The sequence below is a fragment of the Polyodon spathula genome, chromosome 3, assembly GCF_017654505.1.
Source record: "Polyodon spathula isolate WHYD16114869_AA chromosome 3, ASM1765450v1, whole genome shotgun sequence".
Classification (NCBI taxonomy): Eukaryota; Metazoa; Chordata; class Actinopteri; order Acipenseriformes; family Polyodontidae; genus Polyodon; species Polyodon spathula.
In genome coordinates this window covers 64440202-64584380 of record NC_054536.1, presented here as the reverse complement: position 1 = coordinate 64584380, position 144179 = coordinate 64440202, and the positions used below count along the sequence as shown (strand labels likewise).

General features: G+C 37.2%; 6 protein-coding genes and 1 long non-coding RNA gene across 10 annotated transcripts in view; 2 read left to right on the top strand and 5 right to left on the bottom strand.

Annotated features, from left to right (window-relative positions):
• The window catches only part of cndp2 (carnosine dipeptidase 2), a 19295-nt gene extending 18810 nt beyond the window's left edge, over nt 1-485 (bottom strand). The window contains exon 1 of one of the 3 annotated variants that reach the window (XM_041245719.1): nt 421-485. Coding sequence is in view for 1 of the 3 variants with exons in the window: in XM_041245715.1 (XP_041101649.1) it covers nt 11-94 (84 nt within the window). In the remaining 2 variants the exon portion in view is untranslated. Of the gene's footprint in view, nt 1-10; nt 109-420 lie in introns of those variants that run through there. The other 2 variants (XM_041245718.1, XM_041245715.1) reach the window with 2 other exon arrangements.
• Nucleotides 486-5512: 5027 nt separating this feature from the next.
• LOC121308539 (CD83 antigen-like) lies at nt 5513-11448 on the bottom strand. The gene is made up of 5 exons (XM_041240999.1): nt 11386-11448; nt 11133-11266; nt 7298-7523; nt 7097-7194; nt 5513-6570 (listed from the first exon to the last, which is right to left on the bottom strand). Exons 1-5 carry the CDS (start codon nt 11417-11419, stop codon nt 6403-6405), a joined length of 660 nt encoding a protein of 219 aa, XP_041096933.1. The 5' UTR covers nt 11420-11448; the 3' UTR covers nt 5513-6402.
• Nucleotides 11449-21947: 10499 nt separating this feature from the next.
• Nucleotides 21948-51529, bottom strand: LOC121313316 (collagen alpha-2(IX) chain-like). The gene is made up of 30 exons (XM_041245714.1): nt 51262-51529; nt 44140-44248; nt 43913-43990; nt 43180-43428; nt 40308-40431; nt 39284-39677; nt 38289-38366; nt 38157-38168; nt 37944-38030; nt 37234-37287; nt 36794-36847; nt 36070-36123; nt 35894-35947; nt 35285-35338; nt 35146-35199; nt 33559-33612; nt 33409-33462; nt 33180-33224; nt 32642-32695; nt 32484-32537; nt 30935-30988; nt 27755-27826; nt 27626-27661; nt 27153-27197; nt 27035-27067; nt 26479-26625; nt 25801-25977; nt 24027-24117; nt 23847-23924; nt 21948-22462 (listed from the first exon to the last, which is right to left on the bottom strand). Exons 1-30 carry the CDS (start codon nt 51280-51282, stop codon nt 22266-22268), a joined length of 2667 nt encoding a protein of 888 aa, XP_041101648.1. The 5' UTR covers nt 51283-51529; the 3' UTR covers nt 21948-22265.
• LOC121313317 lies at nt 34131-35886 on the top strand. Its single transcript, XR_005949965.1, has 3 exons — nt 34131-34209; nt 35169-35241; nt 35781-35886. It is a non-coding gene; the product is annotated as an uncharacterized LOC121313317 (long non-coding RNA).
• A 1219-nt stretch (nt 51530-52748) lies between the features above and the next one.
• snrnp48 (small nuclear ribonucleoprotein 48 (U11/U12)) lies at nt 52749-61228 on the bottom strand. The gene is made up of 9 exons (XM_041245712.1): nt 60564-61228; nt 60290-60406; nt 58957-59017; nt 58783-58848; nt 56562-56747; nt 56153-56274; nt 53684-53826; nt 53208-53333; nt 52749-53057 (listed from the first exon to the last, which is right to left on the bottom strand). Exons 1-9 carry the CDS (start codon nt 60813-60815, stop codon nt 53006-53008), a joined length of 1125 nt encoding a protein of 374 aa, XP_041101646.1. The 5' UTR covers nt 60816-61228; the 3' UTR covers nt 52749-53005.
• Nucleotides 61229-61294: 66 nt separating this feature from the next.
• LOC121313314 (small integral membrane protein 13-like) lies at nt 61295-64539 on the top strand. Of its 2 annotated transcripts, XR_005949964.1 has the most exons (3): nt 61618-61706; nt 63214-63286; nt 63382-63473. XR_005949964.1 is itself a non-coding variant. In XM_041245713.1 (2 exons), exons 1-2 carry the CDS (start codon nt 61631-61633, stop codon nt 63570-63572), a joined length of 267 nt encoding a protein of 88 aa, XP_041101647.1. In that variant the 5' UTR covers nt 61295-61630; the 3' UTR covers nt 63573-64539. The 2 variants fall into 2 exon arrangements, 1 of the variants encoding a protein (XP_041101647.1); XM_041245713.1 differs by lacking the exon at nt 63214-63286 and having other exon boundaries at nt 61295-61706; nt 63382-64539.
• A 9436-nt stretch (nt 64540-73975) lies between these two features.
• On the bottom strand, nt 73976-105228 carry LOC121313312 (enhancer of filamentation 1-like). The gene is made up of 7 exons (XM_041245711.1): nt 105017-105228; nt 90141-90572; nt 80168-80266; nt 79621-79725; nt 77419-78603; nt 76790-76879; nt 73976-75958 (listed from the first exon to the last, which is right to left on the bottom strand). Exons 1-7 carry the CDS (start codon nt 105026-105028, stop codon nt 75449-75451), a joined length of 2433 nt encoding a protein of 810 aa, XP_041101645.1. The 5' UTR covers nt 105029-105228; the 3' UTR covers nt 73976-75448.
• Between the last annotated feature and the right edge of the window lie 38951 nt (nt 105229-144179).

The window sequence follows — 144179 nt, the reverse complement described above, 5'->3', positions numbered from 1 at the left end:
ACTACGATACCGTTCTTTCAGCTTTGCAATACAGCAGAACTGTCTGTACAGGCTCCTCTGACTCATCAGTTTCATCAAGTCCATTACACTGCATGATCGGGGCAAGCCTGGATCATAAAAAACAAACGGACCCTAAACCCCATCCTAACTTGTGACACTGACCGACAATCACGAAACCTCATCTCCAGCTTTTGCATGAGCAAACATCCGGCTGCAGTACAGTAGTACACTATAAGTAGACATCACACAAGCATGTAGAACAAGTACATCAACAACAGTAAAATTATTTCACCAGCATGAATATGTCCAAATACCCCACTTACACATGACCAGTTCTGCATGTGATATCTATGTGTATAGTATACATTTACAAAGCTAGTACAGGTAAACCTTATTCATCACAGCTCGTTGCTTACTCACCCAATCTGTACGAACAAAGTACAACAGGATAAGCACTAAGCAATAAGGCTTAGAAATGATTGCGTCACTTCCTTAGCAACGGACTTAACAACCGTGAGCCTGTTCCTAAACAGACCAAAAGCAAGGCCTCTCCAGCATTGCAGTTCTCATTAGGGATAAATTAAATTAATAAACGCGGTGAATAGTCAATAAATTCCTGTCAGAGCATCAGTTTTTCTTTCGATGTCACCAACGGTATTTTTGTTTGGTAGTTTGCAGTGTAGGATTGTGAATAGTAGTGATCCGCATTGTTGTTTTTTAACTACTAGTACAATTTTCTGTACATTTTTCAAGACTTATTTTTCAAACATTAACCGGTATGAAATGAGACAATAAAAATGTGTAAATAGATGTACACAATATGCTGTATATGTGAAAATACACAATTATACCATCATAAAATCATACAAATCTTTCGGGAAACAATTTTACAAGTTTCTCTTTTTTTTTATTGCACTCAGAGAGAACACTACGATCGTGAATTTTCAATTTAATCAATAAATAACATTTAAATTTAATTTTAAGCGCAGGTCAATGGACACTACGGTTTAGATCAGGCTTTGTTTAGAAATCTTAAACTAAGTTTAATATATACAAGTTAATACATGCATCAAAATGTACTTATCCTATTCTAGATATATGAAGACGGTACCTTCAGTAAAGCCGTTAAACGCACACACACATATATATATATATATATATATATATATATATATATATATATATATATATATATATATATATATATATCAATTCCCAGAGATGTAGGGCACTTGTGGGTAGCTTTGCTTTGACTCTTCTGTCCAGTTCATCCCATACAAGTTCTATGGGATTGAGGTCTGGAGACTGGGCAGGCCAGGTCATTATATTGAGTTGTTCTTCACTTTCTTTCTTCGCCAGATAGTTCTTGCACAACTTTGAGGTGTGTTTCGGGTCATTATCTTGCAGAAGAATGAAGGACTGCCCAACTAGCCATAATCCTGATGGAATGACATGCCTCTGAAGTATGCTATGATAGCCATGCTGGTTGAGCTCTGTCACCAGCAAAGCAACCCCAGACCATGACACTGCCTCCTCCATGCTTGACAGTGGGAACCACACATGCAGAAATCATGCGCTCACCCTCTCTGCGTCTTACAAATACTCGGCGGTTGGACCCAAATATTTCAAATTTCGACTCATCGGTCCATAAGACCAACTTCCACTCCTCAAACAGCCAGTTTCTGTGTTTTTTGGCCCAGGCAAATCTCTTCCTCTTATTCTGCACTCTTAATAATGGTTACTTTGCAGCAATTCTTCCAGTTAGGCCAGCTTCCTGCCTGACCTTGTTTGGTCCTCACGAGTGCCAGTTTCTTCAAATCGTTTGATGGTCTTGGCCACAGCAAATACAGACACTTGCAAAGTTCTTGTGATTTGTCTTAAAGATTGACCTTCATTTCTTAAAATAATTAGAGACTGTCTTTTTTCTTTGCTTAACTGAGCATATTTTGTCATTTTCTGCTCCCTTACATTTGGGAATGACAAACTTATGCCTATGCTACCTATATTTATAGTAATCATGGACCCTCACCTGTTAATAAAAGGTTAATTAAGTAACATGCTAGTTAACTCAGAGAACATCTAACAAAGACACTTTTATACTTAGGCCAGTGTTCTAACACAGTGTTATACACATTTCAGACTTTTAACTGACTTGGGCTTCAGACTGAAATCCCCTTGCTTTGGCTGACCATTTCATTGAAATTGACAAGAATTACATTTTCATTTAAAAATTAAATTTTTGAATGCAAATCACTTATGATTATCAATTGGTTGCACCAGAGCTTATTTAGGTGTGTCATAGCAAAAGGAGTGAATACTTATGCAATCAATTATTTTCTGTTTTATATTTGTAATTCATTTAGAACAATTTGTAGATTTTATTTTTGACTTTGACATTATGGGGGGTGAATACTTTTGAGAGCCACTGTATACATTCTAATAATAATAATAGCACACAAGCCTGCATATTTTGCAATATTCTGAATTGGTTTTTATCCGCCAGCAAACAGGAACATTTACAACTTTTTCACTCTGATGGTTGCAGTTTTCATGCATCATCATGAATGCTCGTTATAATTCATAAAAAAGCAGCTACTTTAATTTTAAAGTAACTTTATACTCATTTTTGGCAGAGATCAATGGATACTGCAGGCTTGATCAGGCTTTGTTTAGAAACAAACGCTGTTATGGAAACGTGGCATACCACTTTCCTGGCTTATTCTGTAAGACTTCCTGTTCCCACGCCTGTTATCGTACTTAATGGACAGACTTAACACCCGATCAAAACAACAAGACAAACGGCTGGTCTTTTTCTTCTGATTAGAGAATGTTGGCGCATGCCATCTAATAACAGATGATGAGCGCCCTCTAACTCCATTCTACAATCTACGTGTAGATACATCCCTGTTTTCCAGTAGCCAGTATGTATTGTAATATATGTTTTTCCCCCCCCCCCCCCCCGCCCCCCCCTCCTTCAATATACTGTGTATTGATAAATTATCCACCTCTAATACCTTCAACTGATGTATTAATACCTCTCTTTGTTGTCTGAATTTATTACATTCTAATATATAATGTTGCACTGTTTCTAACCTTTGACATTCTCCATATAATTCATCTACATGTTTCCCTATTCTAAACAAATGCTGACTCAATGCTGTATGTCCAGTTCTCAATCTGTTCATTACAGTTTCTTCCGCCCTATTCAATTCCCATCTAGATATTTCACTCCCTAACCTGACCTTGATGTATATCGTAATAAAACCTTTGATTATGATTGTGTTCCCATTGATTTTGCCATAATTCCGGAATTTTTTGTTTTGTTCTGCATTTATCTATGCTTGGCACAGAGGGAGTACTTTCTCAATAACCCATTTTTTGCCATCAAATCCACTGGTTCATTACCTAGCGCCCCAGAATGGCTTGGTACTCATGCTAGTATAATATATATGTCTCTGATTACACATTCATTTAATGCTATTTAAATATCATATATACTATCTTTCCTGACTCCACTCTCTGTCTCAATAGCATTCAGTGAATCAGTAACAGGACTGCTCTGTCTGGTTTTATTTCCATCACTATGTATCACACCTAACAATGCCAGTGCTTCAGCAGTAAATATAAATAGGTGATCTGATAATCTTTCCCTTCTACAAAACTCAATTTCAGAGAAAGATATATATAGATAGATAGACACACACACACACACACAGGTTAATACTGTAGTGTGTCTGCCTTTCGTGCCAAGGGTGAGCGGTCCAAATCCAGACCACAGAGAAAATATAATAAGTAAATTTAAAAAAAAAACACACATTACAAATGGCACCCCACATTGGGTGCTACTTGTAATGCTTTTTAAAATGTATTTAATATATTTTTATTTTCTTTTACGTACACATACAATGTGGCTATTTGGCCAGTAGGGGTCACTCATTACAAGCTCTCAAAGAAACTGTAGAAAAGAGACAGAGCTTCGGTACACTAACTCAGACTTTTCAAAATCAGCCCATTCGGTAGAAAATGGACATTTGTTATTAATCCTGGCAGAAACAGCACTAGAGAATTGTATAAAACGCACAGAGCTATTAAACAAGTTAAAACTAGTATATGCTAAAAATGTGGATGGTGTAAATCCCTTTAAGAGAGGGGTGAGCAACCTAATCCAAGGACCACCATTGTGGGCTGAAAGATAGCCTCATGTCCCTTTGCTTTGCTTCCTTGCATTGTATAATTATTTGGTAATTGGGAATACAGTATGTAGGGCCACATTTTGACCCCCAGTATGCACATTCCTGCTTTAAGAGATGACAGAATGCCAAGTCATATGTTTTTAAATGAGACTTGAGTCCCAAATATAACAGGAAATCTAATGTATTAGTCCAAGTGTCTCCAACCCTGGTCCTGGAGAGCTACTGTGGCTGCTGGTTTTTGTTTCAGCCAATCTGTTAATTAACAGAACCAATTATTGCCTTAATTAGTCCAGATTAACATGTGTTACAGGTGTTTAGCCACTGCAGATGTAAAGACACCTATAAAACCTACTTGATAGGGGCTCTCCAGGACCAGGTTTGGCAACCTCTGTGTTAGCCTATTAGATAAGAGGAGGAAAGGTTATTACTTGTGTGAAGAATTTCAGTCCTTCTGGTTCTTTTTCAGCACTTTAATGACCCAGCCACACACAAAACTTGATTTGATTTTTTGAAGCGCTTTCACGTTATTTTTAATAAACAATAACAAAAATAAAACAAAAACCTAGCTCTTTTTCGAGCACTAACACACACAGGATGGAACCTTCTTTAATAACCAGACAGGTAAGCTTGTTTACCAGTTGTAAAACAAAAACACACTTTTACGCAGCACACTGAAACAAAAAGTTTTACACCACCTTTTTTTCTGTCATTACGCTGTACACACACCAGCAGCCCCAAACAGACTGGCTGCTCTATAAATACACTGCACCTGGCTCTAATTTACAATGATAGCCAGGTGCAGGGGATAATTACTAATAAAGCAATTAACAACTGTCATTACACAATAATTGAATCAGTGTTTCAGCCAGCGTTCTTCTGGGAGATGTAGTCCTCTGTCCCCCAGGACTACACGTTTTCTGCTCCTTGTCTGACACTTGCTTTAGCTGAGACCATTTTAGATCTGACGAATCGCCTAAATAAAAATCTTATGTAACAAAATGAATAGGCTTCATCTGTTTTTGTTTACTTTGTTTATTATAAAACATAATACAAATATCAACAAAACATTGCTCTGACTAATTAACATAAAAAATGAAACTCTGAACGCTGATATATATATATATATATATATATATAATATATATATATATATTATATATATATATATATATATAAAACAAGATTGTTTTATGCAGTAAACACATGATGTTGAAGAGGTATAACTTCTCCATAACCGGTCATATTCCATTAACATAATTCCGTCGATGTTTTCATGTTTTAGAAACTACTCGGTTTGTACAGTCAAAATTACACTTACCAAAAAAGTCTCTGTAGGGACATTCATAGGTCACACTCTCATCATTTTTCTTCTTCAAATGGATTCAATGCGTAACTCCAGCAATATTATAGCTTATTTATTTAACTTTCACATTTTCACAAAGTAAAAGTAGAACTACTTATTCCTGTTGAAATTATTCAAAGTAAATACAAAACTTCACCTTTAAGCGAAGGAAAAAAATAACTGTATCTTGAAACTTTAGCGGTATGCCATGTTTCCAGCAATCTTTAGTGATTCTGTCTGATTTATATCTGATTATCCATACTAAGTGGTCTGTGGACCCAAATGTTTGACTGCAGTACCCTTCCTTAGTATTTCTGAAACCCTTATTATTAACTTTTTCAAAATCATAATATACACACAAGATGGCATTCTTGTACCACAGAACCCCTGTACCATACATCCTCTGCCATGACTTTAAATTAAAATGTAGACCTATTGGTAGAAAGCAAAACTTGAGGATCACAATATGTACATCATTTTATAGAACAGAATAATGACATTTTTAATCACACTGCGTGGTCTGTAGTTATAGTTCTTCTATGGCAAGGGTTTTAGTATTTATTTTTTAAATTCTTGGACTTTAATAAAAAAATAAAGTCTGTTTGTGCCTCTTCTGCACATCTCCCATCATTCAGCTGAGCAACAGGCTGCTGTTGCTAGGACTACAGATTCTTTAATACATGTGTTTGTCCAAACTGTACCGTGTTTGTGAAGCACTCCTTCATCAATATCTATTAGTTCAGCTCTTTTTCTCTCTCAGTTTTCACTGGCTAACTGCAACCTGGATTGACGACCGGATTGTCAGCCATGGCAAACACTTCTATCTTGCTTGTGTAGCTACTGAAGAAGCAAGACGTTCATTCCAAATCAATGTAATAACAGGCACGTGTGGTGCTGACAGGTATTTCCAGCAGGATTCTGGGCTTCACCTCCATGCAAGCTGGTGTTTGCCGCCTTCTGAATATTCTTCATGTTTATCTTAACCTGCTCCTTAGTAACATTGAGACCACCTTCTAAAACAGTTTTCAAACATTTCTAAAAAGTAAAAAGAAAAGAAAAGTTAATTAAATTACCAAGCACTGAATATAACGGAGTGTTTATTGAGGCAGCAGCAAAGTGACTTTGAAACTTGTAAAGGCATTTAGCTGCTGGAAATATCAGTCAAATTGTTAGTCTGAATAGTTTCTTGCTAGTTTTATATGAGTAAAGTTTGCTTTTGCAGTGCTTCAAAACAGACATTTCAGTGTTATGAGTCTATCAACCCTTTTAACACAACACACAGTATTTTCTCTAGAAAATAAAAGTTCACAAATTGTTATTATTAGAACTGCCCCTGCCGTTAACCTGGCTTCTGTACATGATACAATACATGAATAATACAAGTTATTAGTTGCCACTTTTGTCTAATTGTTTTTCTACTACACAATACACAATATTATATATTTTTATTTCAAACCTCCTTTTAAAAAAGAGTTTGGCAAATTCTGTAAAATAGTTCCATATTGTGCAATATTTATTTCACTATAAGACATAATGATAATGCAGTGAATACAGCACTTACCCAAGACAAGAAACAAGCCACTAATGCTACCAGTATTATCACTGAGAAAACAATACAGTAAGCATCCCAGTAAGTAACTGTCTGATGAGTTGGACAACCTATAAGAAAAAGAAGACAAAAAATGTTTCATTTTAACAGTTAGGAAAATGTTTGCTTTGTGAATTAGACAATTAGAGCTTTGTATGGAAACTCAGTACTCACCAATAACCTTTAATCGGACATATCCCTTTCTGTTCTGCATTCCAAGTGGAGCTGATAGAGAGCACTTGTACTTCCCACTGTCCTCCACTGTGGCATTGTTTATTTTCAGATTGTATGAGCCATCAACTTCAACTGACCGATTGAAGCCAGTAAACATTTGGGTCAGATTGCTCTTTAGTTTCTTGTGAATAATTCTTGTCAAAGAGTCTAGGAGATCTTCACCACACTGAAAACAAAGAAGTATATTTTTATAGGTGAATAAACAATGTTTATTTTGCTGGTAGAAAGATGTGCATTTACTTGCTATCAGTAAACACCTCTCCTCTGCTCCCCTGCTTTCAGAGCCCGCTCTTTGTCCACCCTTGCCCCTCAGTGGTAGGACGACCTACCTACGGATGTCAGGACTGCTCAGTCCCTCGAACCTGCTCTTACATGTAATTATTTACTGTATTCTCTATTTTTTGCTCTTATTTGAATTTGATATTTTCCTACTGATTGTATTGTACTTTACAACTGCTCTTATCTGTAATATGATATTCTGAAATGTGCTACTTTACAATGTGATATTTTGTAATGTGATACTTTGTAATAATTGTATGTCATCCTGGATAAGGGTGCCTGTTAAGAAATTATTATTATAATAATAATAATAATAATAATAATAATAATAATAATAATAATAATAATAATAATAATAATACACACATTTTTATGATAAGCATCTGAACTGTACATTCAGTAGATGGGATTTCCACTGCTGATGGATTTTCAATTGTAATTCTCAATGTTCTGTTGAAATATTATTGAATCACAAAATAACACGGATGACCTGACTGCAGGGCAGAAACAGGTGACCCCCATAGAGAGTGTAAACCACCCTCTAACTTCCAGAAACACCACAGCTATTCCAAGTAACCTTGATGCTATGATAACAGTAATTTAACTTCAAGTCATTATCTTATTAATGAAGGTTCACTCCAACATTTAAATTAGCAGAGTCACTCTCATCCCAAATCACATTTCAAAACTGAAGATAAAACCCATCCACTCTCTCCATATTTGTAGCAAAGTCGTTGAACAACAGACACGGGAAGGTGGAGATATACTTACTTATATAAGCAAACAAAACATATGGGGCCCTATTTAGCAACGCCTGAAAACCCCTAAGGCAATCGCAAAACAGTTTTACAAACAGTTAGCGCACCAAAAACAGAATTTGCCCACATATGTGATTTAGCAACCTTGTTTTAGTGCCCACCCACCAGAAATGTTGGCTACCTGTTGCAATATACGAAGTATGTAGTTATGCAAAAAAAACAAAACAAAAAAAAAAACGCAAAATAAAAGGCTTGCAAATATTTATGGCTTTACAGTATACTGCAGACATGAGCTGTATCATGTGCAGTGCGAGATGTACCTGCAGTTTTAGTAAAGTGGTTAGGATAATTCGTCCTTCCCTCTCTCTCACGAGGTGCAACAAAATATAAAGAAGGGTTTTCTTGAGAGGTATGTGTTTCCTGGTGTCCGATTGCGCACCAACACAGAATAGGCACCATTACATAAATCGTAGAGACCTATTCTGTCAATGTGCAAGAAGTGTTTTGACTCCAGCTATGTTGCATATGTGTATGCAAACCATGACTCGTTTATCCTCGCTAATTAGCACGTGGGAGCTGCGTTTCAGCAGGATGACAGTCTGAGAGGATGGTTGATAGGGGACAATGGGTATCCACCGTAGCGGTGGCTACTGACTGCTTCTCAATCACGACCCCTGTCAAACAGAGGTATAACCGTACCGTTAAATGTGCTCCTACTGTAATTGAGCGAACATTCTGAATCCTCAAAATGCGATTCAGATGTTTGGATGTCACTGTGGGAACACTAGTGTACTCAGAGGGCTTGCAATATCATCCTGGCTTGTTTTTTTGTTTTGTTTTTTAACATAAGAAGCTCATACCTGTCAACTTTTGAAAATACAAAATCGTGAGTGCGGGGTTGTGCAATCTGCAAAACTTTGTTTTTCATTTGGTAAGTATTCACTCTCCACCTCCAGGCTGCTAAAACAAATCCTAGACTTGCTTGGGGGTCTTGGTCACATAACCGCCCTGATCAATTAACAGCCTGGCTAAATAAATACATTTTAAAAGTAGGCTATACGAGAGTAAGGGCATTGCAGCTTCCGCAATGGATACAGAAAGAAATCGTTATAGCAATCAGCCTTTTCATGCTTTCCCCTTAAGAGGCGGGCTGTGTGAGTGTGTCAGTCAGCTGCGTGTAGCAGTGCCGTTTACACCAGTGGAGAAAGCTTTTTTTGTGCAATGTGTTTATTTTTTTGTGTGTATATGTTGTTGTAGCTTTTAAATGCATTTTAATTAAACAAAGCAATCTTCATAAACACAATGCTTACCGGCCATTTATTTAAAGTAGCGAAACAATATTCAAACCGAACTGCTTATCGGCTTTTGGCAATACCAAGTACCATGACAGAGATATTAAGAAAACAAAACCAGGGAGGCAGGGACTTCTTTAAGAAAGAAGCCATCAGTTGCAGGTTACTGTACATTTACCGTTTGTTTTGTATTTATTTATTTATTTATTTTAAAGCTTTGCGTGGAGATGGCTTATAAAAAACCACACAGCAACACGGTATTTGTAGCCTAATTAATCTCGTTTACATTTGCTTACTTTTAAAGCAAAAAAAATAAAAAATAAAATCTCCCCATGTTTAAAGCAGTTTGCGTTTTGTTTTTGTTAACTAACCTATTTATGGTTGTGTAAATACTTTTTCTATAGATGTTCGCAAATCCGACTTTTTCACATATCCGCCTGTACCCCAGTCCACAGGGGGTCAGATATGCGACGATGTACTGTATTGCCTTTAAGCTCACACCCTTTTGCTAATCAGACTACTAACCATTTTTCACACTTGCAATAATGTTTTTTCTTTTTTTGTGATCCGTTCACTTCATCTGTTGTTAGTATTCTAGTTGGGATCTTATCAGAGAATTCTATAATTTTAACATAACTGTTCTTACCTTGTTATTTTCTGCTAAATAAGGCACAAAACATAATTTGCTGTTTTTTATTGGATTCGCTATACCAACCAAATTTGGTTCATCGTTATACTTCTGTTGTATACTGTATTTTGGGCCAATATTTACATACATATTTACTACCATTTAATAATTGTGGATGAACCAGAATCTCTTCCTATTTTCAAATTAGTCAAGAGTCCTGTGATCTTTCAACACCCACAGTGCTGAACAGACAGACATTTTATTCAACAACAAACAGGAACTTAACAAAACAATACCCACTCAATCCATGTAAAAATAGATTTTCTAGTTTCTGTCCTCTGAATCACCTGCTTTTCCTCTCTACAACATTTCTTACCAATACATAAGTCATTCGGTGTACCCTTGCAAATCCAAATACATGTGGACCAAGTCAACTAAATGTGATTCATATCTGACCATGTGTTTTGTTTTTCTACATGCTGTGTTGATAATTCACATACAAATCTGAGACTATTGAGACCCACAGATCTTGATTGAAAACACTGACAGAGCATGCAAGCAAAATAATCAATATCGAAATATGATGAACATTTATATAAAACATTTATGGAACAGTTTTCGTTTTTGTAAAAATGTTTACCGCAACACTGAAATACTGACACATCTGAATATAAAGGCCAGTGGCCAAGTTATCAAAAGTGCCCAACCAGTTAATGTGGAGATATCAAAAACACAAGAGAGAGAGAGAATAGCTGTATAACATCAGTACTATACATAAATGTGTATGTGTGTGTGTGTGAAGGTTATGTGTCTCGTACCTTGTACCAAAGTAAAGATCGATATGTCACCCCGAAGTCCAATCCAGCTTCACACGTGAGAACTGCATCTTCATCACAATTTACTGTAATCTCCTTTACTGAAGCATTCACAGCAGAGTAAACACAAGCGTAGACTGTAAAAAACAAACAAAAAAAAAACCCCAGAAACTATGAATATAAATACCGTATATTACAAAGACTGACATTTAATTATTCAATTTACAACCATGCGAATTCTAAAAATTCTGCTTACCATATACAAAAACCAGAAACACTGAAAGAACCATCTTTGGCAAAAGTCTGAGACTCTCTGCTCTGCAGGAACCAATGACACTGCTTTAGGAACACTGTTGCTGCTTTTATTGAGTGAAACTGAAAGGTGAGTGTCGCGTCATTGTGCGTAGCCAGGAAACCCCGGCCAGATGGATGACTGCCGCAGTTGTTGATGCATAGTTCACCCTCCTTACTCTCTGTTGTTGCTTTGGATAAAAGCGTGTGCTTAATGACTAATCCTTTAATTTATGAACCATCATTCAAATGAAAGGAGTAGAATCGGCTACCAATAGGTTTCTTAAACAAAATATACATTTACCGTTTCTATTTAAAGGTAAGCAACGTATTTTATAATCATGTTGAATGAAAAGCGAGGGCTGTTGTAATTCAGCGGTAAAAGTGGACGTCTGGAGATGGGGGAGAGTCTTCCTTGTTTTTTTTTCTGTCTTTCAAATATAGTCCCTGTGATATGGCGCGTGGAATTGCAATTCATTTTTAATTTCGAGAGAATAGGCATATAGTTTTTAAATGTTTGGGATGATTTGATGGTGGTCTGATACTTATGCCCTGAATTAACATTTCAGCTCGCTTTGACAGCTCTCCTTATATGTGCGCAACACACATACACACACACCCACACCCCTACCTTATGCAGGACCTTAGGTTTTTTTTTCTGTTTACCTGTTTCTTTCTTTACAATGACACCACAGTAATGTGGTCGTATTTTCACATGGTTTAAACATAAACCCACAATAGAACTGTGATTTTAATGGGTCAACACGGTATCGTCCCCCCACCCACACACACACTCACACACACACACACACACACACCAACCAGCGGAATTACCATGCGCAGAAAAAAACCACTAGTTCCTTTTGGGGATTTACCTACTACTTTTTTTTTTATGTTTCGTCTCACGCGTAATGGAAATTCCAAACAAGCAGATACCAAACGTACAAATGACCATTTGTTCTTATAAGTTTACTACCATAAGGACGTACTTTTAAAATATTAAATCGTGACTCACGAGAATAGTATAAAGTTACAAAGCCTTATGAAGCTCAGAAAACATATCTGAATAACATATTCATAAAATTATATAAGGAATAAACTACATCATAGCATTCATAATAAACTTGTAATCGTATCGACGGCTTCTGATGACAAGATAAATGACTCGAGAGCAATGGTCGAGTCGTTTATCCATCACCAGAAGCGGGAGATACGATTATTTTTTTTATTGCACACTTTGGTGTACTTTATTTGTTACAATTAGTTTTGACGCCTCACTGACAGGATACTTTTCGCCAGTATGTTGTCGAGTTGCTGTTGGTCTTCGTGTTTATTAAACTGAGTGTGTGCTGTGGTGAAGTCAGTTAAGATGCCCATGCGACCGGTACACAATAAACCTTATAATCCTACAGCTGTACACAATAAACCTTATAATCCTACAGCTGTACACAATAAACCTTATAATTCTACAGCTGTACACAATAAACCTTATAATCCTACAGCTGTACACAATAAACCTTATAATCCTACAGCTGTACACAATAAAACTAAATTATATGATAATGATTGTTTTTTGTGTATGACTCCTCCCATCTGTATGATGCATATGACCTGCCCCCCACCCCCCGGAGAAGAGCATGTGATACTGCTTATGCTGACACTGGTTTATGGATAAATACATCAGTCTCAAGTATTACTTGGAGAGAGTCAGGATGCTTTATATTGGAATAGCAAAGCGATCAACGTGTTAGAAATAGGCTATATAATAGCGCATGCAGGCCTTTTGTTAATTATATTGCACCTGGAACGTTGGAATTGCAAATATATATATATATTCTTAATGCCATGTCTAGCAAACCATAAGCACTCAACAATGATATAAGTGCACATTGTTGCATACACTTACCGTTAAACCTTGTTTTTGTTTTCTGATGAGATTCTGTTTAGCTGACACCACCTTAAAAAAATTGATGGTCACACCAACAACATTTACCGTTGCTTATACCAGAGGTGACCAGGATTTGAACTGCCGCGTTCCTGACACTCTACACACACTGCTCCGCTCTGTCCGCCCCGCCCTCCACACAGGAAAACAACAGCGCTCAAACCTGATTCGCTAAAAGAGCCAGCATCGCAAAACAAATCCGCACCTTTCCAGCAAATCTGATACAGTCTCCCCAGGCGACTTTATTCTAGAATAAAGTGGAATAGTTTAACGCCCCCTCACCACAGAGTCTCCATTATCTCTGATCATGTTTAATTGCATTTTGAGCTATTATGCTGAACTTAAAAAAAAAATGTATGCAAGGAAAATACATCTATTTTTTTTTCATTAATCAAGCTTAACTATTCGATATAGCATATCATTTGCGTGGTTAAAAAAATGAAAATAATGAGATATAAGAACTACCTGAATGAATTAAGAACATTCTCGTTCCTTGTGTACTAATCATGGTCTTTAAACAGTCATTCGTTGCAGAGATCAAGCTGATTAAATAATAAAGAGATTCTGCAGTGACTGTTTCTACACTGTCAATATCTACACCTACTCCAGACACTCTTTTCCGCTTTTTAAAAATGTGCAAATTACCATATAACCTCTTTAAAAAATTAAAATCTTCAACATCTATTCTTCAAGTTTAAGGATAATGATAAGGTTCATATAAGCAAATAATCTACAAGTCTTGCCACTTGTGTTTCATGTGATAGAGGACATTTTATAAAGGGGGTGAAGAGACTGTTGCACAATAGATTCACTGGTCATTATGGGTGCAGACTTATTTCATGACAACGACTCCCTTACCAAGGGAGTCTAATACCCCTTGTCCACTAGCACATCTCATCTATGAGGGCTCGGCTCGGTACTGTACGGGTATAGGTGGTTCTCCATTGGCTATTTGTCGAGCCGAGTGAGAACCACACCATGAAACTCTGGCCTTTTGAATCCGGGTCAGGGGTGGGGTTAAGGATTTTCGTCATTATGTTGCATCAGTCAGTACACTCCAGAAAGAAAAACAATGAACATGGCTTGCAGGGAGTGTGATGAGAGAAAAGTACAGCCTTGGGATGTTGAGGAAGTGCAGGCTCTAATTTCTCTGTGGGCAGATAGAAGTGTTCAGGAAGTTCTGGAGTAAGTCATCAGAAATGAGAAAGTTTATGCCCGGATTTCTGACGATTTGAAGCAAATGGACATAAACTGTGTGTACGGTACACTAAACTCACACTCAAAAACACAGAATTCTACCATATTTCTCATTCTTTACCTTTATTATATTAATATAAAGAGAAAAAAAGTGAAAAATAAAACAATTCTACTCTTACAAAAAATATAGTGAAACAAAATACTGTACACCTGTATCATTACAACTACTGATCTCATTGTGTTCACGCAGCTTCTTTTTTTTAAAGCACCCAAACAACACAAAAAAACAACTAGAAAAACAACAACTATCTTTAAACGGGACATCTTTGGCAAATCGTATTTTTAAAACTTTTTTTCCTCTTCAGCAGAACTAATTGAACTTTAGTAATTGGTATAATCAGTAAAATGTGTGGATTATAAGACATAACTAAATATACACTGAGTGTACAAAATATTAGGAACACCTGCTGTTTCCATGAAATAGACTGACGAGGTGAATCCAGGTGAATGTTATTATCCCTTATTGATGTAACCAGTTAAATCCACTTCAATCAGTGTAGATGAAGGGGAGACAGGTTAAAGAAGGATTTTAAAGCTTTGACACAACTGAGACATGAACTGTGTATGTGTGCCATTCAGAGGGTAAATGGGCAAGACAAAAGATTTAAGTGCCTTTCAATGGGGAATGGTAGTAGCCGGTTTGAGTGTGTCAAGAGCTGCAACACTGCTGGATATTTCACGCTTAACAGTTTCCCGTGTGTATCAAGAATGGTCCACCACCCAAAGGACATCCAGCCAATGGCATGCCAGTGGTCAAAAACGGCTCATTGATGAAAGAGGCCAAAGGAGGCTGACACGAATTGTGCAGAGCAACAGACGGGCTACAGTTAGTCAACTGACAGTCCAGTACAATATTGGTGCTGAAAGACCCATAAAAGAATGCACAGCTCGTTGTACCTTGACACAAATGGGGTATGGCAGCCAACGACCTAACAGAGTTCCACTTCTTTCAGCAAAACACAAGAAATTGCGGTTTCAGTAGGCTAAGGAACGAAAACACTGGACACTGGAGGATTGGAAAAACATTGCCTGGTCTGATGAATCCCTGTTCCTGCTGTTTCACACTGAAGGGAGGACTATGGTATGGAGAAAACCACATGAGTACATGCATCCATCATGCTGTATGTCAACATTGCAGGTTGGTGGTGGTGTGATGGTGTGGAGTGTGTTTTCATGGTACACATTGGTCCAGGAATTGTCCAGGAATGGTTCCACGGACATGACAGTGAATTCAGCTTACTGCAGTGGCCTGCCCAGTCACCAGATCTCAATCCAATTGAGCATCTGTGGGATGAGATGGAACAAGCTATTCGGAATAGGGATCCACTACCAGCCAACTTGACACAACTGTGGGAAGCATTGGAGTCAACATGGGCCAGCATCCCTGTGGAACGCTTTCGACTCCTTGTAGAGTCCATGACCCGACTAATTGAGGCTGTTCTGAGGGTAAAAGGGGGTGCAACTCAATATTAGGAAGGTGTTCCTAATGTTTTGTACACTCAGTGTATTTACAAAATATAGCGATACAAGACACATCTGTACCATGGGTCTATTAATTTTTGAACACCATTTGTTTGTGCATCTTCTGGTAAACTGAGTTAATTAATAGCAGCAATTAAAAACAACTGTCTTTAGTTGCGGGTGATGTCAGTAGCACAGCTCGGCTCTGCAGTAGCAAAACCCAGCAACCCAGGCTCCCCTGAACCGAACCGAAGCTTGGTATGGCCCCAGCATGGCTTGCTTGTACAGTGCAAAAGAGACAAGAGATGCCATGGCTGTTACTAGGGAGTGATGTCGCCAGCGGGCATTCAACCAGCCCCTCTACACACACACTGTCAGGAATACCACACTGTGTAAACAGAAAGGGTAGACTTCCCCCGCAATATTTCGCAGACCTCGTCGGCAGTCTCTATGGACCCGCAGAGTTCCGTGGATCCCAGTTTGAGAACCACTGGCGTATACAACCAAATTGGGCGCAGTGCAGAGCCCTGTTACATAATCATACTGTGGGGGTTTCTGCATTAAATCTTGTTGGGAAAGGGCCAGCAGGATTAAGCATTGTAACAAGCCAATCTTCACTTTGCACTGTGCAGCCAGTACAGACCACCATGTGTACCGTATATTAGAACACAGGAATGCTTAATGTCAGTTTGAAAACCGAAAGGTGTTTTGTGAAGCTACAACGGGGCATAAAACAAAAATCAGTTGGGCAGTATGTAAAGGAAAATGAGGATTTGGCTGAAGAAACCATAATAAAAGGAAAAGACAAAAATCATATGCAAGTCCTGCAGAATTGTAACTCCTATTGGTATGAATACAAAATTCAGTGGACTTCGATAAATAATAATAATAAAAAACGTAAAAAACGCCCCTTTTAGTTCAATGGTTGTTACTGACCAGCTGAGCTGATGACATGTGATTGAGTAGGGTAGAGATTTAGTATTCAAAATTAACAGTTCAAAAGCAAAACTGTTTCATTTTCTGTGATTTTCCTTACTTTAAAAATCTTTAGCCTATGCCACATTTGGTCAGAAGCAAAGCATACAAAGAATACAAAGCCCAGCAACCTGTTGAACAATTAATGTCATGATTTTTCAATAAAGAACCTGTCGAATCTGTTACTGTAAAGGTGAGTGATTTATTACAATATGCAATCCAGAATTCTGCTAGACATAGCATTTCTCTAACCAGGTGACATAAAAGTATTTGTCTGAAAAATGTTTTTGCTGTCTGAAAAAAAGTGCTACTGACAATTTAGAGCAATCTAGCCCTATATGTAACACAGACAATGATTTAAATTAATAATAATAATAATAATAATAATAATAATAATAATAATAATAATAATAATAATAATACATGCTTTTGTGCACATCTATTACCTTAGCACCAAAAAATCTAGTGCATTTATTGCATAGCAAACGTTGCATTAATATGCATTACATAAAAAAAAAAGATAAGTTAACAATAAAAATAAGACCATGATGGAAAATCCAGGTAAACTCCCGAGGCAAGGTCTAGGTTCACACTGCAAATGGGGCTAAATGAAGCCACGGCTTCTCAGTTTACAGACTCGATTTGACAGTAAAAAGAGAGGAAATTTTGCTTCCAAATAGCTTTTAAAACACTCAATATGGCCGTGCATTGCCATTGATTGTAAAAGTGAGGGAAGCACAGCTTTTCTTGTTTTGAAATCAACACAGTATTGAATGGATTTATTTAATACATAAGCAATAAGGCATGACAGGGTGTGGGATATACTCTAATATCCACATGCCCCGGGTGCGTTATAAGTCATGAGGTGAAACCGAGTGGCTTTAACCGACCGGGGCGTGTGGATATTAGAGTATATCCCACACCCTGAAGTGCCTTATTGTGCTTAGAAAATTGATCAACTAACATTACAAAAAAAAACCCAAAAACATAAAAACATGTTTTAATTAACAAAAAAGTATTTTTTTTTTTTTATTGCATATCCTTCCAAATAAATTCCAATATGTCTGCTGTTTTTGTTTTTAAATTCTAGTGGTATGGATATCTGCCAGTGTTTGCCCCTTTTTGAAAAAAAGTGCCGACCCATGGTGATATGCTGTAATATCAACACCCCCATGTGACCTATTTTGACCAATCAGGATAGAGTATTTAAAATACCCATTTTATAACTGCCTATAAACTTTTCTTAAAGGCAATTACAAGTATGAGCATGAGTGGCAGCACACAAATGTTATTATTTCACCTTGTGTGTGTTCATGCATTACAATAACCAATTTGTTTACAAAGCCTTTAGAAATTATTGTTAATGCTTTACTGAACCAACTGTTTCCTGAGGAAAGATGAGTCAGACTGGTTTTACTTCCAGTTTCTATTTTCAGCACAGAATTTTATTGGGTTTTGCAAGCTGACTTCACACTGACTAATTAGTTATTATTGTTTTGGCTTTCATTTTAAAGCAGTAGTTGGGAAAACCCAATAAATTCTGGACAGTTAAGTGATTCTGGGTCATTTTATTTTAAAAATAATTAAAGACAAAATACAAAGAACTAAAATAACTAAAGCAAGCACAGATGATGAATTGTTAATTTCTGATAAAAAGTTGAGCATTAAAACTAATAATTAAGGATATTTTGTCACCGAAATTGTGAAAATCGTGAATTTGAACAAAAGTCAGTGAAATCTTGGAAATGAATGTAAAACACCTTTGGTCAGGCACTGCCCTTATTTCCTTTAAAAATGCAGTATGTCATGCATTGAAAATACAAATCAGCGAGTGTCGGTAAATTGTTTGGTTGTGTAGCACATTTACATGTAGCTATCTAGATCAGCAAATGAGATTTGTATTTTGTAGCATGTAAATGAACATAATCTGTTACTGTAAACTCTCGGTTGTGATCTTCACATAGTGTACGTACAGCGCTTGTTAATTTATTTATTTTAAACAAAAAAGTGGGCTTGCATCGTTAAAAATATGATTAATACTTACATTTTATTTCTTGAAACTGTTTTTCATACAATGTAGTGTACCCAAGTAGTCTGTTGAATATAAATACTCACCGTCTCTAAAACGAAACATTGCTAAACAAAATACTTCAGACTAGCGCTGAACATCTTTTTTTTTTTTTTTTTATTTCCTGCAAACTGTAGCTAAAATGAGATGTTTATCTGTTTTGTATTCTTTTATTCTGTTCTTTGTGATGCTCTGCTTCTTGGACACGGTGCCTGCCTGTGTGATTTGACTTTTTAACTGTGTTTTTTTTTTTTTTTTTTGTTTGTTTGTTTTTTTTGATAATTTATTAATTGAACTTTAATTACACAAAAAACGTTCTGCTGTGCATTAAGCTATGTTTATGCACGGTTTAAAACCCTCAGCAGCCAATGAGCGTGCAGCATCCGAACGCTCAGTTTTCTAAAAACAATTATTTGACATGGTGATTTTGTGTGTGTATGTACATATAAGCGATCTCGGGTAAACGCAGGCTGGCGCATCACATGGTACAAGGCATTCCACACGAACCGGGACCTCTCGCACTAAAGCATAGCGCCGGTCCCGCTGTATGCTTTGCAAGGAGCATCTATCGGGCTTATGTCTTTTCTTCAGATTGTGATTGCATTACCTACTAGCCCTGCTGCTGCCTTCTCCCGTGCACGCTACAATATGTACATGTACATTTACGCCGGAACTAGGAACTCCATTTTTTTAGATAGCCATGTGTTTCGCTGTACGGACAGTATTCAAAAGCAGAAGAAAAAGTAGTACGTTGGTGTGAACGGGCCATTTAAACTTGCCTGCAGTCAAAAGCAAGTCTTTATGTTATTCGTTGTGGTGTGTATTTAAAAGCTCTTGTGTATGTTGATGTAGCTAAACCGACATTATTTGATGGCCTTTGTGAATTCTTGTTTTTTTCCTCTGCCAAAATTGTATCCTTACTAATAATGTATGCAATATGATTAGGTTAATGCCACCAAAGCCTCCTTGTAACTACCTGAACATTTATTAATAATAATTTGCATCAACATTAATTTATTGTGAACAGTGGGAAGTCTCTAATATAAATAAGAATTGGAAATATCTAATTCATGTTTACTTAAAATTTATTCAGTGTAAATTAAAGACTTTTAAGTTGTTAATATTAATTCCCAATGAATAACCTACAGTTGCAAAAAAAAAAAAAAAAAAAAAAAAAAAGTTCTGTACATTTGCTGAGAGATGTATATTACAACGTGTAACAAATTATTTTATTTTTTTTTGTTCCTGGGTAGTAAGTGTTATTTCCTAATTGCTTATGCCTCAAAAGTATAGAAAATGGCTATTATTCCCCCAAAACTTTGCTTTTGTGACCAGGACAGTGATATTTCAAAATATCACTATTGTAAATACAGTATAATCGTAAATCTCGAAAAACTACTCACTTCTAATCTTTTGTAGTCATTTTTGTATTACTTTAATATAAATGCATTAATTTAGATTCATATGTTGTTTTTTTCTGACTTTATGTGAACGAAAAGACACATATTTGCCCGTTTTCCCATTGGAAATAGTGATATTTTGAAATATCACTGTCCTGGTCACAAAAGTAAAGTTTGTGGGGAATAATAACCATTTTCTATACTTGTGAGGCATAAGCAATTAGGAAATAACACTTACTAGCCAGGAACAAAAATTGTGTTACATAGTGTTATCAATGCAGTTTGTGACCTATTGCCAAATCTTTGTCAGGTTTCATATCATTTAGAAACACAGTGTGTGTATTCAACCAGAAAACTTCAGGACTGCTCAAAGAGTGTTTTTAGGTTAGGTTTCCAAATACATTTAAAAAAAGTAATTAACACAACCATTTTTAGTTTTTTTTTTCTGTATAAATGCATTTTTAATGAACACAGCTATTAACACATATATGAGTTAAAAATAAAATATATCTGAAATGAAGTAGGTGTTTCAAGGGAGTGTTGGTACAGTTCTTGGTGACAACTGTATAATATATCATTGTAAATGTTCTTCTAGTATATGGATACTAACTTAGTGATTAACTGGTAATAAAATACATTGATTTTGGTCAAGTAAATTATCGATTTGTTTGTCTGTGCAAGATGACAGTCTCAACCCTAACCGCAATATGTTTTTTTTTTACTGGAGTTTACTAAAATGTACTAAATGCCAAGTTTATTGTGTTTATGGAGAACGAAAGCTCTTGGCAAAACTAAAAAATGCAACACCTGCATTTAACATATAGGAAGCAAAATATATAGATTGGCAGCTATAAAGAAATTAATTCATAACTAGTGTTATAGAATTCTGTAAATGGTTGTAAAATATCTATATATCAAATCATACGTTATTTCATAACTTATTTTACCCAAATTCCTTAAATCCCCTTCAGGCCCCAGAACCAGAAATCTTGTAGTCATACACAGGCCTATTTTAATGCTCTAAACCATGGCAGATCTTAACACCAAATACTCAAATTCATTAGCATTTTTTTTGACAAACCTAATTTCACTGTATTTTTACTATAAACAATAATGTTACATTAAAGAGCAACAGTATTTTGAATCTTCCACCATTTAAATAGACCCTATGCTGTTTCATCTGGGAATCCTGGGGATATAGCACCTACATCTTCCAAAATGCACAGTATGAACAAACTTATTCTGTGTGTTCACTGCTTTAAAGTTAGCATTAGCACCATTAAATCATATAGTTTATAAGTGTAGGAAGCAAAAACCTGACACGTACTTAAGATTCTGTACAGAATTATTTACATTTCTCATTTTTATTTTAATCTCATCCACAGAAATAAAAAAAAAAAAAAAAAAAAAAAATCAAAGTAGACTGGAACCATTCGGAATGAGTTAGCAAAGCCTGAACATTTTAATTTTTTTTTTTTTTTTATGAAATCAGGGTGGGGAGGTGGGCTGGTTCTTCTGTTTTTTTCTATGGTAATAATGCAGTCTCACAATCTTTGCGGTTCTAGATATTCACATCATTTTAAACAAATTCAGAAAATGATGCTTTAAAAAGTTGCTTCTGTGAGAGCTTTCGTTTTGACTCCATTTAAAGTAAATGTAAAGATTGTACTTAAAACAACCGCAGATGTATGTGGAAAAACTCACACAATGTCACTGTCGATAAATTCAGTTTTCTTTTTTTAAATTACTGGTCCTTTCACAAGCTCGTGCTCTGAACGAAGTGCAGGAGCGTGGATACTACAGTCCCGAGCTTCACAATGTCCAGGAACGCCAGCAGATCCAGGCAGTCCTGGTCGACCTGTAGGACCAGAATGGCCAGGAGGTCCTTCCAACCCTGGAATACCATTTTTGGGAATGCCCGCAAAGCCGGGAAGTCCTGTAAAGAAATATTTGATCATTGGTTACTATCTTTAATACATTAACTAATAAACTGCATACATTTTGCAGTTAAAAATATGGCTTGTTGCTAATATTGCCCAAAACATGAACACATAAATAGAAAACGTAAGGTGTCCTAGCACATCAGTACACACCTTTTGTTATACTTGTTCACTCATTATAAATACAACATGTCAACCAATTACTAAACGCTAATGACAAGATTCCAATACCTCGTTATCTTCTGTACATACAGTTCAGCTTCAGTTTACTGCCGTTTTGATCAAGATGGCATCTCTTATACAAAAATAATAGTCAATACCGCCTAATCGGGATGCTGATAATCAGGATTTCTGCTTAAATGGGATACAACTCTGGGAGACGGTTCTTCCCAATGCTATTTTTGTCATTTAATTGGGATGCCACTTCGTTTAATTGGGATACAGTATTTTCAAATGATGAACAGAGATTGCTTTTCAGAGCAAGACAGGTTCATGTAGCACAGTGCAACGAGTACGTGAGTACGTGATTACGATGTGCCTTGGGTAAATTGCGTAAACCAGGAGTCTCCTTTGGTTTCTCAGGCTGCTGTTGCAAAGAAAGTTGGCGTGTCAACATCGCAGGTGCCTCGCCTTGTGATAAGATGTGATTTCATTCTTTTTTCAAAAAAATAATTGACTCGTATTTTAAAGTATGTATTTAACATTTAATCATAATGTGATGTGATTTTGTTCTTTTTCTTTTCATTAAGAAACAGAAAGTGTGACTAAGGTCGTCTCAAATGCCTCTCGTTTAATTGGGACATCCACTTATTCGGGATAATTCTACTTCTCCTGAGGCACCCCGATAAAGCGATGCTGACTGTACAATACAATAAGAGACTCTCTTAAATCAACATATCAACTTCTATTATAAGTCTGTTTTCAATAACACAATCAACATAAAGGGCAGTGGGTAGGAGGGCGGGTATTTAAATAACTCAAAAAAACAGTAAGGGAAATTTTGTAAAGAAACCAATGACTGAAAAAGAACCACAACATTTTTGTTAACTTAAAATGTACAGAAGACTTATTCACTAAACTTTTTTTTTTCAGTTTATTAAGAAACTCCTGAGAAAACCATAACATCTGTTTTTTTTCATATGGAGCTGTCTTTCAGTTCAATTATATATCTCCTCCATGCCTCATTGGTAGATATAAACAGGAAACTTACGAACTTCAACGTTTAAGGAGTGTGTTCTATTATATGAACAACACCTTTTCACTCCGAAGAAGAATCTTTAAAACGGCTCATTTTAATGCAGCCTGTTAGTTGTGATATCTGGAAGTTCACCAGAAAGAGGAGTTGCTAGAATGAAATCTCAAAGCACTATTACAGCCTACCTCTGGGACCCTGGTGTCCATCATGTCCTGGAAGTCCTGTTCCTCTGTCTCCTTTTTCACCTTTTTCACCTTTCCTGCCTAGAGAGAGAGAGAGAGAGAGAGAGAGAGAGAGAGAGAGAGAGGTTGGTTAAGGTCAATATCAGGGAACCAAAAACTAACTATCTCATAAAGACACCTTACCTTGTTCTCCAGGAGCTCCTTTCATTCCCTCCACTCCAACCGGTCCCCTTTTCCCTTGAGTTCCTTTTTTCCCAGCCAGACCACCTTTGCCCTGTCAAATAGTTATAGTTATATTGTGAAAACTAGATCCAGTAGTATTTAGTTTTTCCTACAGAATACATGGATACGCTGCAGCCATGCTGATCCATGTCCATGTTCACACACCAGAAGACACCAGGCTACATGAAAAATTATATGCATCCTCAATTACTAAGTTTCAGTACACTTCATTACAAGAATAGGGACTCTGGAGTTAATGTCTCTTCAAATTGTAGCAGCAAAGTATAGCAGCCTGGTTTATAAAATGCTTTTTCTGCAAATGACTTGTACACTTGTGAAATATTAAAATCCACACTTCCTTGCCATCTCAGTCAGTATACTATATTTGCTCAAAATAGTGCCTGGGTGCTTACCTGGGCAGTTATTTGGATAAGAGCATCTATTTGAGAATTGGCGCTAATTGGCCACTGTGATGCAGCACCACCTGGGTTATATACGCACCCTTGTTCGGACAAGTCAGTTATTCATATACAATATTAGTAAACCTTTATTGCAGATGTTGAGTGATGACATTGTTTTATACTGAAGTAGGCATAGAGCACCATGGTGTAAAAAAAAAGCACTGGAGTTAAAATGCATAATGCCCAACAGCTATTTTAAAGGCTATCGCAGCATTACAAGAGAGTCATTTCCCTTGCAGTAGTATTGTTTTATTAACACATTGTTATTGATATTTCTGTCATTCATCAAGTTAAAAAATGGAGGTTTACACTTAAATAAGGAATGCGCATAACACATGTAATCAGCTTTAAATTTAGATTTTTTTTTTCTCTCTCTAAATAGCTTGTAACACAACAGCGCAAACTACCTTTCCCTGTGCAGTGGGGCAGTGTCCCTCCTTTGTGACTTGCCACACTGCCACACTGCCACAAATGCCTCCACACACACAAACCTGAGAAGAATGTACGCGTGACCAGAAGGCTATCATTGTGGAAGACAGCAAAGGAAAGAAGGCACCTTAAAGGTGCATGTACTGTCAAGTTATTATACATATTGTGACAGAAAAAAATGCCCAAGCATTTGAAAGAAACCGAAAATAATAATTTAATACACTGTAAAAATCAACCCCCCCCCCAAAAGATTTACATAAAACTGAAATAGTTAAAAATGAGCACCAAAAAATGAAGTTAATAAAAACCAAAAAACAGAAGCCCTAATTATACTTGGTTGCGTGTAGATATATTTTATATAACTGCATTGTAGGAATCTAGTTAAACTCGCTGTTTTGTAAGTAAAGCGCTGTATGATGTGTATTTATGCAGTATAACAAATATGTCCCTTTGAAATGTATTGTAACGGCGGGTCCCGTGGTGGGCTGACTGCTTGTTAACAACACAGAAGGGCGCACCCTGCGGGTTGGGGCGTGGTCCACTCGCTGGAGTGAACGGGAGAACTCAGCCTGTACTTTTCCATCCAGCGAGGTTTACAATGATGAACAGCATCCCCTAACGCCCATAGTGGAGATTGTAACTGTACGGAGAACATCATGTGGAAAATCTGCTCACTCAAAAAATACTCCACACTGACAAGTGCAAGACTGGTGCATGACCTTCTTAAGCTGGCCCCACACAATCTTGCATTACCCTTTGGTAGCAACCACTGAAGGAATCACATTGATGCCGTATAAACCCTGTTGCATCCCAGGAAGAACGTCTGTAAAACAAGTGTTACATACTGGTTTCCCTGGTAGACCAGGCAATCCTCGACCTCCTGGCGGTCCGATGAGAACCCTGTTGTTGATTGGGCAGCCACGGGCGCACTTGGATCGGATGGAAACTGCATGTTGTGATATCTGTGCTGTTACCACGCCACGGCACAATTCATAGATCTGTGCATCAGACAGAGCTGGGCCCTGTTAAGAAAAAAAACGGAAACAAACCCCTTTATACCCATACTATATATATATTGATCTATATAATATATATATATATGGTATATATAATATATATATATATATATATATATATATATATATATATGCATACGTTGTTTTAATTGTTTGGTTTCTTTTAGAGACAGTAGTGTACCGCAATTCAAGCCTGCCTCCATCCACCAAAAAGTTGTATTTCAGTGACTAAATATATATGTCACAGTGTATATGAAATGCATTTGGCTCTTTTAGTCAGTTTAGCTCAATTAGTAAATTAGTAAATTATCTATAAATAAAGCTCACATTTAAATTAGGTCTACTAAAAACAGTAACTAAAACCTCAAAAGCTTCCAACTTCAGCATCTAACGTTATATAATTCATTTTTTAACAATGATTTGTTTTTTTTTGCCTATGCCTGGCAAAAATCTGATGGCCGGTGCTGGTGGCCATGTCGTTTAGGTAGATGAAATATTGTATCATACCGGTGGCCCTTGGACTCCTTTGGCTCCTGCAGCTCCCAGGTCTCCAGAGTCTCCTGAGGGACCAGATTCACCCCTCGTGCCAGGGATACCAGGGGGGCCTTTTCTTCCTAATGGACCATCCGGACCTGAAGAGCCACGCTCACCACGCTAGGGACACACAACAGTAGATACTGTAGGTATCAGACACAGCTGCATGATGAAACAAACTGAATTGCAGTCAACATTTGAAAAACACACTATTTTGCTCTCTCAAGGCTGCCATAGGTTTGCTGGATTTCATCTTTTGTATCTGGAGCTTAATGGGTAGTCAGAACACGAAAGGTAGAACAAATTTGGGTACAGGGCACCTAGTGGGTATACAGTATATACAAAAGATAACCTGGAAGCATTCCTTACACGTGTAAACATTTATGATGGTAATATGTTTACTTATGTAATTGTTTAAGTGTGTTTTTCACAGCTTGTGGCTTTGTTGTTTTTTTTTGTTTTTTTTTCTGGTCACTTCGACACAAGCATGTTGTAGGTCAAACATTAAGTGACAAACATACATACAGACCTGCCCTTTGTCTCCTTGGAAACCTGTGCTACCCTATAGTAAAAGAGAAAGGACAACAGTTAACATCTCAGCACCATTCATAGTGAAATATTTTAAATGATCTTGTAATATAAAATACCTTGTCCCCTTCAACTCCTTTGATACCTGTGCTTCCTTGTTGACCCTGGGAAAACAAGGTATGAATTAATTTAATTTATTTTTGAAAAAAACGTATGTATTGTAAACAATAAACACATAAGCTCATACAGCTCAAAACAATGCATTTGATGTAAAGAACATTTAAGTTAAATGCTTTTGATTGAATAGTGCAAAAACAACAAAGAGCAGCTACTAGTATTTAAAAAACTTATTTCGCTGTATATTCTTTTTCTGGCCATTCAGATAGTTCATTCATCTATTTTTATTAGAACTTTTATTCTAAACTGATTAAATAGTGCATCTGAAATTACATTAAAAAGTGCTTCTATGTCCAGTCATATATATTTACAGGCATCTTTAAGATAAGGCATGGTGCAATGTTTAAATGGGTAGGATGGCACAGTGCATAGTGGCAATGCTTCATAAATATATTCAAATTTAGGACAACGATACCTTTTCACCATCTGGACCTGTCTCCCCTTGAGAGCCCTGAGAAAAGGAGTATAAGAATCAGGAGGAAATTAATACAAACCAAAGTAGTCAATTGAGAACACACTTGCATCAAGATGGAGCATCACTTACAGGCTGACCCTTTAATCCTTGAGGCCCAGACTTCCCAGGTTTACCTGGATCACCTGTGTTTCCTCTTGCTCCCTGCATTAAAAAAATAACAGTGAAACAGATTACAAACCATGCTGCAGCATGACTGAGGGAGACATCACATTTACAGTTTATAGGAATGTCACATTTTTTAATATACACACACACACACACACACACACACACACACACACACACACACACACTTGCATGAATCCCTGTATTATAAAGTGGCATGCCTATGTTGTTCACAGAGTCGACCAGCACCAAATACATTTGCTGATGCAAATAAGGCCCAGACACATTTTTATCACTATTAACAACAGGTCAGTAGCAAATTAAAACAACTAGTATTAATCACAATGCAAAACCGCTTAAGCAGAGTATGAAAAGAAAACTATATGACATAATAGTATGAACTATAATTAATTGTTATCTAATCTCTACAATGGGCATTTCAATCATAACACAGAAGCAGAGCAGGTGGGAAAAATGCTTATATTTAATTTCAACATTCAGTAACAGTTGCTCAAAGGAAAAATCCCAGCCCTTTATACTACATTCTCTTTCTGTCTCCTATGTACTATGAATTGTTGCAAATATAATAAACTTTTCATACATACACAATATTTTTATCCACATGTCATATTTATCTAATGGAAGATACAAATCTTGATAGCTTGTGGATTGTATGTAACTGAATGATTGTCAGAAATACGATTATAACTGTTAATGTGATTATCTATAAGAATTTTTAAAGCAGTAAATAAATCTACACAATACATTATCAATATTATTGCAATTATATGTTATTGTTCCACATGGCGAAAGTATTGCAACTATTTTGTATAAGAGTAAGTAGAATATTTAGAGATCAAGGTGAGTTCAATAACTTTAATGCATTCATGCATCACAGACGAAATTCTTTGCTTGCAATACTGGTAAACATGAGAGTGTTGACTGGATAATGCAAGGGATTTAGTGTAAGTGATAAAAAAAATTGCAAACTCTTTTCAGATATTCGCTTAGTATAAAGGGGAAGTTCAATTTTGTAATTTATTAGGAGTGACTTGTTTTATGACAAACATTTTAAAAAGTTCCACTGTGGTTTGTGTGGGAAGATGGGTGGGAGGCTAAGAACTGGAGTGAGTCTGTCTGACACATCCTCAACCTTTGGCTTCCAGCAATACAGTCCCCTAGAGGACAATATATCAAGCTGAGGGGGCAGGTTTCCCACAAAACCCTAATTATCCAGTCCAGATTTATTCACTTACCTAAAACAAAAACTGTAAATAACAAAACTAAGTTGAGAATACATAGTCTATCTCACTGCAGTAAGGATAGTATGTCTAAAAATAGGAACAAGAGACAGCTTGTGCAGCTAGGAAAAACTACATTGAATTTATAGGGTAATCTCCTTATCAGAAATCGATATTCCCCCAGTAACACTATTATGCTGTCCAGACTTATGTTAAAAAAAAAAAAAATAACACCGCGATACGTATCAAACAGCAAACAAAACACAACTGTTCATCACTATTATAACTCTGTAGTATTTGTGTAGCGAATTATTTAAAAAAAAAAACCAAAACAAACAAACAAAAAAAAACATTGACGTGGCTGTCTCTGTCTTTTTTAAAATCACCTTTTTTTCATGTTACATGGTGTTCTGTGAGGTACTCAAAGCTTCAAGACCACTTTTTTTATACAGATATAAAAACATAATATTGTACATTTTTAAAACATAATTAAAAAGTGATTTAAAAAATGTCATTATCTATGTCAAAACAAACAAACAAAAGCTTTTAAAAGTATTTAAATGCAATATACTTGCTCTTATATGTTTTCCAGAAGCACATGTTTACAGTACATAAATACCAAAAAGCGTAAAAATTAATGGATTTGCTTTGAGGTCATGTGTATTCTTAATCATATTCATACATTTTGTGTTTTCTTTTTCATTAAACAAAATTATTTCTTAATTATTTTTTATTTGGAATACATCCAAACAAACAACAACAAAAAAGTGGTATTCAATTTTACTCAGCTTTGTAGAAAAACTTTATTCAGAACATGGGGCTTTGTTTTTCACTGTGCTGTAACAAGGCATGACTTAACTTAGTAAAGTCAAAAAAATTATGCTATAGTCACACTTTATGTAAACACACATGCACATATCACCTAAACTGAGATATATAACTTAAATGAAGGATAATTTCCAACAATAAGGAGGAGAAAGATTTAAATGTCCTGACATGGCCTTGCTTTAGCCTTATTTTGAATCAAACTGAGAACGATATGGTCCTAAGGAGGCCCTGGCTACAGCACTAATGTAGTGGTGGATAAACATTACAAAATGGCCTTCACTGACAAAGCAGTGGCATTACAATTGCAAAGCAATGGTTCAGTTCTAAGCACAGTGAAAAAATAGTACCACACTGAGCATTTGTTCATGTTTCTATACACCTATTATATTGTTTGATTTGAAATAGTACTCACCTGCAATTAATGTGAGTGCCATTTTAACCCATAGAACGTAAATGCCAAAATGTTTGACTTAATTACTTTTTTTTTTTTAATTCTCAAAAAAAAAATGAAAACATTATATGAACATTTTGTCTGTTTTTCTAAGACTTGTAATGCTTTAGGTGTTCAGTGGCTACCACTTATCATGCTGAGTGTGGTTTCTTCTGCAATGTGACCTGAGACCCTGCATGTGTAAACATGTGTCTACTGTGTGAATGTGAATGTGTTTGTGTGTTTAGTTTTGTTAATAAAGTTGTGTGTTTTATAATTTAAGTTTGGCATGGATGGGGTTAAAATCCCATCCCTGCCAAAATCCATGTCCAGAATGTGGCCAGGTCCTAATTGATTCATTGATGGTTTGATTCATGATTCAAGTGCCAGTTCATTTGCTCTGGGGGAGAGTTAGTTTGGGAAAGGACTGGGTGCAGCAGGTTGTACATCTTTGTTAGTTCACTGAGACACACTTAGCTTGTTGATTTATTTTGTTAACTTTGTTTTGTAAAATAAAAGTACGTATAGAAAGCGCTGAACTGCAATCTCCTATCTCCTGTGTTTGCTATTCCTGCCACTAGCCCTACCACTATCATACCACAAAGGCAGTCACAGAACACTTACAAAAGGACACAAGTGTCTTACCTGGGCACCCTGCCTTCCTTGTGGGCCTCTTGGTCCTGGATCCCCTCTTTCACCCTGAAACAACGAAGCACAAACTCAACTATTTACCTTTTTTCTTTACATAGCAATGCAGAAGTTCGAAAACATGAAAACACAAGAGCATCCATGATAAACACTTAATTATGTGTTGAGAACTATGGGCCCTACTGACACTGTCACAACAGAGATATAGCAGAGATACCCATATGCTTGCAACCATTCCAGTGATCATAAGATTTGGTTACAACATTCTTTACCACATATTATGGAGATTATCAGAACCTCGGAATATATGGAGCAACATGTCCCATATAACGCAACGGTAGGATGCGTCCTATAACCTGGACATTGCCGGTTCGAGTCCAGGCTATTCCATTGCCGACCGTGGACAGGAGTTCCCAGGGGGTGGTGCACAAATGGCCAAGCACCGCCCAGGGGGAGGGATTTCACTGTATTTAATGTATTATGCATTGTTCCTCACTATCTTGTAAATCGCTTTGTGATGGTGGTCCACTACGAAAGGCGCTATATGAAACAGTGATATTGACATCACTTACATTTTTACATGTACAGTACCTTCAGTCAATGTAGGCCATGATGATTTACTTTTTCAAGAAACTGATAGCTCTAGATTTGTATTTAAAGCTGTGGTTAATATACTTGTACGCTACTTCTTTTACTATGACATCTTTAACTTAACTTTACATGTCCAATAAATCCTGCATCAAAAACATAATTATGTAATTTGGGGACTGGATTACTGGAACAAGGCCACTTTCTATCATCTTTGGGTTTGTGGCCAGCAAGATCTAACCATAGTAAGAAAATAAAATTTAAAAAGTCATGCAGGTTAATCAGCACTGCTCTACATGTACAGGTACAGTGGTTTGTTAACTGACTGGGATTCATAGCGTGCTACAAATACAACCTTTGTGAATATGTACAGTATCCAGCAACAAGTTATTTTATTCATATTATCACAAAAGAAAATACTGATTTTTATACTTGTGTTTTTCTTGAACATATACCTTCGTCAGTGCAAAGTAGTTATTTCAGATTAGGTTAATTAGTAGACTGGTGGATGAACTTTCTGTTGCTGACTTTAAAAAATACATATTGTACAAATAATGTAGACATTCGAACAGATGTTTAAGAGTTTAGTATTTGTACTTGTATGTTATTGTATTATTAATTCATAATGGGTCATGTTAATAAATTAAACTACATACTAACAGACTATCGATAGTTCTCACTTTCACTGGTATGGCAAGTTCTTTTGCTGTGAGACCTCTCATCAAAGGCTCTGAAAATATGCTAAGACCTTCATTTTGCATTAAAATGTCAATTGTATCATACATAAGGCATTGTCACACTGTTTTTTGTGGCGCTGCTTATAAGTGACTGTGCATTTTTGTGTTTAAAATACTTTCTGTTCACCAAAAAGTGGATGTATATTGTTTTAACTTTTGCTGTTCATCATGTGGCAAAAACATTCTATATATGCCAGTATGAATTAATCTGTTTTTATTACCTTTTGTCCAAATGGTCCCGGTTCACCTCCTACTCCAGGAACTCCTATAGGACCCTAAGAAAACACACATTACAGCTGCAGCTTTTTTATATTTACATTTTCCACCAAAATTCATTCATCAATTTTGATTGCCTCATTTAGTTTTAGCAGCAGCTTACATCGTCCCCTGGCTCGCCATCACTGCCGGGAATTCCTCCCAAGCCGGAACCTCCCTTAATAAATTAGGACAGAAAGAAAAAAGAATTAACACACAGATGTTGTATTTCTAACTTGTACTGACCTCCCCAGTTAGGTTAGTATTGCAAACTGATAATGTTTCCCAGAATACACCTCTCACCTTGTGGCATTTAACTAAAGGTTAACTGTTGCTCGTTTACATGGTAACACATATTACTAGTTACCAAATATATTATTATGTGATATGTGCCCTATTACCAACAATCATCTCTCAGCTGAAGTAAAGTGCTGGGAGATGATTGTATATCCAAGTGCTACTTAGAGTGGTAGAGCCAATGTACTTGTGTGTGGGCATATACCCCCAAGGGTGGACAAGTGATGCCCTGAGGAGCTGACTGATTCCTTTATAGACTATGGAATGGACACTGGATATGAGACCCCTCCCCACCTTCACAAACAATTACTGAATGCAATTAGCAATAGTTTTAATTAATAGTTTTTTATGCACATTATATATACCTTTATGCCAGGATCTCCACTCTCTCCCATAATTCCAGGATAACCCTATAAAAGATTAAGAACAAATTAACAACAACAATTTAACGATTGCTTACTGAAACAAAATGTTGATTTGATTGATTCCAGGTGGGGTGTCTATCATGTGTAAATAACGATGAATGGTTTTTTACCATAAAAAAACCTGTGTTACATTCCATAAGAAAATTTTTTTTTTTTTCTTCACACATACCATATAACCCTGCTCCCCAGTGTCGCCTGAAAATCCAGGTGCACCAATTTGACCCTGAAAAAAGGTGACAAGGAGAGCATTTTAGAGAAGTAAGAACATTTTAAAAATAGTAATTTGCTGAAGAATTTTTTAAAATCAAAATCAACATACCTTTTCTCCCATGGGCCCAGCAGATCCCTCCTCACCGGTCTTTCCTATAGACCCCTGTTGAGAGCAATCATTCCTTTTAATCTCATATGTGACAACTTTTTCACTAAATGTTGCTTCATCCTTTTTATCAAGGGCAACAACAATGGTATGCTACACCAATAGTAACAATCAGGGGTTAATTTGTAAGCAAAAAGGTACCAGATTTTATAATTAAGGAAGAGGCATGGCATTTGTGTTTACAGACCTAATGTCCTGACCTTGATTTACAGTAGCTTCAATATATGCTTCAAGTTATCATCTGCTTTATTATTGGTGTCGATAGCTGAATACCCACCTTTGCATAGCTATGTTTTAACACAATCTTCAGGTTTTGGACAATGCCAGTAGCAGGCCGATTCATCTTTTTGTGTTTTGTCATTTGGGGTGTAAAAAAAAATGACTAATGTTCTTACTTACAGATGTCACATCCGAAAATAAATCCTTACAGTACACTTTTCTCATGCAATTCATGGAACAGGAAAGTGAGTTATTTTTTGCAATAACATTTTTTTTTTTTTTCAGATGGTTCATCATTTGAAAACTGTATAATTCTCGCCTGTCAGACAAAAATGTATCTGGGATCCGGTGCTATCCGTCACAAATTAACCCTTGGTAACATTTTAATTGAGTTTTCATACTTACCTTATCATAATGAATCAATCCACAGTACATTAGTCCATATCCCCACTAATGTGCTACCAAACCAGGACTACTGTCCAATATTTATTTAATTCCATTGCTGGTATACTGTGGTCAACTAACAGTTCTACCCAGGCTACTGCTGTAGTGCATTGCTGTTATCCAGCCTACTTTCTCTCAGTTTGTAGGACACAAAACCAACAATTCTAGTAATTTACCTATTCTGCAAAAGTATTAGTAAGGAATTATAGTGTAACTATAGTAGTATAGTTAATAGTTTAACGTATTACTGTAGTGTAAACACTGATACAACACCCCTGATACAAAAAAATAAATGAAATCGATGTATCTCCAGTAAACCCCAGAAAAACACTGGAAGTGGTTACTCAATTCACGTTGACTTCACCCCTTTCCCAGTGAAGTCAGTTGCAATGCAATGTCCCTCCTTCCTGACTTGTATCTCGCATTGGCAGCAAATCCCTACATCTCTGTTTGAGACTACATAAACAGGGCAGATTGTACACTCTTGCAAAATTTAAATTGAGATTACAATTAGAAATGGAGGATTGTTTCTACTACAAATTGTGGCGAAATTAAAAAAAAAAAATGCTGAGACACACAAAAACCCCAAAAGAATGTGTCCATAACCATATGGATTGTGTTGTGAAAGACAGCAAAGGAAAGAAGGTACTAAGTTACTGTACCTAATGTGCCAGGAAAAACCACCCAAGAATTTTGGAAAGTAACCGAAAACAATAATCTCATGCAGTAAATAAAAAGCGAAAGGCACGAAGAAACAACAACAAAAAAACGATTTTAGGGTATCTACATAAAACTCAAAAATAGCGAAAAAATAAACACAGAAAAATGCAATAAATAGACACTGAAAAACAGAGACCCTGTTTATACCTTTTCTCCTTTCTCTCCCCCAGGTCCTGTCTCTCCTGGTTGACCGACTTCCCCCTGCAAAAAGACACAGCAGTCAAACAGACATCCACCAAATGTGTTGGTGAACTTTTTATATTACACTCATTATAATACTACATACAATCGCTCCTTTTGATCCTACTTCACCCATAGGCCCCATCAGTCCGATGTCACCCTGCAGTATAAAGATAAGAAATTATTTTAAACATGCAAATAACATTTCAAAAAGCTTCAGTTGCCTTGTGAAGTAATTATAACTCCTAATATCTGTTTACTTACCCAGTAATTGCTCCAATGGAGAAATTTGAAAAGTCATATTCAAATGTACAGGTACAGTACTAACTAACACATGTTTTAGTCATTCTGAATCCCTATTGATATTGATCGAAAACAGGACCATCCCATCTCTACTGGGTTGCCTGGAGGTGATGGAATAAATCTGTATTCTACTTTTGATCAATTCTGACTTGATTTTGATTTTGGAAGGAAGCAATTATACAAATCTTGTGCCCCCTACCTCACCAGGATTTAATTTGAATTTGTGTATAAAATAAATGACTAGGGCTACTACAAAATGAGTTACTGATATTCTATGACTCATATCGGTTCTGTTCTAGTTTTGTTTTCAGATACAGTAGAACCAGAAGCAAGACTGTGAGGCCATGAAAGCAAATATTCCTTCAAACTATTCCAAAAAACCCAGACGGTGTTAATAGCATTGTCAACATACCTTTGAGCCAGAACCACCCATCTCACCTGGGTCGCCAGGAGGTCCTGGAATGCCCTGCAAAAAAACACCAAAAAAACAATAAAAAAAATCCCAATACGTTTAAGTATGTAAATTACATGCTAAAGACAACCCAAGCAAAAAAAAAAAAAAAAAAAATGTAAATAAGAACTACTCACCATGAATCCAGAAAATCCTGAAGGACCATCAGAACCCTTAGGACCAGAATCACCCTGAAAAGAAAAGAAAGCATTCATATTCATACCGTCTTCAGATTTTTTAGTTAGTTTTTTTTTGTCTGTCTGTAACTTTGACTTGATATGAATTACATTGGCTTCAAATTGTTCAAGTAACATTGTCGGGAGGGGCAAAGCATGTTCAATGGAATCAACTTTTGATTTTTGAAGAAGGCACCAGTGCAAACAGTTTCCATAGTGGAAATTTATTGAACATTTTTTTTGTGCCACAGTGTATTTTGAAAATTAACACAAACCCGACTCACTTGCAATTCCTTAACTCTGTGTAACATATCGTTGTTGTATTTTGTTACATAAATACACATTTCCTTGCATACTTTGAATATAGCAGGTGATGCTGCGCATATGTTCACAAAATAAAACCAGTGAGTCAAAACCAGTGGGTGAATCAGTTTCTCATTCTTTCTGGTTGACTCCTCACACACACAGTTTAAGTACTGTAAAAATGTTTTATTTTAGAATTCTATATGGCATGTATCATGCTAATTGTAGAGCACTCTATGGCCTTGAGACTACAAAACATCATTCAAATGAACTGGCCACCTGTGTAGTGATGCCAGGACTGGGGTTTGATTTTCTAAATTGGAGCTAAAATATTGAGAATAATTTTCAGGCATCCTTATTGCTAATTACACTATAACCTTACCACAGGACCAGGGTCCCCTCGTCTTCCTGGTGCACCCTTGGAACCCTTGTACCCCTAAAAAGAAGGTGAACGTATCTGAGTAACATAAAAAGTAATTTAATGGGCAAATATTTCAATTACTCTGTCCTGTCAAACTTGCTTATATATGGTACAGGTGTTTAAATCATAACATGGTCAACATAGTGACGCCAAAATTATTCAAACAGCATGTTAAATTTCAATATCCATAGTTCTAAAAATGTCAGCTCCTCTTTATCTAATGTCTTAAATACTTGCCTTCAGCTGGATTAAATATTTATTTCTGTACTACCCTCATTTAGTTGTTTGAAATCTGCTTTGAAACACAATCTGGCTTTATCTTAGTTCTTTTAATAAGAGCTGATAAGCAAATCTATCCAAATGAACATTTTTGGTTATCTCTATTTTTTTTTAAATCTTACCTCTCTGCCTTGTTCACCAGGAAAACCCAGCTGGCCTTGTTCACCACGGCTACCCTGCAAGGAAAAATCGAGTTCCATTTTTGGGTCTATTCAGTTGATCTAAACAGTGGTATATCTGCATAGCATCCCTGTTTATATATTATATGAACAAAATAGGACTTTGCAAAGCAAATTTCTAACAGTACATGTGAGGCTCTTCAGTGTGTTTATCTCTACAGTTATCTATAGTAGTTATAGAGCTTCTAACCTCATCTCAAATTATTGGCTAGGGGCAGAATCCTTAATGTCAGTGCATCACATAACATTGCCCATTCCACAGACAGTCATTTTGAATTTGGCCCTTCTATAGGAGGAACACTGAAACCATGTGGGCCTTTTTTTGGTCCTACAGAAGTGTTAATGTTGAACTATGATTGGATACCAGTGTTAGAAACATCTTATTCAATCAACAACAGTCCCTTTACCTGCACAAGTAGCATTCATTTGCATTAATGAATGCCTTGGGAGTCACATGCAGAATGTAACATCTCATTTTACAACTGGACTCAGCAACGTAGGCACAAGAGCTAGCCAGATAACTGTGATGCTGAAACAAACTCAGCTGGCTACACGGCAAATCTAATAAGCTCCAAATGAATTAGTGCACATGTACAGCTTTACTTAAAAATTGTTAGCATAGCTTATTAAAGCAAATAGAAAATTGGACTTACTTTTGGACCAGCAAAACCAGCAAAGCCAGGCTCACCTGGCATACAGTCACATTCTGTTGGGCCAGGACTTAGTCCCAGCAAAGCACACTGTGAGGAATACAAAAAAACAACACAGATTATGATTACTAGAACCAATAAAATGAGCAACAAAATGAAAAAAAAAAAAAACATGGACTGTGTGTATTAATAAGAATAAACAAATGCATAACTTACCCGTTCATCTTTCTGTAAAAAAAAAAAAAAAAAAAAAAAAAAAAAAGTCATCATTTCTATCCCATAAAGTGCAGTACAGTACTTTGTTTGATGCAAGTTTACTATCTGGCACATTTATTGCACCGCACTCACAGTTCCTGGGATGTCACAGCAGGGCTCATCTCCTGCTTTGTTTGGGTTGCTGTAAATCTGCAGTTGCTGAACATCAACCTGTGGGATAGAAAGTCATCTTGATTGATTTTGCTGTCAAAACTACAAAAGCCTTATGTTCAAAATCTTTAGAAAATAAGGTTGACCATATGCTGCTTGGCACTCTTATTTGTTTTTTTTTTCTTTCTGGTTGTTAGGATCCTTCTGGCCTTAAACCCATGTGGAGTTACAAGAAAAACAAGACTTGGTGAAAAATTCAAAATAGAAGACAAATCTGGGAACATTCCTTTTAATATTATGAAGTGTATGGATTAAAATTAACCCAACAGGTTCCTAAAAGTGAACAGGTGATTTTGAATTTTACAGGTTACTGCTACTTGTTTGATATCATAATAGAAAAGAAGATATAGTTCTATTTCTCGGCATTATCATAACTCATCTGTAGTCTCAAATATGTATCCCTGTTGAGCCCTGTGTTCATTGAACCCACATTCAGAATAATTACATCTCCACTAGCAACAAGGCATAGAAATCTCTGCTCAAAAGAGGAAATCACAGGTGGCACAGATTTCTCCCACACCCATGTAAGTTGCCTGTTCTGAGCCCTGGCACTCATTGAACCTGCACTGTGTGTGGTTTCATAACCATTCTACTTCCTGACCACCATTCAAACAACCTGCTCATCAAGAACTGTTTCAGAGTTTGGTCAGATAAAAGGCATCTGAGTACTTTACAGAAAACAATAGATCATCAACATGCTCATCACCTCAGTCAATCAGATTTCACATTTGGCTCTGATAGGTTCTAAATCACAGATAAAGAAAAGTACAGTGCCGTGTACTCTGCACTTGTCAAACATGCCAGCAGCCTACATCTGACACCAGAATGTTTACATAAGTGTTTTGCCCTCAGGGTGTCATCACGCATAAATCAATATAATAACATTGAAAAACAAGGATGGTAGCTACGGTACTCACAGGAAGGGTTGCAGCATCCCTACTTCTTGTGGCTAAAGATGTCAGGCCATCAGTTCTGATGGATCCCTGCTGACTAAATGGGGCGCTGCCGACCTGCTGGCAATCCACGTAGAGAGTGAGCTGGCTCTTCTGAGCACTGAGTGAGAGCTTGTGCCACTCTCCGTCGAAGAGACGGCCTACGTTTTCAAAAGTGGTGACCTTCTCCTCCCCAGCAGCGGCCGCGTTGAAGACATCGACAGCGTCGATCTCCCCGTAGAGCCGCAGGTGGAACTGGTCTCCGCCTTGCCGGTCCTTCACATCCACCAGGTTCCACACCTCCTGTGGAGTGTCCTCCAGCATCCGAAATGTGGAAACCACTGAGAACTCCTGTGGGAACCCATGCGGCTGAACCAGTCTGCGCAAAGGGAGAAAAGCAACACACGTTCCAGGTGCTATCTGGGAGCTAGTGGGGCACAAGACCTGCTTTTTTATAGCGTGTGTATTCAGGCACTCATCAACACGCTCATTTTCACTATGCATAATCAATGCCAGTTCTGTACTAGTCTTCATAGTGGAGACACATAATATTGACGTATGTAGGGTGGACAATGGGACAGGGATCAAGAGTCAAAAATGTCAGATATTTGCACATGACCATCACCTGCACCTTGGGGGATACCTATTTTGCATTATAAATGTATATATTGGGGCATTATTTAAGTGTTTGGGGATTTACAGTATTTGGGGATTTATAACTCTTTAAATGTAATCAGATTACTTATTTGAATTACTTATTTCTACTTATAACACTGTTCCATGCAAATTGAGAAACTATCTCATTCTTCAGTTTGGACATTCTCAATTGGATACACGTTGTATTTGCAATGTCACCAGCGACATGATAAAATGTATTTGTCTTTATTGTAACATTTAGCCTAAATGGCATTGTTACTTGTTTATGACTAAACCACAGTGTCTCACTTCACAGACAAGACTAAAAGAGATTTTGATTACCATGTAAAATATTGCACTCAGAATGCCATACCTTGTTTCCCGTCTAACTTGCACTTTTGGTCCAAGACGATAAGCACTTATGTCCTGCTGGGTTCCTGGCACAATATTCACTCCCACGGCACTGGGTACCCTCATCTCCGCAAGAACATCCATCCCTGTAAGGAGGAGGAGTCCAATGAAGGTCTCGTTTTTGGTCAGGTTCAACATTTTCAGAATCTGACCTGCCCTCTTTGAAGTTGCTTCAGTGCTCTGGACTAGTCATGTAAACTGTTTAATTGAGTCAAAAACTATAACTCCCATCATCACGTTAACAACATACATACTGTAAGTTGTTGAAGTTTACATGCAACCTGCAACCCAATGTGTCCCACCCCCTGCATTAGGTGTTTAGATTATCTGATGATGCCTCTTTTTGTCACAATTGCTTTCATATTACACCGGGAACGGGCAACTTCAAGTTTAACAGATATAATGAACTACGTGTGGTTAACTGCTTTAGGATCTGGATTGAGATTTCATTTGTTCAAATAAAAAATTACGAACATGGTTGGCACAAAGATATGGTCAGGAAGGGCCAGAGTTGTCAATTCTTGACTTACACCATCAGTCACCAATAATTCCCAGATGCAATATATTATATTGCATAATATAATATATTCCCAGATGCGAAATAGAGCGATAGGTAACATTCATGAAATTACTTCATTAGTTAAAACCCTTCTACTACCTACTGTATCTCAAAGGTTTCACTTTTGCTCATTCCTAACATATAGCCGATGGAGCCAACAGTTGAAGATTACATCCAAGTGCCGCACTGATTTAGTTAAATGCAGCTATAGTGACACATGATTAAATCTCAACCACAGAGCTACTTAAAATGATTGTAATAATAATCGTAAAGACTTTTTGATTGTGCGATGTTTGTAATCTGTCTGGCTGATTTCAAGCTGAAGAGAGTTATCAAAATGGAATCTGAAATAATATACAATTTAATAAAATATGTTAAAAAATTTTAATAATAGATGGGCTTCAGTGAGTTACAGGAAAATAATTCCATCTAGGGTTTCTGTGACGTCATAAATTACGAGACCGAAGGTCGAGTTTATAAACTGTCACAGAAACCAGAGATGGAATTGTTTTCCTGTAACTCACTGAAGAGGCCCATCTATTTTTTTTTTTTTATAATACATGGATACCCTTGTGATGCTAATATTAAAGAAGATGAGGTTCAGCAGTACAGTTGGGTTTTTTTAAATGTAGTGCTTCAGTGCTGTGCAGACGTTCTATGTCGTTATCCATTACAGTGCTTCAGCTTTGTTTGGGTGATTGCCTTTACCTTGTTTTAATTACTCGTTCCTCTCCAGTTTCTCTGAGATGCGAATGTACCAGCTTTATATATATATATTTTTTTTTTAACGTATTCTCATTTTGTTGATCATTAATGAACATTTCTGTACTGTGTCGGTGTTTTGTTTGAATTGAAAGTGGTGGTCTTGAGGAGTCGAATGGGTCAAAGTTCCAGTATATTTTCCTCTAGAGGAATTGTCCCATTTTGACGTCACTACTGTGCTATGTCTTTTTTTTCAAATGGCTCAGGATGCAAATATAGCCTCCATCCATATATTATATATGTGTGTGTGTCCCTTGCTGTTTTATGCTGTTTGCAGTCAATTCAGGCTGTCTTCAACTCATGTTTTAATATCATCTTTGAGCTCTGCAAGCCCAGCTACTCTCTATATTCTATACAGAGTATGGGGGCCGGAAGAGATGAAAAGTAATATTATCACATGAATGTCATGAGGGAAGGTGTTGCCAGGTAAAAGCAGATTTAGAGACACATGATAACTCAGTGATGGAAGAGAGCGACAGAGGGGGATTACAGTGTATTTGTTTACTGTATGATGATGACAGCAACATTCTGGGAAAACCCCAAACTGATCATTACAAATCATAATAAAAAACACCCAAAACATTATCTGAATAAACAATACATTTGTTTTGTAAATACAGAAAAAAACCCACTAAAAAACTATGTTAAAATGCTGAAAACATCTTTGCTACGACCTGGTGCCATATCACATTTTATAAACTAATGTAAGCAATGTTCTCAGTTGGTCATGTGGTCAGTGCAAGTGATGTTGAGTCTTTCAAAACATCACTATTTGATTTTTTTTTTTTTACAAATCCTAAAATAACATTAATTTATTGTATAATTATTTAAAGGTATCTACACTTTTTAGAATGGGCTAAATAGTTAAGATTCTTGCATTGCACATTTTGTACACACAACAAATAAAACCATTACTGACAGCCATGGGATTTACATAATGCATACAGTACATGAAACACAATGGAAAACAAAGAAAAAGCTGTCTATACATGAGCATGTTGTTTACATAGTTTGAAAATGTTAACAGTAGACATTAAAAAAGCATACTCATAAACATTATATCAGCATTTAGTCTGTCTGACTTAAGCCCTAACATAGTATATAGTCAAATTCTACTACATTAAACCTTAACTTCTGTACTGTCAGTACAATTGACTGTCAAAATGGTAAGAAAATCAATATTAAATAAAAATTTTATAGTGAATCCCCATTTGGCATTAATCATCTATTGTTAGGGGTAATTCGAGGATTACCACTGTGATTGATGCAATCGTGGGTGATTCCAAAGTGCTATAAAATTCTAGAAGAAATCCAACTGTTGGGTGTAGGTTAATCAAATCAAGTCCTTGGTCTGCAGAGTACCAAGGTACACGTGTAAGAAAGAATATTCCAAAAACAGCACATCTAACAGTGCCCCCTGCTGTTCATCGTTTACCAAGTACAGTTAATCTGGCCAATTTATTAAGAACAAATAACTTCCCTACTAAGTGACAGAAAAATTTTAAACAAATACCTTCATCATCATAGATTTCAGGGGCAGGGAGGTAGTCATCATACAGATCAGGGGTGGCTGTTGGGTAGCGGTACGGCACTCTAGTAGTCATGGTGGTGACCTCTTTAGCAGCAACATAGGACTCTGTGGTTGTGGTGTAAGGGTACTCCTCTTCAGTGAATATTGTAACCAGTGGAGTAGTTTGGGGATAGGGGTAGCCAGAAGCTGTGTGCTCTTCGTAACCAGGTGTGGGCTCCACAGGGTACTCATCTGAAAGAGTTTGGTACGCGGTAAATCATCAGGGTTAGTATGAGGGACAGGAAAACAGACAGTGCCTTTCTATAAAATGTCTTTACTAAGTTTCATAACAGTAGTTCTCTAGATATGTGTAAATGTGTCATATGATTGTATGTACTGGTGCCTTTACTAACCCTGTTGTCACGGACTGACATTCAATTCATATAGCCATCAACTAGTTGCTGGAATTGTACGTTTTTTGCAAGGTTATGTAACAAAACTATATACGTGGTGTATATACACACTGTTGTTAGGATGTAATTGACCCCATGAAACACATGTAGAGAATGGTTACCAATAAGAAGTTAGTTCTTTTATGCATAAGTATACTGTAATCATGTTAAACATTTGATATGAGAAGTGTTTCTTTCAAAATAGTGAATCTGAGATCTGCCTAGAAATAGACAATTCACATCAAGTATGAATCAACAAGCATGGTTGTTGTTCGATTTACTACCTGGAAGGGGGTATCCTGATGGCTGTCCATTTAAATCTTCTACTGCTGATCCTTCATAGACATGGGAATCGTAATCTCCTTTATCAATGAGACAGATAATTAAGCATAAATGTCACATATCATGATGAAACACAATCAAATGAATTGGTTGGGAAGACATTAAAAATAAAATATGTTGCACACATCAGTCTCTTGCATTATAAACGAATGAGGAAAGTTCCACTCACCTGAATGGTATCCAGAAAAATCCTGTCCATAGGACTGAAGACACTGCAGAGCAACAAGGACCCAAGCAATCAGCCATGGCCTGACTCCTCGCCTTGATGCAGACAAAACCTACAATTTACAATTATTACAAACAGTGTCAGCTCAGCAGTTGGCAACTGTTCTGTTACAATAGAGTAGCATACCCCTAATATCAACCAAGTGTCATACAACCATAGCATGTTTCCAAACAGCACAAGCAACATGCATACAATCCTATGTTATGGATCCTCACATTCACAACATCTTCTACCATATTCTGCACTTGTGTGTTTTTACTATCGTTTTCACACTGACACTGTAGAGTTGTGTTGAGTTTGAACAAGCAAGACTCACATCCTGTTTTGTTCACACTTACCTTAATGTTTCTCTGAGTTCGACTGACTAGTGGACTAGCTAATCCATCTCGTGGGGTAGTTTCCAGTCTGCATTAATTACTACTTTTTAGAATATTTTTACCCTGCATTAGCATGTGTAAACAAACTAAACCACATTTAAAAATAATGTTTTTATTATTATTATTATTATTATTATTATTATTATTATTATTATTATTATTATTCATGTGTTATGCCCATATAGATGTGCTTTACACAGAACTGCACTGCAGAGTCAACTCCAGCTTTAGTGTGTCTACGCTGGAGAAAAACTGAACTGCATCAAATCTGGGATTAGTTTTTAGTGTGAACAGAACAGGGAGCAAAACCGCATTAACTACTCCTGGATCTGACTGCTAGATTCAACTCCTAGATTCATTTTGCTCAAGTGTGAAAAAAAAGTATAATATTCCTTGGTTTCACAGACAACAAATAGCACTAATCTTGGTCCACCTTACCTTAACCTAATTATGGGCCTACTTAACCAGCCATAAATCAGATGGAGGTGTAATCACCAACCGATTTCTTAATTCAGACAAAACAGGGGCTATGCTTTTGGACAGTCAGAATCAAATAAAAAGCATTGACTTACAGGAGCTAGAGTTCAGCAGTTTTTCATCAAATCTAAAACTGGAAAAGAGGAATTTTGGGGTAACGTCTCATCCAAATGAAATTACTAGTTTTTGTTTTATCATTTGAGGAATATAGTCAAAATTAGACACATTCTCTCAGTACTTGACTCTGAAAAGCTAATGCATGCCTTTGTTTCATCCAGAATAGATTATTCTAGTGCTCTGTTTACTGGTATTCATAAACGTGTGGTGTCTCGTTTGCGGCTAGGTCAAAACACTGCTGCCAGAATTCTAACTAAAACCAAAAAAAAAAATAGTATATTACCCCTGTCTTGGCTTCTTTGCACTGACTTCCTGTGCATTTTAGAATTGATTAGAAGATTTAGCTTTTAACTTAAAAAGCCCTAAATTGATTAGCACCAAGTTATTTACAGGAATTGTTCCTTGCAACACAAGTTGTACTCTAAGATTGCAGGATGTGGAGATGTTGGTTGTTCCGAGCGTGAATAAAGATGGTGCAGGAGGGAGGGCCTTCTCTTGTAAGGCCCCAATATTGTGGAATGCTCTACCATCTTCAGTCAAAAAAGCAGGGATAATATTGTAAAATATCGTAAAGTGCCTTGAGATCCTTGTGATGAAAGGTGCTATATAAATGTAAATAAATAAAAAAATAATGGAATATAGGCCAGGTAATAATCACCACTAATGGATGCATTGAGAACATCTGACTCAAAAGCAAGAAGCAAAATTGTGTGTAACCCAATCCTTCCAATGCAACTGAAATCAAGGCTAGTTAATCAATTAATAAATGCCACATTGATCAATGATAGACCAATTAATTACTTAATATTCACTGAATACATATTTGCTGAATTGTTAAAAGTAAACCTTTTGCTCTCCGGGGCTTCCTGAATCTCTTCAGAGGGTAATCACAAGTGATTTTCTGGTTGATTGGTTAATCAAGTATGATCAAAACAGTATTCCAACATGCTAAAATCACAGACTATTAATTAAATGCACTAACAAAACACCTGATTGACTGACATAATTTAATTGCTGTTTACAAACTACAAAATAACAAAAAACTAACATATTTTAGTTTATTGTAGTCATAGAATTGTTTTTAATGTAATACTGTTGCGTTTGGGGAATATAGTTCATAAACTCGTGTGTGTATTGCTAAGCACATTTTTATTACTAAAAAATATCGCCTGATTAAGAGTTAAGGTTGAATGGTTAATCAAACACTTAATGGAACAAAGTTCTATTCATTATGCTAATCTCTATTTTTTTTATTATGAAAGAACCACACTTCATTGGAAAGGTGTTTGCATTTTTGGTTAAAGGGAATCATGAGTTACACAATGGTATAACTTATAGGAGACACAACCACTGGAAGGGAACTCCAAAGGCTGCTGGGAAATATAGGAATATAAACACCCCTTATAAAAGTTTACAAACTGTAATAAATAATAGTGAAAGCTTGATAAAACATTGTAAAAAAAATACAAGGTAAGGTAAAGCATAATAATAAACATGACAAACCATGAATTATGGTAAATGCCCAGTATAACCATGCACAAGCATGGCAAAACTGCAAAAATACAGTGGAAAACTTTTATAAGGGAAACTGCTGCTTTACCACCCCTAGTGCTGCTGTCTTCTCCCAGGTATCACATCGCAAGGTTTATGATTCAAACAAAGTCTTAAGCATAGAATGCAATTGCACTGTATGTAAATATTGAAAACCCCAGAGATGTATCCTACTTAGCTCAATCCAGACTGTTGTCATGGTGACCCGCTGGAGAGACCACACTGTGGTTGATACCCGGAACCAGCATTGCAGCCGTTGTGTTTGCTGATGCGCTGGGGAGGAAAAATAAGCTGATCCCTGGAGGCAGCATTACACTTCAGCCATCAATGGCAGGCAGAAAGATATCTACTTCATCAGATGGAAGGAAACACAAATGGATGGAGACGCAGATGGATCACATTAGTTTTCTGTAAAACTGCGTCTTAGTTGGTGCTTATCTTGGTGAGAGCCGAGTTCAAATCAGCATGTTTAACATCTACTCTAATGTAATGGAAATCATGAAGATCTGGATACGTCCAGTGACTGCTGTGAATAGTGCAGTTGGCAACAAGGTTGTGACAGTATGGAGAGACAGCTGACAGGAGGAAAGATACCCCATCTGGGCTGGCAAGGGTTAGCTACCCTTGTCGGCAGTATCCAACTCTGTATTTTCAAAGGTAAACAGGATGCTGGAGACACCTGCCCAAGGCTTCTAAGAAATTAAAGAGAAAAATAACCCTAGAGTCTGCGAGAGTGGGGACGGAAGATGACTCAATGTTGGACAACACAGTTAAAGACTTAGAAACGGAAACGGATATGAGAATGGAGAGTACTTCACAAAAGACTAGCAAAGACATGGAACTCCAGGTTTGTGTCTGCGGCTGGAGCAAGTCAGCAATGTCCTGGGGTTTGAAGATTCATCAAGGGAGAATGAAGTGCTTGAGGGAGAAGGGACAAAGGCCTTGCGAAGACAGTCAAGTCAGTCGAATGAAATCCAGCGACAGGAAGCAAACCTCAGTTTGCAAGATTTCAGCACCACTGTCATAGATGTTAAGAGGACATGCATGGATACAACTAGTGATAAACCTAATGATCCCTGTGAACCCGGTCAGATGAACCAGCGTAAGAGAGAAAAGAATCTCAACAGGTACAAGCCTGGAGTTAAATTGCCAAGAGCTGGTGACGCGCTGGGGAGACCGCACTGTGGTTGATCCCCAGAGCCAGCATCACAACCATTGTGTGTGTTGATGCGCTGGGGAGGAAAAATAAGCTGATCCCTGGAGCCAGCATTACACTTCAGCCTTCAACACCAGGCAGAAGGATATCTGCATTATCAGACGAAAAGAAATGCAAATGGATGGAGATGCAGATGGATCACATTATTTTAATGTAAAGCTATGTCTCAATTGATGCTTATCTTGGTAACATCTACTCTCATGTAATGGAAATCATTACAAACAACATTAAATATGTAATTTGCAGGCTATGCACACATAGTCATGGATTATATATTTATTTCAGTAGATGGTTGGTTGTGGAGCCTGTTGGAGATACTTGCCATTGACAACACAAAATGCAATTTTAAATATATTTGATTAACAATACCACCATCCCATGAATGTATTAATGTATAGATATTTATCACTACAGAATACACCCTAGCTGTTATTTTATTTCATGTTTGTGCTGAATCAGTGATATTTCATCATATTTCTCTGTAGGCTACCTTCAGGGATTCATAACAGCTGACAGTGGTTACCACGAAATACAGTTTTAATGAAATTGCAAATAGATTTAGGCTCCTATTAAACTAGTACTGTGCCTACAACAAACCCATAAACTAATGAGCATGTATTTGGATATTTTAAACATAGGAGAGACGGGGCGGAGGGATAACTAAATCTCACCTACTATCTCCAAAATTATCTATTTACTCCCTATAGAAATAAGCACACACGATAATATTATGAACATCCTGTTAGTTATTGTGTTCATGCCAACATAGCACACTGTCCATGTGTATTATAGTTGATACTGCATCTTTTAAACAACAATGAATTATAATAAGTAATGATAATAATCATGTTAATAATAAATGTGGTGTAGTAATGGACATCAAGCATGACAATTTATTTAATTTAAAGGGCAACATATATAATATAAAAAATATATTAATGTACACAGTATGCCATTGCATATTTCTAAAGAAATAAAATAGTTGACATCCTTTGATTATATGCAGTGCTACGAACAGATCAGTTAAAAAGGAACAATTTCTCATGAAGGCTGAACATTCCACACTCACAGTAAACTTTCATTTGTGTGCCCTTTTTCCCTGGGATACCATAAAAAGTTATTTCAGCACAAGTGGGCATGTCAGTATCGGCCAGTTTGCTCACTCTGGACTGTGAAACAGACAGCTAAGTGCAAAACTTACTCTTCTGAAAATACCAAAATGTCTTTACTTTACACAAGTAAGGCAGTTAAGTCTGTCACAGCAGAAATCACACACTAAAATGAATTTCTCAAGAATAAAGCCTATAGTTTGAACCGGCCACACGCATAGGATTTAAATAGTCAGCATACATAGTGTTGAAGTGTTAAAAAACACAAGACATCTATATAAAGCATCAACTTGATATTGCATCTTTCTCAAGTATCAGGTACGTGTTAAAATGAGGCCCCAGTTATACTGGATTATTCTAGTTGTGCCTTGCCACTTGATCTTTAGTCAGAAAAGTCTTTCATTCATTAAAAAATATTCAATAATAATACAAAAGAAACCACAACAGTTCTTAAATATTGGAAAGGGGAAAAAGGGAACACATTTCTCAGATTGGAAACAACTTTTCACACTTTGCCCCTGAAAGGTTGTTGTAGATTGATTGTGGTAGACTGAACTGCTTTTTTAAAAAATATGGGATTTTAAAACTCTTACTCTAGTCAATTATTTAAATCATGTCAAATAATTACAAAAAAAATTATTTGTGGTATTTTTTTGTTCTTCTTGTATATTTTTTGTAATCGATCATAAATTATATTTGAAAAAATGTAATAAAAATAATTGACAAAAAAGTGATTTCAGTAATAAACAAATCATTCAACACAAAATATATAAATGCTAAATAAATAACAGCAATTGAAGATTGTTGAAAATATTCTAAACTGTATTAATGACACTATTAAGTTTCTGTTTAAACACTTTAAATTAGTGTTGTGTTTATATTCAAGTTACTATATAACCACATTCACATTATGTAGAAATACAATAGCATGCCAATCTTGCTCTGCAACAACAAACTATTAATTTTAATTAAAAGCACCCACATATTTCTCTCTCTCTCTAAAGTAGACAGTTGATGATACCCAGCACCTAACTAATTTTTGCAAACATACTGGTACATTGTAAGAAATATTATCTGGGATAACCTTCATGTGAAGAGGAAACATTTACAGAATGTCCCAGTTTAATAATGATGCAGATTCAACCTGGATACAGTTCATCAGCTCCAACCCTCCAGCCATTGGAGCCCCTAGGCCTCAAGGGACTTGAAGGTGTGCAAGACCTCCCGCTGCACAGGATTTGCTGCTTTTGTTGACGGATCAGTACATTTGTCAAATCATTTAAGAATTGATACTAAGTATGCATTGTGATTTAAAATGTAAATATGTATAATATTTCACCACAAAGTGATTCTGTGATATTTACTCACCAGCATATTTAAAATGTATATTTATTTGCACAAAAAAAAATTCTGAATTTAACTTGAAAGTATCTTCTAATATTACTGTTCTCTAGAAAATGTGACAATAAATGTAGGTATTTTTATGTAGGTAATCTATACAAGCTGTCTGGACTTGGGGCTTGGTGAATTTCAAGATTCTTAATGCCAAAACCTGGAAAAGGCAACAGGATTGAATTTGTTCAGTCTGTTGCTGAGGCATCATTAGGCTTCTTTTGGGAACCCTATTGACACTGATTTCACACATGCACTTAACATGCTTAATGAGTCATACATTGCATAGCACCCTTGTTCGGGTGGACCTCAAATAAACTTAAAAGAAAGATATCAAAACCTAAAGAGAATTGCCTTTATCTTTTTAAAACACTCACTGCTGTACTGAGTAGAACAGGGAAAATAACACTAGAGAGGCTGCATTGTTTCCTTTGGCTTTTGTCTATGTCTCTGCCAGTTACAACAGTAACCACTTTCACAATCAAACCCCAAGTAAACTTTAATGTTGACAAGACAGGGGAGGAATAGGGGTTAAAGGGTTGCAAGACAAGCGCAGAAATATCATATAATCTAGATTTACTATTCTAATCCACAATAATCATTGGGTAGAGTTTAATACACAAATACATGTTAACAGGTCAAACCAACCAATGAAACTCACTTCAATATTGTTACCGGTACATTTATCTAGACTAGTGGTTGGTTTCAGTAAATTTGTCATCTATGTTTTCAGTAGATGCAAGTCAATTCGGATGCAGACATTCCCTGTTCAGTTTAATTTTGTATTTAACATGCATTCACAAAACAAGAGGGTACATTGTCTTACCTTTACATTTGAAGCTGCCATGATTTCACTGTGCTAAAGCCTATCTCAGTGTATGCAAGTACAGACACTTGTCCCAGTTCGTACTCAATTTTACAGGCTTCTTAAGACTTTTTTCATTATTATATCATCCAGCGATTTTAGTCCCACTGGTCAGCCTAGTGAACTAGCTACCTGGTACTTCAAGGCAGGATTTCATCTGCCTCTCAGTTTGTCAGGCTGATCTCAGAGGGCCACCAGCAGAAATCTACTCTCCCCAGACTGGTGAGAAATACCTGACTCTCTTAAGTGCAAATATCCCCCCAGATCGCCCTTCATCCTCAAACACACCCCTAACATATGAATATTCTGCAACGTGGCATTTCTGTGCCGCAGAGATCGTTCCTTTAAAAAGTGGATCAATTCTCTCAAAAAGTTCTGATCATATACAGAGATATTGTTATTACTATTTCGTAAATTGAATTATTTTTTAAAAGGATTTTAATTTAAGTTGTGTTACTTTTTCTGGACCGTTTTTTAGTTTTTAAAGATAGCCACAAGTTTTGCATCACCATGTAGAATTTTGCTGAATAATGTTACATTAACATACTGAACTACTTACCGCTTTGTAGTTTTCCATACACAATACATACCAATTTATTTGATTACGTGACGTTATATAAAGTATCTAAAATCTGTTCATATAGAAGTTCTCTCAATTATGTCGATATTCTAAAATTCTATGCGATAAACTTTTGCCATTGCTGTATTAGAACTCATTTTATATACATTTTGTGACCGTTAAAGAAGCCAACAGCAAGGTTTATATTTTAATGATAAACAACTTTTTTTGTTTTTGTGTCAGGTTTAACTGACATGCAGTAGGACTTCTAAGTGGGAATCGAATGCACTGAAGTGTATTACACACTCCTTTAAGGTTCCAAGGTATGACTCATACTGACAATCCTCACATTCATTTAATACAAGAATGGAGGTGATTATGGCTTGACCCATGCAGTAGGTCAGAGAATATGTAAAGGAGATGACTGCTGTAGATTATCTCCCTCTGCTAAATTGGTCTCAGGTTCATTCTGCACATTATACTGGTTTTATAACGGAGGAGACATTCAAAGTATTTACACAACAAGAGTTCACAAATAAACAGGGCCAAATAGCAGATACTCATGAGGGAGTCACATTCTCATTAAGGTATGGTTAACTATTCCCACAAAAGGGAACCTATAGTTGATGTCCAGCGGACATTTCATGGCATCTTTTGTAACATCCATTCATGTTTAGTGAACTATACCACCCCAAATAGATAAGGCTGGTCCTAACATTTAGACAGCGATGTCGCGGTTTCTTCTTATTTTATATATCAGCTATTCTAAAATTGAATTTTTACTGAGGCAGGTCATAAGCACCAACTAGAAATCTAGAGCTACATCGACACATTGCTGTGTAGGAGGCAGACTCAAAACGCCAATAAATTGTCATTCAAGTATATTTAATGGTAAAATGAGTTTTTAATATTTATACAGTATCACATAAAATTAATGTAGTAAAATACTACATACAGCTCTATCTTCTTTCCTTTATTGTGCAGATATCGCCGTTGGAATTCACACTCTGATCAATAATCAGAAGTACTGCACAAGTTTTCTATAGTGGTATATCTTTTTCTTCAAAGTAATCCTATTAAATGAGTTCATGTATACCACTTTAGATTATTTTACTTCAGCAGTCTATTTTACAGCAAAGAAAACATTTATTTTCTTCTTTTGCGGTCCCGATGTCTTTCATCAGGAGAACGCGATTTCCTGGGAAAAACAAAACACAAAAATACATTTGTAAACCCATTTTAAAATGCTATTTTAAAATCTAAAAATATAGAAGTTTTTAGACGTTGTTGGAAGGACGCAGGTTTTTTCTAGATCTGCAAATATTGACACTTGCATCTTGCTACACACCTCTTCCTCCTGGAATCCCGATCCCGGCTTCTCTTCCGTCTGTGCCGTGAACGCTCTGCATCTTTTGAACTTCCATGCGACCGACGGGACTCCACTGAGGCTGACCTCCTGTCACCTGATTTCCGTCTGGGAAAATAAATAAATAAAACAAACAAACACTGCATAAGGTGCATGTTGCTTGGGATCACTGCTTAACAGATTTTATCTCCCGCTGGGGGCCAGAGCTGCTTGGTGGACCATTCCCATTTTCCTGTTCAACAAGGAGATGTTCTGCGGCTAGCTGTCGGTCCATTCAGATAAGAATACAATCAATCCTGGGATTAACGGTATGCTAGCAATGGAGAACAACACTAGTCTAAATTTCTTATGAATAAAAAAAAAAAAAAAGGAAGTGGTATTCTTGGCCATGGCTTCCTTGCACACTTGCCTATGGAAGGGGTATACTGTCTAACTGCAGGGACTGAAACTCATCATACCTCTGTGATGTTGCTGAAGATGTTACTGTGCGGGACAGGCTGCCTTGCCTACTGTGTCCTTGTGTCTTGTGGGGTGTCTCATCCTCGAGCTGCCACAACCTGGCCAGCTCCCCCGAGTGCACATCAATCACCTCTCGAATAACCTACAATGAGAACAGGCAATTGTGCGAGTCCTTGCTATCAGACGGCAATTTAAAAAGAAACTGTAATTGGCAGAGTAAAGGATTACCATCTGTATGTGTCAGGATTAAGATGATGCAGATAGATCCCAACTGAGTTCTACATGTACTCATTAGGCCACGTTACGAGTGTTACTTTGAGACATACGTTTCTCGTAAATAAATGTGGACATGGTGCCTTTTTGTGTTTACATGTAAAGCCTCTCACTTCCCTTTGGAACGCCTACTTTTCTCTGAACGCTATGCAAATAAAGGAGAAGGGGAGCAAATTTTGTATCGCTTTAACCAAATAAGAATCTTCATTTGCGCTATACTTGTATGACTGCTGCTTAATAAGAAATTTGAATATTGTTGATTCCCAAGAAATAAGTTCCACGCCACATTATTTTGATAGTGGGTTAAACAATGTTCGTGTTGTGCATTGTATCAAGCTGCCTCATCATATCCTCTTCCGTTATGGATATAACACCCGACTCAGTTCATCGCTCCAAAGGACGTTAAGTGGAGGATGGACATAAGTTCTGCACAGACATAAGTAACTAGGAGAAATTGCATTGGAGTATAGTTATACATATTTATAAACATAGTACTTAGTAGTACTTTACAATAAAGACGTTTTGACAATTTGAAAAGCTATCTGCAAGTGTACTCTGAAGTACTGTACAGTAGCTGTAACCACCTGAACTGCAGTTTATCAAACTTTTTTAGAAATAGTTTTAAACAGAAACTTGGTAAATACAATCTGTATGACACTTTACAAACACATTTAGATCCGTGTAGGATTAGCATCATGCAAAGTTCTAGGGAAGACAGAGAAAAAAAGTGGGGTTATCTGCAACATCAATCTGATAACGGAAATACTGCAAACAAGACATTAACTTCCCTGCTGCCAACTTTGGCCCATGGTAACTTACGTATTCCCATGTGACTTTCATAGCAGCTTTAGGAAAGGACTTGAACGAGCTAATTAACATTTTCACGAGAAACTCGTGTTTACATGTGTAAGTGGGCGTTGATTTTACAAGCATTTCCTGGAATCTCACAAGAAATTCAGAGTTTCAAGGTAAAATACTGAGACGTTTTTTGGGACATTCATGAGCTTTCCCTGTCAAGTTTCATGCGCATTGTCCATTCACTACAAACCAACATGTAAACTGGCCTACTGTTGAGTGTGAACTACTTGTTATTTAAGTCTGAGTCTTATTTTGGTGTAAACGTTTGTTACAGATTATCTATTAATCCTTTGCAGTCCATTTATATTCAGCGCTTGTCAGGTCCAGTTTATTTTCACACGTGTAGTTTAAAATATTTTTTTTTTCAGTGTAAAACCGGTTTAAAAGGCATTGCATGGCAAAACAACATCAGTACTGCATCTCCAGCCAAGCCCCAACCCTTGTTCGTTGTATTTTTCACATACCTCTTTATAAACGTGCATATTGATAAATCCTCTCCTGATCACTTGTTTTATCACCAAACTCCTCAATAATGAGATCCGAGTCATTATTTTATTACTATAACATCTCAAAAAGCTTTGCAAATGACCGTGATATTCTTTGCGCGCTGGATGTGGAGGCAGCTATTTCCTTTGTTTGCAGGGGCTAGCTACATCGCTCAGACACGCCCTTTTTCGGCTTCATTCGGCTCCTATCGATCTCACTCGGCCATTGAAAGCTTTTCTCTGCTTTTTCCGGAGAAACAATGACTAGAGACCTGTACTTTACGTATTTTTGATGATATCAGACTGGAAAGGGAAAATTGTAATGTCGGACCTGGTCCGACATAAGACCGCTGAGGGTTATTAGAGGTTCCCCTCCATTTTATAATTCGCTAATTCACATATGTAGGCCATCTTGACAGCAAGTTGTGTGTACTCTACTGTGCAAGCACCATTCCCTATCCTCAGCATTTCAATTTTTTTTACTACACTGTCATTAAGGGCTTTCTGCCAAAAACTGACACATTAAGGATGAGCAATCCCTGTTGGTCCACTCGAGCTGGACTGACCCGTGTGTAAGCTACAGAGAAAAAAAAACAAAGGAGCACCAAAGTTTTTGTTTGCAGGCAGATCTAGGGAAAACCCCAACCATTTAAAGACTAAAACACTCCTGTTCATAACCCAAAAAAATCAACCTCTGCTACAAATTGGTAAATAATCAATATCAGACCAGTGGCAAATACTTGTTTGATGCAAGTACAGAGTATCCACAAAAGAAAAATCTGTCAGCCCTATTGGATTATTCTGGTTAGGATTTATAAATACATTATTTAGTTTGCCGTTGTTAAACCTTACCTCTGTGTAAGACTTTTTTGTAATATGGACATTTTTGGCTCTGTAGGACTGACGCCTCCTCTTATAGTCCCTCATTTCTGCAAGAACCTCAAGATGCGATTTTGGACAATTCAGGTCCTCATCTACAGCAAAACAGATTTATTTAAACACCGAGTACCAACAGGTTCTGTACAAAAAGACTGGCAGAAAGAGAAAAAGAGCAGACCCAAAGAGTGGGTTTATTGTAGGCAAAAAAATAATCTTAATTTATATCTGTAGTAGGCATTTTCTTTTTTTCTCCTTTAAAAGTGTTCCTTAAATAATTAGCTCAAACATAAAGGATCAGTTCCTTCCCCTTATCTGCGACTAAAACCTCCAACACATTACACAATTCCAGAAACCGAGCAGATAAAAAGAATAAGATTCATACCTCGTTTGAGCTTATCAGCTAAATCCACGTACAAATCGTCATTTTCAGCAGACTCAGTCTTAGATTTCTGCCGGCTGGTCTCTGCGATCACATGATTGTAAATGGCAAGACGATCCGCCACGGTCAGGTCACAAATTGCACGCTTGTGATTTTCAGGCACTTCCACAGGAGCTGAAGAATAGTCACCTACAGTATACAAACAAGTTCTTTATACATGTACTGAACAGAAAGCATCGGGGAAAGGAGACACATGGGTATGTGTATAGTTCAGTTTAATAAACAGGGCCTATTATCTGTGTTCTCAATCATCATATTTTACTGCTTCGACAGGGTATTTGGCACGTTTTATAAAAACACTCATTTCCGTATTTTATCTTTTGGGTTGTCTCTGAGTTAGCCTGATCAAGGAAGAATTTGTTAAAGTTGTGTAGTCAACAAAAACAGAACAAGCTCACTTGCAGTTTTTATACTGGCTTCATTACATAAATACTGCCTTACTCAGACATGTTTGGAGACTGCCCAAATGTAAAATAAGTTGGCGTCTTCATTCAACATGCCAAATATCTACGAGTGCCGAGTAAAAGAAGTACTAATTAAGACGACACTGATTAAAAGGGAATGGGAAATGGAAAATGGATTTTTTTTTTTTTTTTTTTTTTTTTTTTTTTTTTAAAACTGACCCAATCGCCGATTGTAAACCATCTGGGGATTTTGAAAGCTACAGAACACACTGGATATTTTTCTGTCTTAGAAATGTCTCCCACTATGTACAGGAAGACGAGCACTGAACTGAAGACGCTGGAGAACTTTGTTGCAATTTGCCAGAAGATTTATTCCAAAACAGCTTGTTTGTAAGACAAGTGTCAAATTTACATCAACAGTAGGAATAATGCTACAGATAAAAAGGGATTTAAAACCTCTGGGGCTTTTTACAGAAAAATACAATCTTAATCCCACATGCAAAGATACAGCACAGCAAACAGAGAACTTAACTAAATCAAATGCTTGACTGTGTAGATGATAACAAGGCATCATCATCTCTCGTCTTTTACTACTTGTTTACAACAAAAGGCTTTTACATCACAAATGAAACAATGTACTACTGTGCCTTCTTGACAGTGCAGTTGAATGCTTAAAGCACCAATCTCCTTGCAGGTGCTTGGACTCAGCTAAAAAGCTTACTACTCAGCTGCTTTTCAGCCAGAAGTGACGTTTGAAAGGATATCATTTTGAAAGGATACTGCATGTAAACAGTGGTGCAAGTCTGTATATGAGAACAGTCATGTTCACCCTTCCTCTTATACTCACCCCTGTTACTGAAAGAGAAAATAATACAGTAGTAATATTACAATTATTTGATTATAAACAAGCACATGGGGCTAAAGTATTTACCCCAGTAAGAGGAAGTAGCTTAAAATTCAATTTAGTGATTTTGCATCTCTGGCCTTGAGGTCTTCAATCCTTGAGCTGATTGCAATGATGCAAATCTGGTTATTCAATCAGACAAGGAGCTGAGAGCTGCTCTTCAGTTCTACTTGGCTACCACAGACACATATAATGTAGGCTTCATCAGGCAAGGTCTTTCTATTACTATTAGTAAGTGGCAAAAAGAAACATTAGTCAAAGTGTCAGATTACTAAATGGTGCTCCTCTTACATCTATAAAAGGCAACCAGAACTGAAGAGCAACTCCTGAACCCAGATGAAATCAACTTACCAAAGACTTCTAAAAGAAGATTATAAATGACTATTTGCCAGACGAACCGCATCATAAAGTTTTCAATTATGAAAATGAAATTTCAAGCTACTCCTTTTTCAAAAAGGAAAAACAAACTTTGAAATTAAAAGTACATTCCTACATTTTTCTGACGCTTTGTTAGATCTTTTCAAAAATCTGTGCAAACAAAGCATTTAACAAATGCCATCTTGTATTCCAAGTACTATTAATAAGCACGTTGATAAGACTTATTACATATCAGTTTACCCTGGACTTGGCCAACTTGAACTAACAGCAGAACTAAGATATTCAAGCAAAGAAAGCCGAAGGTGCAGGTCCTCTGCAGGTACTTGTCATGCATGAACAAGGGTTGTTTTACATGTGCTTAATTCACCTGGGGAAATATGTACCTATTCCTCAGAAGATGCTCTGTGTTCAACTACTGTTAACTTGAGCAAACCAAAAATAAGCAATGACAATGTTACAAAGTAAGCTTTGCTCTTACTTTGATTGTGCTTCCCGTCTTCACTGGCTTTTGCTTGTAGTATTATCTGGCTCTGCAAGCTTCTGTCTGTAAACCAACCCCCCACCCCAAAAAAATCATGTTCATATATGGAAAGCAAAGAAAGTTAAAATTCAATTTTCATTTCCACAATTAAATACTGAAAAAAACACTCACCAATAGTCATGGTGGGTATGTTTGCCTTGTCATAGAAAACAGACGGATCATACATTTCTGCCTGAGGGAACAGAACTAGATGTTAATATACTCTCCAATTTAGAAAAGCACAAAATTGAACTTAAGTAAGAGAATAACCCCTCCCACTAGATCAGGGGTCTCCAACCCTGGAGAGCCCCTATCCAGCAGGTTTTTATCAGTGGCTAAAGATCTGGAACACCTGTTAATCTTGACTAATTATGCCAATAATTGGTTCAATTAAGTAACTTGGAGATTGGTTGAAACGAAACCCAGCAGCCACAGTTCTCCAGGATCAGGGTGGCAGACCCCTGCATAGATCAACAATTAACAAATGCAGCCAGCAGCAGGATTGTGTGGCCTGTGTCAAATCTCTCCCTTTTCTGCTTTGTGTCTGTGCTCATTGGTTGATCAACTAGCTAAGTCTTTAGTGAGAAGAAACTATTTGCATGTTCGAACAAACATGTTTGCACATGAATTAGAAGGCATAAATCGAATTCTGTGTCTGCCACATTGTTAATAGATATTAGAAACATGTATCAATGTGTTTTGCCTTGCACCAGTTTACCACCTTGACAGAATTTGCCTCAGTTTCTAAAATGGCAAGTGATGTGTGGGATTAACATACAGGATCAACAAAGTGCTGCTTCAGATTTGGCCAAGTGCAGCAGGTGTGCTTCACGCTTTTCAAACACTGGCCCAATTTGCAAGGTAAATGTTACCTATACCATATAGTGATAAAGGTTTTACTGTGATCCTGCTGACTAGAGTATAACACAGTTTTCACTTATGTGTACACCTTTAACAAAAAGGCATAAGTAAACCCCTACAATGCTATTACTTAATGAAAATCTGGCTTTGCCACTTTGTTTATTGAGAAGAAACTACAATAGCAGGATTAAAAAAAAAACGTGACATTGTTTCTGCCTAAAATACAAGGAAAAAAAAAAACCTACAATTTTAGCTGGGAATTGTACAGCATGTGATCACAGGAAACTGAAAGCAGTTTTTGTATTTAACTTAAATACATAAATGTACTATTCGTTTATATAAATGATTGACTAAACCATTAAATTTGACCTGTTGTCCGAGCAATAATATTAATTTTAAAAAAAAAAAGGTCTCCAGTTTATTATTAGAAGAGACTGGAATTAAGATACAGTGGAGAAACACTTGTGTCTCCATTTTCTTTATTTTTTAAATAATTTGTATTTTCAGGGAAACAGCAGTGCGGCCACCAGTAAGTGCTGGAGGCCGCCAAAAGATGTTTGTGAAACACCCAGTGCAATGCATTTCAGTTAATCGTTTTTATTACCTGCTCCTCTTTGGAATATCCCAGTTTATTCAATCGACAGAAGGCCACGTGCTTTTCCAAGGATTGCTTTGGGATTACATGATGGAAATCATATGGACAAACAGTAGTGGGCTCAAACTGGAAAAAAAAATAATACAGAAACATACTATTAATTTGTCCATGTCTTGGACCTCACAAGTGACACAGGGGCAAGCAGGTTTCTGACACACAAATCAACACGGTTTGATTGCTGAGAAAGCAGAAATAAATACAAGAACAGTTACATATACCCTACCTGAGCGATGCTGCCATCAGTGTCAGGGCTCCACCCAAATGCCGCAAACAGACCGTCTAGCTTTTTCTGGCAGTTATCTGTGAATTCTGTCAACTCCTCTAACTTTTCTAGGCGGGACTGTAACTTCTCTGACATATCAATATTGACAGCATCATCACACATTGTTTTACTTTTAAATAAGAAAGCAAAAACGCAGCGAACTCCACACAATCCGTTCAAACAAGCAGAGGCACAGGAAACCGGAACTGGCATAAACCATGTGACCAGAAGCTGCGTGAGGGCATAGGCATATTGGCTGCGAATAACACAGAAAAGGAGCTTGTAAAAGTTACCACTATTATATAACTTGGTGGATTTGAACCCTGGTCTTGGAGAACCCAGTGTACTCTGTGCTTGCTGGTTTCTGTTCCAACCGAGCTGCTCTCAATTACTTCATTCAACCCTTAACTAATAGTCTGCCTAGTCAGAGCCTTAAAATCATTTAAAATAGTCCAGTCCATGAGCGTTATTTCCTTCAATCACATACAGGCAAACTCCTCCTTGACAATTTCGTAGCACCTCTTTGAACTCTGTTAGATTTAGCAATGGGTCCTGGAAAAACTACCTTAGTTTATAGCTTCATGTTGATAGTAACGCTCCATAACGTGGACTACAAACCCCAGAAGCTACCGCGCGAAAAAGGGCACATGCTCTGTTGTGCACTGCGTTTCCAGTCTTTTTTTTTTTTTTTTTTTTTTTTTTTTAAAGTACAGACTGTAAACTGACGTACTGTCTTTATGTAGTAAAGGATGTGTTTCTGTATGTATGTATGTTTTTAATGTGTAATACTTTTAATGAGAAGTCTCTCATTACTTCGTCCTCGGCATTTTATTTAAACCGGTTTTGTTCGTGTCAGCAATATATCCATAATTCCTGCTGTTTAGTTTTTGTTTAGACTAAACGGTCGGCGCAGTATCTTACTGTTATATGCCTGAAAGGTAGCCACTGGGACCTCTCTGTCAGAACATCAATGGATCTTCTGTAAAACATAAATAGAAGAAGAGAAAGGTGTACATTGCTGGTAAAGAATGTGGCAGAGCATTGGTCTGACCTTCTTCGTTATTATTGCCACCCTGGTATGTGTCTTGCTGTTCATGCTTTTTGGTAAGTAAGCTGTCATAATGGGACCTAATTCACTTACAAATGTGTGCTTCAGTTGCTTAAGACAAAAAGGCATTTATTTATAGTCGTGTCTTTTATTCATGCACTAAACTGGTTGATCACTTATAAAAGTATACAACTGTAACAGTTTCCAAACGTGAGCAGCAAAAGTATGGTTACGTCTTCTTGGTTACAGTGGGAATAGGCTGATCACTTGAAATTAAATACAGTTGCAATGTAATAGATTTGAAAAGCACATCATCGTACTAATCTGCCTTCTTTTACAGAGTGGGTATTATCATTTCATGTTTCTGCTCTCGGTATCTGCTGCAGTAATCACACAAACATAATTTACTGTAATAAATACAGTGACACATAGTCACACAAGAACAGCTTGGGTTCACGTAGAATTTTGCTCTTTTTAACAGTGAACACAATCAATCAATTAGTGATTAACAGGGGTGGATGGTTCACTATATTCAAGATGCATAAAAGGTTCCTCTTGACACCACCACACCTTAACAAATTTATAACAAACTGTACTTTAAGGAAATGTCCCTTTCAGTGCAGTTTGGAACACATTTGCTAGTAAATTTAAGTAACTAAGAGTACAACTATAACACGCAATACTTGGAGTTATTAAAATATAAAAATAGCTTCTGCCTTTTTCCCCACACTCTCTCTATATAACCTGAATTCAGCTGCTGATGTACAGGTGTTTTGTACAGGAATGCATGCACAATCTTTACAAATCAGTAAGGAAATACAGTTAAAGAAATTAGTGACATGAGCATGCAGTATAAGTCTGGATTTTTTTTGCCTCAACTGGGGTCTGTCAAAAACACACAGGGTACACACTTGCCAAACCCACCACCAGACAAAGGAGTTCTCCTTCCCCTTTATACATGTGGCCACTCCCAAGTTAGCACTCAATTACCTAATTGGGGAATGGCCATTCCTGTGATTGCTGGCAGTAACAGATTTAACCCCATCCCTGCCAACCTTACATTCCCCCACACACTATTTACAGCAGCAGGGCTTCTGCCCTGCCACACGACGCTACTACCAAAAATGGAAGAAATTCTAACAAGAACAGGTCATTTCAGAGGGGCTGGTATGAGAGAGTGAATTGGCTGACCGGGGGTACTGCTAATAACCATCTTGCGGGCCTTGTTTACTTTTCAGTAACTGGTAGTTTGCTAACATGGAGAAAGTATGGCTTTACTGATTTAAAAAATATGGAAGCAAATCTATAAATAGTCACATCATATCTAGCTCGGCAGGGACTAGCATTCCGTTGTCACGGTGAAACGCTAGTTTTCACATAACGGGGAACTACAGGGAAATAATTGCTCGGTTTGACGAATTACTTGCTGCTCACATTGAACAAGAAACCATGTTCACTAGGATGTCAAAAACCATACAAAATGACTTGATTTTATCCATGTCCTTTACTGTGCTAGAAGAGATCAAGAAAGAAATTAATGAAGCTCCTTTTTTTGCATGGCAGATTGATGAAACAACGTGTTTGTAGTTGTGCCTCTTCTGACTTAGAAGTCATCAGCCGCCACTGGTACAGAACGGTATATAATTATTTTGTTGGTCATTTATTTAAGTTATGTCACAGTAAGAAACATTAAAAGCTTTGTTTCACTCTTTTTTTTTTCTCTCTCTCCAGGGTGGTACGTTGTGTGGCAGCTGTTCCTGTCAAAATTTAAATTCCTGCGGGAGCTGGTGGGAGACACCGGGTCCCAGGAGGGAGACACTGAACCAACCGAAATGGAGGCTGAGCGTGAGTCTCCTCCAACGCCCCGCCACAGACCCAAAACTGCCCGGCAACGGAAAGCACCAACTGAAGAGGCCATGTAAAATACCCAGCCTGGGCACCCTGTTCAGACCTGTTAATTAGGTCTCTAAACACAACTGCATTCTAGGAGTTGGTTTAGTTTCAGACACAAAGCATATTTAATGTAACATTACTGTCAGTGTGGTACACCGCTGCTAAAATGTATTCAGTATCTACTAAAAACCATGTTTTTCTGACTGGTTTCTAATTTGAGAACATGCTGCTGCCAGCGAGTAGTGCTGTTGTCCATGAAACTTTGCTGCTTGCTTCTCAGTCATGCATTTGCTTGCCAAAACCAAGATGCTGTCTTTTACAGACAGAGCAACATTTGGAAACCCAATTTAGATGGCAGAATCATCTTACTCTAATATGACAGCAGTTCAGTAGATTTTCCAGCTCAGAACTGATCTGCTCATAGTCATGCTAATGTGCAATGAAAGGAATATCGGATTCTATCTAAATGGGGCAGCTGTAGCCAAACTGTTAGATGCTCTTCAGTAAGCTACACAACATGATCCTTGGCCTGCTTCTGCTAGTGGGTACCTACTAGGACACAGCACTGCATGCTAATGGACATTCTTACACCCTAGTTTGCATGGCTTAAGAACAGGTCTGCTTTATACAATTGTTATAAAAAATAACTGATCATAACTTTCAGCCCTCTGTGAAGTCCATGTTTGTGGTGCACATTCACGTTATTTGTCTGTTTTTTTTTGTAGTTGTTTTTGTTTATTTTACAGTATCTGATTGTTGGGTGCTTTCATGGTTAATGTAATTCATATTTAACATCTCGACACTGTAAACTTTACAAATTGTGTATTTTAGTTTTTTTCAACAGCTATTGTTCTCAATAAATATATTTCTTAAAAAAAAGTTTGTTTTAATGGTATTACTAAATAACATGCATGGCTTTGCATGAATAAAAACAAGTATGTTAAAGCAATGATGTATCAAGATGTGTTACAACATGAACAAATAAAACCCAGTTAAATGAAATGGAACTTTTTATATTTCAACTGATTTTCAAAGTGTGAATAACAGAACATGTCCTTATTAGTGATATTCATTATTGGTTTATAGAAAAAAAAAATCTTTTTTGCATGTTTACTTTATAACATGAAATGATTAACCCAGTTAACATGTAAAAGTGGCCCATGCTAATACATGGGTGTTTTCTTGAATTTCTTGATCATTAATAATCTCACCAGCCTAGAAGAAAGAGAGGGCCTGATTTGAGGATCCAACATATAGGGGAGACTGGTGTGCTAACAAGGGACAAGCCTTGATTGGCCAAATGAATGGCTTTCTCTTGTTCCCAAAACTTTTCTTATGCAATAAAACCATACAGATATGTAACCCCCCCTTCTCTCTCTCTCTCTCTCTCTCTCTCTCTCTCTCTCTCTCTCTCTCTCTCTCTCTCTCTCTCTCTCTCTCTCTCTCTCTCTATATATATATATATACACACACACACACACACACACAAAGCATAGCTTCATATTTAAAAGATTGAATAATTGATAGTTTTCTTTTACCAACTTGCACACAAAATGTGACAAAAGCAAAAAAAAAAAAAAAAAAAATCCCAGTAATGTCTAAGGCAAACTAGTGATCTATTTGGCAGCACATTTTGAAAAGGGCACTTTATGAAATTTGAATATCTCACTGGTATATTAATTAATGTGGATTTGTGTTGACTGCAAACACAGTACATTTAAAGATTTTGCATTGTCCACTTTTTCAAGGGCCACGTTTGTTTTCAGTCCCTTTTGCAAACTTTTACGATCAGAGAACAGTAATGAAACAGTCCACATGGGAGCAGTGTTGCCTAACTTTTAATATTTATCCCGCAAAAGTGAAGTTCCTGTTACCAGTAAAATATGATCTACTTACCAGACTATACATTATGCTAGCTGGAGTTTACATTAGCCCCAGATGAAGCTTGTAATATGTCACAATTTATAAAGTACATAATTTTCTGTTACCTTAACACTGCAGGTAGGTGCTGTAGTATAAAACCCGCAAATATAATGGCATTTATACTGAAGAGAATTTCCTCCAAGGACGATGATTTCTGTTATGTTCCAATTAAGAAAGAAACAATTTTTCTTTGAAGATAACTTATTTTTTCAAGAGCAGTAATATAAAGTTTACACCTTGTTTACTGCAGGACCAGCTAATACACAGACTTGTCATTAAATGATATACAAGGCTTTAATGATCTTTGTGCTGAAGAGCCTTTTGCTCTTTACTTGCATATCCCTAATAAGAAAAAGCAAGAAAAGAACAAAAAGGATTTCAACACAACAATTTAAGGAGGCTGTGATAATGGGCAACATGTTAATGATGTTATGAAGAGGTACCAAAAGGAAAGGTAAAGTCATAATCACAGTTTTATAGATCAGTTTCAGACAAAAGTGTCCATTTTAGTTTTTCACATAAATAGATCAGATCCCAGGCCATTTTAAAGTGTCTTTATGAGACTGTTCAAAATCTTAGTAATTCAAACCAATGCTGCTGGATTTTGATCTCTCTCTCAAACCTCTAGATATTATTATTTGTTAAAATTAAACAACTATAGAATATTTAGGCTGCTATTTGATGCATTATTTTATTCTGAATACTGTACAGCAGAAATTCTGGTACTCTGTTGTGTATTGCGCAGCTAATGTGGTACTGTAGCTTTAATTAGAAGACCAAAGTGCACTGTGACTGCTTGTGTTTTCGGATGATCTTCTTCATATCTATATATATATATATATATATATATATATATATATATATATATATATATATATATATATATATATATATCTAGTGTCTACTGCACCCCGAAACAATTACCAATTCAATTGATATAAAAATTGACAGTTTATCAGGTTATATCCAAATTCAATGTGAAAAGTCTGTAGGAGGCTCGGAGTGTAAAATTTTTAAGAAGTTTTATAAAAATTCAATCCAGTTTACTGTGTTAACGATGCACAGTGTAGACAGACAGACAGACAGACAGACAGACAGACAGACAGACAGACAGACAGATGTACAATATCAGGGCAATAGGGTTCGTGTTTTGATTGAGCTACAAATGTCCTGTCATTGAGTGAGCCAGTATAAAAGGATTACAATAAGGTCTGAATTATAACTTGTGTTATCTTGCACCAAGAAACAAACCAATACAGCACACTGTTCCGATTAAAACTATTGTAACTAATGCAAACCTTGATGCTAAAACTTTCAAAAAGTTAATACCTGTACAGCATTTCAGCACTGCAGGCTGCAAATAATATATACACTTTTTGAAGTGAAATGCTTGGGCCAAAGTTTACTGTCAGGAAATGGCTGTGGTAAGCTAAGGAAATGACTCGTTGTTACCAACTCTCCTAGATTTATAAATAGAAACTTGTTAATCTTGTATAATCACAGCAAAGATTACACAATTACAACAGTATTATAAACTAGCCTATGTAAGGCAATGTTTTACACCAATAACATTTCCCTTATCGGTTACCTATACTTCTCCAATAATAAAGTTGAAAGTGTAATATGCTGTGACACGATGGCTCACGTGTTGATGTCAGGCCAGGAAATATTTGACACTCAGACGGCACTGGGGTATGTAAGCACTCCTGCGCAGATTTAAAAACTAAAACCAAAACACTGATACAAAACAAAAGACATGATGGCCAAAACAAACAGACTAACACACAGACATGGGACACAACAAGTATTATACTGAGGTCGAACCAGCATACGTAGCAATTGTTATTTTATGTCTCACTCTACTTCCTGAGTCTCGTTCTGCCTCTGAACACACCAACCCAGAGTGAAAGATGTGTGCCTGTTTTCTCAAACTATGCCTGGCTCAACTGCTTGTTAAATCATTCAATTGAATCTCGGCACAGTCTGCATGTGAACTAATTGTGCACTCCCCGTGCCCCCATACAAATACCCAATTTAATCTGCATGTGAAGTGACTGTGCAATCTCTGTGCCTAAATACAAATATACATCTTAAATCACCTGTGCTACATAATCCACACTCTGTGCACCAATACACATACACATATAAACATAAAATATGCACAGGGGCAGGGCAACCTGCCACTGTCATGGTTACTGTGTTTGTCCATAGTTCACCCTTGTGCATTTTTGCCCATCATAATAACAATCTTTATATAGCACCTTTTGTAGTTGAACCACCATCATAAAGTACTTGACAAGATAAAAGACTAGCGTGTGACAACTATGCATCATTTGCAAAGTAATTTACAACAATGTCTCACCTGAAAGATGGAGCACAAGGAGGTTAAGTGACTTGCTCAGGGTCACACAATGAGTTTTTACAACAATTTTACTTACCCCCTTCTTATCAATTCAACCATCAGAATAGCTTCACAGTAATATGAACTTCATTCGAGGTAAAACTAAATGCGTCTGGTAAAAGAGATACAATTTTAACTCCAAATCAGTTCATTTTCAAAGAAAAAAAGGCTATAGCTACTATAATTATTATAAGAGTACTGTTGTATTAAAATACTTTCCAACAGCAGGATTTAATGCTTTGTTTGTAAGATCTGCAAGTTCGACTTGCTGCTTTCAGTGGTTTTATCAGCAACAGTTTTGGCCCATGGAACGAAATTAATCATACCAAACTGGCACTACCCACCCCAGACATTCCACACTAGAAAAGTATAGTGTGATGACAGTATGATGACATCACTAGGCTAGAAAAAGAATGTTACATTCTGGGTGCCAAGTCATTGTAAACAAAACCCTCATTGGCTTTGTAGTTTGCTTACATTCTGGTACATTTAGCTGCAGACCTGCAATAAAGCTTCGTATGTAAAGCTTTCTTGTCTTTCTCTTTTATGGTGATTGTAGCTAAAAAAAAAAAAAAAAAAAAGATTCCAGAAATCCTACCTGTTCTGCACTGATTAATTACATCAGTATAAAATGTGCAGTTTTCATGATACTTGTTACTACATTAGGTTAAAAAAGTTTCCATGTGTTACATTTGCACTTTCTTGGTGATTTCACTTGTCTTATGGATCAGACACTACTGGCTGATTGCACATCAGTTAGGATGGGAAGCAGCTAAAGATCTGGCATTGAAGAAAATTTACAGAATTATTTTGTTAGATCCAATCTCTTCAATTTGCTCCTGGAACTCCCTTTGGCAGCTGGAGCTTAAAAGTGTCACCCGAAAGCTCCCCCAGAGCTCAAATATGAAAAGCACAAAAGCGAATATATCCAAACAATTGTTTTTTTACAAGTATCAGACACTACACCTTAACATTTCTTGTCAGAGCTGCCAATAGGCCCCTCCTGGGAGTGATGTCCTCGGTCCCGCCTACCGAGGAATTAAGTAGTCACTCCACGGAGCTCACTTCCTCTTTTGCTTCTCACTCAGGTAGGTACGGTAGGTATAAACTAACCTGTCCAGTTGTGTGATTGAGTCTGTGTGAAAGAGCTCACACTCAACTCTATAAACGCTGCGCAACTGCGCTCCTGTTTAATCTTTTCTTTTCAACCTCCTACATCACTTTACGATTGTAGTCTGCTTTCCTAACCTTGCAGCATTGGTGCTTTGTGTTTTTTAAAAAACATGGACACATCTACCCAAAAGTCTCTATCTTTCTTTTTTCTTACTGTTTGCAGGCCGTGCTCCAAACTGCTGCAAGCCATGTGCTGCTCCGGTTGTGTGACTGCATGCGGTCCAGACTAGACACCCAGCCCAGTACCCTCAGTGCTTGCACCCTCGGTGCTTCAATACTCTGTGCTTCAGCACCCTTAGTGCCTCGGTTCCCCAGAGCCTTGGTGCCTAAGTACTTCGGCGCCCTCAGTGCCCCAGAGCCGTGGTGCCTAGGTGCTTCGGCACCCTCAGTGCTCAAACGCTCCTTGCATCAGTGCCCTCGGTGCCCTCGGTGCCCCAGAGCCTCGGTACCTCGGTGCTTCACTGCCCTCAGTGCTCAGAAGCCCCCTGCATCGGTGCGTTCGGTGCCTCAGAGCCTTGGTGCTTCGGCACCCTCGGTGCTTGGATGTACCGTGCTTCCCAAGTGGAGTTTAGATGTTGGTATTGGAGGCTCTGATTAAGGCCTCGTATTGAGCCTATATATGACACAGAGTTGGAATATCTCTCTATGAAGACAGCCTTTTTGCTAGCCATCACCTCCACTAAGCAGGTTTGTGAGCTACAGGCTCTGTCAGTGCACAGTGCCTGTATGCATATTTGGGATGATGGAAACAGGGTATTGTTGCGCATAAACCACGCTTTCCTCCCTAAGGTGGTTACAGCTTTCCACCAATCAGTCAGTGGAACTAGAGGCTTTCTATCCCCCTCCTTATTTCTTTTGAGGAGGATCGGAGATTGAATTTCCTCTGCCCGGTTTGGGCAATGAGATGTTATGTGGATAGGATGAGAATGCTACGCCAGTTTGACCAGCTCTTTGTCCGTCACGGTGAAAGGACCTTGGGTCAAGCCCTCTCGAAGCAGCGACTATCTCACTAGATTGTGGACACAGTTTCGACTGCATATACTAATGCCGGTCTACCCCTACCTGGGCGGGTGGCCGTATATACTATCAGAGGAGTGGCTACGTCATGGGCCCTCTTTAGAGGAACTTTATTGACTGATATTTGTACTACGGCTAGCTGGGCTTCTCCGCATACATTCACCAGGTTCTACCGACTTAATGTGGTAGATCCCTCTATTCCTTCATTGGGCACAAGGGTCCTTGAGGTTGCACACTCACACCACAAACATTAGTTTGGTGGCAGCGAGACGTCCCTCGTCTGCTGTCTCCGCTCATGCTCCATTGCGATGGCTTTGGCATACATTCACAAAAGTATTGAGTGATGATCATCTTCGAATTGAAAGGGAACGCTAGGCTACGGACCAACAACCCTTCAAGATCGCATCACTCGCATTTGAGAAAGTGCAAAAGAGAAAGTGATCTCTGCAGAGTGACTTCTTAATCCCTCAGTAGGCGAGACCGAGGACCTCTCTCCCTGGTGGGGCCTATCGGCAGCTCTGACATAAAATGCTTAGTAAATACCTGACCTGTGGTAGGCATAAATCTCAAAAGTATTGGTTGTTGGTCATCTTCTCTTTCAGGGAACCGGGGTTACAGCTGTAACCTAACATTTTAGAAATGAGTATGTGGCTATCTGTTTCAAACAGGTTACCTGTAAGGAAGTGGTAAATGTATTGAATGATTCTGTGATGTTACTTAGTACAACAAGGACAGGAATAAAAATGAGAAGCACTTGAAATACTTAGACCTTTGTGTAAATGGGCTGTGCATCAGATTTTAATTTGTATATTACAGCACACATTTCAATCGTGCATATCTAATATGTCTTTAGTAGTCCAGGATAAACCTCCACCACACATACATTTTAATAATTACTTTTTATTGATGATTATGAACAATTGCCTCAAAACCAGTTGGTATGAGGGTACAGCATCTGTCTGCCGACATAAAACATGAAGAGACCATCATTTCCATTCACAATGATTTTTTTGTGAATTTAGACCACAAAACAAATAAACGATTCCTTTGCATTTGTCATTTAAATTCTCAAAAATATCTTTGGTCTTAGATGTTTTCTCGAGCAGTCAGTAAACCCCAAATCTGGCTGAACTTGCCTCAGTCACTAACCCAACTTTTGTTGGGGTTAAATGAAAGAACAAATATCCCATCCTGTCATTCTGCATTGGTAGTAAATGGAAAAACATTTGTCATGCTAATGCTCTTGTGAGATGGCTTGCCCCTTAAATTATTTTGCCAATTTCTGAAGAGGGTATAATTATCTATTCAGGGATACCAAGAAATGTAGTTAGCAAGTGGGGTAAAATGGGCAAAGAAATGTCCCAGCTGCAAATATCACAAACCAGCAGGGATTTCCAGATACTTTCATCAGTCACATTTACTGTAACCTGTATCACAGATATGTAAAATAATTGCTACCTAATCCTAATCCTGTAATATCTATTGTTCATATGTTTACTGTATTATGTCATGTAACTTGCTTATATTAATATTCCTTCTTCAAAAACACACCAAGTCTAAATACACTAGTGAACATGAAAGGCATTGTACTTTCTGAGTACTGTATCCAATGCTTGAGGTTTTCTCTTGCATTCAGTGTTATCCAAAGCCCTTTCCCTGAAGAATTCATGATCTTGAGAGTTCATTAACGAAATATAACACTACCCTCCAATGACATTTGGGAAAGGATTATTTAGAACTGGTATGAACAGGACCAAACATTAACCAGAAATGCAGCAGTCTGTTATCCGGCAAGTCCAGTTGTCCAGGAAATACCACAGCTTTCAATGGCTTAATGGTTTGTTACTTTGAGAGACTTATGCAGGTGCATTATAAAGTCATTTGATCACTTCATGGAATACCAATTCCTGATTAAATTGAAGAACTACTCTCATGTATGGAAATCACCACTTGTGAAGATGCAGAGAATGGCCATGTTAAAATGCAGAAATCTGCTGCAGGGCAATACAGTGTATAGGTATCAGATAAGGTGCTCTTTAGGCTGAAGTGTTAGTTCTGGTTTTAAAATGTTTTTTTCCCACTGTTTGACTGCTCCACCAGCCAAGTTTCATTGTTCTGTTTCATACAGGTGTTTTCCACAACAGTAATACTAAGTGGCCATGTGAGTTTATGATGGATAGCACCGAAAGTAAAGGGTAAACAGCGTTGTTCTGAAAAATACAGCCTTACACATCCCCATATGTTGTTACAACTGTTTAAACTATCGTTCTTATAGCTGGAGACTGTTGTAGATAGAATGCTAGCTTTTTTCATTCTATTTATTATGTTGGTTTTAAAAAAAAAAAATACAAAGCTTCTTTAGGGACTAAATTATATCAATCAAGTCAGTGGGTAATATTCTAGTGTCATTACAACATGTGTATTCACATGTGTAATTAATAGCATACATACTGTACACATGCATCTCTTCACCGTAAAGAATAGGTTCAAAACAGTGTGTCTGTATAATGCAGATACAGTCACAGACAAAAGTATTGGCAACCTACAATTTAAGAGAATTCAAAATAATGACCTATTTTCTGGTTATTGACTTTATAATGCATTTCAATCAATTAATACAATCTTTAATTATTTCTATTATATTTTTACAGACTTAATATTAAGCTGCCAATTTGTCATGAACAAATGTTTGAAATGGCTTAAATGCTTTTACTTATTTCTTTTTTTTATAAAGACTGCTTGTTAAGCTACCAGAAATTGTGTATTTTGGTCTTTGTCATATTAATTAGTGGGTAATGTTCACTAAATGCTTGTGTTTAATGTTTTCTTGAATGATCTTGTATTAAGTGTAGGGTGCCAATACTCTTGACTGAGAAAGCATGCTTTTAAAATTGTACTGCACAGCTCTTCAAAGTGATCGTAGCTGACAAAATTATTCCATAAATCTTACTGGTTGTGTACTTCCTTTTGTTATATATCTTACACTCAGAGTCAGGATTCGGTCAATCACCGACAAAAATAACCATTTCGCGATTTGAGCATTGGCAAATGATTAAAGAATGAAATGAAAGGTTATTTCAGTCTTTGAGCAAATTATTTTAAATATCAAACAAACAAAGAACAAAAAAGAAAAGAAGAGACAGCTTCTTCATTCTTCGGTCTGCTGGAGGATCTCTGGAGCGCCTTTACAGTCGGAATGAATTTCAATTGTCCGATAGTTAATTCCTAACTTTGAATGATGTACTCAAAGAAAACAAACTTTCTCTTCGTACAGCAACAGCAGCTGATTCCGGGGCTATGCAAAGCTTAATTTCTTGCAAGTGCAACATATTTTGTCAAACAAAGAAGTGCTTCTGTGTGTGCAAGGGAGTTCACTGCAATGTTAAATGCCACAGCAACAAGCCTTGCAAAAACAAATACAAATACAGTAATTTGCATGTTTCTAAATCAAAATTGTGTGTTTTTTTTTTAATTAGCTCTCATTAGTGTTTCTTTATATGTAGCTAATTTTACCTGACTCTTATTAGCTAAACAGTGCTTTAAAGGAGGCTCAGCAGCCCAGAGGAGCTCTCAATATGGTTTCTTTTGAAAATGCTAATTTACCAAAGTTGTCATCATCTAAATTCTAAAACTAAAACATTTAAGACATTTTTTTTTGCTGTTGTCGTCTTTATTCCACTGTCAGGTGCTGACCGGGGTCTGCAAAACCTGTTTTCTAAAAAGTGGTAGTTCACCTCTTATGATTTATGAGAATAAACATTTAATAAGCAGACTTTCTCTTAAAAAAAGTGATTAGACAAATGTGGATTGACATTTGATTTTGCAGTTTAAATATTGTGTATACAAGTAGTCCATTTTTTGTTGCGTGAGTTTTTTCCTCTAAAATTGTATTTTCTAAATAATTTTTGCAAAGGAATTTAATTGAAATCCAATGATTTATTGGCCTAGGAGAGATTACATACAACAAAACCACAGGAAAAACAAAAAAAACAGTTTTAATATTTGCAAAATCTCGAAGAGCTACCAAAATTTCCTTGTAAATGCAGCTGTATTTGATAGTATGCCTAAGTTTTAGATAATAGGTCTAATTAAATGGTAAGTGCTTTATGAGCTAGTCTGGAGTTTAATTGGTTCAACTAAATGATTAAAATACATGGGCAGAACAGACATGGACAACATGGCCCAAGGCTGCCCAATTCATTCTCTCTTAAAAACCTATTCACATTTTTAAAACAACAGAAAGTAAAATGGAAAATGTATTATCCTTTGATCCTTCATTTTTATCAAGTTTTTGAACCAATTAAGCACAAAGACACCAAACAACTGGTTCTAGTAACTTACATTATGCATTCTTACACAGCTCTTTGAAGCATAACAATGTAACACAACAATGCTTTTGTTAAACTTTCTAGTTAATTTACCCAACACAATCAGCTCCAAATCGATTTCAACTTCCAAATAAATGAAACATATTGATTGCTAAATGTATTACCGTCATTTTACTTTCCAATCAGACCCCTTTTTATGCATATAAGAGTAGACAAGCCACATTCCCACCAAGTTCAGTTAGATTACAAAATAATACAAAATACAGTATAAAAAACATTTACAAGAAATCTTTCTAGACAAAATATATAATATCAATATGTACAAAAAACTAAGTTCTAATAAAATATCTAAAACAACAGCTTCGTGGCAAACTGATGAAATAAAGACTGACACAGTAAGCACTGGAGAGTGAACAAATTCTAACCATTTACAGGAAGCTTTGAATTCACCTCAATCATTTGTATGCCACTTCTAGTCTGTTCAGTTACGCATAAATATGCTGGTGGAAACACAGGCCTCTTCTGAGCTCAAGTACCTGATTTTAGGCAGTGGAAATACAGCAAACGACTTGTTTAGTTCTACATTTTGGAACCCCAATTTCATCACTGAAGATCATCATTACACATGGCAAGAACACACTGTGACATCACCTTCATCTTTTTAATTCATAACATTATAATAAAAAGCACAGAAGGCAAAAAGCTTTTGATTCTTTACATAAGTTTTTATGAAACATATTTTGTACAGAGGAGTGTACTACCAGTAAAATATGGCATTTAATAAACCAAGATAGATCTACTGATAGAATATACCTGACGAATACTTCATAAGGTGCTTAATATGAATATCCATGGAGTGGAATGCTGGGACACGTCATCGTACTGTATAAAGATTTTTATTTATTTATTTATTTATTTTTTTAAAGCTTCAAAATAGTCCTGTCAAGCTACCTTCTGCAGGAAAAACACCAGACAAAAATACATACTAAATATGTACAAAACATAAAATGCATTGGTGCTTCCAGAAGAAAGGTTTTAAAAGTCTGTTTTTTTCTTCTTTCTTTTACACAGACGCCATCTGTAGCAGCTGCACCTTAAATTGCTGTGCATGATGGGAAAGATCTGTTACCCTGTCCACCATGTCCTGTACAGCTGCTGTGCTGGGGTAGTGCAAGGCTGCCATTTTGGTAGATGACACAATTGATTTTAGATGTTCGCACAGGATGTTACTGCAGTTCATAACTTTATTCCTGATCTCCAAAGTGGAGGTCTGTCTAGACAAGGTATCCCCTATAAACACTAGTTTGTGAGCACTGAGAATGACAAACTTGCTGTGAGCAACAAAGATCCGGGGAGGCTGGCCTGCACTAATGCAGCTGAAGAAGGCATCAATGGCGTTCAGAAGTGTAACAAAGTGGGTCTCGCACTGCTCAGAATAGAAGAAAAGCAACTGCTTGTCCTTAGCACACTGGCCACTGTTCGTCTGGGGAATGTTCTGGGATGCGCTCCACGTAGATATGTCATTTTCTACGGGCTTGATAACCTCTTTCTCTAGCTGTTTGAACTGATTAAGCTGAAAAACAGATTGTTGGTTTATTAAGACAATATCTTAAAAACACAGACACACTGTTTCCTGGCTGCAGGGAACGATACAGGCCATGATCGGGTCACCCAAAGTTCATAAGTTCAAAAATAGGCCGGTTATACACTGCTAAAAGCACCAGTTTAATAATGCGCTGTTCAGAGAAGCATAGCTGAAGGTGTCACGTTGCAGAATCCTTTCTACTGCCTTCTGGATTTCTGCTGAAGTATTCTGTTGGTTTCTAAGCGTGGCATTATGATATTACTACAGGTATCTGAAATGATGTTGTCCTTTCAAAAACTGTTTGCGGTCTATTTTAAATACCTAAACTAGGAGGGAGGCAACCTGTAAAAACTTTCAGTCCAGACACTGTTTCAACCATGTCCTTAATTAAAGGAAACCAATTTAACCTCTGACCTGGAGCTAAAATTCTAAACAAACCCTGGCAGATCTAAGTATTGCATTTTTTATGGCAAATAAGCCATTTCTATTATCTGAAAATATGTCCTTACTGCTTTACTTGAATATAAAGAGAAACGAAACATTTATGCTGCAACAAGACTGTTGTCATATTTAATTTATTGCCTCTTTGTTTAAGAGGAAAATGTTGTAGCAGCAAGTGAATGTATGTTTTTAACTGTGTGCACATGTATGTGGCCCATGACTGTTTAGTATTAGAAACATGCTGTCTATGGACAGGGTTATTATATGTAGCTCAGGGATGCCCAACAAAAATATGTATTATCAAAAGATAAATCGACCATGCAAAGCACACCTGAAAAGGCATAACAAACAAGTGTCTGGAATATAGCCATGACATACCTGTTCCTTTTCCAGCTGTATCTTGTTCTGTTTGATGATGTTCTCTTTCTCTAAAAGTTCTTTCTGTTGCCTCTCAAATTCCTCTTTTCCCTGTTGAAATGGATATAATGTGGTAATGAATGAGAAGGTCGCAGCCTTTCTCATAGTGATAAATTTCCTTCACAGGTGCACTGTCTCTTCAATCAGTATCAGAAAATATGAAGCATAAAGTTGCATTCGCCACTCATTTTTTAAAAAAATATTACGATTACTATATGTAATACTTAAATACAATATCATCACTGTATAAGGCAGCCTTTATAGAATGCAATAATGTGGTATGGTCATGGCTCCCATTTGCCTCATAATGCCATTCCACTTGAATTCTTGTTATAAAAGATGAACACAAAATGGACTCTTTACTGTGGCTCCTGATGAGCATTATAAAAAGAGGACTGTACAAACTGAAATACATGAACTGCTTAGTTTGTGTTTGCATGGGAATTGAACAGCAGCTGGGGTCCATAATCACACAGAATTCCCAAGCTAGAACTAGTTGGATGTTTCAAAGGTAGACAGTATCACCATGATACACTAACTTACACCACCAGGACAATCAAAGAGAGAAGAAATTAATCATTATTCCCTACCTGTAAATGGACGTAGTCATAATCTTCCATCCAGCTCTTCACACATTTCTCAGCGATGTTGTTTGACTTTTGGTCAGTATCAGCCAGACCAGACAAAGCCTTGCACTGGCTGACTGCATTGTCCTCTTTTCCCAGGTGTGGCTGTGGGCTGTTATAAATGTAGTCTTTTGAGTTTTTATCTTCAGCTCTGAGATCACTGACACTATTAGAACCCAAGCCGCATGGGGACCTTTGAAACAGGAGCTCGGCGTTAGTGCTGACGGAGGATGCCAACTGCTTGACATCATCCAGAATTGTCCTTGCCACCATGATGAACCGGTCCAGGTCATCACATTTGTTGTGCGGCTTATTGGTAGCCAAGACGTTTAAGGACCAGCTCCAGCCATCCAGAGCATGGCTGGTTTGCGTGAGGATCTGGTTAGAATCCTCCAGTCTCTGAAGCTGTTTTTTAAGTTTGGTGTACAGGGGGAGGTCTGATAGGCCTGATGCATTGGCTGTCGCCCCTTTGCTGAAATTTAGAAAATCTGTCAAGTTTTGCTTGACTTTATCTACAGCTACATGAATCTCATTCGCGTGCTTCTCCATATATTCATAGGACCTCCAGTTGGGGGCCACGTAACCCATGAGACCTGAGACAGATGACTCGGCACTCTGCTGAAGCCAGGAAACCCTTTGGATGGCTGTGTCTAAGTCTAAAAGGAGTTTGTTCTCCTGTGTAAGGGTAGTGGAGACGGATGACTCTTTGGAAGTGGTGGAGGAAGTTGACATGTTGCTTCTTGTGCTTCCTGTGCTGGAGTAAGACAACCTGTTCATCCCATCGGTCACATCATGGAAAGCTCTAGAGTCTTGCAAAACCTGCGGGGGTACATCATATATACCTTCTCCCTTTTCTGAGGCTAGCCTATCCCCAGCAGTCTTTTGATTTCCAGGGAGTTGCATCCCTCGAGGAATATCGTACACATCTTTCTGGGCCCCAAGTTGGTGCCCAAGCAAATGGGTGGGCGGGATGTCGTAGATGCCTTTGTTGTTGCGTGGCACCATGTCAGAACTTGGTGGAAAATCATAGTTGGAATGTCCCAGCGGTTTAATGCTGGGAGGTGGAACATCATATACTCCTTCAGCTTTATTCCTCATTGGTGGTGGAAAATCGTAGTTACCCTCTCTTTGAAGGGGTGCAGAATACACCTAAAAGAAATAAATATAAAACAGAATTTTTACCACATGGTCTATAAAAATAGGAATGGGAGTGAAAAAAATATTTGGTCTGATTTGAAAACAGCACTGTCAAAACTAGTTATTTTAAAGTTATTTGCTGGTAAATGCTTACAGCTCCGAACCACTTACTTTTTGGGCTTATTGTACTTATTTAAAGAAGCACCACCCCTATTACAGCCCCAGATCCCCTTCTCATAAATCTTCTTGAATTTCTAACTATAACTGATAAAAAGAAGCAAACGTGCTTTTGCTACTGCATGTTTTGTTTGTTTTATTATTGTTACTACAACATTGTAGTTGAAAATGGGGTAGCCAACAGTGCTCTAGGTATAGAACAGCTGTTGTTTTGGATGGTTGAACATTTGCATATAGCTGTGCGTAATCATAATAATATATACATTTTATCTTGTATGTGTGAAGGTGTCTGCATCTATTGATCCGTGCATCTTTTTTTTTTTCTTAGATCCAAATAGAGAACATCTGGGGTATGGCCTGCTTTCCATCTGATGACAAGCTTTCAGTGTAGGTTTTAAAAACACTAAATTAGGACCTAAGTAAATAACAGGTTCACTGAGATAGAACATTATTAGCTATTTCCTACCAACAGGTGCTTATCTTTGCTCTTCACACTTTCGCAATGGTAGTTCGAAAAGCAAAAAGCACATTTAACAATAATTCTCTCCTCTGTTACCCTTCTATGCTTTTACAAATACTCAAGTGAGTGGTGGGTGTTCAGTACATAGAGCAGGGTGCAATTTAAATGTAACCTTTGTGTGCCATTTCCGTTAAATATTGAGGTGGATTGCCCCAGTAAACCCACTTACTCAATGTTCTAAATAGATAATAAATAATCAACTCTATATTAAATCAGGGGCTTAAACAAACCAAAATGGAAAGAAAACTCGTGTTCAATAATCCTTATTTGTGAGGAAGTCGTTTGGTTGTGATTTCTTTTGGTGATGGGCAGTTGTGTTTTAATGCACCTACCCCTTGAGTTGAAGGGGGGACATCATAGACTCCCTGAGCCTGAAGATCTCCTGTCTGGCCTGGCGACATGTGGCCCTTTTGCATTGTTGGAGGGATGTCGTACACCTGCCAGATAAAAATGAATGTTTTAGACCCATACTCTGGTCAGAGGGTCAGACAGATTGAGAGAGAGAGAGAGAGAGAGAGAGAGAGAGAGAGAGAGAGAGAGAGAGAGAGAGAGAGAGAGAGAGAGAGGGGGGGGAGAGAGAAGTAGACAGTGCAAACGAATGAAGACAAGATGGCACACTACCAGTGCTCCTGATAAAGTTTTTGGCCCTGAGTAATAAATAAATGTTTTACAATTTTTACTGGTAATGGGGTAGGTATTAAAAAAGAGCCATCCATTTTAACTGTAATGTTACTTGAAATAGTTTATTTTTATTTTCATTATTTTTTGTGTTATGTCAACTAGCAGCAGTCACAATTTGTTCATACATGCCTCAGAAAGAGAACAGCGAGAGAGTTGTGGACTTCCAAATGGATCACATTTCAAAAGAGAGGAGCTTACCCCTTGTGGTCGAACGGGCGGCACGTCATACATATCCTGCTGATATTGGGAGATAGACTCATTGGCATAGCCCTGTCCAACCCGGACTGGGGTGACAACCTGTTTGTCAAGAAACACAGACAAATGTCATTCAATTACAAAAAATTATTTTCCCAACAATTACATTACATACTCCAAGTTTACCAGCACAGAGAATACGAAATACTGTAAATACCTTTTTATTAAAAAAAAATGAAAACAGTTAGAAGTGAGTCCCTGGCCAGTGTAAAATGACTCATTGATGCTTAATTCAGTCCCAACTTTTATGGTTGTTGTGAACTATGTGTTTATACTTTTAAAAGTATAAACCTGAACTTGCAGTAGCATCAATGCAAGTATCTCACCAGTATGGTAATTTAGGATGTGTGCAAGAGGAGTTGATATGTACAGATGCAGGCCCTTATCAAGTTCAAGGGGGTACACCAAAAACCTCCCAGAGAAGTTGATTCCCTGCTCTAAATTCTAAGTAAGCATGCATGTCTGCATAAATATCTCAGAATGAATACAAGCTCTGCAGTAAACATTTCCAAAGCTTGCCAGTCTTAACCAGGTACAGGCCCTCATCTCACCCTCCCATGGTCCTGGGTTCCCCTATCGTTAATCAATCTTGAGCATCTCTCAAGAATATCTGCTTTGGACAAGTTTACAGGAAAATATTTACATTTACAGCATGATTAACAACAGCAGTTAGACTTTCCCTTTAAAGAAATGGCAGAAGATTATTTTTTGTATAATTAAAGTAAAACAATGTCTATTCTCATCATTGTGCCCAGAATGTTTCTTTGGGACAAACATTAAAAAAAGAACTTTCAAGACCAGGCTTGACTCCTGCAATTGTTGATGCTTATTAATCAAACAAAAACAACAGCCTTTTATATTTGGTCAGTTTAATTGTTTTTCTGAGAAACCAGAGACAAAAGCACAGCACCTTCTAATTACATTGTTTTAGACAGGGTTTCTTTTTTTTATCCACACAAAGGCATCTTTGTTTTCTTACAATAACAAGAAAATACAAATACATACCACAATGTACCCAGCTATTTTGTTCCAAAATAAGGAGAGCAGTGTACATTATACCGAGGGCTTCCGATTTTCGACTTTAACCAATAAAAAAATTCCGATAAAAAATGAAATTGGTGAATAACAAACACTGGAAAGGGTTACTCAATTCACACTGACCTCAGCCCTTTCACATAAAAAAAAAAAAAACACTACTATAAAAACATAACAAAAACCTAAACTCCCTTTCCCAGTGCAGTGGGGCAATGTCCCTCTTTCCTGACTTGTATCTAGCATTAATTTGATCTGAAAACTTTAAAACCACCCAACTACTGAGTGGCACCAAATTCCTAGATTTCTATTGGAGACTCCGCTTGCGAGATTTAAAATGAGATTACAATTAGGCACTGAGACTTATTTGTGAAATTAGCTCCAGCTCTGGAGTGGCTGCGGTAGCTTAGCTCTAGCTCCAGGCTGGCTGCAGAGCTGATGGCCCTCTGTTCCAGCTCCAGGCTGGCTCCAGAGCTGATGGCCCTCTGTTCCAGCTCCAGGCTGGCTCCAGAGCTGATGGCCCTCTGTTCCAGCTCCAGGCTGGCTCCAGAGCTGATGGAGACAGTCTGAATACTAGTTCACTTTGACCCGGTTGATCCAACATTTTTCATTTGTCAAAATTGAAATATGACATAGATTTAATGTTACTTCCAAATATATCATTGCAAAACATGTTTGTATAAAGGTAAACAAGAATGCATTCTTTACACAAAAGCTATTCAGTGCCTAAACACAAGTACCATAATAATATTAAAAATCAGGGGTTAATAACAGAAAACTGGTACTGATGATAAGCCACATGCAAATTGAAATTAATGCAGTTTAATATGTTAATTTGAAAATTTTAACGAAATACCTCAACTTATGTAGAAGTTTTAAAGCTAAAACTCTGACTTGTTTTACATAACTCTGTTAATTCATTGTGACATCTGTTTTAAGTTATTTTCTGCATTCCATCCAGATTAAAATTATTGCAGATGTGTTCTTTTTAACAGGAGACTGTCCTCTCGTTTCTTTCTTTTTTATCCCTCTGCTACAAAAATTGCAGATGTCTTATGGCAAAAAATTCACAGTGTAGAAAACAATTTATTGTCAGTCATTAAGTGTTGCAGTAATGATGCTGCTATATTTTAGTCCCAGTGGTTTCATTCCTTAGAGCTACCTGCCTACAACATAAAACAAGGCAGGCGGAAAGTTTATTAATGAAGATGCACCCTCAAAGTGAGACTGAGCCAGCTGTGAGGTGGAGAAAGGGGAGCTGATGGGAGAATGAAGCAAGATGACAGTGTAACTAATGAAAGTACAACAGGGGTACCTATTAGCAATGTGCTGTAAACTATCACTTGCCACTTTTACCATGCTCACACTGCTTGTTCAGGAAATAATAAAAAAAAAAAAAAAAAAAAAAAAAAGGCCTACCTACCCTGTTTTTTTCCCCAGCGTAACCCAAACCACACATTTTTTATTACTAAAATAATTCCAATTTCAACTAAATGAAGCCAGACAGCAGAATACACTAATGTCATGCATGGTTTTACTTGATTATATGGAACTTGAAACTGACTGCTGGGTTATGATAATAATCATAAAGTCGGTGGCTTGCGTCCTCTCCCAAATTCCACTTGTCAAATTCACTATTCAGCCAGCCAAGACGGGTTACTGCACCACAAATCTGCCACATCGACAAGTGAAAAACAGCCCAGATGCTTCATTCTCCAGAAAGTAAAGTGTTAAAACAAATGCCTAGCTTGCCAAATTAAAAGCACAAGTTCAGACTCCCCAAACTGCCATCACGCCATCCCCCAATTCTTAAGAGTAGAGACTATAGCACTCTGGGAAACTGGACAATGTGAGCAATGCTGTTCTCTAGTACTCATCCAAAAGTGATGGAACAGGGCCATGCGCCCATACAGCTCACATTATTAGGAAACACTTAGTTCAGAAAGGCCTGTAAAATAGAACCATATGGTTTTCTTTTAAACACACAACCACCCGCACACCTGCTTTATAGAACAGATGCCATCCGTCAATGAGGTAGATCCTTAATGGATAAAAGTTTCCAAAAGTCAAAAAACCTTACAGTGTTAAAATACCTTACTGTAGAGAAATACATCTGTGGTCAGGGGAAATACAGACTATTGTTTGGGTATTCTTAAAAAAAGAAGTGACCTAAACATATTAAAGATAATGTTTCTATCTTCCTGGCTTAAGATTGAATAGCTTAGCGCTGTTTAAAGCTGTATTAGAAATGTCCTTAAAATCACTTGGAACCCAAGCATAAGTCTACTAAAGCAGACTACTGTATACAGCACTCCCAACATTCTTACCAAAAGGAATCATATGTACAACATTCCAGAGATCTAATGACCTACAGGCTTTAACCTGAAGACACAGGCACATTAACCATATCCAAAAAAAGGCAGTGTTTGTGAATCGTTTTCATGGGGAACATCAATGAGCTACAAAGGCTGTTTCTGTGTTCAGGAGTATCCATGACCATCTGGTTTCTCAAAAACCAAACCGTACATTCCAAACCACTAATCTTGCTTTACAGGCACCAGTATTCCTCTGTCCTGTCACTATGCCTGGCTGTCCTATTTGTGAAGCTAAAGATTAGCCCGTTACTTAATGGAAACGGAGCGAGCCAGCCACTGTGGAAAATTGGCATTGCCAGTCTGTCCTTTATTTAACCATTTATTAAACCTCTGCAGTTCAGACATCCCATTTTTTTGTGCAGTCCTTCCAGTCAAACAAACATTCAGTCAGTTGACAATTGTACTAGCTATCAAAGTCATAACATTGCTTTAGTCCTTTCAGAATTCTGCAAGTAACTTGTTTTCTCTTTGTACAATGAGAGTGAAGCACAACATAGCTGCTAGTTTCCAAACCTTGAGGAAAATGAACAGGAAAGGTGAAGCCCCTCCTAATTCTTTTCACTGAAAAGCATGTCAATATTGATTCCACACATGAGGAAAAAATAAATAAAAATCACTATTGCAGAGCCTGTGAGCCCAGGTGTTAAAGCAGTTACACTGCTGGGCTGTCCTTTTAGAACCCTTTGTTCTCTGACTCCATACATATTCGATTTCTGCAAATGTAGGTGGTAGTTGCAGACCTTTCTATTATCCAACAGAGGATTCAGTTATGACTAGGTGCTTGCAATTCCATAAATTCACGCACCTCTAACAAACAAGGTTTTGCATTTCCTCCTCACATCCACAAATTACACCATCATGGGAAACCGTTCCCTAACCTTTCTCAGCAACTAGGATTAAGTCAATGAGTGGACTTTGGAAAGACCTTTGCCTTGATGTGTACCCATCAACTGGTTCAAAGAGGTGAAGGAAAACAAGAAAAACGTGGGAAACAAAATAAGCTGATAATAAAAGGGGCTGCCACAACCAACTGTCTAACCCCACCACCCAGCTCACTCTGCAGACTAAAAAGGACATGGTGACCCAGGCCATAAAGAAGTCTCCATACACACACCATGACCTCCAGTGCCCAGAGCCCTCCCGCATGCATTGTACAGACATGGACAGGTGCACTATCCTCAAAGGCTTACTCATTGGCCTATCGGAGACAGCACTGCAAGATGTGGTTTCCTTTAACCTTTGCCCTCCTTTGCAATGGTGTTTGAGGCCACCTGCTGTCAACCTTTGATAAGGACTATTCTCCCCTATAACAGGATCTGTAGCCATGCATGCATCTTTCTAGTACGACTGCAAGGGAAGTGTTTCCAAAATTACAACCGTGAAAATGCTACGAGTTTGTGGTAAACACTTTCAATGAAGAGAGTAAATGACAGTGTCATTTACTGTCTGCACCACTTCTACAGAGATTACAATTTGGTACATCCTACAATATATCAACTCAATACAGCACCTGTAAATGCTGCGATAAACTAGGGTTAGGGTTAAAAAAAAAAAAAAGTCCAGAGATTGTATCGAATAGATCCTAAAATATAATTCTTATACGGTTAAATTAGACTTGCTCAGACGCAATCAGCTATTTTTATAGGCTCCTTGTAAACTTTTACAATTCTGTCACAGTATTGTACGTGCTTTATAAAGCATAAAATGAAGGCTACACTGAGTAATTTTCTTTGTGAAATAGAAAGGTATTTGTACTATCTAAAATAAACAAGGCAGGACAGTGATGTGTAGCAATATTTGTTTCTTTACAGAGCCAGGCCCTATTGACGCAGTTGGAGAGAATGCCTATTTATCAGACCCTAATAAGCAAAAAGATCTTGCTGTGACACAGAGGGAAGGGAGTCTCTGTGAAGAAGTTAGATGATGAGGTTTTAGTTAAAAAAAAAAAAAAAATGTTGTTACCCACCACCTTAAAAAGAAAGTTTGAAAATATTGTGCAGCCAAACTTATATTGTATGTGGTTGTGCATATAACATGTAACTTATTTGCTTGTAATGTTTACAGAAAATATTTACTGTAACAAGTGTTTGCTTTAGAGTCTCATAAGGTTTAATAATGTTTGACATTCAGTTTTGTATGCTGCCTCAGCTACAGTATTGTGCTTTTTACTCTTGAAGACCTTTCAATTCACCAGTGCCTCTTTTATACAGTATGCCAGTACTAAAAAACAGGAGATTCCTGTACTAAGCGTAAGTGACTGTACTGTATAATACTCAGCTGTGGATAGGGAGGTGAGATCATTTACTTACTCAACTGGAAGCAGACTAATAAAAGTGTGTCCTGTTTAAAAAACCAACCCTGCTGCAAGTCACAACATCAGGAAGCTCCTTGTTGCTCAGCCAGACTCATGGCTTGGGGCCCGCACAGATGCCTGCATCCAAAACCCCAGCTCCTGTCAGCAAAAAACAAGATTAAACTAATAATCACTCTTGTGCTTTTCATCTGCTGTTACTCACTCCTACAGAGAAAAAGATAAGACCACAGTGCACAGGAAGATTGTTTGGCTTGGTTTTCAAGCCAGTGCACTTACTTGCTTTGTTATATGACAAACAAGGACACCTTCCAACACAATTCTTTAAAAAGGAAGACGCAGGGTTTCAAGTCATAGTATAGAATCAGAAAATCTAAGAATTTTTCTTTTTTTTTTAGTTGACACCCTAAGCACAATTATATTTTTGGCTCCTTTACATCCTATTTGAATTCCCTCAACTGCCAACTCCCCCCACTCCCTCAGCTATTTTATAGGACTGCCGATCAACACTGGTTCCGCAATGTCTGTTGGTTCAACCGTCTAAGGATGATTCTCGCAGGAATATTTCTTCACACATCATACATAGCACCTCTACATATACATACACTTGCCCAACTAAGGTTAAATCACAAGAGAAATGCCTGGGAGCGATGAGGGCACAATATTGTTGCACAATTATTATAAACCCTGTCAGTATACAATGTACACCAGCCAAAAACTTAAAAAAAAAAAAAGTAGTAACCACAAAGTACACATATCCAAGCAAATCTTTATAACATGCCTTCAGTCCCAAATATTAACCCAGTGATTTCACCTCTTCTGTAAATACACCTGGGAAGACATTTCTACAGGAAAACAGGCTAACACAAACTATTAAACCTCATGAGGTCTGCATAAAGGCTTATCCCCCCCCCCCCTTCTGCCCCTTTTCACTATGAGTGTCCACACAGCAGCAGGTATGCTGAGCTATTGCAGGTAGCTCTAACCAATGATAAGCCTGTTTGTTATTTTTCATGTCAAATTTTCACAACACATATTCATAGATGACTGCTGCTGTACATCCAGAGAGCACTGTTGACAACTGCTTCCAGTCATTCACCTACTGTACTTTATTTGCACTTTGAGAAATAAAGTCCTATTTAAAACCAGGTAATCTGAAGACAACGGCATTGAAACTCAGCTTTGTCTGGGACACTCAGAAGTGCCACACCTTGTTAATCATTGGTAATATGCCAAAATGAGATAAGGTTATGGCTTTATTGTTGTTTTGCCTACACCAGACTGAGATGCAACTAGCTAATAGTGTGCCATCAACACACAAGTATTATGTGGTAACGCAGTATGGTTTACTTTTATAATGAAAGTCATAAAGGTCTAGTATTAATTAATTCTGTACAAAAAAAATTGTCTTATTAACAAAATTCCCTTTTTGGTTAGGTCATAGAGGTTACATTAATTAAAAGTCTTCCATCCAGTAAAAAACTAATACCACTGCTGAATCACCAAAAGCCAACAGCAATCAAGAAATTGGCAAACAAGAACCACCATTTTAAGTCAAACACGAGTGAATCTTACTGGGCAGTATGTTACAACTTCCCCAGTCACGGCTACTTACAAAATTAGAGTTGTCAGTATCATGGGAAAGTAGAGCACCATGACACTCTCCCACTGTACCTATACAGTGCATGTAACATGACATATGGTCAGACAAAACAGATCTCATGATTACACTCTGAATGTGATAATCAGGTTTTATCACACTTAGATAAGTGGTTCTTTATATAGAAGTATAGTGTACAAATAAAATGAAGGAAAACACTTCTCATTGGTAAGAGATTTATAAATTCTCTGTCTTTGCTTGGCACTCTTTTAGAGCTCATTCAAGTGATAATTCCTTCTTATCCTACTACTGTCTGTTTGATAGAACATGCACACCGTCATAAATTATACATTTTAAAGTGGGTCCTAAGCCCCTTTCACACTGGCACCTACTCAGGTTCAGACCTGGGTTCTGGCTACCCGGTTCACAATCCCGCATAGTGTGAAAACATTTACCCGGGTCGTAGCTGGGTTGACACGCTTTGACCCGGGTTGAGCGAGACAAAACGCATAACGGTCAACAAAAAAGAACAAACAGCCACGCCTGCGTGAAAGTTTCACTTTTGCAAGGAACGTTTTTGTTTATTCTGTTTAGCCATATTTTTGTTGCTTGAGACGCACCATGAGCCAGATTGCAGCAGGGATGAAGAAACATTTGCTCCAATCAACATTTGGCCGACAGTTCAATCCAGAGAAGCTTGGATGCTTCGGGGGCATTGACATGCATATTGTTTACTTGAGTCTGTCACCCAGATCAACCCTGCTTTATCAAAAGCAGTGTGAAATCGCGTAGCTGACCCACATGACACGGGTCCTGACTCGGGTAGGTGCTGACCCGGGTAGGTTCTGACCAGGTTAGAGCATGCCAGTGTGAGGGGCTCTAGATGTACTGTACTACAAGTGTTCAAGTTGTTCACCCCACCCCCATTTCTTATGTGATCAAAATTAAAAAATTGTTATTTTCTTTTTTTCACAAAATGCAAACAAAGCCTTGGGATTATAAAAACCTATCCAAAAAAGGGTGGAAGTCAGGAGAAAAAATTGTCTGACCTTTCTGCCAATATAAACTGGACGGAAAATTTAAGCTGCAGTACCTTTCAGCCAAGCATTTCCTGTCCTGTCCTCCTCCAAGTCCCTGGGTAACAATATAAATCTCTTCAGCAAGCATTGTAGATGCTTTCACTTTGCAGAACAGCTTTGTTTACAGGCTTTCAATACTTTTCCTTTTTACTGCTTGGTTTAGACAACACATTTGCCAGCAAAGGCAAGAAAATACATTATTTTAGTAAGCTTTGCAGCTGTTAAACGCTAAATACTCCCCTGACAAGTGAAACCAATGACTGCTTCTGTACCTGGGGGCTACAGTTGCTCCCAATAGTTAAGTGTTTTTAACTTCAAATTTGTGCAGGACCACAGAACTGAAGTTCAAACTGATAGGAGTCTTAGGCAGATAAAAATTGTAATGGACTACTAACCACTCCACAGTCACCCAGAGGACTACATGTGTCTATCCATCAAATACAGAACATTTCACCTGGAGGAACTACCTTGTTTACAGGAGTAGCACAGCTGTAAATTTGCAGTTTGGTGGAGAACCTGAAGCTAGGTAATTTACTGACGCATGAACAGGCAGGTGTGAAGGGGAAAACTGGTAGTACACATATACTGATTCACCAACCTTAGAAGCCATTAAGGCTTATTCACGCAGAAAGCAACACGATGAAACACCTAAGCACATTTGTACATTAGGATGGCACGACATAACGGTATCCAAGCAGAAATCGTAGATTAGACATAAATCCCAGGGAAAACAATTTATATTCCTTCAGACAGACACAAGACAGGTCGTACATTTTGAAAACTTTGTTGGCATTTACACTCATTATTTACTGTAAAAATGAGATTAAGCAAAGCGAACTACTTCCTGCTAAATGCACTATGGGGGCTCACATTAAAGCTACACAAATTAAAACTAGTTTTTTCAACACTGGGGAAGTTAACACACACCATTTTCAGGAAGCAACTTAATTGGTAGTTAGCTTGTCAGTATTGTAAATCATGGTGCCATCCAGTTCATGCTTTCAGTTTTACTAACAGGACAGTATTTATCCCCCCTCCCCCCATCATTTCATCTGAGAACTACTCAATCCTGAACAATTTTTTTTTATTTCCAAAATGCACAGATTGCTGATAAATACACACTTTACAGAACACTCACAAAGGTAACCACAGTAGAAAGAACACACTAACAAACTTGATCCTAGAGCAAGGCTGACCAAGCCTAATCATGTGTTTACAGAGGCAAGGATTCTGCAGGAAATTAATGTGTTATAAAATGACTAATGCTTGAATTCAAGGTCGTCATGCCTCATTGAGCATACAGAAGTTTTGCAGACTAACAGAGCTTGTTTTTTGGTTTATACAGCCCTAACAAAAGTTGTACTGTAATGTGAGTATAATCAATCACATATTTATTTATTTATTTACTTATTTATTTTAAAAAAGGAAACTTACTGGTGAGCAGCATCTCTCAAACCAGGGCTTCTAGAATCCTATAATTTCTAAATGCAACACATTCCTATATTTCCCATACACTAACCTTACTGGACGGTCCATCCGTACCCCAGATGCTCCTCTGAACAGAGGGCGGCACTTGGTATATATCTTTGTCAGTTGGGCGGTGGCTTGGGGGCACCTGGTAGATGCTCTGCTGGTTCTGATGAGATGGAGGCACTTGGTAAACAGAGTCTGTGAAGGAGGAGTTCTGTGTGATGGGTGCTGGGTAAGCCTGCTGCTGGGAGGCCTGGGTTGTGGTCATCTGGTTAGGGGACTGGCTGTCAAACATGGGCCCTATAAGGAGCTTCAAGCGGTTGCCCGGGGCGATGCCTTGACGGCCATGCAGGGAGCAGAGCCACCATCCTTCGAGGCCTCCAGTGTTCTGCTCAATCACAGTCAGGATGTCTCCTTTGCGGAATGCCAGCTCCTCAGGAGACTCTGGTACATTGTCGTACAAGGCTTTTGCCATCAGATTCTGGAAAAACAAAACATGGTATAAATTATCCCACTTGAAGAAAAAGGAGAAATGTTACCAAGTAAATGAGCAGATTTCTACTACCTGGTGCAGTGTAGAGCTCTAACATTAAGATGGAAGATGACTATTGAAGTATGAAATTTAAGATGTTCAAATGTCATAGGGTTAAACAGCAAATCAGTGGCTAGACATATATCTGAAAGCTGAATCTTCTGTTTTCCAGTCCATAGTTCTAAGCTATGTGTTTCACTACATAAATAGATCAGAAAGATACAAAATGTTTACAGGAAGCTGGCTGCTGACCATCATCAGTGGTTTGAATGTGTGCTAGCAATTTTCACAACAATTGGACCATTTTTTAAATTTACAGTTACTGCTGTTTGAAATATCACACAAAGCAGGATTACAAGTTAAACGATACACTTTAGAAGATGCTACAGCAAATAAAAAAGCTATTTATGGTACGGTGTCCACACAGTTCTACTGAAGTGATACTGTACTTTATCAGAACTCACGAAGATTGAGGTAATACAAAAAAGTGTTGAGCCTTAGCCATTCTGCATTTGGGGTTGAGGAAAACTCATATTTGGAATTCTTCTGGATTAATTTCACTCAAACAGAAATGATTCTATGGTTCAAATATAGAACAGAGCTATGAATTCTCAGTTTACAGGTCATGTTTCATTTCTGTTTTTGTGTTGGTCCTAGTAACACTTCACCTCCAGAACTGGGACTATTTCACAACCTTATGGTAACTTAAAATAGTTATGTGAAACATAATGGGCTTTACTTTTTATAAATATCTCTTAACATCAGTGCCAGGGAACAGAAACCCATGAAGTAACATCTTGTCCATTTCTGGTCTCTCATTTGCAACACAGATATGCTAAGTAATGCTGGGATGAACACAGGATTTTCATGTTCAGATATTTGCTGAAAACTTAAATATCCGTTCAGCTATTCATTAATTGAATAATAAAGTAATAAAAGCCATTATATTGCTCAGAATGTAGGCAGAGACAGCATAGCAGTAGGGGAAGGGGACATGGCACCTATGTGTGTGACTTTATTTTACAGCAAGATACTACCATATGCAACATGTTAAAGTAGAGAAATATCCCAGGAGTAAAGAATACATTGTGAATGCCTTACTTTACCCCAGTGACTTAACTACAAAACAAAGGATGCCAAATAGCAGTTCAAGTTAAACATTGTTTTGTTTATTCCTGAAATAAATATCACCTTAACATTTGTCAAAAAATATGTGTTTGAACATTCGGATATTTGTCCCATACGGAAGAGCCCTAGGGCCATGGAAGAAAAAAAAAAAAGAAATTAAATTTCGACTTTTAAAGTAGAAGAATTTGTGTTTTTAAAGTCGAAATTTCGTCTTTCAAAACATGAAATTTCGACATTTTACAACCACTGGGTCATGGGACGAGCCAGAGGAGGTGGAACTCGGAACTCTTGCGGAGTTATATATAAATATAAACTTAGACAGTACTAGTGAATAGTTTAGAACAGGACTCTATGGAGGTATGTGCTTATACCACAGTTCTTTGATGATCCAGTCTAAAAGCCACATTAGCTAATTAGACTGCTGTTAGCAAATGAGCACACCTTCCGCTAGCCACACTTGATTCCGAGGCTGAACCTATATCAACTGGCAGACTAACTTCTGAATAATTCTCCCTATATAAAGTAATTCAGATCTAATAGAGCCAATACACTGTATTTGGTATGAACTGTCAACCAAGCACCACATACGGTGCATCATTCTTTTAACTGTGCATCTGTAAATCAACCCTATATTTAAAATAAAGCAGATGAAGACGGTAGTAGTACAGCTATTGTGAAATATAATCCATGTACTTAATCTGATAACCAGGCACTAGATAGCTTTGGCCTGCAGTCTTATTGCTTTGAACCTTTATTTTATATATATATATATATATATAATATATATTCTTCCCAGGGCCTTAGGGCTCTTCCGTATGGGGATCAAATATCCGAATGTTCAAAACACATATTTTTGACCAATGTTAAGGAATCCAAGTTGTGTATAAAAAACAATAACTATAACTTATATTTATTTCAGGAATAAACAAAACAATGTTTAACTTGAACTGCTATTTGGCATCCTTTGTTTTATATATGCCGATATGCTGATTGATGTTCACTTTGTCTATTGAATTGTTCAGAAGACAATAAAATATTCCATCCAGGCCACATTGCTTTTAGAAGATGTTAACATAGTTAGCTCTTAGCTAGGTTTCATTTTCCCATGGATTGTTCACTCACTATATTTCCACGGAGAGAGATTAAAGATTCCCATGTGAACTGTCAAAAACTGTTTGTTATTAATGTTTGTTCCAGTGACCTCCTTACCACCTGGGTTGCTAGTATTGTTGCATTATCCCTGTGCTTTTCACAGAATGCGTTTAAAATTTGCCCCCATTGTTCTTGCCCTCAGCAGCACAGCACTGAGTGAGACTTCCTAATTGGATTCAATTACATGAAATTAATTAAAAAATGCAGAAAAAAAGGTCAACCGACACCATTAAAACTTGAAGGGACTCTTACTGCTGTGAGCAACTTCCCTTGCAGCGTCAGTGACGTATTTGAGAAGTATTGCTGCTATGAAGCTCAATTCTTCAGGATGTACAAGTTTCATGAACATGCTCTTGAATACTGAATGGATATTGGCTGTTGATAGCAGTACAATAGGTACTGTAAACATTAGGTTGAGGAATATCATTCATTATTGTCTTGGAAATAGCCTACTTTTTCGCTGTGAAATTAACCCAAAAACACATATATAGACCATTTTTAAGCTTATAATCTACAACTTTAAACAGAGAGGACGCTACTCAGCCTACTGTAGTATAAGCAGCATTCCAGTAAATAAGAGGACTGCCACGCAATGTCCCTTTACCTACTGTAAAACCAGATCTTTTCATAATGAGACTTGGCAGCAAAATGTATAGTAACGTCAACAAAAAACAGAGAGGAAGAACATCTGGTGAAATAGTAGCTGACAAGCATTTTTTATTTGTAAATACAAATTAGGGAGTACAGCAGTATTCTATAATTTTAAAACCCCAAACCACACCAGTCTGTGCCAGCCATGAGTATTTTTCTCCAGTTCCATCTCAAATTAGATATTCAATAGTGAGGCCCTGTATTCCAGACCTACCGAAGCAACACGCTGCAAGCAAGGCTTTAAAAGATATACAAGACTGACCATACAGATGCAGCCTGCCTATCCTCATCTGCAAGATATGTATGAGCAAGGCTATGAGTGAAAAAGCGTGACAACGAAACCCTTGCCTAATGATTTTCAAATAAGCTCATTAGGACTCTCTTTTCTGGTCATCTGTGAAATGCGCACAGTAACTAGAAATCAGAGACAAAAGACAATGGACAAGGTTCAAAGTGGTTCATTTTAAACAGAGCACAAACTATGTTAACTTCTTATAAAAATGGCTTCGGTCAAATAACCTGTACTGCACCACAAAGACCACAAAAGTACTCAGCAACCAAGACCTCAAAAGTTAAATACTATGTACAGAAGTGTTCTCAATACATTGGGGATCATTCCAATGTATTCAAAATACCTATTTCAAACATTCACAGATAGATTAAATGGTAGCCTTATTAGTCCAGAGATGACAGACAAAGAGAAGGAGAAGTGATACCTTTTACTGAACTAACTAAATAACAAATATTCATAAGCTTTCAAGACCTCAAAGGTCTCTTCTTCAGGTGAAAGTAGGAAAACATCAATCTCTCTTTCCTACTTTCACCTGAAGAAGAGACCTTTGAGGTCTTGAAAGCTTGTGAATTATTATTACTTGGTTAGCCCAATAAAAAGGTACCACTTCTCCTTCTCTTTGTCTAAACATTCGCACAAACGCAAAAAAAACCCCCAAAAAACTTTGTTCACCAATATATAGAACAGACTCTCATACAAGAGGAAAACAAATTCACAAAACACAGACTTCATCAACTCAACCAACCTGAAGTCCATTGTGTAAAAATGTAGGTCACTCTACTGTACATTCCCAGTGGGTGCAAAAAATTGCATTAAAACAGAGGTTCAGGCCGAGTTTCCTTAAATTAGATGTCAGAACTAACTTGCAAGCAAATTCAATACAATTGGGATAGCGAGGGAACACGATACATACTGTAAAGTCTTATTGCTAACAAAACTGTTCTATCATCAAATACATCTCATGTTGAAAAGAGGTCTCAGCTTGTCCTCATTTTCTTAGCAATGGATAATTATTGAATTGCAAGACTCTTTAAAGTGGAGGAACAAGTCTGGCACACACTGTTTAAGAGATACCAGAGAAGGCTCACCAAATGTAAAGACACAATATAGAAGATTGCATGCCCTAACTGGCTATTATTAGAGTTAGAGACATATAATATAACTGTATCACTTAAGTAAGGTTGTTACTTGCCTGTAGCTTGTTAGATTTTGTTCTTGTTTATGCTCAGACGGGATACTCAAATAAGCAATGAGAAAGCTGCAGTAACATACATCGCCTGCACAGATGCTGGCAAACCACAAACATATAGTTTGTAGAGTACAGCAGGAGACCTAGCAACATTAGACCTAGTTGCTAAGGCTTAATTTGAGGTATGTCAACGCAAAGACATATTAAAACCACCAGCAAATTCTTGTATGGTCACTGGTAACCAGCATGCAGTGGTTTTAGAGAGCTATTTTTCTCTATTAAAGAAAAACAATTGTCTAGCTTTTTAGATTTAAGTATAAATCATGTAGAATCTGGCTCATAAAAGGTTCTAATGAATTTGGTTATGAACCATTATGAACCTTATGTCAAGGAGGTGAAAACCTGCATTTTGGTAACAAATGCTTTGGTCAGCTGTTGAAAAACAAAGAATGGATTCTATAACCATCATTAAATTAGTTATAATGCGGACCATGTTACTGGTAATTTATTTATTTTTACACGGGACACATAGAAGAGAAAAAAAGTTTTACACAGAATGATCTTATGTCTCCAAAACAGGTTCATGTTGGATAGATGTCAGGAAATGCCAAGATACGGTTGGTATTAAGAACTTACAGTGTAAGGTAGCTCTATAGAATAATAGAGAATAATAAACGACAATTATAATAATAGCAAGTAAACAATAGAATAGTTTAATAATTGTGTTTGTAAACAAAGATGGTATTCATGCAGGTTAAACAAATACAAAGAGAAGAAACATGTGTAATGTAAAATATATGAATGTTTATTGTAAATGGAATGAATGTTAAATAACAGTTTATTTTTCTATAAAATTATTCCAAGTGTAACTGGTTACTGAATTATTAATCCTTTTATGAGTAGGCGTGGCTGGGTATTATTTAATACCGTATAATATCTTTAATATCTTTCCTTAGTAGGGAGCAGTAGGATTAGGTTTTTTTTTTTAATATACCATAAAATTGCTACTGTGCTGCATTGACAACAATATATATTAAGAAACACCTGCAGCAAATCAAGGATTACTGTATATCGTGGAAGCTTTTTTATTTAAATGCAGGCTATCGTTCCATAAATTTTTTTTAAAAATTAAATAAAAATAAGAAGCATTTCGCCACATTTTAGGCCTGCTTTTCAGTCACATATGTGAAAGCGCCAAGGTGCCTTAAACCACAAATGTGAACGGGATTGAAGACCTAAATATGCAGTGGCCCTGAGGCAACCCCAGAGGTGGTCCTGAGCCAGCCCAGTAGTGTGAACGGGTTCTTATTATATGATAAGGGAAACCCTGAATCCTAGCACTTAAATACTCTTGTATTAAACATAATTACTATGGAAACAAAGTGGTCATTATATTACAAACAAGAAAATCTGCTTTGAATTACTGTTTAGTTTGCAAACGTAAACAAGTTATTTCAGCAGGTTTGTATTCGGTCTATTAGAACCAGTCAAGACATGGACTATATTTACAAAGGGACCACATATCGACCAACAACATATGAGTTGTATTTCAGTATGTGTGTTTTTATTCATTAGTTTACTTTGTGTTTTTGAAACTTCCTTATTCCCACAAGAGATTTATTTTTAGGTACAAGAAAGTGCTAATAAAGAAAGTGTGTAACAGAACTAGTGCTGGTACCGTAGGACACATGGAGGGAAGGACCTGTCTAAGGAGTGACATCTACATTATTCATCTCGCTTTGAGTAACAAATATCTTTCATAGAGAAAAAACAAATAGCACATTGCAAATTTCACATTCCTGTAATGCAATCAAATACAAAGCAGAAGCCAATTATTGTTACTGTTAACATTATTAAAGTGTCTATCTTCTTTACACTAAGTGTAATGAAAAACGCGTTACTGTTCATGTTTTTTTTTTTTCCTGTGCTGTCTATAACCTACATATCATCTTAATGAATGTGGCTATGCACAAATGGTCTCATACGAATTGTAAAATCCCCCATAAATTAACGGCAACACTGTAAAGCAGAATCTCTTAACCGGCAGCAATGGGCTGGGCCTGTAATTAAATACTTAGTGAAGTCAGACAGAATCTAGCCTTGGGCTAGAATGCGTGTGGTGGATTCCCTGAATGGGAGCTGTGGTTAAGAACAGCTCCGGGTGAATGGTGTTACACTCGTGCACAACAACTAAATTTCTGATAAAGTTTGGATTAGCTGTAGCATTAGAAAAGCATTTACACTGTCACCCATTTTGACAAAATAAATATGAAGCCTATATTCCCTCCTTTGAACCACATGTTAAGGCAGTGGCTGAGCTGTCAGTGGTGCTTCCTTCTAGATGACACGTCAGATTGTGGGTCAAACTATATTCATTATGGACATGAAAGTTGCTGAGATATTTGTCCAAACAAGTAGGGGGAACGCCATGCCCTAACAATCCTCCACCCCATACAAAGGGGCCCCCTTAGAGCTAAGCAAGCATGGGGTATCGTCGAATTTCAAAAACAAGTCAATGTAGGGAGAAACCACTGTAGCTGAAGTTCAAATCACAACTTACAGTTCTTATTTAAACAACAGAAGCTATTAAATTTGCCCCCTTTCCCCCTATGCCAATGGAGTTAGTTCTTTCCTTAGAAGATCAGTATAATATTCTTGGTTATCCAATTGAAAAATCCTGTCTGTAGATTAATTTATTTATTTGACATCGAAGCACATGGTGGCAACACATTCTCAGTTCACATGCTTTGAAGCCACCCCACCCCCATGCTCACTTTTATTTCTCATCTTTCCCTTCATGTACTGCCACTATTCCCAGGAGTGTGTGTGTGTGTGTGTGTGTGTGTGTGTGTGTGTGTGTGTGTGTGTGTGTGTGGGGCGGGGGCGACAAGAACTCATTATGATGAGATGAATCATTTGACAAGAACTCATTATGATGAGATGAATCACAGTACAGCTGCCTGCCAAAGCCTGCCCTCTTATCTTGGTGTGAATGCACAAGGAGAGCTAAAGAGTACTGTGTGATAGTCTCTTCCATTTAGAGAGATTTCATAATTTTGCACTACTTGGCCAAACCTGGTTGTCCGAATGAGGCAAACCTAGTTAAAGCAAAGCCTGGGTCGGCTCCAGTCCCTTGGGAGGAGGTTCATGTGGAAGGCCTCTTTTAGTTGCATTTGTGTGTGAGAACCTGCCAGCACTTGTGTATTTCTACTACACCCATTTCCTGCAATTATAATTGGGGTTTTCTTCTCTACTGTCAGATTTTCTTTATTTTCAGAATGAAATAGAGGGTGAGGCTGGCTGTCTGAGACTTTTAGGCCAAATGCTGCCCTGAAGTGAAAATTTTAAATTTTAAAAATTATTATTTTAAAAATTGAAATTTCGCAAATCAGATGTGGTGGTTTATTTACAGTCACATATTGTTTTTCAAATAACACATTCAAAAACAACATATTTGGAAATATTTCATCAGGAACAAATGTGTGGTTATTTATTTATTTATTTATTTATTTTTTAAACAGAAGTAATTTAAGGAGTTTTCCTTTATAACATACAGCTGATGCCTACATTTCCCTTGGAAAAGATTAAGAAATGTTACATTTACAGTTACAGTTAAAGGAAGTTAGCAAGTACTGTATAAACCTTTATACTGTTTCAAAGACATTTTAATGTACTAGTCACTTTGTGGGTGGTGTGGAAAAAAACCCTCAATGCAAATCAATGAAACTTGGCAGGGGGAGGCACTAAAAGATTCTAGTACCTACCACCACAGGTCAAACAGAGTGCGCCAGCCATGTCTTATTGCTTAATTAATTGCTTACCTTTTATTTAGGAGGATTTCCATGGTAAGAACAACATAAACAGAATGGGCTATTTTCCACAACAGTGATTTTAGAATTATTAAATGAAAGTGAATACAGGAGCCATCAGTCGGTAATCCATTCTCAATGGGAAATATTAAAGGTTTTTGTGTTTATCTGCATTAAGGGCCAGTCTCCCAAACACTACTGCGCTATTAGATTAACTCAAATAGTGAACCTGCCTGTTTATCTACTAGACACATCTTTCATGCTCAGTAGTGCAAGAGTCTACTTTGTAACAAAATCTGCTTGTCCCGCTGAGTTCATGCTACACTGGTAATTTTAATCCCCACTGGCACATACCCTGGTTTCTTATCTTAGCTTTTATTTTATTTGGGACTGTGACAGGGTTGGCTGATGTGGTGACGCCAGGCCAGAATGCAAGAACTGCAGAGATACAGATAATGCAGTGACAAAAAGGCGCTGCAGTGCAGTTTTTTTTTAAACACAAAGAAATAAAATATTTAAAACAAAAACAACACTGCTGACAGAGCAAAATAAAATAATAAACAAACAAGCCATGAACACAAAATATAAATCTAATAAGCAGGTCAGGCTGGGCAGTAGCCTTCACTGATCCTACTTTCAGTTTCCTTCTTTCTTTTTGCTTTTCACTCGCTCCCGTTCCTCCTCTCAAACACCCACCTACTCTTCACTCGAGCAGGGAAAACTGCAGGGTTTTTATACTGGTGACCATCTCCAGATTAGCAGCAATTAATTAACTCCGGAGAGGATCACCTTCTGCACAAGGTTATCTGGATGGTGTTTCCCCATCCGCGCTCCCAAACAATACCAAACTCTGCTTTTTGCCATCAAATATATAAATACATAAATTATAATAAAACACAACAGATACAAAATAATACACACTAAAAACACAGGGCTGGAGGGGTACCCCGTTCTAAAATAAAAAAATACAAAAACAAAACACCACATTTTATGGCAGGGCTTTGCCCTTTTCATGCTTCTAGCCCTGTCACAGGGACTCAAAAGGCAAGATGACTTCTCCAGTTGTCTTGGGGCCAGTACAGTCCAAGCCGAGAAAGTGCAGGCTTGATGCCAAAGATGCTCTACACTGCAAAATTGAAAGTGTCCCAATACACAGTTTGAACCAGACATGACAGCATAAACTTTAAAACACTAATCCAACATGCCTTTAAAAGGAATTTATTTAAGTTAAGACATACTTTGTGCAAAGATAAAACTCTATAATGACCTGTTACCATGTACAAAGTGTTTTTAAAGGCAGCTGCAGCAATTTGCTAATATTTGGAAAATAGCTATCATAGTTTTTTGTAGATAATCTGAGGGAGGAAACCTTTTAAAAATGAATAATGAAGTAGGAAATATTTAACTTTGTTTTTTAATCTAATCTTTTTTTTTTTTTTTTTTTTTCAATGCAAAGCCTGATTTTTATGTCATTACACATTGGTCATACACATATTTTATTTATGTATTTCCATATACGATCTCAAAGAATTGCAAGAATGCTGCCCGATATTCATATGTGTAGAATGGGTAACTTCCAACTGGTTAAACATTCACAAGTCAGGAAACATTCCACTCAGTGAAGAGGAATTTATTTCCCTGTTCAGTTATAGGAGAGCCAAAAAAAAAATCTAAAAACAAAAAAATAAATAATCACCTGTCCAAGGTTATGACGGAAAATACCCTAAAGTCCTTGGACTTCAACATGACCTCTACGTTACTAAGAACACTGGCACATCCTGTACTTACAGTAAATTCAGTAAAAAAGAAAAGGCATTTAAAATTGAATTGAACTACACTTTACCCAAAACTGAAAACTTGTGTTTAAGAAAACCAGTAGCTATCAACAAAAAAATACCACAAAAACCTTTTAACAAATGCCAGATAATACAACTGAATCACATTCCTTATAAGATAGGCAATAAACCAAGCTGGGGATCAATTACAGTCTAGAAAGTGAACGTTTTTTTGTTTTAAGCTGACAAATGACCTATGATGTCCATACGCTACAACTAGTATCAACCTCTCTACACCTTAACAACCACTGGCTTTAGCAGGAATGCAAACAGTAAATAAATGAATGGCTATGAGCCCCTAGGACAGTCATTACTCTTCCAGCACAAAACAAAATAGCTTGAGCCTCTCCTTGCCTGTGATACAAGTGTCTTTTCTCAGGCATTCTCCCCCTCTTTCAAGTGACAGTGTGTACTTTTGTTTGTTTTTTACACACTTTTAATATAGCCATTTTGTTAACAAAGAAAATCTTCTAAGAGATTACTATAGATATACACTATTTTAGGAATATCTAGAATGGCAAACAGTCACTAAATGTGCTTCAGTTTATGCCCATGAACTTCACCTTGTCCCATGGTGATCAACCATTTAGAGGTGTGTTCAGACTACAGGTGTATGTACTTACTGTATAACCAACAGAACAAAACAACCATTTATGGTAAATGAAAGACCACTTAGCTACATTTATATTTGACCTATTCCATTTTAAAACTGCAGAAGCAACAACAACAAAAAAAAGTAAACATTACTTTTCTTAATTTTTTTAACAGCTTCCAAGATTTAGAGTGGAAGCCAGTTTTGAAAACAAGCTGACATTCTAATTTCAGCGTTATTCTAAAGTGGAAGAAAAAGCTATAAAAGAAATGAGTTTCAATTGAACTAACGGTTTGGATCACATGAGTTTTAACGTACTCCTGTAAAGAAACCTAATATTGCATGCTCAAAAGTGTCATTGTGCTTGTCAAACAGCGACCAAGGACATGTGTAACTCATAGACAATTCTTTTTTTTTTTCTCAATATAATGCTTGATTTCAAGTCACCTATGGTTACATGCTCTTTTTGCATGCTGCTGTGCATCTCAGACCTTTTCATAATCACCCCCATGGTGTGCTGAAAATAAGTGTCTTCAGTGGTGCCTCCATGTATATTCAGCACTATAGACTTTCAACAAAAGTGCACTTGCAAAGTCTCCCTTTCCCATGCTATTTCACCTCTCATGTAGCCGCACAGGTTTTCTGATACTGAAGCTCGCTTTCTTGTCCCTGTTACTCTATTTGGATCTCTCCCCACCAAACTCACCTAACCCTTTATGTCTGGAAAGATAGACAGTTCTAGTATTACTGGAGCAGCGGTCACGTGTCAAAGAGATTAAACATGAAAATGTGCTCAATAAGCATTACAGCAAAGAATGACCATTTTTCAGAAATGGCTTTCTTTTGTTCTTTGGAAAAATTAATGTTTTAGTCTCTCATTTGTTTTCACATCTTTTACATGCACATAGTAACGCATATATGCATATATATATATATATATCTATATATATATATATATATATATCTAGATATCTATATATGTGTGTTCACACACACACACACACACATACATATATACATATACACACACTTTTGATTGGTCTATTGTCCTCTGAAGTAATTTTCAGGTAACTGTCACAAATATAAACTACTGTATTTATCATAAAGAAAAAACCCTTGTAGAAATAAAACTGTCTGGAATTATGTACGTTCATAGGAACTTTGAACCACTTATGCCTGATGAATTTACTTCATAGTAACAATGACATCATCAGCTATACAGTTTATTATAAAAACTGATAAGAAACAACCTGCCTGTAGCAGTCAATTGATGGTCTTGAAAAAATAAAATCACAGTGCCAAGCCATAAAAGTCAATTGCTAAGTCATTTTGCACTGCCTTAATCTATTTCTAATGGTACATCATTCAAAGATGGATTGTGGCCTTGAGTTTGCCCTGGTACTGTAGTAGTGAAATACGAGCTAGCTGAAGAAGAAGGTGTGTGTGTGTGGGGGGAGGGGGGGAGGGGTGGTGGTGGTGATAACTACATATCAGGTTGGCCTCCCAGTCACAATGTTAAACCTCACTTCTGACATCAGACCATGGCTGGGTGGAAGTTATGTACTAGAATTTGGAGGAGTACATTCCTTTTATGGTATGAGAACAATCCAAGCCCTACACATGCTTCTGATGAACAGGAACAATCTCACGAACACTGGACGAGTAAGCAGGTAAGGTTACTGGTGACAGTGGTCAAATTTGACTATACAGAACTAAACACGAAACACTGTTACACTTCCCTTGCATTTTGGATTCACAAGCTAATAGTTAGGGTTATAAAGACATATATGCATAATTAAAAAGATCAGTTCGAAGAAAAAAGCTCCAAGCTTCATTCCTTAACCTCACGACTTGATTTTGGAAAACATCATGAGAAAGACAGTAGTCCACTAATGTTTGGAATAATACATGCTGCTAGCTTTTATCAAACATATATATTAAAACATACTAAACTACAGTTACTAAACAATATGATGCTAAGCACAAAAATAATGACGGCATGTATTTTCAAACCTCGTGGCAGTGTAGAGAATGTTGATTACAACAAGCACTTATGCGCAATGAACCAGACCCTCTTAAATAACGTGTTTATAATATCACAAACACACACACACAAATAATAAAAACACAAATTAACTAGATGCTGTACGCATTGATTACGTAGAAAGAATACTGCCAAAGCACAGCAAATCACAGCACTCGCCATGCAATACCTGGAGACTGGTGATGTGTATATACTGTCTCTGCTAACATTCCCGCTTGCGTGTGCAGAGTTAAAACAACACAGCTTAAAACAGGAGTAAAACAATGACACACTGTATTATCAAACGACAGTGTTTCATTGATAGTACTTATGTGATAGGCTTGCTTGGAGACCTTTAAGGTGTAGAAATGTGTTTGCAAACTGTTTTTATTTGGCAGGCATTTAATTTATATGTCAGATACAACTGGTTTTTACTTTCCAGCTAAACCTCTGGGACTGGGGAAGACATATATTATGTTGCAATTCGTAACATGCCAGAAATAGTTCAAGTCAAACAGGGTCAAAGGGGTCAAAAGACAAGATTGAACAAGTAGCTGAAAAATACAGTGTTGAGCAAAATATAGTTAATTACGCATGGCTATATTGCACCTCATGTGGAGACCCAAACTTCCAATGTAATTTACTTTTTTTTTCCTTCTTGTAAAACTGGGTTTAAATTATTTTTTGAGCACCAAGTTTACAACAAATTTAAATCTGACCCCCACAGGATAACAACTTCTCATCAAAAATTAATAAAGAGAAATAAATGCTCCTGAAATATATTATCATTATTAACAACAACAACAACAACAACAACAACAATAATAATAATACAAACCAAACATTCATAATGCATAAATTTTGTATTTGTAAATAGGGGGCGCAATTTGTTAATCTACATACTACAGTGTAACACAAACGTCCAAAAAAATACTTTTACCGACTTTATTTAGATGGACAAGAAAGCATTTTTTTCCTGAGACAAAACTCAGACAATAGTCTGTTATCATAATATATATATATATATATATATATATATATTATATATATAATAAGTGTCCACACACCACACACAGTGTGTCGATATATATATATATATTATATATATATATATATATATCTATCTATATATATATATATTTGACACATGTACTGATACGAAGAAAATATTATTATATGATGGGATGACGTGTTTTTGTTTTGTGATAGTGATTTGACTAAATGACTCAGATTTCGTTTGACAAAACAAAATTCGTTTCATTCAAATTTGTTTTTGATTTGTCGGGTCTCCCAAGACTGAAACTCTCTACCTCAGAAAGGGCTCCATAAAATAGTTAAACACCCATGATGATATTTTTCTGTAGTTTTTCATGTTTTTCAATACATTGTACAGTCTGTGTGCCCCAAAACATTTCTAAATCAAATCGGTTAATATTTTGCCACCTCCCCATTGAACAACTGCATTTCAAAATCTAACGAACCTGCATGATCCCCCCCAAAAACTCACATTTCCCCCCAACCATTCAAAAACAACAACGATTCTCTGCAACACTGCTGCACCGCAACACCTGCAAACTTCCAGACAACTGTGTCAATCAAATTATAACAACAAAACTACTATGACTGAGCCATACAGATCAAACCAAAAACTTTTCTAAAATGTACCACACAGACAGGTCTTTACACAAAAATATATAAGTATACTTCAGCTCAGGTACTTACTTTATACTTCATCTTGAATGGCTGTGTTTATTTTTTATTATTTGTTTTAATATCCGCTTTGGTAATCAGAGAGAAGACATTTGAGATTTGATGCTTAATTTCTTTAAATATGTAAGTCGAGCACAGAATTTAAGTTGTGTCCAAACTGTAGTTCGTCTGAGACAAGTCTTAGTTCCAGACGCTTCAACGAGGTTTCTGGAGTATTTTAACCAAGTGATTTCATTACTTCAGCAGGAAGGCTGAACTCGTTTACGTAATCCAGCCACTATTGGCCAGGCTGCACTCGTCCCCTATAGTGAAAGAAAGTCCTTTATGACGGGTTCATCCTAATTTGTTTCCTACAACCCCCGAAGGAAAGAGCGGGTGCTTTAACAATTAGCTCAGTTTAATAAACTGAGGTATTGAGCCCACAAAGCAACGATGTCTAACAATGTTGTTTCCTGTGCCCTCGCAACTGCCTCATAAATGCACTTATTTCAACGGCATTCTGCATGAAATCTACATTAGAAACAAAACGTTTTCTGTTAACTTTGCTTTCTGCCGCCCACCCTGCTGGAATATTTTATGTCTGGTCCAGTTTCTGTTATGTTAATTCAAAACAAGTCAGCTGGATGCTGTGGGTATTAGCCGGTATACACAGGAAAACAGCGTTTAGCCACTTCATTTGGGCAATATAGCGTTTACCCACTTCTCATATAAGGGATACAGAGTTTACTCAATTCTACTCTCCTGTATATCCCTGGTAAAAGTCAAGATATTGCGTGTGTGTGTGAGTGTTCTATGATTGACTGTTTATGAGCTGTTAATGTTGTGTAGGTCGGTCATAGAGCTGTTCAGTGAAGTGCACTGTCGGGTCTGTGACTTCACCCGTGAACAGCACCTCATAGAGGAAATAACGTTATGGAGGGTACTCTGGTTGGCGGAGGGCCAGTAGTAATGTATCTGTTCATGTTTATATACTACACCACTGCTTACAACGGTGCTACACGAATGAAACAACACGACAGACAGTTTCGTATTTCAGGTTGAGGTTAAAACTCCAGATAATAATAATACACAGTACAGCAGCATTCAACTACTACAGTTGCACAGATTGGGTTAAACAAATATATCTAAAAGTTACTCACAGAACTTGACACCAACAAAAAGGAAACACACACACACACACTAGAAAAGACCCTTGGCCTCTACTAATCAGCCCTTTCCATATAAGAGATCCACTATTATTGCATGCAACTTGTAACTTATTATTTCCCTTCATCTGCATGCAAAGATCTACATCACAATGTATGTGTGAATGTATTTCTTCAACCTCTACCTTAGTTACACGTCTCCCTTTCACATAAACAGCATTAAAAAATAAAAAAAGCATTATGCAGTAATGCATTATATTACAGTCTACAATTGGAATGAGAGCAATTCCATGAAGAATGCTGGACCAATAAGAAGGAAACGCAAAAGAAAGTGCATGCCTTTGCAAAACTGTTAGTGTACATTCCATTGTAAACATTCCTTAGTTGTGATGTAATCTACCCAGCCCTTGATTGTTAAGACAACATCATGTTAGAATTTTATTTTCTCCAAGATATTCACTGTGAACCAATGCACAAACCCATAAAAGTATATACTAAAGGCACTACCTTTTAGGTAGTAATACTGTCCAGGTATATTAATTGTAATAGTTACATTTTAACAGAACATCCAAAATCACAATGAGACATTTTATAAGCTCCATAACACACTTGAAGGTGTATATGGGTCGGATACAGCCCACTCACAGGTGGTGGAAGACACAACGCATCTGAGAAATAAGTGTCAGTTTTAAACATGTACAGTAAAAACATGAACGTGAAGTGTTCATTGGTGACTGCCAAGAATGGCGCCACATTGAAAGTAACCACTCAAAGCTGACAGTTATGTTTTGTAAAATGAAGATACAATAATTAGGCTGTTAAGTTAACATTAACCTGATTTATTTTTGGTTTATGCTATATATCACCTTGAGACAGTTAGTTTCATTATCTGATGCTAAACAGCTTTTACACTGTTTTGTGTGTGTTAACCATTTTTTAAATTGCATAAATGACGTGAAAAAGTAAGCTACAAAAAAACAAAAACTCTTACCGGTAATTATTCCCTGTATTCCATCTCAGAAAGAAGTTCATCTGTTTTTTTTCCTTTCTTTACAAGTATGTATGTATTCAAGCCATACACATCTTATTATGGATACTTTAAATACATCTGAACTCACATATGTAAACACACCAAAGAAATGGGTTGGTTGAGTAATATACAGTATGTATATATATGTGTGTGGAAACCACAGTGTACTTCTATTAGAAACATGTCTTATAGTGCTTTCCTTCCTGAGTGGCTGTTATTAAGGGTGCATATTTAGCAGGTGCCAGTGTTACAAAGACTGCACAGATTTCAGATCTCCAAAAAATCACGCCTGTGTCCCAAGCCAGGACATCTGCCAAAAGGACTTGTAAAACCGAAGTTGACAGACAGGAAAAGGAGGCAACTAAAATGCATCGTAACTAAAAACAGATGCTCCTCCTTGGCCAGTGTCTCATATTTTGTCAAGTCAACCTAATCTCAAAGTATAAGGTCAAGAGAACATATGATTTGATACTATGTCTGCTATAATGTAACAGTAAGGGCTCAGTGGTGTACAGTAAATAAGAACTGGTCACTGTTGTTTGTTTTAACCAGAGGAATCCTGGTTCATAATGCTAAGAAGTGTCAGTGATGCATGCTGTTTGCATAGAGAGGAGCCGTGCATGGAGTCTGCATGGAGAAGCAGTTCACTGGTGTTCTGGAACTGCAGTTACCAGGAAGGTCTATTGGCTCAAATGGAAGGTTGGGTTACACAATCATCTTGGATCCATCACTGTGTAATGTGGCATTACTTCTGGACAAAGAGGATACAGTGGAGGTGGGTGCCTGGAGATATGTCACACTTTATTTTGGCATTTCTAGAGAACCACGTCTTCAATTGTGACAAAACTTGCTAATGACCTTCTTTTGCAGATTATTGAGTGTCTCATAATCTGTGGGTATATGGAGCTACCCTGTTTGTCTCTGTATCACCATCCACATGTCACACCAAGAGTTTATTCATGTTACTGAGAGTATCAGAATCTAAAGGCATATGAAGGCATATGTCTAGATGTCAAACTTACATTTATTCATGTGCTTAAAGTAGATACAAGTCTTCATCTATCTTTTCATGTTAAGATGTGGTGGGGGAAGAATGTTGAATATTTCTGCACATCCTGACTTGTAACCGGAAGAGAACATGGTGTGTGGTAACATACCTTTAAGTTGCTTGTGGTGACAGAGCACACATAATATTAAATCTTTCTGCCTTCCAACACTTGTAACTGTTTTTATTCACTGAAAGTAAAAATTATAAATTAAAGGAATGCTTATTCTTTACAAATATTTTCATTGTTTTTACTCAGATCAATATTGTACAGTGTGTGCAAAAAAGGACATCTCACAAGCCATCTCACAAATGTGATTGACCTGTGAATAGGCATTAATGTATGGTTGCACCATACTTCTGTGTATGAGAAGACTGGTGGAAGCAGCTTGCAAAGAAACTTGTCACGATTGAGCTATAATACATAGACACATGAAAATCTGCATTAAAAATCAACCATCTTCTGGAAAAAAATAAGACTCTGATAAATCATTTATTATTTAGAGATTTGGAGTTTAGTCAATACTGTAAATAGTCAATCATAAACTCTGAGCTTAAACTATAAGTCCTTGTATACACACAGCCTAAATGTGGTTGCAATTGCACCTTTATGTGGTTTGCTGACACATAGAGATTGGTCCCGCACAACAGGGGTTCTAGAAAAAATGGGCAATTCAGTTTGGTTTATTATTATTATGCACAGTTGCTGTGTGTATTTACTAAAAACTGAAATGAAACGACAGCAGTTGGTGCTTGTTACATTTCTCTATATGTTATAACAGCAGTAGCACTGAAACATGCCTTCGGATGGAAGGCTCACGGCCTGAACAATAACTTTTATTTCTGCATGCTGAGGAAGGGATTAAAGGATAGATCAATCTTTTTAATCATGTGTTTTGCTGAAGAAGCATTCAAAATAATACATAATATTGTAATTTACAGTGCCTATAGAAAGTCTACACCCCCTTTCAAAATTTTCACCTTCCACATTTTCACCTTTTGTTGCCTTATTGTGTTTTTTTTCATTTATCAACATATCCTATCCCACAACTTCCAAATGAAAAAAAATATTCTAGAAATTTGTAGAAAATTAATTAAAAATAAAAACTGAAATAGCTTAATTGGATAAGTGTCCACTCCCCTTATAATAGCAATCCTAAATTAGCTCATGCGTACCAATCCCCTTCAAAATCACACACCAAGTTAAGTGCCTCCACCTGAGTTAAATTGTAGTGATTCACATGATTTCAGGATAAATTCAGCAGTTCCTGTAGGTTCGCTCTGCTGGGTAGTGCATTTCAAAGCCATGACTCAACCATGAGCACCAAGGTACTTTTAAAAGAACTCCGGGACAAAGTTGTTGAAAGGCACAGATCAGGGGATTGGTATAAAAAAATATCAAAGGCCTTAAATATCCATTGGAGCACGGTCAAGATGATAATTAAGAAGTGAAAGGTGTATGACACTACCAAGACCCTGCCTAGATCAGGCTGTCCCTCCAAACTGGATGACTGAGCAAGAAGGAGACTGATCAGAGAGGCTACCAAGAGGCCAATGGCAACTTTGCAAGAGTTACAGGCTTTTATGGCCAAGACTGGTCAAAGTGTGTATGTAACAACAATATCCCAAGCACTTCACAAATCTGGTCTATATGGTAGGGTGGCATGAAGGAAGCCATTACTCAAGAAAGTCCATAGAATCCTGTTTGAAGTATGCAAAAAAACACTCAGGAGATTCTGTAGCCATGTGGCAAAAAGTGTTGTGGTCTGACAAAACTAAAATTGAACTTTTTGGCCTAAATGCAAAGCATTACGTTTGGCGCAAACCCAACACAGAGCATCACCCAAAGAACACCATCCCTACTGTGAAGCATGGTGGTGTCAGCATCACATTATGGAGATGTTTCTCATCAGCATGGACTGGATCACTTGTCAGGATAGAAGGGAAAATGAATGGAGCAAAGTACAAAGAAGTCCTTGAGGAAAACCTGCTGCCCTCTGCAAGAAAGCTGAAACTGGGACGGAAGTTCTCCTTTTAGCATGACAACGACCCAAAGCTCCCAGCCAAAGCTACACTGGAGTGGCTAAGGAATAAAAAGGTAAATGTCCTTGAGTGGCCCAGTCAGAGCCCCGACCTAATTCCAATCGAAAATTTGTGGCATGACTTGAAGATTGCTGTCCATCAACTCTTCCCAAGGAACTTGACAGAGCTTGAACAGTTTTGTAAAGAAGAATGGTCAAATATTGCCAAATCTAGGTATGCAAAGTTGGTAGAGACCTATCCCAACAGACTCACAGCTGTAATTGCTGCCAAAGGTGTTTCCACCAAGTATTAACTCGGGGGGGGGGGGGGGGTGTGTGGGGGGGTGGAGACTTATCCAATTATGATCCTTCAGTTTTGTATTTTTAATATATAATTTTTTTCTCAATAAAAACTTTTTTTCCCCTTAACAGTGTGGAGTATGGTGTGTAGATGAGTGGAAAAAAATCCTCATTTAAATGCATGAAACTCTGAGGCACTGACACAACAAAACGTGAAAAAAGTTCAAGGGGGGTGTAGACTTTCTATAGGCAATGCATATATTGTATCAAACATAGTATACATGTACATTACCTAAAATAACAATCTGCTATTAGTACTGTACTTGCAAACCTAACTGCCACTTATCTGTTTCTGTAAAACCATTTACACAGCACATACACAGCTTTAAAAAAAAAGAAAGAAAAAGGAAAATGTCTTCTTCAGTGTATTAGACGAAAAGTTTCTCTTTATTTTATATACCTCATTGGAAATATCCATAATTTTCAACAGGAACTTCTAACATCTGCTTAAAATAAAATAACTAGTGTCATTCATACAGTACTCTTTTATAACAAGAGCCATTCATACTTAAATATATATATATATATTATATATATATATATATATATATATATATATATATATATATATATTATATATATAATATATATATTTAAATAACAACAATGTACAGTATATGGCTAAGCTATTACACCTTTTCTGAGATCTATTAAAAATTGTAAATTTCTAAAACTGGCAAGAAAAACAGGAGAATAACATGTTTTTCTTTTATATTTGATGTTTCTCTGAAAATGTGCCTGTGCTTTTGAACTTGCATTAAAACAGGTCCTATAATGTTCTACTTAGGCAGCCACAACCATACCAAAAGCAGATTTGAAGAACCAATACCATGGTTTACATTATGCCTTTAGAAATATTTACTGACAAAACATGAAATAATCCAAAGGTTAAACCCAGTGAATAAATTATTTCCACTAGGAACTACCAAACAATAAGATTATGGGTTTTACCCTCTTACGAGTGTAGGCATTTATTCCACAAGAAGCCATTACACATCTGTTTATGCTGTAAATACTGTATACAAAATATATACTGAATCTTATATTGGTTCAAAGTTAATTGATTGTTTTTTTTTCTGAACTTGCAAGAACTCCCCACTGTATATAGGCTTTTTCGTAGACGTCATGTTTCAACTAGTTAGCATGTTTCTTTGTGTGTATTTGAACTTGACAGATAACATAAAGCATCAACATCTAACAAAAAAAAAAAGAAATGCAAACTGTTTACATGGATCTTGTGAAGACAGATGACTCCCTAGTGACTCAAGGTTTATCTCCATTTGAGGTTCACTTTACATATTTTCTGAACCTCAATGAACTGCATCTTGGCAGCGTTAAAAATGGCAGCATAGGAATGTTTGGTATGCGCAGGCTGGAGAAAGCACAGAACTGATTAACAGTTAATGGGGTCCCCCGGGTGGCTTATCCAGTTCAAGCGCTGGCTCTGGGAACGCAGGATGCAGCTTGGACAGTGCTGGTTCATATCTGGGCTGTGCAAGTAGGCCAAACTTTGCTGGGGACTCCAAAGGGGGCGTCACATTGGCTCTGACGCTCCTGGGATGGGGAATGGGAAATTGGCAGGGATTGCTTCTCCTCATTGCACAACAGCAAACCCTACTGGCCAGACACCAAGCACATTCAGAGTGGATAAAGAGCAGGGCTGATCTCTGTTCTCTGGGATCAGGAGCCCACCCACTGCTTTGGATTGCTTTTTGTACAAGCGATTCTCTCATTAGGCATGTGAGATCGAAGGATGCTCACACACCCTCAGAACAGTTGTGCTGTGTGAGTACTTGTTTTGGGTGAGAATAAAAAACATAGTTGTACATTTTAAATTTGGCAAAAAATGTAATAAAAATAATAATTGGTTCTCTAAATTAAAAAAAAAAAAACAGAAAGAATAGACTAACAGCTGGTACAGGACTTAAACAGGGTGGAAATATTTAGGAAATTTGGCAATTGTTTCCACCAAGTAAAACCCATGTGTTTCCTGCTACGTCCAGAGCTGCATGCAACCTTTGTCGGAACTCCCCCTGCCACACAGATAGCAAGAAACAAAATTGATGCTATCTATTATTATCTAATCGGTTGCACCCCAGAAGAGACATGTTTGTGCCAGAAAAGGCTAGTAGTGAGAGGTGAACAGCATAGAGCCAGTCAGTTGAAAGATACTGTTGGAGCTTTTACATAAATCTAAATGCACAACGAACAATTAGACAACATTTAACAAGATAGGAAGTTTCAGCGCTTAATGGGCAAGTTATGTAACACTCTATCACCAGCTGATGTATACTGTATCTAGGATTTGGTAGACTGCCTCACACACCAAGGGTCTGATTGTACTATTTTGTACAAAGTAAAAACATGCTTTCTTTGTCCTTAGAAGCAACCTTTGTACACTGGAAAATAAGATTACTGCACAAGAAACCATGTTTGCATTGGGCCACTATATTTTTCTCATCCAGATATCAGAAAAGCATGCATAAGCAGTGCCAAACGATAGGCAAAAACATTCTAGAACTGGTCAGAGAGAGCACTGTCACGTGTATATATATATATATATATATATATATATATATATATATATATATATATATATATGCAATTTTATTAGTTGGTTTTTATTCCACAGTCTAGGTAAACCTCCTTAAACCTGAACCTGAAATGTTATCCCCATAAACCACTAACCATTTTTAAATGTACCTATCTTTCCAGGACAAATACTATGTAATCAATCTGCAGTCTTCTGAAACTACAGAGTTTTTTTTTTTTTTTAAATGTAATGCATCAGTTAAAGTGACAACTTCAACTCTTGCATAATGGGTGTGTTACAGGACTCTAAGTATCTGAGGAGTCCTGTAACACTAGATAAAGGAAAGCGTACACTGATGTGAGTGTTTACTCTGCCTAACACAATTTAAACATTTTATACATTTATTCACTATGTAGCAATTTACTGTTTATTGTATATAACAATCAACAAGGATACTGTTAACACCTGTCAATAATAACCTAGCTTTGTTCGTGTCAATTTACACTTTGACTGTAAGCATGCTGATATTTCCATTAATCAGAGATAATTTACAGTATAACAGAATTAACCACAAACAACTTTTTAAAGTTAAACAAAATAACATAACATGAAAGTACTCTGGCAGTAAGATATTAGCCCATGGTACTTGAATGACAGTTCAAGGTCAGTATGAACGCCAATAAATATGAACCACTACAATAAATCACTAGTAATTCGATCAATACATTTAATCCATTGGCCATTAGCATAACTTAACCCAGAATTACATTACAATTGCTCATGCAATGCTAATATTATAGTTCTATTGTAAAGTGTATTATTTTCCATGGCATATAAACATTGTTTCAGTATAAACATGGACCATTCAGTTACTAGTTCGCTCTTTTGAACTCCTTATCTGACTACGCATTTCACATGAACCAGTACATATTTATAAACGCCATAACCTAAATACCGTAAAAAAAACATTGTATAAATTGATTTTCTAGCCATTTTTGCGAGTCCTTTACAAGTGGAGAGTGTCTAATACACTGGTGCGAAGTATGTGCCGATGTGATTACTATACCAGTGCCACAGTGGGATTACTGCAGCCACGGTTATGTCTCACACAGACTTAACTGTCAACAGCCAGATTAATTTGTTCAGGATCTACGGCATTCAGGTCATGCTGCTAGGCAGAAAGACCAAACCACTGTTCTAATTAAACATTTTAATTTGTTACTTTCTACAATACCATTTGTCTTTTTGAATGATAAACTGAGGCTTGCAGGCTCTTGACTGACCTCCTCCTGACCCTGACGCATGTACATGGAGGAAAAAAAAACAGAGGTTAAAGTTACCAATCTTCGGAATACGAAAACATCACAGCTATACTGCTTCACTGTTAACACAATAGCTGTTAATCTCTATGAATTTCCTTATTCCCACCCTCCCGAGTCATTGATTTGTCAACATTCAGACTGAACCCGCCCCTGGGATCCATGGCAAACAGCTATTGGTTAGAAAGCCAAGTAAATTTATCAAGTCTTCCGTTCGTTGTAACTGCAATGCTGTAATAATGTAGGTGTCTGTCTTTGAGATTGGAAAAATTAGGACAGTCAGGCAAAAAACTAAAATGATACACAACAGGTTTGAAATTGCGCCTTGTTGAATTTGTCGAAATGCAAAAAACCCTCCCTTGACCCGGCTGTCTTTTCATCCCAAAGCCAATGTTCCTTTTCTCTTCAAAACTCTTGAAAGGGCTGTAGCCAGTCAGCTGATGAAACATCTCACAGATAACAATCTGCTTGAATCTCTGCAGTCTGGCTTCCGGCCGCATCACAGTACCGAAAGTTGCCCCCTCTGTCCTTGTCCTCCTTGGCCTAACTGCTGCTTTTGATACCAATTATTTTTCACCACAGCCCTGTTTCAAAGAATGACATGAAGCAGCAGGCCAGACATGAATTTACAACGCATTCCCCCAGCTGGTTCAAAATGCCGCTGCTAGGATCTTTATCAGATGTAAAAAACATGATCACATTCCCCCTGTCTTGCCCAACTGCACTGGCTACCTGTAAAGTTCAGGATTACTTTCAAAATGATTCTGCTTGTCTACAAGACCCTTCATCACACAGATCCAGAGTATCTCTCCAACCTGCTGACCCGCTATGTCTCTGCTGAGTTGAGGTTGAGTTGAGGTCCTCTGACTCTGGCTTGCTTGTTATACCCAAGCTAAAGTGCACCACACTCAGGAGCGCTATTTTAGCTTCATAGCCCCAACTCTCTGGAACTCTCCCAGCTTTAGTGCGTGTAGCTCCCAGAGTCATTTGCTTCAAATCAACTTTCAAGACCCACTTGTTCTTTCTTGCTTTCAATGCTCTTTAAGCCTGATATCTGTTATTAGTTGTTGTATAAATTGCTATTTCAGGTTTTTCTTATCAGTATGATTCTGTATGACATACACATCCACAAGGTTTAGAATTATATATCCTAGCCTTGTATTTAATGTATTTGCATTGTTTATTTTTAATGTTTGTACTATGCCCTGTATTTCACTGTATTTAATGTATTATGCATTGTTCCTCACTATCTTGTAAAACACTTTGTGATGGTGGTCAACTATGAAAGGCGCTATATAAATAAAGATTGATTGATTGATTTCAAAACTAAACCTGTGCATCTTTCTTTATTTATTGGTGTTGAGTATGTAGGAATAAAATCAATTGTAAAAAAAAGTATTTTAAATTTTAAAAAAGTGTTGTCCTAAAATTGAAATCTCACAAGGGGGGGGTGGCCTTTATGCCAGAGCAGCCTATACCATGGTTTTTAAGGTAAGTATAACTATCCCCCACAATGCAACATTGTATTTTGTGGTAATAATAATAATAATACTTTCCTATATTCTCACTAATATAACCTTTTGTTATATATTCACCGTAAAAAACAGTTTTAAGTATCCTCTCCCTAAGCTATGTTCTCCATGTGTTGCTAATGCCCTTGTTTTAGAACCACTCATTTCACAACATAAAATACTACATAAACATTATAAATAGTTCCAAAATAGTGCTTTAATCACTGTAACAGGGGGTACTGTCACATGTGTGGGTCACTGAACAATACTGAAACAGACACAGAGCATTTGGTGTTGACACTCCACACAGGCGCACAGATTAAATTCTTTTAGTGTCACAATTACTATTGAAAAGAAAAGAAAGCAAAGCTAACAAATAAAAGTTTACCACACAAATTGTGAGTGCTAGTCCCACTGAAAGGAATGTCCCACTCCAGGAACCTATTACTCTACGCAAACCTTCTCCGCAGAGCTCCGCAAACCTTGCTTTTTGAGCTCCGCGCACCTGCTCAATGACTTCCTTAACAACTCGTCTCATCTTGTGCGTACCAGCTGCTTCACTAAAGGCACACATGCACCCAAGAACCAACGACATGGTTTCCCTGTCACATCATTTATAATGTATTTGAAAGTGTTTTCAAAAGGTAATAATTAGTTTACTGACCTGTAGGTAAATAAAAGGAAAGCATACACCAATGTGAGTGTTTACTTTGCCTCCATCTGGTTTATTCTGAACCAGCGAGACTTTCTCCATTAAGAATAACCACTGCACCCCCTATTGGAAAAAAATAAACCCTACACCCCCCCCCCCCCCCCCCCTTGCTTTAATGTCTCCAGACATTTAGGTATTTTAGCAATCAGTAATTACCTATTGTTCTGTAACTTTCTTCCCAATAACCTTGTGACAGGGGAGATCTGTGCTGGCTATCAGGCGCATGCATGATCCTGTATGGGAGGTTTGGAAGCCTTGTTTGACCCGTCTATCAATCATGGTTGTGACTCAAAGAGATTGAGCAAAGGTGTGTCGAGGGGACCTCTTTGGTTGGTTGAGAGGTGGATCTTGGGGGGGAAAGAAAGAAAAGCTGCCTATTGCGGAGACAGCCGCAGGCGGTCGTGGACAAAGAAAGATGGCAGCAGAGACGGCTGAAGTTCACAGCTACACTATTAGGTCCTACGTGCCTAATACTGGTCACGGACAGTCCCAGGGGTGTGATTTAGTTTCAGTTCAGGTGGGAATCTGGGCACCCCAATAAAGTGATATAGAATAGGAGAACGTCAGCATCACTTATGCAGTGTCTCTCCACCTCGCAGATTAGTGGAGGTAGAGAGACACTGCATGAAGCAACATTTTGTTTTGTAGTTCCATTACAGTGTTTTGCTTTCTGTTTTGATTTGCCCTATTGATGATGGATTATAATTTCAACATGCACAATACCTCAGCTGGATACAATTGTTGGTAACAACACTGAGGATATCGAGGATTACTGTTGCTAGAAACCTGTTGCAATCACTTGCGTGGAAAATAATAAATCTTATGTGCCTGGGCGTGATCTCAAAGACACTGTATGACTCCCATGTCCTCAGTGAACCACCCACACACCCTCTCACAGACCTATTTAACTTTGTTTTTTTTTTTTGCTGTCAAAGCTAAAGTTGTTATGGTCTATTTACCCATAAACCTATACTGGTCTAGGATAATAGCATACTTAACAAAATAATGGATATCTCAATAAACTTCCTGTGAATGGTGCTGTGAGACAACATTTACTGTTGGCTTCCATGCCCTGTACAATTGTTGTCTCAGAGTTTCATGTTTACTTGGGTTTTCCAATTTGGTGAGATTGCTGATTTTCAGTCCTGTTGCCAGTTCCCATTTCTTGACTAGTGGGTGGCATTTCTGAACTTTGACTTGACACAACATAAGTCTCCACATCACTGGAATCCTCCACTGGTACTTCAGTTACCTCTATCTCTTACAGGCGCTATAATCCATCATGGATCTCAGTCCTTTGTGGTTCTTGCACCGTGGGATGAAACTCTTCTGCTGTAACGCTCAGCTTTGGTGATTCTTCTTGTGAAGGCCACTGAGGTTGCAGATTAGGTGCTCTGTACTGGAAATTATGTCTCATCCGCCTCATGAGATGTGTTAGGCTCGTTTCTGTCTATGCCACTCTGGCTCAGCTTTGTCGTCTTCATCTGTCTTGATTTGATCACTTCTGCTCCCAATGACTTCTTCTTCCAGTGGTAAATCATTAACTGGCAACAGAAGGTTTCAATGTAATTGTTTTCCCCCAACTTCAGGCTGAATCTTAAAAATAGGTCCTTCACCAATCTTCTGAATGACATAATTCATTGTTTGTTCCCAATAAGCATGTAGCTTGCCTGGGCCTTCTCTATTTGGCAGATTCCTTACAAGAATCCTATTCCCGGGTTGGAGGGTTATTCCCTTCACACCTTGGTCAGAATACTTTTTCCCTTTTGATGCAGACTTCTGACTGTTTTCCGATGCAATTCTGTTTGCTTCACGCATCTTTGCAGCCCATTTCTATGCAAAGATCTAAGATGATGTTTATTTTTCTTGTCGGTTGAGATTGAATAATTTCCGATTTAGTTCCTGAGAAGAATAGTCACCAGTTATTATTATTGAGGTGTGCTTGCCGCTAATGCAAAGCTTGTTTTAATGTTGTCTTTATTATGCTGGCCAGAGACCCGCGTTTACTGTCATATTTGCTAAACTTTCTTTAAATTCTCTAATTAATAATCGATACCCAGGTAGTAAAACGAAACATGGTTCAGGTCTGGTGATTTAAAACCCGATGGGTAGCCAGGTACCCGATGGGTAACCATCTCTAATATTTTATTTTTTTAATGCTATACGTTTATGTAATACACTTTACATGCTATGTTTTCTATGGTTTATTTGAGACAGTTGTTAAATTTGTACAGGATCTTTATCTTTACAAACATTATTTCAATTAGAATGTTAGTAACCATGGTTTTGTTCCGTTTTGAATATGATAAAGGCATTTCGCTAAATGAAACGTTTCTCATTAGCATAAAAAGCAATAAAGTTGATTTGACCCATTCTTTTGTTGAATTGAAAAATAAAGAAAAACGGCAAATTGTTTCTAAAATAAACATCGATATTAACCGTCGATTTCGCAAAAAAAATGAAAAATCGAATAGTAGCAAGCCTAAATATAATCTACAAACATTTCAGTTTTCAGAAACTTGTACTGGGTTGATAATATGAAGCAATGGTCTTGTGGCTTATCAGGTTTTTCAAAGACACTCCTCAATTGATATACATTCTTTGCTTTATTTGTAAAGAAAAACACGTATCATGAACTAAAACTTTAATAGGGAATGTGAAGCAGCAGGGTAATTGGAATGCAATCCGGCTCACGTGTATTGCATTTGGCTTATGGGGGGAGGATTAGCCTCTTCTTATTGTCTGGCCTGCACTGCCTGACAGCAGCTCCTCCCTGGGCAACCCTGAGCAGTAGTGACATCATCTCCTCCTCTTTGGCTGCTGCTGCCACTTTGTGATAGAAGGATAAAAGGAGTCTTATTTACCTCAATCAGATAAGTACCATTCCCCGCCAGACATCATGGCTCTGATTTTGGTTTTATTCACAATTATAAATATATAAAGTATTTTCTTTGTTCTTTTTTTTTGTTTAAACCAGGTCTGTGTAGTTAAGCTTGAAAATGCAAACCTACAACCTTAAGTGTTGTGTTGAGTGTTACATAGATAACAACACCGTTGAATCGGTTTTAAAGTACTTTATTTCTTCTGTAAGACAAAAGGAAGTCTGTGTGCCAGCTACAGATAAACTGCAGGTATTTGGCTGGCTGCAAAAGATATAATATTAATAATATATATATATAAAAATCACCTCTAGATTTTGTAAGGTTAACCATTGTTATGAAAATACAATATATACTCTTCTCTTTCCAAAAACAAAGATGTTAACTTTTCTGTACTCCTGCCAGTACCTGTGGTGACTGTTGTGGCACGGAATTCTAACTCAATATAATTGAGTATACGATTATACTATATCTCTGTGATAGTGGCATAGTGGGAGACAAGTAAGAAAAAAAAGCTGTTCCTTATGATCTGTGAGCATGCAGTACAAAGGAAGGGGGAATATATTTTTGTTCCTGGACTAGAGGACCACTATGAGATTGACTTTAATTGAACAGATCCAGGATTGCATGTTTGTTTGCACATGTGGTTCATTCTGTTTAGTCTATATACTTTTAAGTTGATATTATAAAGCAGAACCTCTGATGGTTTCAGACTCTTCAAAGACACATATTCAGGCTTCTTTAAATAAATGATGACATGAACTGCTACTTTTGACAGTAGTTCTAACTGTACAAACTCACTGCTTCATTTCTCTTTGTTTCATTTGGTCCATACGCCTTCTGCATTGTTCAGTTTTAGTCTAGTCACCACCTGTGTTTGGTTAATACCAGTTTGTAAAAGATAACACTGCTATATTTACTGGTGGTTTTAGCTTGTATGCTTTGTTTTTACAAGTTTAAACCTTAAACTACCTAGGTGGCATTACTAACAGCAACTAACAAACAATGGGCTTACATTACAAAGCACTGTACATCATAGAATAGCAGGTCATGATCCACCGAACATTTTGACAATTTAAAGAAAACAAATGGGGTTTTGCTCCTCAAAATGAAGGCTTCCCAGAGTATATGTTATGTGTGTCACAGAATGCTCTGACTGTTTACAACCTATTAAGGGGAGAACATTAGCACTGCAGTGTTTTTAGCCATAACAAACAGTAGTGAATTTGCAGCGTATTGGAGACAATTTTAACTTCTAGGACTAAAGCTGCTACAAAAACAAAATGCACAATAGAAAGCCGTCAGGAGAAGAACACTGTCCATATTAGTGTTTAATATGTTACATAAGTTTAAAATAATGATTTACTGCTACTGCCTTCTGTGTACTGTTCATTATTTTAATAAGTAACCGTGGGTTTGGACAGATATTTATTTCAAGATTTGTGAGTACCATAGTAATTTCAAGAACTATGGTTCAGACAGGCTACCTTGGTTACAGAAGACTACAGTAAAACATAACCATGGGAGCTGGGGTTATAAGGATACATTTTTGAAAATCAATTAAATTCTAATGAATTTACCTTATGTATTTTCAATGCCAGTCATTTCTCTTTTCCTGCGGTTCTGCATTATATATCTAAAGGCTCCTTAGAGATATCTAGCTGGACCTCTTTTGCAAACAAAATAAAATGTGAATTAAGTAAACAGACAGCAATCCCCTCCATAACTGGACTTGAGCAGCTGCCTCCCAATATAAAGGGGAACAATATGAATGGAGCCAAGGACTTTGTCCTGCTGATGTGCCAGAGATCATTAGGGGGGAAAAGATAAAAGGTAAAATAAATCAAATAACCAAACTATAAATCTGACATTTTATTGAAGTTTTTGTCTACTTAACTATACAGCAGTTGTACCTCAGAATTTATGACTCTTAACACTGTGTACATTTTCCTAAAACAACAAAGTATTTTCCGTATTTAGCTGCATGTCTGATAATATAAGTATGAAAGACAGACACGAAAAGACTGCTAGCTTAAACCACTTGCAAGTATGGTTTATTTTTCTAATTTAGGAACCAGCTCAGAGAGCATCACCAGAAACCATAGTTTTTAAAACACATGTCATTTATTCCATTGTTTTTTAATCTTTTTAACCAACGTGGTTGTTTGGGCAATCTACTTTTTTGTGGGAAAGAAACTAAATACAGTAGCTTGTCATCCATGTGTTTTTTTTTTTTTTTTGTTCAGTGCTGTAGTTTTATTACTCTTACACACCCAAACCAACTGGCCAGCAACAGGAAAATAACTATTTGCTTTTCTATGGGGGTCATTCTACTGTGACAAGTAACAGACATGTCGTTTGCTACACCTACACCCAAAACGCAGTGCACACAGGACATTATTCATGTTTTCTAAGGCCGGGCTGTGTTAAGATGAGGATAGTGATTACTCTATTTGAACTCATCATTGTAATGGAAAGAGAAACGATATGCATTTCCATGGTGATATACACCAGTACACATATCAGTTCCTTGGATCCCTGTGTTTTGCACTTTTTGTTTGTTTTGACACTTATATGTAATATCCCTGGCCCAATATGGCTAGCTAACCACTTACATTCAGTACACATACAGCACACATTATTGATGAATGTATAGTATTGTATTATTTTCAATTTTATATGGTTGTATTGCCAGCCCATGATAAAACCCCAAATATTCACTGTTTCTGTTGATGCTTGTGGCAAGGTGGTTTACAGTATGCAGGTGTAGTGATGATGTGATTGTGAAACAGAAGACAGAAAACAAAGTTCACAATCCAAATTAGTTTTATTTTATAAGCTTGGTTTGGCGACCACAAAGAATAATCCCAGGCAATACACAGCAATGTGTATTGCATTGTTCCAAAACAACAGGTTGCAGTCCTGAAATAACAAGACACAATTCGTAATTAATGAAACACAGTATAACACACACAAAGACACAAGTCCAGAATGATTGTTATTGTGCTTGTGATGAAAATACAGTTTATTTGTGTACAATGGTGCAGTGTTGTCCGGGTTAGTGCTGGCCTGTAGCGACAGCTCCAGACTGTGTTAGCCGTCTAGTAAATAACGAACAGCACAATTAGAACCGACAAAACAAACAAACACTAGACATTCATGCCAATATTTCGCTCGTCCTTTAGCGTTCTCTTAACCATAAACAAAGGAACAGATCACCTAGCCACGTCCCCTATTTGTACCTTCAGTCACACCCCCTTGGTTAGCTGGTGCAGCCGTTTCTCCTCCAATCTGCGGTTGCCACATCGCTTTCCCTCTGGAGCGATGACTTAATGTAACGCAGCTGTCAGGAAACTCTGTTCCCTTTACCCAGCGCCCTCACAGGTCAGGAGGGAGATTTATCACCAAGAATCATTCTGTCTCTGTCACAATGCTTTATCTGCATTGTCATGTAATGTCTCTAAAATAACACCACTATAAAAATATTGCTCTATAATTTAATAAAACATATAAATCACAAAAATGAAGTCAGCTTTAACAGTCAAACTATAATGACCTACATATTTTAGATAGTTTCATGAAAAAAAACATGGCAGTCCTGATGACTGTAAACTGCTATTCTGCCATAGCAAGTTTTTATTGTATTCTCTACTGGGCTTTTTAAGCCTACTGTGAATTTTTTTCTTTTTGTAAGTTTTCACTGGGATAGGTTGACATGCTGGTGGCCTGGAAGCAAGCAGATGACCTAAATTTTTCCATTTGTGAGATACACCCAGATGTATATGTTATTGATGTCATATAATCCCCCCGAGAAAATCCTACTTTATCGTAGTACCTGTAACCATGTCAACAGAGAAATGCACCTCAGTAATTACTGTAACACTGAAGTAATTTCAGTACAAGAATGTGTATGACTTCAGGGTAAAATGTGTTTCTAACAGGTGCCAAGTAAAGAGTTAATTGATTGTGTGATTATGTGACCACAAGGCTGTTGAGTACAATGTATACAGAATGTGTCAAAGTGCAGTAGAATTGATGCAGGCATTTTGAAGTGATATTAAGTGGGGTGGAAATCAATTGCATGACTGTTACATCATTTCCTTGGTATTAAGGAGGAGTGTGACATTAACCATCCATTGACTCACATTATATTTCAATTTGATGACAATAAGCGGGATGTTATATTAACTGGAGTGATATGAAGCAGGTTTAACTGTATATATTTATATACATACACACATACATAGAAGACTTCAGTCTCAATTTCTGCTTATCCAACACTAATTCATTGTGTAGTATCTTCTGAAGTCAGAGTCGGGTTATCTGACCCAGCAGATCCCCCCCCCCCCCCCCCCCCCCCCCCCCCCCCCCCCCTATATAATTGTAAATATAAACAAAAAACGGTAGTGAAATTAATAATTGGTACTAATTGGCACACTTTCTTAAGTAGTGATTACTTCCTAGGTCAGGGCCCTGTCCTAGGAAGTAATAATTGTTTAACAAAAGCTTAAAATAATAGGAGGAAAAACACAGTAAACAAAATAAGCTACAGGAGTCCTTCGTCTATTGTTTCATTCATTTTAGTTTGACCTCCTGTCAATTACCAGCTCAGCAAAAAGGGTCAGGTAGCCTTGGAAAGAAATTGTAATAGCATGGTTATTTCCTAAACAAAATTAATCCACGTGGAATACTAATATATTCCCTCTTTTTTTTTTTTTTTATCTTTGTGAGCAATGCAAACTATGCAAGACAAACTAGACCTGGCTTAAAAAACAGCAAAGCAATTTTTCAGCATTATAATTGCTGAATAAAACCTATTTATACCCTTTTTCTCCAGCACTTTTTTGTACTGTTTTGGCAGTTGTTAGTAAATGTGAAGCAGAAGAATTTGTGTAATTAATAATGACACCACACCTAATATTATTGGCCTTACTGACTATTAAAACCTTGAAAGAAACTCAGTTATCAGATATCTGAAACAACAGGAAGCAGAAATGCTGAAATATATTGCAATACTTTTTACTCATGATGACTTCTGAAACTTGGTACGAGAGCAGTTGGTTTCTGTGTGTAAATTTATACTTTAAAAACACTCCAACTGGCCATCCGTAAGTGGCAGCTAATGTTAGTTCCTGTGATGTCATGTATGCACCGTGTACTGTGCAGCACCATGCATTTGTGCACTAGTGCTATAGTAGTAGACACCTAGCTCTGTGTGTTCCGGGTACATTATGTGTACCGAGCACCACGTGCACCGAGTATTGAGAGCACTATGTGCACCGTGTACCGTGCAGCGCTGTGACTGTGCACTGACGTTGTAGCGCTGGGCACCGTGTGCGCACCGTGTATGCATGAGCACCTTGCACACCGGGATACCGAAGTACCAAGGGCTATGTGTGCGCCGTGGTACCGAAGCAATGAGGGGGCAGCTACACAAATGTGCCTACCCTACCCAACTTTCAAAAAAAACCATACCGTCTCGAGAAGGAAAAAGAGAAATGACTTCCTCGGGATGACAGATTTATTCCCTTGGTGGGCGGGACCGAGTGCATCATCCCAGGAAGGGATCTATCGGCATCTCTGGTATAGAGAGCTCAGCAATACCTACCCAATGGGCAGGCATATCCCATACATAATATTCATTGGTGGTCGTCTTTGAATTGAAAGGGAACTCCAGCTGTGGAGTTAGGGTTGTGAAACCACACATTTAGTAATGGTCTCTTCCTGCTACTACCAATACATGACGTGTCCTACATTTGTGTTTGCCCAACAGCATAAACAATCCTCCCAACTTGTCTTCGGGTTGCATCAAATTATAGACTTTCATGAAGTGGAAAAAGCAAAGCTTTATTTAAATAACCTCAAAATCCACCCACTGTAAAATCGTAATGCAAAAACTGTATAGACTGCAAAGTCCAAATCTTGCATGTGCTTGATATAAAAAAAAGAGTTGTTACTGAGCAGCTACCAAGCTATTTATAAGAGAACTATAATTGGAAGTATATATAATTATTACGCCTTGTCATTAATTATTTGCTGGTATACCTTAAAGCAGTAGTTTTCAACCTTTTTTTCAACCTTTTTTTTTTCTGTCTGGAGGTTTCAAGTACCCCTTTACAATTTTTGCTCTAGTGAATGGTACCACAGTTGCAATAAAATGTATAACAATCTGTTTAACAAATTACATTTGTTCCATGTTTATTTCCTATATAATATATGTCACAACAGTTTGGGACTGAGAGACGGATGGTTTAGGATAGAATGCCAAACAGTAATTCTTAAAACTTTTAATTAGAAGTCCTTTGGATGCATAGAATCAAAATACAGCATTTAGGCATACAGCCGCGCCTAATAAATAAAGCAAAAAAACAAAACAAAAAAACATATTGTGATTATTATTTATGTTTACCGGAGCATTTATATTTCTAAAAAAGACTGTGCTTCACTGATTAGTATTCAAATATACAATGAGTTGCCATGCTGACCTGATAAGATCTTGCTTTTAGGCCCTCAGGATTACATTTTTCTTCTTCATCTGAGAAAACTGGCACCACAATCTCCCCATCTGAAATAACTTGTATTATGTATTATAATCCCATTGAAATAAACATCTATCCCACCCTCTCCCAGCAGCAAGGAAGAAAGGCAACTGCCAAAAGCCAGGAGCACTCCAAACAATACACACTGTCTAATAGCCCTGAGCTCAAAGTTTTGTGAAGTCAATCAAGTATTTGAGGCTGCCAAGCACCACTTAATAATATTATGCGGTCATTGAATAATGTGTTTTTGTATTTGTCCTTTGGCTAACTTTCTGATGGAATTGTTATTCTCAGTAGATAAGACATATTCTTTAGTTTACTGAAGAGTTTAGAAAGAGATGTTGTCAACTTGTTTACTGCTAACAAGTGCATTTGACACCATTCCTGCTTCTGGGAAATGTGTTAAATGGGTGGGTTCATCTCTGACATGTATAACAATTCATGGATTTCCATGCTTAACTTTGGTATTGTTTGTTTCACTCCTGTTTTGTTTAGTTCTTCCTTTCTGAATGTATGTTTTACTTTCTACTGTAAATTTTCTTTTCAGTTGTAGTACTAATTAAAGCAAACCAGAAGTCCCTGTTTTGAATAGATTGCAGCGTTTGCCTTCAAGGAATAACAGAAAAGGAAGAACAAAGTGAAATAAGCAAGAAAAAAAAAACAATAAAACTGCATTTCCAGCAACTAAGCTGTTTCTTGCTATAATATTGATGATGGTTTGTTTTCTTTTTCAGAAAAAATTGTAACTTCAAATTATTATTTTTATTTTCACATGCAAATCTTTAAAAATACTAAAAATAACTTAATAAACTCAAAATCAAATGTTGAAACATTTGTCATTTCTAATTTCATTAGTAATGAGTGTTTAATAGTAGTGGATAAATATCTACTGTTAAATACCTGCATGGCTCTTTTTATGGTAAAAAATTCTGTCATGTAATACTGGAGTCATTTTTGAAGAGAACAGTGCAGCAGCCTTCCAAGCTCAATTGTAATGTAGAAAATTAATTAATATTTATTTTAGTAAGTACCTGTACTGGAAATGCATTTGTTGTAACTTGCCTTTGCTTTTCTTAAAGAAAGCAATAGACAACAAGACTACATTTCTACAATTCTTAGTTTTATTTTTCTTGTAGTGCATTTACTCACACTGATGGATAAACTAAGGATATTCACTCATCGTTTCCAGTTTTCACGTTTTCAGTTTTATCGTGTTTCCATACACACGTGTCAAATGCATGTTCCACTGTGGTAAACTGGGTTGAATGGAATTATGATAGTTCTGGCTTTTGGCCGTGTTTGGAAAAGTTTAGAGGTCATCAGGCAAGGTCCAGGTTGGTTTGGTTTGGGTTTTGTCAGGTCTTGAATTTAGACCTTCACAGACCGTTAGTCCAGAGCGTATAAACTAAAACTTTTAATGTTATTCCAGTGGTATAACTGGGCTGGACAAGGAGTCATTTGAGATTAAAAATCGCTTTTTAAGAGACCCCTGGCCAAGAAAGCAGTGTGTGTGTGTGTGTGTGTGTGTGTGTGTGTGTGTGTGTGTGTGTGTGTGTGTGTGTGACTGACTCCTTCTCTGTGTTGAAAAGATGATGAATAAACCTATTTTGGGAGTACTTGATAAATTCAAAAGCTTTGCTGTTAACTGCTAACACATAGCTTTTTAACTCTCCAGTAAGTCAACTGCACAATCCTGGCACTCCACCAAAGTGTTCTAAACTTGACAAATGAAATTTCAATAAAGTGTCAAGAGTTCTTTCTTTTCTTTATAGCTCCTCTGGTAACTCTGGTGTAGAGCTCAGTTTTTTTCCCCCTAAAAGAAAATGTCTCCCAGTCATCTTGGCAGCCACAAAACACTTTTGAAACCAAACCTGAAGCACGGCTTTGAGACGAGAAGGTTCAAATAACATTTTTAAATTGGCCCAACCAATGGCTAATGAAGCATCTCATTATTTACTTTTCTTTCTGGCAAACATACTTCTTTTCTCAGGGAGTCTCATTATACCACAGTATCTCAATTCTATTAAAGTGAGAAACCCTAACCAGACAGACAATAGAGCCCATAGTCTACCTTGAAAACAACAATACTTCTCTACCATGGAATAGAGGGCAAAGGTATCCAATAGCAGTGCCCCATAAATAATATTGTCTTCTCTGTACTCTGTACATTCTCTCTCAGCTACGAAACAATGGAATGCACTTCAAATGGATCACATTGTACTATATTTTACCTTTTGTTGAATTTTTTTTTCCATAAAGATAACAGCCTTCTGTTTTCTGTCTTAGATGCTCATTTATAAACATCAAAAGGTACAATGGCAAGTGGTTTTCACATTTTTAAAGCATGCAGAGTCTATGGTTGGGTTTAAATGCATGTGAAAGTCGAATCTACAGTCATGACTGGGTGACGTTGTCACGCGAATACATGTGAAACAACAAAAGGACATCCTTTTGGCAGCGCGACTTTAAGGCTAGGGTCAATCACTTTCTCACGATAGAAATAGCTGTACAAACCCATGTAAACCGGAGCAGGAATTATGCTTGTGGCTCACGAGGTTTCAGCAGTCGAGATCCAGTTCTTCTGATTTACTCTCACGTAATCTCCAGCAGAAAGGTTGTACAAAACACACACACACACACACACACACAAAATGTACGTTTATAGACTATTTTAACACTAGAATACCGTGGTTACCTTAAAACTTAAATTAAACACCTCTGGCGTTTATTTACAATATTTGCCAGCAGACCTGGCGTGTATTAGAGACAGGCTATTACTTGACTCCTGGCAATTATTTGAAGTGTTATGGTATACTCATGCCTACAACCGCAGACATCATTCATTATCACAATACATTTTAAACATCATCAATATTAAAGCGAAAGACAAACTATCAAATACAGCTCAAAAGTTTTACTCAAGCACATCACCTCATCTGCACAGCCGAAATGCTGTATTTAAATGAACAATTAAACATAAAATTGTTTATTTTCTAACTTATCACATATAAAGCACTATTTAAAAATGAAAAACTATAATAAAATAAACATTTCAAAAGAAACTAGTGTGTAAACAGGCTTATGTACATACAAAATTGTAAAAACAAAAGTAGTTTTTTATCTAAAACGAAAGTATCATTTGATTTCTCTTGAGTGTGTGTCACTTGCAGCACAGAATCCAGGTTGAGGTGCTGCCTGCAGCCTGCAGCTTTGCAGTTTTCTAATCGAAATGTTTCTTCCGAAGCGCTGTGGCTAGCTTCAAGATTAAATCTCTCCTACTGATAATTTCCCTGGTGCATTTCTTGTACAAAACGAAATAATTGATGGCTGCTGGGTCCAGTAGAGATAACAACAGACTTGTATATCTATACAAAAATAGAATATTGTAGGTTATAGTCAAAATAAAAACATGTATTGTAAAAGGTGGGTCTAGTGTTAATGTAGTGTAACTTTTAGATGCCCCCCCCCCCCACACACACAAAATATAAATTCTAAGTAGTAAAACTCGTACTTAGTAGAAATTATATTTTATATAAATTTGTGTGTTTTGGAAAGGTAACCAGACAAACAAGTAGCTAATGCACGGCGTAATTCAGAATGTGCGCGAGAACATGTGAATTAATTTCTCTAAATGTTTTATCTTCATGGCAGCACATGAAGCTCTCCTCACGATATTCAGAGTCGTTCTTTTCCTACTTAGTAAACAGACATGGACATTTAAATATCCCCTCCCCTCTATGACTATGAATTGAATCTCCAGTGGTACGGACAATTTTTTTTCCTAAATCAGAACTGTATAGCAACACATTTCCTGAAAGGTAAGGCAAACACGTCGTGAGGAAAACGGTCATGACTTGTGCATGTAAACGCTGCCTGTGTTTGTGTGATTTGTGTTTGTGCGCTTGTGTGCTTCAGACACATTTACTGTGATTTATTCAGATATAAGTGGAAATTGATTCATTGACCATTTTATAATACTGACTGGTACTGCACATTTTGGATTTTCTTTTAAATAGAAAAATAGTGTAAACAAATGTAATACAAGGTTCGAGAAAACCCAATCGGAACAACAAGTATTGTCACATTATGTTTTTTCTAGTTTTTTTCTAATTTATGTCAGGACAACTTCAGATATCAACAGAAACCCAGTTAATTATTATTTTTTAAATATAACACAATGTATACTTCCAAGACCACAGCATTCTAAACCAGTATAATTTGAGTAATTTATAAATGTGAACAAAGTAGATTCCCTTTATCCAAGCTGCCCCCTAATTTGAACTACCACAACAAATTGATCATTTTATTTTCATGTGCCTGTAGCAGTTTGGATAAAAGTTGTCTGTTTTACAACACTATTATGTTGCAAAGGTTTATAAAGCTAATTGTATTGTAATCCATGCTTTGAAAGGGTGAACATAGTTTAGAAAAAAAACTATTTAACTAGGATTTCTGTTTAAAATTTTAACCCCAATAGACCATTACTGTTTCCTAATTACAAGCCATTAACGAAAGGGTTGAGATAATTTTTCCGTTATTAGTGTTCAAAGTATAAAACCTATTCAAAGTATAGAATCTCTTAACTATGAGTCAATAGGGTGTTTGTAAAGTCTGTAAAAAGAATGTGTAAAAAGTTTCCCATGAGAAAGTTCTGTTAATCTAATTTTAAAACAGTGTGCTATAACCTTATTGGTTTTACATTCTTTGTATGTGAAGCTTGTTATTTTGCAACATAATAGTAAGTAGTTTAGTTGGGGTCACATTCTCAAAGTACAGCTTTTCTTCATCCTTGAAACAAACTATCCAACATCTTATTTAGAACTTAAGGCCCCATTTCTATAATTGCCTGTTGTATGCCTCAAATTGACCACTAAGAAGTACAGCATACTGTTGTGACTATTGCAAGTTTTGCACACAAGCTTGTAGCAAGACTTTCAGGTCCAATTTTTCTGCATAACTAATATAACTGACAACACAAAATGAAGGGGTAGTCAGTCACAAACCAATTTTCATTTCATCATGGCCATTACAACGTACAGACATCCAAGTTTAAGTGATTTTATGATTTCAGGGAGATCTTTACAGGGGCTGGTGCCACTCAGACTAAGAATTGTTTTTACATTTGTCACCTCTATATAAACAGTTTAAGGGTATTTACAGAGAGAGCAAAACACAAAGATCAAACACCAGTACAACCCCCCCCCCCCATAATTACATAAACATAATTGTATAGATAGATAGATAGCTATTGCCCAACCGATCTCCATTAAATGCCTGTGTTTGCAATTACATACAGCTGCTTGAAGCCATTTTTGGGATATTATAATTAAGGATACGATTGTGGCACAGTGATTTTTTGTACATTTCACGGGAAAAAAAACTGGAAAAAACCAAGAATTCATGGAAAGGTCACAGAAAGGCCACCAAATAATGTAGGTTTAGCTACAACAACATACACAAGAAATTTTAAATATACACTAAAACCAATAATATAAAGACTATTGACTACTGACTGCTGGCAAGTTTAAATGTTACTTTAGAGTACACTTAGTTAAAGGTCCTTTCACACCAAGGTAAAAAAATTTTTTATACTATAAAATGCAGGCTTTAATAATGACCACATAGCAAAACAGACAGGGTCTGAAATAAACAGTGTTCCTATTTCTCCGTCCGGCATCAATGTGTGTGTATGTGTGTGTGTATATATATATATATATATATATATATATATATATATATATATATATATATATATATATATATATATATATATATATACACACACAAAATCAGCATGTCAAATAATTGTTTTTATTACCGTATTCAAAATGAAACAGTATATAAATATTATCCAATAATAAGAATGAGACATTTAAAATGGTTGTTTCTGAGTAGCCTACAGAGCATTCCATCTTTAAAAAAAAAAAAAAAAAAAAAAGTAAAACAGAGATTTGAGAAGTCAAATCACACAGGCAGGCACCGTGTCCAAGAAGCGGGGCAACCCAAAGTGTATCCGGACCCTACAGCACGTCTATTACCGCAAACCCACCACCGCATGCCCATGCAGCACAACCTCACCACCACATGACCCAGTACAGTGCAACCCCACCACCGCGTGACCCAATACAGTGCAACTCCATCACCGTGGGATCCCTTTACAGCGACAGACCACCACCTTTGTAGGTATACTTGCTGCCTGCCCGAGATGCATTCAGGGTCTTAAGTTATTGTGCAGTATCTGCATGGAAGCCAGGAGCTGCAGCACGAAGCACCCGCACAAAGAGCACACACTGTCTGGAGATGTGTTTTGTATCTGTGTTGAGTGTCTGTCTTATTAGTTCGGGACTGCAAACCCCTTTTGTTATATGCTGGCAATAACCATTCTTGGGTAGAGCCAGCCTAATTATTTAACAATCTTGTACGAAGGAGGAGACTGAATTAAAGGATTGTTTGAACTGTAACTTTGTGTTTGTCGTTATTGGAGCACCTAGATCACCTGTACCCCTGAGCACTACAAACCATATGTTCACATATGGTGAACAAACACTGTCTTCATGCAAACAATGTCTTCTTGTTACTTTTTCAATATATAACTGTCTGAATAAATCTCTGTGGCATTAGTAGAGCTTTGGTTAGGCAGAAAAGCAATTTCTTAAAGATCCAGTATTTTAAACTTCACAGTTTTGTAGAGTACATGCATTATTTTTCAACTGTAAATGGCTTTACCTTGCCTGAAAATGCTTTCATGCTGTGTCTTTCCTTTCTCCCATTTTCTCATTTTGGAGAGTCCCGTCTCCTTGTTGGGTTACCTGAGCTAATCCTTCCGTCATTTTTGATTCGCATTCCAGAAATAAAATCCCAGCCATCAAAGTGCTACTTAAAATAGTGCTGAATTGTTTTCAAAGACTGCAGGAAACAAGATGTACCTGCTCACTCTAACCTGTCCTTCAAATACTTAAACCTTATCATTGGAGGAGAACGGCACTCAGGTTAGCCTTTTTGGTAACACTTTATATTAAGGTTCTACTTACTAATGTTTTATAAATACATAATATATACTTAATAACTATGTTATAGAGTGTTAATAAAGCATTTATGGTTTATAACCATGCAATAGTCATAGACAGAATTACGTTTAACCACCCCCAAGTACAACAGGTCGCTAAAAACTGTCCCTGTTATAAAACTGTAATTCTGTCTATAGCTATTGCATGGTTATAAACCATCTACAATGTTTTTATTAATACTATATTATGTTATAATAATATAACATAGTTATTAAGCATCTATTATATATTTATAAAACAAATTATTTATTAAGAGAAGCTTTTTCACGACCTGTAGTCCTGACCACAGTTGAGAATAAAAGGATAAATATAGGCAATATAAAAGATAACGTGTAGTCTACTCATACGCTATTGAAATTGTTGATTATTAAAAATGTTGTGTATAATTATAAGAATACACATTTTCATAATTGGTTATTACAGTAACATTACTATAACATATTCATTAATGAATGAATAAACAGCCTTAGCAAAATGCCAGAATGACAATTTGAAATGACCAGGCTGCTAGTTAGGAAAGCAGATTGGGTCTTTGTTGACCATGGTATATAGACATCTACCCTGGTTTAGACAAAGCTATCGTTTGGTGCCTCGGCTTGTTACAAATGTACTCTGCTTTTCAAATTTTGCAAAAAATGTGAATTATAGCTCCTAACAAGATGTGAATTACAGCTCCTAAGAAGACATGTGAATTACAGCTCCTAACAATACATACGAATTACAGCTCCTAACAATACATACGAATTACAGCTCCTAACATGACATGCGAATTACAGCTCCTAACATGACATGCGAATTACAGCTTCTAACAATACATACGAATTACAGCTCCTAACAGTACATACGAATTACAGCTCCTAACATGACATGCGAATTACAGCTCCTAACAGTACATACGAATTACAGCTCCTAACATGACATGCGAATTACAGCTCCTAACAATACATACGAATTACAGCTCCTAACATGACATGCGAATTACAGCTCCTAACAATACATACGAATTACAGCTCCTAACAATACATACGAATTACAGCTCCTAACATGACATGCGAATTACAGCTCCTAACAATACATACGAATTACAGCTCCTAACAATACATACGAATTACAGTTCCTAACATGACATGCGAATTACAGCTCCTAACACGGTTGCCACCGATCAAACTAATGTGCCTCAAGGAGAATTGTTTGAAAATCTCATGAACATTCAGACATATGCGGCCAGAAGAAGAGGAAGATTAAGGCAGAATACGTCACTGTATTCAAGATCATCACCTCCAACATTTACTCTAGCAAAATCAGCACCAGGTCTCACCTGTTCATCATTGCTGCCCTTATTGACTTACATCATTGATAAATCATCTAAAAGTTTTTCAACAAGTAAAACAATCTGATTTTGAGTGCAAGTTCTCTGTCACTATGGCACTTACGCTACCGTATGTAGGTCAGACAAATGTCATAACAAAGGGATGTCGTAAGTGATTCTCAGCATGAAACAAGAAAGGTACATTTGTAACATGCCGAGATACCAAACGATAGCTTAGTCTAAATCAGTGTACACTTTGATAGTACCCTGGTTGACAAAGACCAGAACGGTATTACAACCAGAGCGGTATTGGTATTTAATTTAGTGTATACAATTACCGTAGCAGTAGACTAATTCACCCCAGACAACACTGCTGCACTTGAGGACACTGAATTCAGATTAAATCATATTTGCATGTGTCCTTAAAGCTGTTGGTTGTCCGCGTGATCACGCATATCAACAGAGCTCTGTGCTAACAAAGGTCTGTTTTAAATTGGAAGCAGACAAGGACACAACCCTTTTCAAGTTCTGAGATCAAATTAGATACATGTAAGGAATTACAGAAAAAAAAAAAAAACATACCGACAATTCTACTTATGGTCAATAGCTGCATTAATAACATCCATCTTTTACCAGTCAGAAATGCCTGACAAATCACACGCAGGATTCCAGAACCTTTTTCTTGTGTAGTTGTTTCCATCACAACAAACAACTCATAGCAGAAGTACAGGCTTTAAAATCTGAAAGGTGAGCTTCATAACAAATGCACTTGCAATCTTTTGGCTGATTTGGAGTGGTAAAACATTGAAATAATTCTCCAGTTAAATGTATAAACATTGTGTGATGTAACCATTGTCAATGTAAACGCAAAAAGGAGAAGCTTGTGAATTTTGTAGGATGCAGTTTTGTAGGATGCAGAATATAAGACCGGTTGGGTTTGGGTCCTCATCACCTCTATCAATAAAATATCTCATTACTGCTAACGAGGAGCTGCTTGTGAAGTGTAATTGTTTTAATTGTGGGTGGCGTAACATAGGATATGGTTATCGCTTTGGGTGATTGAGATAATTACCTATTTAATTAAAATCAGTTACATACCTCAAGCAGTTCCCCACTGCATTACAAACCATTTGATGAATGAGCCCCATACAGTCACCACATCTACAGCGTTCATGAAAATTAAACAACGTATTAATACAATTTGAAATTCAAGTAGTCATCAGTTGATGATACTTTCCACACTTACTCATATTAAACCCCAAAGGCTGATCCATTTAAGGTCCTTCTGCATCAGTGCAGTATGAGTCATGCATTGGTCTTGCATTGAGTTTTAGATCTTGGCTGGGGACCGCTAATAGGAATACATGCTGAATGTATCATTATTTTCATTTACTACAAATGAAAGAATATAATAGAAAACCATTAATCAGTAAAAGTAATAATAGCTCTTAAAAAATTGGTTATTGGAAACTAGTTTAATTTTTTTTTTGGATGGGCAATTGGGATTTTCGTGCGAACATTTACATATCTTTGCAGCTTTGCCAGATGTCTATAGAAGTCATAGTAATTCTGTGTTAACTGATTATTTCCCCATGTGCTTTTGCTTCCACTGTCTTATTACTGGAACATTCCTAATCTTAACTTAATCTTGCAGGCCTCACTGGGAACATCCACAACATTACACTGGCAGTTGCTTTGCAGGTCCTAATACATTGTTATAGCCATTTCCTGTTGGGTCCCAAAAACTCCATCCTCTTCCATTGTTTGCATGTAGGGGCTGCTGATTATAGTAGAAACCCATCTGAGACTAATGAAGAGCTCAGCTGGAGTGGGTGGTTCAGCCCTGTGGGTAATGCTGCTGCTTAACAAAATTAAACTATAATAGCTAATTAATAAATTGAACACAAATGCCTTCCGTTGCTAGCAGTTCAACCAATTTGGAATGAGTTCTGGTTTATATGGTTTATGTGATTGACTATTGGACCAGTGTCCACTGCAGTGGCTGTCTCGTCCATCCATTAGTAGTCGTGACATGAGATTCTATGATTGATTCACTTCCATGTTTTCTTTAATAAACACATCAATGTAACAATCAAGATGTAAGGTCAACAAACACTTAACATTTGCCATCTCCAGTCTTCCAGGCAGTTCGAACCAAGACATTCATTTTATAAAAATGTAATTGATCTTCTGCGGGATCAGTAAAAGGAAACTGGCCATGTTTCTATCCACTTTTTTGTTTGCATAACAGTACCAAACAATGAAAATGTACAATAAATCTGATGAAAACAGCTAAAATGTATTTAATCTGAAACAAAAACACCTTGGAAATGTGAAAAAACAACACATTATCAGAAGTGCCCAGCCATTTAAAGTGGAGATATCAAATACACAAGCCAAGTTTCAAGAAACCATTGGGGCAACCTTGCCTAGCATAAAGCAAACAGGCCCAACTGTAAAACTGATGGGGGCCAAGGTTGCCCCAATTGTTTCTTCTAACTTGTATCAAAAACACAAGCTAAGCTAAAAGAAACAATACAGGCAACCTAAGCCAGCACCAAGCAAATAGGCACAACTGTAAAAGCAGTGGGGTTCAAGGATGCCCCAGTTGTTTCTACTAACTTGGCTTGTGTTTTTGATGCAAGTTCAATCCACTTTTATTTATTTTAAAGTAATGACTAAGGTTTACAATTTTAGAAAAGCAAACTATGAAGGTATGAAACAGAGACTAACAGAAGTTGACTGGAGTAAAATAGAGAAAACACCCACAGAAGAAGGATGGTTGTTCTTCAAAAATGTAATACTAGAGGCGCAAAACAATTACATCCCTAAAGTAGACAAATCAAAATGTAAAACTAAATTGCCAAAATGGTTTAATAGATAAATTAAAAAAAAAAATACTCAGTGAAAAAAGGCACTTTACAGAGCGTTAAAAAGGGATTTATTTACAAGGGAAGTTATTTACAAACCGCTAACCAAGATCATGCAACAGTCACAGGGGTTGTACCGACAGACTGGAAAATTGCAAACATAATACCGATCCACAAAAAGGGAAACAAAACTGAACCAGGTAACTACAGACCAGTAAGCCTGACTTCTATTATATGCAAACTTCTGGAAACTATAATAAGATCCAAAATGGAAAATTACCTATATGGTAACAGTGTCCTGGGAGACAGTCAACATGGTTTTAAGAAAGGGAGATCGTGTCTAACTAACCTGTTTGATTTTTTTGAGGATGCAACATCGATAATGGATAATTGCAAAGCATATTACATGGTTTATTTAGATTTCCAGAAAGCTTTTGACAAAGTCCTGCATAAAAGATTAATTCTCAAACTGAACGCAGTAGGGATTCAAGGAAACACATGTACATGGATTAGGGAGTGGTTAACATGTAGAAAACAGAAAGTACTGATTAGAGGAGAAACCTCAGAATGGAGTGTGGTAACCAGTGGAGTACCACAGGGATCAGTATTAGGTCCTCTGCTATTCCTAATCTACATTAATGATTTAGATTCTGGTATAGTAAGCAAACTTGTTAAATTTGCAGACGACACAAAAATAGGAGGAGTGGCAAACACTGTTGCAGCAGCCAAGGTCATTCAAAATGATCTAGACAAGATTCAGAACCGGGCAGACACATGACAAATGCCATTTAATAGAGAAAAGTGTAAGGTACTGCACGCAGGAAATACAAATGCATTATAAATATCATATGGGAGATAATGAAATTGGAGAAGGAATCTATGAAAAAGACATAGGAGTTTTTGTTGACTCAGAAATGTCTTTATCTAGACAATGTGGGGAAGCTATAAAAAAGGCCAACAAGATGCTCGGATACATTGTGAAAAGTGTTGAATTTAAATCAAGCGAAGTAATGTTAAAACTGTACAATGGATTAGTAAGACCTCATCTTGAATATTATGTTCAGTTCTGGTCACCTCGCTATAAAAAAGATATTGCTGCTCTAGAAAATGGTGCAAAGAAGAGCGACCAGAATTATTCCAGGTTTAAAAGGCATGTCATATGCAGACAGGTTTTAAAAGAATTGAATCTGTTCAGTCTTGAACAAAGTAGACAACGCGGCGACCTAATTCAAGCATTCGGAATTCTAAAAGGTATTGACAATGTCGACCCAAGGGACTTTTTCGACCTGAAAAAAGAAACAAGGACCAGGGTTCACAAATGGAGATTAGACAAAGGGGCATTCAGAACAGAAAATAGGAGGCACTTTTTTACACAGAGAATAGTGAGGGTCTGGAGTCAACTCCCCAGTAATGTTGTTGAAGCAGATACTCTGGGATCCTTCAAGAAGCTGCTTGATGAGATTCTGGGATCAATAAGCTACTAACAACCAAACGAGCAAGATGAGCCGAATGGCCTCCTCTCGTTTGTAAACTTTCTTATGTTCTTATGTTCTTATATTGTTTAATTTAAAAGTAAAAATATATGAAAGCATGACAACCTTTATGTACAAAAATCTTCACTAATATACAACTGAACAAGAACTGATGAGCATTAAAAAAGAAAAAAAAAAGGTCAAAGGAAACCTTTTGTTTTCTTTTCTTAATTACAATTTTACAAACAAAAGGGACAGGCAATAACTGCCCTCGATTTTACTTAAATTACAACACATTCCAGATGAAAACAGGACTAATGTAGGGACTAATTGAATTTCCAAGTAAAGTTAATTATGTTAGCCTGTATATACCCTCCTCAAATACATGGTAAAATACCAGGAAACTAACCCAGAGGTATAATAAAACACAGTAGCCACTTCAGACAGGCTATGCATTCTATTTAACAAATGACTGGAAATGAAAGTGTCCACAGACTTTTGTATTGACCACAAGGTCAAACTGTGGGCTAGTTTATGCAAGGTTGATGTTGCTAGGCGTTTGTTCCACATTGTAATTTATTCAGCTGGAGGGGGGTGGAGGCAGGCTTGTAATACCAGCCAAGGCCCTGCCTGTGGAAAACTGGTATTAAAGGATCAGAAAATCTGGCAACTGAATAGAGGCAGGGCCATAGACTCAGGATACCCTGCAATTTCATTCCAAGTTTCCAAAAGAGACCAATTAGGAAGATTGAGAGCTCAATAGGGGCCGCCACCCCGACTGAGGTTAGAGATTCTCACGTCGTTGGGACATGTAAAGAGTGTATTTAATTCAGTTTGTTCTCTAGCTGCAATCATGTAATGAAACAAATTGAAGAGAAGATTCACAGAATTCTAATTAGCCCCTTAGTCCCTTAATCTGAATGTTTATGGTGCATAAGAAAATAAAGCTTTGCACTTCATTTTGGCACAAGGAGGTGCTTAAGGTAATTCGCTTTCACCTGATCCCAATTTCATGAGCCATAACATACCGTCAACTGTTACACTGCTTTGTTACAAAATGAGCATAATTCAAATAATGAGGTAGATTAATACTTTCTGAGTAAAAACTACCCACCAATGTTCTTGTAACTCTTTCTTCAAGTTCCAAATGAGATGAGATATACGCATGTTCACTGTAATAAGACACAGGATGATCAGAGTAAAAATGTATATTTGGGAGAAAACCTATGGTGGAAAGTTAATATACACAAGAATACAAGACAGCACTATTACAGATTACTATTACACTATTACAGATGTGGTCAAAATGCTAAACATTTGATTTAAGCTTCTGTTAAACAAGAGATTGTGATCCAAGTTGATTGAACTTCACATACAATATGTACAGCTCTACAGTCAATATAAAAATAAAATGATGAGTTTCATAGACATCAGAACCCACTATATTATTGGAAAAACAAATACACAATCACATTGATTTAATATTTTACATGGTATTTAGTGACATTGTAAATTGACAAACAGAAGACACTTTAACAGTTTTTCATTTTAACAGTGTGCCATTCAATAGTTACAAATTATTCAACTAATCTATACCAAAAGGTCCATGTTTCAATTTTGAAAAGCTAATTATCCATAACTCTTTCTGTTAAATCTATATTTCAGTGATCTGATTTGAAATTGAAGTGACCCAAACAATAAAAACTACACAAAGAAATATGAAAACTACAATGCATATGTGGCAGGGCTCAGGCCTGCCCCTGTAAATGAATATATTTTGGTGGTGGGTTTGTTTGTAATTAAAACAGGTGTGTTTAATTTAGATGATTGAAAGGAATTTGCAGCAGGTGGCCAGGTGTAATTTGTAGAATTGATAATCAACTAACCCTTGTCACCTGCCTTTAAAAAGAGGCTGCAGAGCCAGTTTTTTTGTTCTTTGTTTGCTCTTTGTTTGGTTGGTGTTTTCATCTGCAAACCTGAAGGACAAGAACCGTCTACTACTATGTGTGAAACCAGAATGAGCTACAACCCAGTCACTGCGTGTTTAACTGGGATCGGAGATTTAAATTTAGGGTTTCATTTAGGGGAATTTTAATCCCACAAAAGTTTCATTTGGTTTGTGCAGGGAGAAGGTTCCTGAAGCGGGACATCCCTTTAGTGGGAGCAGTGCACTCCTCACTATAGCAGATCTCGGCTCCGTCTTCAGATATGCTCACTGTTGTAGCAGGCAAAATTTGCTTTAGTTTATCGTTTAAATCTCCAGAGCTTCCAACTCTCCGGCTTTCCTCCAATACTCAGATCGTGGCAGCCATTTTCGCTTGACTTCATCAGCAATGTAGTCATATGTCCGCTCATCTTTTCAAAAACTACAAGCATTAATACATGGTGAGAGACGTGGTACGAGACTAGAAATCTGTCTTGATTATGAGTTAAGGAGTTCCACTGTTAGGGGAATGACTTGAGTTATGAAACCCAAATCTTTGAATGTGAGTTTACCTTTTCCATTCCAAGCAGACATGATGGTAGCAAATCGCTGATCAATCCTGTACTAACTAACACATAGGATAGTCTCACCGCTCTCGTCTCCAGAACCGTCTTTCTCCCCAATCATTTTGGATCGAGGAGCTATTTCCAGAGCCAACACTGATCTCCATCCAGTCAAGGAGCATGGGGCGCTGGTCTTCTGCAGCAGTCGATGCATGCATCTGTTCATCCCCTACCGACATAGCAATAGGGTTTTTTCCTCTCCACTGAGCAGCAGGTAATCACATAACCATACCACACTAACACTATTTTAACCTCTCCACTTTGTCTCGCATGTCCCTTCCTTTCCCATCTTTTCCAGCTGTTTCTTTTATGTTATGCACTAGCGCAACTCTATTGTCCATCGTTTGGGGGGAGCGGGGTGTGGATTCATCCCCCGACCTCAGGTCACCACGACACCTTGTCCTTGCTCTAGGGAGGTTCTCACCGAATGAGTCAGAAGGGACCCCCCGGCCACACTATACTTTTGCAGCTGATGCACTTTTCTATCTCACCATTTGAGGCACTGTCCTTCCTTCGCTAGGGAAGTGGCCCGCTTTACGCTTTTAGTGCCCAGTTGCAGACTAACCCATCTCTCTGTTGCAGATTCCCTGCAGGAGCCTTTTCCCGGCTTCGGAGGCCTTACCTCACCTCATGCGAGGGCATCACTAGACCGGTCAAGGAATCCTTTACTATTCTCCTTTCAGCCCTATGATTGAGCTATTCCTATCTGCCCGAGAGGCGTCTCTGCCGAACAGAGCAACTTTTAAATGTTTTCATATCCTCAGGAATGATACCTTTGACGAAGATCCATTCTCTGCAAAAGGGGAGCTCTCTCTATCCTAATTTAAGCGGGGCCTGCTCTAAGCCCACCTAAGCCAAGCTACGGGATTGAGCCTCTATCCTTGGCCTAGCATCACTCGCTCAGCCTGTCTTAACAGCTCATTTCTCCTCTATCCTTACAGCCCCAGTGGACACCCTGTGAGTTGAGCACTGTGTTAAGACCCGTTGAAACCAGGTTTATTTAGTGCTGCAATCAGGAACTTTAACAATTGAACTCCCTATAAAAAGCAAAGTCATCCTAACTAGCAATCCTTAGACAAATACAATTAAAAAAAAAATACTCCAAAGTGGTTGACTTTCTTGTTTACTGTTCACATGACAACAATGTTTTAATCAGCCTATCAGTGCATCTGTACTGGCGTAAAAAAAAAAAATATGATTGATCGCTATTTGCCTTCAGAATCACACATTAAACAAAAGGCTACTACAGAGCTGCTAAACAACATAAAACAAACTTGAATGTCAGTGCAGACAAAGTATTCCTGTCAGGTATTGAAGTTAAATCAGTGTTACAGGTACAATCTAGCACAGCCACCTCGCTTCAAACAACCCTCTGCTTACTTTTTAAACAAAGTCAGAATTTCAGACATGAATAGCACGTTTTCTTTCTTTTGACTAATAAAATTAATTCTTGGATAGAACAAACACCATGACAATGAACATGCTGCATATATAGCCTTTATTAAAGAATGCCAGGTACTCTTGAGGGTAATCTCATCAAGCAGCTTCTTGAAGGATCCCAGGGTGTCAGCTTCAACAACATTACTAGGGAGTTGTTTCCAGACTCCCACAATTCTCTGTGTAAAAAAAAGTGCCTCCTATCTTCTGTTCTGAGTGCCCCTTTATCTCCATTTGTGACCCCTGGTCCTTGTTTCTTTTTTTCAGGTTGAAAAAGTCCCTTGGGTCGACATTGTCAATACTTTTTAGAATTTTGAATGCTTGAATCAGATCGTCGCGTAGTCTTCTTTGTTCAAGACTGAATAGATTCAATTATTTTAGCCTGACTGCATATGACATGACTTTTAAACCCGGAATTTCTGGTCGCTCTTCTTTGCACTCTTTCTAGCGCAGCAATATCCTTTTTGTAGCGAGATGACCAGAACTGAACACAATATTCAAGATGAGGTCTTACTAGTGCATTGTACAGTTTAAACATTTTACTTCTCTTGATTTAAATTCAACACATTTTACTATATATCCAAGCATTTTTTTGTTGGCTTTTTTATAGCTTCCCCACATTGTCTAGATTAATACATTTCTGAGTTAACATAAACTCCTAGATCTTTTTCATATATTCCTGCTAAAATTTCAATGTCTCCCATATGGTATTTATAGTGGACATTTGTATTGCCTACGTGCAGTACCTTACACTTTTTTATATTAAATGTCATTTGCCATGTGTCTGTCCAGTTCTGAATGCTGTCTAGATAATTTGGAATTGCCTTTGCTGCTGCAACAATGTTTGCCACTCATCCTATTTGTGTGTCGTCTGCAAATTTAATAAGTTTGCTTACTATACCAGAATCTAAGTCATTAATGTAGATTAGGAAGAGCAGAGGACCTAATACTGATTCCTGTGGTACTCCACTGGTTACCTCGCTCCATTTAGAGGTTTCTCCTCTAATCAGCACTTTATGCTTTCTACATGTTAACCACTCCCTAATCCATGTGCATGCATTTACTTGAATCCCTACCACGTTCAGTTTAAGAATTAATCTTTTATGTGGGACTTTGTCAAAAGTTTCTGGAAATCTAAATAAACCATGTCATACGCTTTGCAATTATCCATTGTTGATGCTGCAGCCTCAAAAAAATCAAGCAGGTTAGTTAGACACGATCTCCCTTTCCTAAAACCATGCTGACTGTCTCCCAGGATACTGTTACCATATAGGTTATACATCTATATAAATTGGAAAGTGTTGCCTTAGACTTCCAACCAATTCAGTGGATACAGAACATGCAGTCTTAACGTATGGACAAGTCTTCACAACACAGAG

Excerpts from the sequence above, each read along its gene's own strand:
- LOC121308539 (XM_041240999.1), bottom strand. The coding sequence starts at position 11,419 with ATGGTTCTTTCAGTGTTTCTGGTTTTTGTATATG. Across the intron at positions 11,267-11,385 it reads GTTTCTGGTTTTTGTATATG|TCTACGCTTGTGTTTACTCT; the intron begins GTAAGCAGAATT and ends TGTTTTTTACAG. Across the intron at positions 7,524-11,132 it reads GATCTTTACTTTGGTACAAG|TGTGGTGAAGATCTCCTAGA; the intron begins GTACGAGACACA and ends CTTTGTTTTCAG.
- LOC121313316 (XM_041245714.1), bottom strand. The coding sequence starts at position 51,282 with ATGGCAGCTTCAAATGTAAAG. Across the intron at positions 43,991-44,139 it reads TTTTTCTGGATACCATTCAG|GAGATTACGATTCCCATGTC; the intron begins GTGAGTGGAACT and ends TCATTGATAAAG. Across the intron at positions 32,538-32,641 it reads ATGGCGAGCCAGGGGACGAT|GGTCCTATAGGAGTTCCTGG; the intron begins GTAAGCTGCTGC and ends GTGTTTTCTTAG.
- snrnp48 (XM_041245712.1), bottom strand. The coding sequence starts at position 60,815 with ATGCCAGTTCCGGTTTCCTGTGCCTCTGCTTGTTTGAACGGATTGTGT. Across the intron at positions 59,018-60,289 it reads GATATTCCAAAGAGGAGCAG|GCAGAAATGTATGATCCGTC; the intron begins GTAATAAAAACG and ends CTGTTCCCTCAG. Across the intron at positions 58,849-58,956 it reads CATACCCACCATGACTATTG|ACAGAAGCTTGCAGAGCCAG; the intron begins GTGAGTGTTTTT and ends GTTGGTTTACAG.
- LOC121313314 (XM_041245713.1), top strand. The coding sequence starts at position 61,631 with ATGTGGCAGAGCATTGGTCTGACCTTCTTCGTTATTATTGCCACCCTG. Across the intron at positions 61,707-63,381 it reads CTTGCTGTTCATGCTTTTTG|GGTGGTACGTTGTGTGGCAG; the intron begins GTAAGTAAGCTG and ends CTCTCTCTCCAG.
- LOC121313312 (XM_041245711.1), bottom strand. Across the intron at positions 80,267-90,140 it reads CGGATGGACCGTCCAGTAAG|GTTGTCACCCCAGTCCGGGT; the intron begins GTTAGTGTATGG and ends CTTGACAAACAG. Across the intron at positions 76,880-77,418 it reads ATGACTACGTCCATTTACAG|GGAAAAGAGGAATTTGAGAG; the intron begins GTAGGGAATAAT and ends CCATTTCAACAG.